General features: G+C 42.8%; 1 protein-coding gene across 1 annotated transcript; it reads left to right on the top strand.

Moving 5' to 3' along the window:
• Window positions 1-1,248: 1,248 nt before the first annotated feature.
• Window positions 1,249-104,337, top strand: LOC134360067 (ubiquitin-conjugating enzyme E2 L3). The gene is made up of 4 exons (XM_063074145.1): window positions 1,249-1,328; window positions 31,497-31,592; window positions 94,191-94,377; window positions 102,394-104,337. The coding sequence occupies exons 1-4, from the start codon at window positions 1,302-1,304 to the stop codon at window positions 102,546-102,548; spliced, it is 465 nt and encodes a 154-aa protein (XP_062930215.1). The 5' UTR covers window positions 1,249-1,301; the 3' UTR covers window positions 102,549-104,337.
• The last annotated feature ends 2,052 nt before the right edge of the window (window positions 104,338-106,389 follow it).

Raw genomic sequence — 106,389 nt, 5'->3', positions numbered from 1 at the left:
AGGGAGCAGGGCAGACTTAAGGCTGATTTATACTTCTACGTCAAATTGACACTGTAGGTACGGCGTCACCGCGATCCCTACGCCGTAGCCTGACGCGTACCTCTCCCAAAATGTAACTACGAGTCGCGGCAACGCAGACTGCAACAACTGTGATTGGTCCGCTTGGTAGCATCGCATTTCCTCCTACGCTGCAGTAGTTTCCCATTGGGCGACTGAAGGGCATGGAAGCAACTCTGGCTGCAATGCTTTCCATAAAACTTTACAGACCTCCGAAATTATGGAGGACACGTTTCGCTTTTACGAAAAAAGGCGCTCGCTTTAAATTGGTTTACCCCGAGAAAGACTACCATGACCATGAAGCCTTGCACGGGCAGGTATGTGCGCATGCGCGACGTACCCAAATTGCAGAGCGACGCGGACGCATCAACGGGCTCACTTGCGCGTAGGCCACTTGCGTAGGTTACGGCATCCATTTGATACAGAAGTATAAATCAGCCTTTAGACTTCCTAAAAGTCCATCAGCATATCTATTGTCTTACTGATGTTGAGCTGCTGATGATTCAGCTTGCACATTTCAATAAAGTCCTCCACCAGGGCCCTGTATTCATCCTCCTGTCCTCCCTTTATACACCCTGCAGATGACATGACTCAGTGCTGTATCAGGATAAACAGGGAGCCAGTGCTGCTTATAGCCATGTCTGACACACAGCTCTGAAGTCACACAAACTGTGGTCTGCCAGTTAGGTAGTCCATTAACCAGGATACAATAGAAGTGCCACCCAGCATTGAACAGAGCTTTCCCCCCAACAATGAAGGCTGTATGGTATGGAAGGCACTTGAGAAATCAAAAAACATGATCTTCACAGTGCTGCCCTGCTTATCCAAATGGGAGTAGGCTCTTTTCAGCAGTTAGATGAACACCGTCAACTCCAATGCGCTCCTGGTAGGCAAACTGCAGGGGATCGAGGCCTGATCTGACCAGGGGCCAAAAATGGGTGCAAATGCATAAAATATGTATCGATGAATATATATGTAGAGATAAGGCGATAGTATGCCCTGCGAACACGGAAAATCAGTGCATATATGCCCCATACATGTGGCCCAGGATTCCGCCTGTGCGCGTCTACGCAGCCATGTTCACACACACAACGACGCGCTCGGGCCAGGGGTGTGATTGCGCCTCCCGAGCGGCCGGCCGGGTTACTGCGCAGGCGCGCCCGCCCCCGGAGCCGCCTTCTGATTGGACGGCGGAAGCGGGTGAGCAAGCGCCGGTTCATTGTGGGAAGTGAAGGATCGTCAAGATGGCGGCCAGCAAGCGGCTCGGTAGGGTAAGTGTCGGTGTGATGGCGGGGGTGTGCGGGAAATAAATCCCCCCGCGTGGGGGAGAAAGAGGCGAGAAATCTAGACGGCTGATTAGCTGGGGTGAGAGGGGGAAGTAGGTGGGGATGTCGGTGCGAAGCGGGCAGACAGGCCCCGGGCTGGAAGGAGGCGGCGGCGGCGGTATTTTCGTCGTCAAAATCGGGGCGGCCTTCCCGTCCATTTCGTGGCGCCGCCTGCTGTCCGGCCCCGGGGAGGCCTCGGGCCTTCCGCACACCGTGTGTGTGTGTGTGAGCTGATCTAAGCGGCCTTGCAGATTCTTCCTCTTCCTCCCTCGCCGCCCCCACCTTGACCCGCCGCGCATAAAACCGAAAGCGGAGTCGGCCAAAAGGGTTACTGGCTCCCGGGAGAGGGAAGGGGAAAACGTGCCCTCCGTCCTTGACTCAGCAGTTTCGTTTTCCCCCGGGGGGGCGTTGGAAGTCACAACTACTGCAGCACCTCCCTCGTCCGTATCGCCAGCACCATCTCATTAAAATTGGACTTGCTTTCAGGGGAAATTGCAGTGAAGCTAACAGGCGCCTGCTATATAATAACGGTATTATATAACAGACGGTATATAATACCGTTATTAGCGGCGAATATTCCCCCCCCCCCAGGCAAAACAGGGAGTTCCTATAGTGTTTTATAATTTCAAGTGTTCAGTTTCTGGTCTTCTCATCTCCTTATCCTTTTTTTTTGTTTTCCTTCTGTACCTCATTTTGGTACTGATTTCGCAACAGTGACGTGAAATGCAGTCTTCGCATCTCACTGCACATTGATCTCTTCTCCCCACCGCCCCCGTCCTGAAGAAGGGTTCTCGGTCCCCAACGTCGACTGTATTCATTTCAATTGATGCTGCCCGGTCTGCCGAGTTCCTCCAGCATTTTGTGTGTGCTGCACATGGTTTCTCAGGTTAGATTGGTTAAGAGGGTGATACTACAGATTCTAGGTGCACATTGCTTAAGTTAATTTGATTGAAAATTTGTAATCTGCTTTCCTACCCAGGAGCATCTAATCTATCACTTGTAGGGAAAGGAAAGCAAGTATTTGATTCTTTATAGCAGGGGTTTCCAAACTTTTATATAGCATTGGTGTATGGCATAAGGCAAGGGGTCCTTGGACCCCAGGTTGGGAACCCCTGGTTTATAGGGAAGGAAATGAACTTGTTCCACTGTTTATTCCTCTCCATAGATGGTGCCTGACTTGCTGAGTTTTGCCAGCATTTTGTGTGTGTGTGTGTAACTTGAGATAAATATTGTATTAAAACTGTTTGGGAAAAATATGGCTCTGGAGATGTTGACATTTCTGGCAAAAAAAGAACCCACCTGATCTTGCCTCTGTCTAGTTTCTGTGAGTAGGCTTTCAAATTGGTAGTCAGGTTAGTTTGATGGATTGATTTGGACTAAGCTGTATTAAAGACATTTTCATTGGATTTTTTTTAAAAGAAGTCATTCTGTTTTGCTTCAGTCTGTTTTGTTTGCCAATATCATTGTCATCATTGTGTGCTGTGTCTGACATGGGCAATCATGGTCTCATGACCATGGTTATTCTTGACAAATTTTTTTGACAGAAGTGGTTTGCCATTGCCTCCTCCCGGGCAATGTCTACAAGATGGGTGATCCCAGCCATTATCAGTACTCTTCAGAGATTGTCTGCCTGGTGTCAGTTGGCCACAAAACCAGGACTTGTGATATGCATATGAGCATGCACCACTTACTCCCATGGCTTCACATGACCTTGGGTTGGGGGGGGGGGTTAGTACTAAGCGGGTGCTATTTCTTGCCCAAGGGTGACCTGCAGGCTCATGGAGGGAAGGAGTGCCATACACCTGCTTTGGTAGAGATGTATCTCTTTATATATCTCTAATTTCATTCTATATTAAGTGTGTCTTTTGGACCTGATGTCTTTGTATGTCCTGAAAGGGTTTGTATTTAAGCAAATTTTAAAAAATTCTGATTAATTTGATAATTGTTATTCCTTTCCATGCCTTATGGATTGGGCAGCAATCTTGCAGTTTCTTTAGCATTTGTCTGCTTTTTTTACGAGACCGAGTTGCTATCGATGATCAACCCAGCACAGATGGAAAGCGTACAAGAAGGTGGCCAGATTTGAACCCAGGACCACTCGCCTCGAAGTCCGGTGCTGATGCCACTACACCACCAGTTAGCCAAAATGTTATAATTAAGATGACATAATTTGTCTAGTGACCAATTCCTGATGGGAGGTTAAAGTGTAAGAAATAGTTCTGGTCATAGTTTCTGAACAAAATTCTGACTAATGTTAAATAAACTGAATTAATTTAATATTTTATTTCATGCTGAAGATGGTGACTCAGCAAGACTCCAAGAGAAAATCAATGAATACCAGACATCTTCCTTGGATCATTCTGCCTTATGTCAACAGTGCTTCTAATTCATTAGGAAACTGTAAGAAAGTTGGAGAAGTAGGACTGCCCAGCTCCCCAAGCCTGAACTCGTCCTGCATAACACTAGATGACAATTTTTTTTCGGAAGTGTTGCTGCCTTAGAATTTTTAAAAATTTAGGATATATTACTTGAAGCTGAGCACGAATATAATTTCAGACTATTATTGAATATAATGCATTTAATTGCATAACGGTGCTGATGCTTTGCAACCCTGACAAGCTAAAAATGTTTTGTTGCTGATTTTCGTTTGTACTCGGTGGCTGACGCTTCTCACTTAAGTGTCTAACAATAATCAGCCAGCAGTGATAGATTCCACATGGCCTGATACAGCTTCTACATGTCCGCATAACCCTGATGAAACTTTTCACCATGCTCATCACTGACAGCACCAAGATTTCTAGGGACGAAGTCTAAATGGGGATGCAGTAAACGAATGGTGAGGATGGAACGTAGCAGGAGAGGTGTGGGGCCGGTGGCAGAGGAGGAGTTCCAGGGGCACCCTGGGAGTGTGGCACATGTGCAAACATACCCAGCCCTGAGGCACCAGGCAAGATCATTTGATTCAAAACAGTTGGTTTATTGATCACTACAGAATGTCTTTCTGGTGCGATAGACACCCATATCAGAATCAGGTTTATCATCACTGTCATATGTCATGAAATTTTGTTTTTTTTTTGCAGCTGCAGTACAGTGCAAAACTCTTAGGCACCCTAGCTATCTATATGTGCCTAAGACTTTTGCATAGTACTGTAAGAAAGTGAATACTTCCATTTGGTTGATAGAATGCCTTACAAATAATTGAGCAGAGTAGTTGTCCCTCACTTCTGCTGTGAGCTGTGGATGTCCTTTAACTCTTTATCAGAAGAACAAGGAGGACATCCAGAGGAGATGGGCTCTATCACTTGTGCCAAGTGACCATGACCTTAGGTCATTTGTCTCATTCCCCATTTGACTGCATCTCTCATGAATTGTGCAGAGGCATTCAGTTGTTTTATGATAAATTAAAAGCATCCGAGTGTTTGTTCATAAGTTTTCAGTTCAATTTGTTTTGTTTCTCACCTATCATTTTCATGCTGATAGATTTAAGGAGCTATCTGTAGGTGACTCATGGTTTCAAATGCAGCTCACTTTGTCTAGAGTGACATAGCACAGACTACAAATAAATATTAGTCTTTTCAATGATGTTTAGATAGGCACGAGTCAGAATCAGGTTTAATATCACCAGTATATGTCGTGAAATTTGTTGTCTTTGCAGCAGCAGTGCGATGCAATACATGATAGAGCAAACAACTTTTCATTCCTCTGTGTGTGTATGATTTTCTATTTTATATGTATTTTGATTTCCTATTTTATGTATATATATTATGATTTTTTGTTTTATAGGTATATGTTATATAAATTAAAAAGTAGTGCAAAAATGAAACTAGAAGCTGGTGCTCATGGGTTCAATGTCCATTCAGAAATCGGGTGGCAGAGAGGAAACGGCTGTTTCTGAATTGTTGAGTGTTGCTTTCAGGCTTCTTCTGTACCTCCTTCCTGATGAGAAGAGGGCATGTCCTGGGTGGTATGGGTCCTTAATGATGGACACTCTGCCTCTCTGGGGCCTTGCTCCTTGAAGATATCCTAGATACTAGTATCCATGATGGAGCTGACTGGGTTTACAACTCTGCAGCATATTTTGATCCTGTGCGGTAGCCCCCCCCATCCCCCTTCACACCCAATACCAGACGGTGATGCAGCCAGTTAGAATGCTGTCCATGGTACACCTGTAGAAATTTGCGAGTATTTCTGGTGACATGCCAGATCTCCTCAAACTCCTAATGAAATTTTAAGCTGCTGTTGTGCCTTTTTTGTATCTGCATCAGTATGTTGGGTCCAGGATAGATTCTCTGAGATATTGGCACCCAGAAACCTGAAATTGCTCACTCTTTCTACTTATGATCCCTCTTTGATGTTCCCTTGCCTTGTCCTTTCTGAGGAAGATGGAGGGATATGGATATTGTGTAGGGAGGAGGGATTAGTTTTTGGGGTTTCTTGATTTGCTTTTTAGCTGGTTTGGCACAACATTGTGCTCTGTACTGTTTTATGTTAAATGGATGCTACCTCTTGATAAATTGTAAACTTTTATCAAAATACCCATACCTTGATGAATGTGGTTAATATACCTATTCGGAAGTGGGAGGGGGGGGGAGAAAATTATGGGGAATGTAATCTGGTGATACATATTAGATTTTTGACAAATGTGAATTTAATTTGAATTTGATCAGGCAAATTGTGTTAGAAACTGGGAATGAAATGACACATTGAACTAGTTTTAATTGATCTGCTGGATATAAAGCATTAATTTATGTACTAAAGTTTTCTCCTCCTCCCTTCATTATCATTATTGATCCCTGGTAGGGATAGTTTCAAAAATGAAAATAGTTCAGTAAAAAGAAGCATGTTCATGAAGCACTAAGCAGGTTGGGCCTGTGGAAAGACAATTGAGTGAACATTTCATGCTGAAGACCCTTGGTCAATCCTGTCCCCAGATGCTGTCCTACTTGCTGAATATTTCCAGCAATTTCTGTTTTTAGGCCATTGTTACAACACCATTGAACGTTCTTGATTCTGTTGTCAGGTCTCTCACTTATAAATTTATATAGGAGGATTATTGCTACATGACTTGTGAAGGATTTTGGTGGGAAGAGAACGAATGATATCATTTGAGCTACTTGAAGGCTCTAGCAGCGATCAGTCGCAGCAGTTGAGGTTAATTGTTTCTAATGAGTTCGTTGAGGTTAATTGTGGCATCTCAGTCAAAATTAGACACTTCAGCACTAAGATGAGGGACTGGTTCAGAATGTAAAGTACATAAAGGCAGTCAAGTCAAGTTTATTGTCCTTTAACTGTATACATGTATATCGCCAATCGCAACAATGCTTCTCCAGACCAGGGTGTAAAGCACAGTAGTACACATAACACATAATAACTTTGGGAAGTAAGAATTAAATCTACAAATGAATTAAGCACAGATAAAGTGCAAAAATTAAATATTATAGATTGCAGTACAAATTATCAAATGTGATGCGACAGGGATTCAGAAGCCTAATGGCCTGAGGGAAGAAACACGCCTGCGAAACTCTGCCATATTTAGATGAAAGTATGATTAGAAACAAGAGGAAGCTAGCTAACATCATTCAATAAGATGGCAGCTCAGCTTTTACAACTTATTCTTCTGCACCAACTGCATAATCCCTGAACTCACTTAATAAAAATATATTATATAAAATCTATTAATTGCTGCCTTGTATAAGCTCAGTGTCTTAAGTGCCCATAGTGCTTTTGGATGAAGAATGATGAAAATTCATGATCCTCTGGGTTAAGAAATTGCTTCTGTCTGTACCTTGAGACCATCATCCCCAGTTCCTGACACACTATTCAAGTGGAATGTCAACCCCACCACTAACCCTTCACTCATACTTCAAAATCAGTGACCCTATCTCTTTTCCTACTTTGCTATTCCTTCTAAGAGTTAATAATCTAGAATAGTTAGTTCCCAAGCTTTGTTACTTTGCAACTGCAAATCTGTTTTCAAAAAGTAAATTATCAGAATACATATATATCCCTGTCTGCAACTCTGAGATTCATTTTCCTTTGTTGTTACTGTTCCATTTCCTGCTTCTCATTGATTACTCCCTTGTCATGCTTGTATTGAGATAAAGACCTTTTAACTGTGCAATTTTTCTTTACCCTAAAAATTTGATGTATACCCTCTTCAAGATTCAAAGTACATTTATTATCAAAGTAGGTATATGCAACCCTGAAAATAGTCTTCCCAGCAAATGGCCACGAAACAAGAAAACACCATGGAACCCGCTCAAAGCAAAACATCAAACACCCAATGGGCAAAAAAAAGAACAAATCGTGCAAATGACAAAAAATGAGTAAGTAACACACAAATATAAAACATCAAACTGCAGCCTGGAAATGTTCAGTTCAGTTCAATTTAGTGTTGTTTATATGTATTGTCCTTTGCTGACTGATACTGATTATTGTTGCACTGCACTATTGCTTCATTTCTCTTTAACATTGTAAATTCCTCCAAATACTACAAACCCCTCTTCACTCATTTCTCTCTCTGTCTTTCCAAACTTTGAGCCATTCACTCAACTGTTTGATCTTATTTACTCTGAGCCAGGTAGTAAAGCTGAGGGTATTACTTTTTTTTTGGTGCTGCATTTTAGTTTGGACCGTGGCTACTCATACTTCAACAGGTTTACTTGCTTTTTGCATTTTGATTCATCATTGTGTATCATGTCTTAGGATGTGGGCAATCATGATCTTCCATTCACCTTTAATCTGTGTCCCTCTATACACTGTTGATTTTCTTTTCTCTATCCATGACCATGATTATTTTTGGCAATTTTTTTTCTACAGAGCTCGTTTACCATTGCTGCATTCTAAGGCAGTATCTTTACAAGAGAGGTGACCCCAGCCTTTATCAGCACTCTTCAGAGATTGTCTGCCTGGTGTCAGTGGTCACATAACCAGGACTTGTGATATACACTGGCTACTCATACGATCAACCCCCACCTGTACCCACGGCTTTACGTGGCCCTGTTTTGGGGGCTAAGCAGGTGCTACACTTTGCCCAAGGTTGACCTGCAGGCTTGCAGAGGGAAGGACCTCCTCGCTCCTCCTTTGGTAGAGATGTATCTCCACCCAGCATTTTGATTGTGCAGCTTTAATTCATCTTGCACAGCCTTCACTGTGAACAGGCATTTGGCTCCCAGCGCTGCCACCTCTAATAAATATATATATATTTAATTTCAAATGCAATATATAATTAAAAAAACAATTACAGTAAGTACTACTTTGAATCTTTGAAGTATATGGTCTAAATAACTAGTGCAAAAAAAAATGTAGTGAGGTAGTGTTGTAGGTACAATGTCCGTTCAGAAATTGGATGGCAGAGGGGAAGAAGTTGATCCTGAATCATTGAGTGTGCGTGTCTTCAGGCTCCTGTACTTCCTTCCTAGTGGTGGCAATGGAAATAGGGTAATAGGCGGTCCTTAATGATGGATTCCGCCTTTCTGGGGTGTAAACGTTACTCTGCTGGATCAAATAACGACAGCACAAATAGATCATTACTTATCTTTTCACCCATTTATTTCTTTGAGCTCAGCCGGCGAGTGAACTTGGACCCGACATCAGGGAGAGAACCGTTCTCATCTCCTCAGCGGTTCAACAAATTCACTGCCTGATGTCAGAATTGTCAGAAGTTATAAGACCACCGATACAATGAACTTGATAAGCATTCCAGCCAAGTCAATAGACTATTGATACAAAGAACAATCACTTTGATAACCATTCCGGCCAAGTCAATGGACTATTGATGCAAAAGAACAACCAGTTTGATAGACACTCCAGCCACCTTAATTAAAGAAAGGAATGTCCTACCTGGTTTGTTGGAGCCACAACTTAATTATAAAGATAAGAACATACATCAAATTTATGCTTTAATTAAGAAAGGAATGTTCTAATTTCCATCAGGTACTGCCTTTTGTCAAAATCAAAAGGTGTGAAAAGCTCTAGAGACATCTTATGTGGATCTGGGTGAAATTTAACCCTTATCTTGCTCCAAAGAAAGCAGCTGTGAGATATTATTCAAACACACTGCAGTCACAGTACTTAATCCATTGTTTACAGGAATCTGAGAATCCCCCATTCCCTTAAACTTTATCAGAGGTATCACTCTTGAGGGTGTCCTGGATGCTGGTGAGGCTAGTGCCCATGATGGAGCTGACTGAGCAGGGTTTGCTCCAATCAACTATTTCATTGGTTCCCACACGGACCACAGACTATTATTACTGGAACTTTCCTGCCTGGCCCAAGTACTACTCCATTCCTGAAGAGATACCTTTAGCCTAGCAGTGGGGAGATGGTCTAGCCTACAGTAACTGTAGAAAGCATCACTTGCTTCACACCATCAATGCTGTCCCCTTTGTACTACTACACAAACAGCAGGAATTCTGCAGATGCTGGAAATTCAAGCAACACACATCAAAGTTGCTGGTGAACGCAGCAGGCCAGGCAGCATCTCTAGGAAGAGGTACAGTCGACATTTCAGGCCGGGACCCTTCGTCAGTTAGTCCTGCCAAAGGGTCTCGGCCTGAAACATCGACTGTACCTCTTCCTAGAGATGCTGCCTGGCCTGCTGAGTTCACCAGCAACTTTGATGTGTGTCCTTTTGTACTACTACTTTCTTTTCTTACTTTAATGATCCCTTGCACAATTATTGTGCCATCAGTATGCTCATACATGCCACATTTGTGATTATCATTCACATAAGCTGTAAAAGCACCTGTACTTGTTGGATGCAACCTACTCCATACCTACCGTCCCTTATCACCTTCTACAGACTAATCTTACAGTACCAGGTGACTGCTTGCCAACTCCACTCCCTGCTCACCAACTTTCAACCGAATTGCCTTAAATGGCAAATCCTTATTGCAGATAAAGTCATCATGGATCCCAATGCTTTTATCAACTCCGACATTCTATAGCAATGGATGAACCAAGAGATTCATAGTCTGCTGAGGGCTAGATCGGTGGCATTCAAGACTGTCCAGGTACAACCTACGGGAGGCTATTTTAATAGCAAAACATCAGTTCCTATTGGATTCAGATGCACATCAGAATCAGGTTTATTATCACCGGCGTGTGACGTGAAATGTGTTAACTTAGCAGCAGCAGTTTACTGCAATACATAATCTAGCAGAGAAAAAATAATAAATAAAAGAAGAACAGCAATAACAAGTAAATCAATTACAGCATACGTATATTGAATAGATTTTAAAAACATGCAAAAACTGAAGCACTGTATATATTTTTTTAAAAGTGAGGTAGGAATCGTCCATTCAATGTCCATTTAGGAATTGGATGGCAGAGAGGAAGAAGCTGTTCCTGAATCACTGAATGTGTGCCTTCAGGCTTCTGTATCTCCAACCTGATGGCAACAGTGAGAAAAGGGCATGCCCTGCATGCTGGAGGTCCTTAATAATGGACACTGCCTTTTTCAGACATCGCTCCCTGAAGATGTCATGGGTACTTTGTAAGCTAGTACCCAAGATGGAGCTGACTAGGTTTACAACCTTCTGCAGCTTCTTTCGGTCCTGTGCAGTAGCCCCCTCATATCAGAGAGTGATGCAACCTGTCAGAATGCTTTCCACGATACAACTATAGAAGTTTTCGAGTGTATTTGACGTGGTCTGACATGGTTGTTTGTAGACCATTGCTTCCTACAAGGTGAAACCTAACATGAATGGCTGTGATACTTCATGCCCAGTTCAGCTCAATGTCTTTCATGCACGCTTTGACAGAGAGACTAAAACTATACCTGTGCAAATCCCTGTGGCATCTGGTGACCCTGTAATCTCTGTCCTGGAGGCTGATGCCAGAACATTTTTCAAGAGTGTGAGCTTTCACAGCCGCCAGGTCCTGATAGTGTACGTGGTGGGGCACTGAAAGCCAATGCCAACCAACTGTCAGGAGTGTTCGAGGACATCTTCGATCTCACTGCTGCAGTTGAAGTTTCCCACTTGCGTCAAAAGGGCAACATCGTACCAGTGGCCAAGAAGAGCAGAATGAGCTGTCTTAATAACTATCATCTAGTGTCACTCACATCTACGGTGAAGAAGTTCTTTGAGAGGTTGGTCATGGCTACAATTAACTCTTGCCTAAGCAAGGACGTGGACCTGCTGCAATTGTCTATTGCCACAATACTTCTACAGTGGATGCAGTCTTACCAGTTCTCCACTCAGCTTTGGGTCACCTGGACACTAGCAATACCTAACATCGTACCCTCCCTACTAATCAACAAGCTCCAAACCTGGGCCTCTACCCCCATCTGCAACTGGACCCTTGACTTCCTCACCGGGAGACAGTCATGACAGCCAACACCAACGCACCTCAAGGATGTATGTTTAGCCCTCTACTGTTTGGGACAGTTGGTCCCAAACCCATTGGAGCAGTAGATAGATAGATAGACATACTTTATTGATCCCGAGGGAAATTGGGTTTCATTACAGTTGCACCAACCAAGAATAGAGTATAAATATAGCAATATAAAACCATAATTAATTAATTAATAATATGTAAATTATGCCAGATGGAAATAAGTCCAGGACCAGCCTATTGGCTCAGGGTGTCTGACCCTCCAAGGGAGGAGTTGTAAAGTTTGATGGCCACAGGCAGGAATGACTTCCTATGACGCTCAGTGCTGCATCTCAGTGGAATGAGTCTCTGGCTGAATGTACTCCTGTGCCCAACCAGTACATTATGTAGTGGATGAGAGACATTGTCCAAGATGGCATGCAACTTGGACAGCATCCTCTTTTTCAGACATCCTCTTTTGTGCTGTTGAAGTCATTTCTATGGCCATTGTGAATGCAATGTTTTGCTAACGCTGATTTCTTCAGGTAGACGAAACAGATACGCCTCCTGTGCTCTTTGATATGGGTCAGGTCAATGTATGCTGCACAGGGAATCCTGTAAATGCCAGCTGACCTGAGTCCCTTGTGGCCAAAGGGATCAGGGGGTATGGAGAGAAGGCAGGTACAGGGTTCTGAGTTGGATGATCAGCCATGATCATACTGAATGGCGGTGCAGGCTCGAAGGGCCGAGTGGCCTACTCCTGCACCTGTTTTCTATGTTTCTAGTCCCAGATTAACTTTGACCCACATAAGATGTGTTTTGAGCTTCCTTGTGGGTTTGTGGATGGTATTAATTCGGTATTTCTCGGCTGGAAGCCTGAGAAGAGTTTATTTTTCTTATATGCTGGGAAAGCACCATATCCTTTATCATATACCATTGATATTAAACCTGATTCTGATCCAGATTGTGGTTCAACACATCATCTACCTTGATAATGTCTAACTTAAATGTGTTTCAAATAGTTAACTTTATCTAATTCTGTCACAATTAGTCTTATCATTACAGCCCTCTGATCACTGGACATTGTTAAATAGAAGCCTACAGAGCCATGTCTGTTGATTGCACCTTTTGCAGACATGTTCGGCTGCTAGAAACTGAAAGCACACATTTCCACAAACTAAGCAGTAGCCATTGCAATTATGCAGCTTCATTTAATCTTGTACAACCTTCATGCAATGTCATCTGGCAATGGCTGGTGCTGCTGCCTGCATGCTAATATGCTAATGATGCCATAAATCATACTACTTTTAATTTAGAATTTAGTGAATGGGATAAGTGCCACTTTATAAGAATTGTTTGGCTATCACATGGAAATTCAAGTGGCCAAAGTGAAGTGATCATGAGGCAGTACTAATTGCCAGTGAGATTGTTATCAATAAAAGAAATAATTTTGGAATATACACTCAGTGACCACTTAATTAAGTGTGCCTGCTTATTAGGTACACCTGACTAAGACAACCGCTCTGCACCAAAATGGGCTATATGAGGTCATTTGGCCATTAGGCTGTGTAATGAGTCAACCTATAGCTAGGGAAGTGAAGAACCATTCCTGTGAGACTATTTGGGGTAACTTATTTTTTTATTCTTTCTTACTTCTTTTCTAATATTTGTACATATGTGCACTTGTAATGCTACTGTGACACTATAATTTCCTTTAGGTTTAATAAAGTATCTATCTGTCTATCTATTAGTATCAGAATCAGGTTTAATATTACTGGTGTCGTGAAATTTGTTAACTTTGCGACAGCAGTGCAATGCAATACATAATATAGAAAAAAAGTAAATCAATTACAGTAGGTATATATGTATACTAAATAGTTAAAATAGGTAGTGCAAAAAAACAGGAATTTTAAAAAAAAGTGAGGTGGTGTTCATCGGTTCAATGCCCATTCAGAAATTGGATGGCAGAGGGGAAGAAGCTATTCCTGAATTGCTGAGTGTGTGTTTTCAGGCTTCTGTACCTCCTGCTTGATGGTTGCAATGAGAAGAAGGCATGTCTTGGGGGATGGTGGTCCTTGATGATGGAAGGCGTTTTTCTGAGGCACCATTCCCTGAACATGTCTTGGATACTACAGAGGCTATGATGGAGCTGTCTAATTGTACAACTATCTACAGCTTGCTATGATCTTGTGCAGTCGGTGCCACCCTCCATACCAGACAGTGGTGCTGCCAGCCAGTCAGAATGCACTGTACAGCACATCTGTAGAAGCTTTCGAGTGCAAATATCTAATCAGTCAATCATGTGGCAACAGCTAGATGCCTAAAAGCAAGTCGAAAGGTCATGGTCAAGTGGTTCATGTGTTGCTTAGACAAAACATCAGAACAGGGAAGTGACGTGTTGGTGCCAGGCAGGGCGATTTTAAGTATTTCAGAAACTGCTGATCTCCAGGGATTTTCGTGTACAACAGTCTAGAGCTGGGGTTCCCAAACTCTTTTTATGTCAGGACCAATACCTTTAAGCAAGGGGTCCGTGGACCCCAGGTTGGGAACCTGGGAACTCTGGAGTTTACAGAGAGTGGTGTGAAACTCAAAAAAAATCCAGTAAGCAGCAGTTGTGTGGGTGAAAGCGCTTTGTTATGGGACATATCAAAGGAGAATGTCCCGACTGGAGCGAGGTGACAGTCTCTCAAATAACCACACCATACAATGGTGTATAGAAGGGCATCTCTGACCACGCATGTCAAACCTTGAAATGGATGGACTCCAGCAGCAGAAGACCACGAACATACAGAAATATACTCAGAGGTACCTTCTGTACCTAATAAAATGGCCACTGCGTATATAGGTCCAGTCTCTGCCCCTTCTCCTGGTGAGTAAACAAGGAGAGAAAACAATAGCTCACCATATCAGATTGGGGCTGAGAGGGATATGGATCAGCCATGATGAAGTGGCAGAGCAAACTCGATGGGCCAAATGGCCTAATTCTGCTCCTGTATCTTATGGTCTTACAGTTGGGTGTTACGGCCGCTTAGCAGTGAGTGTAGTGGTATTGGCATGCTAGCAATCCAATTAGCTTGGGTCCTGACAAACCCAGCCCTGAGACCCCAGGCAAGGTCACGTGATTCCAAACAACTGGTTTATTGATCATTGCAGAATGTGTCTCTGGTCCTTCCCGCTCCCTCCCTTCTCCTTTCACCTTTTCCCAACCATGATTCCCCTCTCCCTGCCCCCTTCCCACTCTCCACAATGCTGGGTCCATTGTTATTTGTCATCTATATCAATGATCTGGATGATAATGTGGTAAATTGGATCAGCAAATTTGCTGATGATACAAAGATTGGAGGTGTAGTGGACAGTGAGGAAGGTTTTCAGAGCCTGCAGAGGGACTTGGACCAGCTGGAAAAATGGGCTGAAAAATGGCAGATGGAGTTTAATGCAGACAAGTGTGAGGTATTGCACGTTGGAAGGACAAACCAAGGTAGAACACACAGGGTTAATGGTAAGGCACTGAGGAGTGCAGTAGAACAGAGGGATCTGGGAATACAGATAGAAAATTCCCTAAAAGTGGTGTCACAGGTAGACAGGGTCGTAAAGAGAGCTTTTGGTACATTGGCCTTTATTAACCAAAGTATTGAGTATAAGAGCTGGAATGTTATGATGAGGTTGTATAAGGCATTGGTGAGGCCGAATCTGGAGTATTGTGTTCAGTTTTGGTCACCAAATTACAGGAAGGATATAAATAAGGTTGAAAGAGTGCAGAGAAGGTTTACAAGGATGTTGCCGGGACTTGAGAAACTCAGTTACAGAGAAAGGTTGAATAGGTTGGGACTTTATTCCCTGGAGCGTAGAAGAATGAGGGGAGATTTGATAGAGGTATATAAAATTATGATGGGTATAGATAGAGTGAATGCAAGCAGGCTTTTTCCACTGAGGCAAGGGGAGAAAAAAACCAGAGGACATGGGTTAAGGGTGAGGGGAGGAAAGTTTAAAGGGAACATTGGGGGGGGCTTCTTCACACAGAGAGTGGTGGGAGTATGGAATGAGCTGCCAGACGAGGTGGTAAATGCGGGTTCTTTTTGAACATTTCAGAATAAATTGGACAGATACATGGATGGGAGGTGTATGGAGGGATATGGTCCGTGTGCAGGTCAGTGGGACGAGGCTGAAAATGGTTCGGCACAGCCAAGAAGGGCCAAAAGGCCTGTTTCTGTGCTGTAGTTTTTCTATGGTTTCTAATAGAAACCTGTATCAGAATCAGGTTTATCATTACTCACGTGTATGAAATTTGTTTTTTTCCCAGCAGCAGCACAGTGCAATACATAAAAATACTACAGTACTGTTGAAAAGTCTTGGGCACCCTAGCTATGTATATGTGTGGCCGTTATCAGTCCCGAAGAAGGGCAGCGGCCCAAAATGTTTATTCATTTCCATAGATGCTGTTTGACCTGCTGAGTTCCTCCAGCATTTTGTGTTTGTTGCTTTGGATTTCCAGCGTCTGCAGACTTTCTCATGTTTACCATATTGTATGGTTTGGTAGGTTAATTGGTTACATGTGTAATTGGGAGGTATGGGTTCACTGGGCTGGAAGGTCCTGTCACCCTGCTGTATCTCTGGATAAATGCTAGGCTGGTGTTTAAATCCCAACATCCTGACCATAACCCACAACTACTTTATCATTTCTTTGTGATTTGATTATTCCAGTGTTTCTTTTGCTCCTGTCATACTGCCCACTTCCAGCAGTATGTCCTGGGTGGGCTGCTGCATTCAGATGTGGAAGGACGCTGTTTTTGTAAAAACATCTCTCCTTGAGTCAGTTCATTTGTTAGAATGGAACATCTGTATAAAAAAAATAAGAGTGGTTGCAGATGCAAACCTTACTGGCTGAGCAAAAAAATATAAAACATTAACGTCGACTGTACCTGTTCCTAGAGATGCTGCCTGTCCTGCTGCATTCACCAGCAACTTTTGTGTGTGTTGCTAAACATTAACTAAAAGCTCTTTTGTTTATTCTGGCTTTTTTGTTTCAACTACTAGTCAATGCTTCTGCTGCAGCTTGTGGGAGGGGGCGGCTTTGGGGCTCTGATGTTGATACCATTCACTCTTCGTGGTTTCTTGTTTTGTGGATGTCTGTGAAGAGTAAGAATTTCAAATAGTATATACATTCTCTGATATTAAATTGAGTCATTTGAACCATTTGGATAACAAAATGTAGAAATAATGGCCTCATAACTGTCAATGATTATTAGTTGGAAAATGAGCACTCAGGATGTTATCTGTTGCCATTACCCTTGTTGTTTTGCAGTGTAAGTTGGATATGGGGGTTCTGTTCTTATTTTTCAAAATTTGATTATGTACCTTTCTTTATTGCATTCCAATATAGGATCCATTTATTTAAGAAATTTATTTGTCCCTTTAATGGTTCAAAGTTCTTGTAGTTTGCATGGAAGGGCTGCTAAGTAAACTAGTCACCCTGTACAAAGTCTTAACTTTCTGAAGGATAAAATGTGGGAGGAAATTGCACAGTAGTGTGAATAAGCAAGTCAAGTTTATTGTCATTCAGCTATAGCTCAATTGCAATGTACACTGTCAAACGAGCTGTAAAGTGCAGTAGTACACATAACACACAATAACTTAGAAAAGTAAGAATTAAATCTACAAATGAATTACTCATAGAAAAGCAAAGTAAAGTGAATAAATTAAATATTATAGAGTACAGTACATATTATCCAGTGACACTTTGAATGTGATGCAGCAGGGAGTTCAGAAGCTTAATGGCCTGAGGGAAGAAATTGTTTCCCATCCTGACCATTCTTGTCTTTATGCATTGGAGTTTCCTGCCTGATGGTAGAAAGTCAGGATGCTGGATAGATGGGTGTTATCCATGATAAAACTAATGGCCCTGCGTACTGATAAATGTCCCTGATGGATGACAGGGAGACCCCCTATGATCCTCCTGTAAGGACTTCCAGTCTGACACTCTGCTGCTTCCATACCAGATGGAGATGCAGTTTGTCAGGACGCTCTCAGTGGTGCTCTTGTAATGTACAGTTAAGATGCGGGGCGGGGGGGGGAGCCTTGCTTGCCTTAATCTCCTCAGAAAGTCAAGACTCTGCTGTGCCCCCTTATTGAGGGACCAGGTGAGCTTGACCTCCCAGCAAATTGATTCATTTAGCTCTATAGAGGAGTCATGTGGAAAAAGTATTCAGCCCCATAATTGTTTTTACTTTTTACTATGTTATTTTTCTAAAGTTAAATATCTTGAATTGAATTGACTTTATCTATTATACTGCTAAAACTCTCATGCTCTGTTTGTCTCTTTGTGACCTCCAATTAGCGCAAATGGTGCATTACGACGGCATTTTTTTTGACTAAATCGAATTAAAATGCGCTAATTTACAGAATGCAGACAAAGTTCAGGGTTATATATTCATATAAGATTGCTCATTCACCAAAATCAACAGGTTCGCTTTCACCCGAGAGCCGATTCGCCATCATGGAAATGGGGATGCGACAGCCCAACGCGTGTGCACGGCCAGCCTCAGCAGCCGCACCTACTGGAGCTAAAGGGAAGGGCAGCTCTATTTTGAGGGGTCACATTCAGCTAATCACCATCAGCATGTGCAGGATCGGGACAGATCTAACTGCCACCCATCAATAAGAGATAATTAAATCTTATTGTAATGACATATTTCAAGACACCCATAAAGCCCTTTTCTGCAGTCAAAGGACAGCGGTGACTATATCTCGTCCATTTAGCAGAGCTCCAACCACATCATCAAGAATAACCAGCATCCTTTGGTGATACTGCTTCGTATCTTCTATCCAGCATTAGGGTTAAAAAAAAATGATCAGCCTAATTATGCTGTGTGGAAAGGGAAGGGGGACATTATGGTCAAGAGATGACACCAAACGTTATCAAGAAGTGGCAAGGAGAGGGAGAGAACAAGAATCGGATGAGGCCAGGGCCACATGACTCCAGGATCAAACAGTCAGGACAAAAAAGATGACAGAAGAAGAGGAGAAGCATGCACATCTCCAGGATCAGAGACAAACAACAAACAGCAGAAGACATGAAGAGACGGGGGATGAAAGGACTGCACGTTTCCAGAATAACAACGAGAAGCACAAGGGTTGCAGATAAACCAGAAATAATGCCATCAAAAGTGTCCTTCGTTAAATGAGGAACAGCTATATTTGCTTTGTTACGCGTTGTTCTTCTTGAATAAACTGAGGTTTTCTACTTTAGTTTCCAAAGCAAAGCGATACCAATAACATTCAGGAAAATCTAATGTTCATTCTGGCCACCTCAGACTGCACTACCCTTCTCTCAAAGGGTGCCCCAACGGGTCACCCCATTGTCTAGTTTCCTACGTTCTTCACATACATGAGAAGTGAAAATCTTTACGTTATGTCTCCGTCTGAATGTGCAATGTGCAAATTTGTAATAGATATTATGTGCAGTAAGAAACACAACAGAACAGTCAATATAGCTCAGAAATACAATTGTGCCAGTGTGAATTAATTAGTCTGATGCCTGGTGGAAGAAGCTATCCCGTAGCCTGTTTGTTGGTCCTGGCTTTTATGCTGCAGTACTATTTTCCAGATGGTAGTAGCTGGAACAGTTTGTGGTTGGGGTGACTCGGGTCCCCAGTGATCCTTCTGGTCTTTTTACACACCTGTTGCTGTAAACATCCTGAATAGTGAGAAGTTCACCTCCACAGATGCGCTGGGCTGTCTGCACCACTCTCCGCCGAGCCCAGCGATTGAGGGAGGTACAGTTCCCATACCAGGCAGTGATACAGCCAGTCAGGATGCTCTCAATTATGCCCCTGTAGAAAATCCTTACGATTTGGAGACTCATTCCGAACTTCGTCAGCTGTCTGAAGTGAAAGAGGTGCTTTTGTGTTTTTCTTACCACACAGCCGGTATGTACAGACCAAGTGAGATCTTTGGTGGTGTGTATACTGAGGAATTTGAAGCTTTTCACCTTCTCAGCCCGAGATCCGTTGATGTCAATAGGGGGAGCCTGTCTCCATTCTGTCTGTAGTCCACAACCAGCTCCTTTGTTTTTGCGACATTGAGGGAGAGGTTGTTCTCTTTACACCACTTTGTCAGGGTGATGACTACTTCTCTGTAGGCTGCCACATGATTTGAGATAAGGCCAATCAATGTAGTATTATCTGCAGATTTAATTAGCAGATTTGAGCTGTGGGCGACATAGTCATTGGTGTACAGAAGTGAGATATTTTGAGCTAATCGACAAAACCACATGTTAAATCAAAAGAAAAATTCCAAAACCTGTCAATAATTTACTAAAAAAACAATTGTGAGGCTGAAAAATATTCATTCCTTTTGTAACTGCTATGCTAACTTTCCTCATCTGCAACATACAGTACTACCATACCAACTCATCCAATTTGTTGATGTAAAAAAATTAGAGGATCACCTGTTTTCAGCGAATTCATAAGAATAAATACCTCTCTCTGCAGGGTCCAACAGTGTGGTAGATTTTCAATGGACCGAACCACAATGAAGACAAAAGAGCATTCAGGACAAGTCAGGGAAATGGTAATAGAGAAGTATTCACCTGGGGAAGGGTACAAGACCATCTCAAAGGAGCTCAGTGCAGTCCATTGTGAAGTGAAAAAATCATGAAACCAACAGCACACTGCCTACGTCAGACTGCTGCTTTAAACTTAGTTGCTGCAGAAGTCACTGACCACTTGAAATCAAGTTCACAGCTCCACAATTTCTAAGACCTTATACAAAAAGGATATTTTTATGGAAGAGTAGCAAGGAAGAAGCAATGGCTAAAAACAAAATCTATCATTGCCGGTAAATACTTTGCAAAGCACAACTTGCTGCAAATGTGTGGAATAAGATCTTGTGGTTGTGTGAGACTAAACTGGAACATTTTGGCCTCAACAACAAGTAGTATGTGTTGCATAAATCCAGTACTGCACATTAACAAGCTCTTCCTATAGATGCTGCTTGGCCTGCTGCGTTCACCAGCAACTTTGATGTGTGTTGCTTGAATTTCCAGCATCTGCAGAATTCCTGTTGTTCATGCTATGGGGATGCTTTTCAGTAGTATGGTCTGGAAATCTGGTCAGGATTGATGGGAAGATGAATGCAGAGATCCCAGATAAAAACTTGTTAGCCTCTGCCAGAAAACTTAAACTGGGGAGGAATTTCGTCTTTTAGCAGGACAATGACCCAAACAACACTGCCAGAGTAACCACGGAGTGGCTTCAACTGATGAAAATTGATGCCCTTGAGTGGCTCAGTCAGAGTCCCGAGTTTAACCTGGTCAAACATCACTGGCAGGAGCTCAAGATTTCTGTCTGCTGCCACTCCCCAGATAACCTGGCACAGTTTGAGCAATTTTGCAAGGAGGAATGGGCAAATTTTGCTCCATCACATTGTGCAAAGCTAATAGAGACTCATCCAAAAAAGCCTACTGTCTGTAATAGATTTGCAAGGTGGTTCAACTCAGTGAAGCACTGAGCAAAGGGGGGTGAACTGCTGACATTTCAGTTTTTGAATTTTTAATTTTTTATGCTTTACAAATTTTCCTGTTTTTGGGTTCTGCTGTGAAAAAAGGAGCATGTGATTCATAAATGAAACTTCTCAGTTAAATTGATCAAAATTCCTGGTTGTAATACTCATTTATGTGAACAAAGGATTAGAGACTGAAGACTTTTACATGGCACTGTATGTTCAGAGGGGGATGGTTCATCTGCACCTTCCTAAAGTCCACAATCATTTCATTGGTCTTCTCCACACTCAGACTTAGGATGTTGTTCTCACACCTATAGTGGCACCTGATTTGAGCCATGTTGCTTGGCAAGTCACTGGTGTTCCATCAGAAACATTGAACAGAGAACTCTAGAAGGTCACAAATGCCTCGGTGGATAAAGGTACCACTGTGTCATGCGGACCAGTAAGACAGATCCCTGACTCATAGGAAAGTGAAATCCTTCCAAATACTAAACCAGATAAAGCATGAAGTGGACTGCTCTCATGTAGGTTGTTATCCACCTTTCCAAGAATGGTGAATAATCAACTATCAAAGTTTAAAGCTTTTTTTCCAAAAATACATTACAAACTGAAGAAACATTTGATATTGCATATCAAAGTTAATTTTATTATCAAAATACATACATGTCACCATATACAACCCTGAGATTCATTTTCTTGTGGGCATACTCAATAAATCTATAGAATAATAACCATAACAATGAAACTGAATCAACTAGGGTGTTTAACCAGAGTGTGGAAGATAACAAACTGTACAAATAAAAAAATTATGTATAAGCAGTAAATATCTAGAGCATGAGATTTTCTGAACATTGGATTTTCTGCTTAAAGACATTGGTGTTCCCATACCAGGCCATAATGCAGCCTGTCAATACACTTTCCTCCATGCATGTATAAAAGTTTGCCTTGGTTTTTGATGACATGCCAAACCTCCGCAGACTCCTGTGCAAATAGAGGCGCTGTCGTGCTTTCTTTGCAATTATATTTGTATGATGGGTCCAGGACAGGCCAGTGCAGCTAAAGGAGAATGTGAAGTGCCGTTTTCTTGATTGCCCATTATTCTCTTTGGCGTTTAGGGCAGTGATGAAGATCCTCCATCTCTGTTCATGCCTTCACATACAGATAAAACAGGATCCTTAATTGCTGTTTGGTAACAATGTTCTTTTGTCAGTCAGAGTTGTTAGCCCTGAACTGAACCCCTGAACCTGGAGGACCAGTGGACCACTCTTAGTCTGGCCTCTACTCTTTGACCTGTTTGGCATGGGTGACCCTACCAAGAGTCAAAGTACAAGACCCTGACTCCAGCCAGTATAGCTCTCCAGGTCATTGAAATATGCAAGCCTCCAATCCCTGCGACAAGATTGTGGTCCTCTTGTAGGTACTTTCTTGAGTATAACCAGAAATTCAGGACTATAGAGAAAATTGAGGTGCAGACCACCTGGTGTACCCTTCAATAATATTGTCCCACTACTTCACATTACCCCAACCGATGACCTTCCATTCAGCCCATTAACCTCTCTAACCATGCCTTTAAAATATTCCACTTTCATAGCCTTTTGCAGAAGAGGCTTCCAAATCTCTTACCCAATGGAAAAAAGTTGCCTCATCTATCTTGAATGTATGTGACCCACTTTTCAAGAAGTGACCCATAGTTCTAGATTCTTCAAAAAAAAGAACCATCCTCTGTACACTCAACCTTCTCAAGTTCCCTCATCATTGATATGTCATTCAAGCTACCCCTCACTCTATAAAAACCAACAAATGTAAGTGTAGTCTATCTTTCCAGTAAAATGATGGCGCATTTCTTCATAGTGTCCTCTGCAAGACTAATAAGTGGTACAGCTATGTGTCTTAAACATTTTTCTTGTGATCGCAAGACCCTGATTGATACTGATAATAAAAAATTCCATGTCCAGTTTATTAGTGAGACCTGTGATGGGGGAGCTTCATGGTTCGGTTGTTGCACGGGCCAGGCCCTCTTGCTGCGGTATTGCCTGTTACAGCCACCCAGGGGAGGCAGTGTAGGAGAGAACAGAGGCGTGGCAGGTGCGCTGGAATCTCTGCTGAGTTGGGGGCTGCCCACTGCGGACTGGTTCTCCTGTTGGTGCTGCTCTCTGTTCAGTCTGTGGAAAACAAGCTCGATTGTGTTCATCTGAGGCTGACCCAAAGCAAGATGAGCTGCTACGTACTTGTTCTTGCAGAAACATGGCTCCAAGGCAACATCCCATATACCACCAGTCTTCGGGCCATGCCACTAGGGAACTTATGTAATTTTTTCTATGAGTGTATCTGTTATTGTAGCTATATGTACCATGTGTTTTACACCTTGGCCCTGGAGGAATGTTGTTTTGTTTAGCTGTATACATGTTCAAAGTACATTTATTATCAAAACGTTTATATATTATGCAACCTTGATATTTGTCTCCTAACAAGCAGCCGTGAAACAAAGAAACCTGAAAGAACTCATTAAAAAGAAAGAGGACTGTCAGAAATCCAATGTGCAGAGAGAGGGAAAAAAAACGAATCATGCAATACATTCTGAAGAGAAGTCCACAGACAGAGTTTTTCCATAGACCCTTAGCTGAGCAGAGAGCTGAACTGGTCTGTCCCTCACCTTGGGTCCCAATACCCTGATCTTTTCAATCTGGCTCAGCACCTAAATTATCGGGTTCTCTCACTTCGATTCGCTCTGGGGCCTAGACCCTGCTGCCTGGATTCGGCCTGTACCCGACCTTTCAGATTTGACCCAGAGCTTAAGTCGATTGAACTTCGCTTCCTCTCTCTCAGCGACAGGCCCACTCCCTTGTCTTGTCTCGTCTCGCCTCGGTTCTGCCGTATCAAGTTGCCTCCAAGTCCAAAGGGAAGTTGCAGGCTATTGTTTGCGATGATCATTTACCAGAAACAGAGTGACTAACAAAGTATTTAGTTGTTTTCCTTGTTCATTGGCCATTGGCCAGAAGCCACTGAGATTCAGCAGCGCCATCTTAAACTGGAACGCGTATGGTTGACTGACAGATAGGTACGATGACAAAGCAAATTACAGTGTCACAGTAACATTACAAGTGCACAGATATAAATATTAGAAGAAAAGTAGAAAATAAAACAATAAGTTACCATAAACAGTCTAAAAGGAGGATTATAGAGCCTAATGGCCGAGGGCTTGAACTTGAACAAAGGATTTCTTTTAAGGAAAACCACATTCCATTATTATTCTAATAAACATATGTACTACAACTAGTGCATTTATAGTCTTCGGTAAATATGGAAATCAGCAATGTATATAGTATTCCAGATGACACATTACCAATGCATTATATAATGTGAGTATAGCACAGCTTTTGTATTTAATTCCCCTTGTAGTAAATTATCAGCTTATTTAATTGCTGACTATCTACATACTAGGCTTTTGTGACTCATTCTCTCCAGTTTAGAGATCTTCAATCTCTTCATTTAGATAACATATTTTATTATTTTTCCTGTACTCAATGCATTTTATCTTTTTTTTAAACCCACTTCCTTTTTAGGCTCTTGATGTCCTCTGGACAATTCACATCTCAGTCTAGCTGTGTCAGCAGCAAATCTAGCACCTCAACTTCAGTGTCTTCATCCAACTCAATCTGGCAACGAAATTCAATAAAGGAGCCCCATTAAGTCAGTGATAAGTTCTAGGTCTGCCACACAATTATGAAAAGAATTGATTCAGATTCCCGTTATTATGATTAATCATAACACCTGGCATGGAAAAGGTATATTTGATTTAAAGTTTATATTGATGTTTTGTTCCATCAAATCAAATCATATTCTAATGCTTGCCACCCTTCCCTTTTCAGTATTTTAAGCTTCCCCACTTTGAGCACTTTAATGACATCTGCTTCAATAATGGTCTAGAAAAAAAACTACTTTCTATGTTCAAATTATAATTTTCCTTGGAAGCAATGGAAGTAGTCTTGTTCCTTATCACTCGTCTTTCCATCTACAAGCTCCAAAATCTCTGCCTGGTGGTCATACATTGAATGGAATCATGGAATTTGTGGCTTGTGAGGAAAGTATTCAGCCTGTCAGGTCTGCATTCATTCCAACTGGATCTATCCATAGTAGATACATATCCCTGTCCTTTCCCCGTGTCCTTATCTTCTTTTCTAAATATTTAAGCTTTTCGATGGATACAAGCTCACTGCTGTAGCAGAGTTATTCCCAGAACGTATTCCATTATCACCAGCTTCTATGTAATTACAATGTTCTGTCTTGGCTATTAGGCTGTTGGGCTTGGGTCATAATTTTAATATTGAGCCTATAAGTGTTTACTATTTTTATAATTATATATATACACACATATAAAAACATCTGTTGTCATTCATCTGAAGTTATTACCTCAGAAAAGAGGATGTAACTCATTAATTAATTCTAATATCTTTTTACATGGTCACGCAGTATTGAGGGTGATTTGTTTCCGCACCAGTTCTGTGGATTCTAAGGTGACTTGAGACAGGTTTGGGACTGCAGGTTCTGCCACAGGTGACCAGTTAAGGTCTGACCAGTCAAAAGATTGTGTGGAGTTGGCGTACTCCATCTGCCTTTGGTGCTGAGATTCTCAATCCTCCTAACATAGAATTAAGGCTCTTCATTTATCTCAAAACCTCCTCCATTTTGAGCGAGTGAGAATGTCATCTGTTGTAAACACTCTTTATAACAGCAGAATTCATTAGAGAAGTGGAAGGGCTATTGAAAGAATGAAGATGAAAATTTTTACTGGAGTTGAGGTTTTTGAGTACAAAGTGCAAACTTGCTTGGACTTCCTTCTCTGTCAATTGAGTAACTTTGTTGAAAATAACAGTGACTTAAAGGTGGGCAATTAAAGGTAGTCTTGAACAGTCAAGAGGGTGGTGCTGGAGCAATGTTTGATCGAAGTGGGCTGTGGAATGAACTCCAAATCATGTTATGATGTGTTTCTAGATTTTCTGTTCTCTCCTTTTTGTTGTTGCTAGTTTGGGTGATTTTGAATCTAGGCAGGCAGCAGATAAGGAACATTGAGCTGTATTGAAATGCACCTTTTGATTTTGTGTTTATATTTTTTTTGTGCGTGTGGGGAGAGGGGTTGATTTTTCTTTGAACAGGTTCCATGTTTCTTTGTTCTATGGCTGTCTGGAGAAGACAAATCTCAGAGTTGTATGCTGCATACGTACTTTGATAATAAATGTACTTGACTTTGGCATTCAGGGTTTGGCTCTTTTCCAATGCCATCTGTGCTTCTCATTGTCCCTGCCCCCCTCATTGCTGGGTGCTGGGTTCTGGTGCTCCTCATCTTTACGATCACAATACAGGCCTGACCTTCAGAATGATACATTTTCTACTAAACGCTCTGTTGGGCCTTAAGCACTACTGAAACTGTGTGTACGCGTTCATGGAGAAAATCAATTAATAAAGTTATTGGCACCTATTTGGATCTAATGTGGCACTAATGGTGCAAGAGAATTTCAAGGCGAAGCAAAGTATTTTAAAGGTATAATAATTGGTTTTCATGTGTGGTTTGAAGTGAATTTACTATCAAAAGTACATATATGTCACCATATATAACCCTGAGATTCATTGTTTTGGGGGCATTCACAGTAAGTATGAAGAAACACAATACAATCAATGAAAAACGGTCCACAAATGGGCAAGCAACCAATTGTGTAAAAGTTCCAGTTTCTGCATTGATAGTTCAGTACGATGGCAGCTCATCAGAACCCTTCGCTATTCATAGTGGAGTCAAACAAGGATGCGTGTTGGCTCCAACATTATTCGGCATCTTCTTCTCTCTGCTATTGAAGCACACGTTTGGGACGTCGACAGAAGGCACCTACATGCACACCAGGTCTGATGGGCGGCTGTTCAACCCTGCGCGCCTGAGAGCAAGAACAAAGGTGCAAAAGATCTTAATACGTGACATGCTCTTTGCCGATGACACTGCTATAACCTTGCACACCAAACAGCAACTACAAACGCTCATGGACCGCTTTTCTAAAGCATGCAAGGACTTCGGGTTTACCATCAGCCTGAAGAAAACAAATATCCTTGCCCAGAAAGTAGTGGAGACACCAGTCATTGCCGTCGACAATTACGATGTAGAAGTGGTCAATGAGTTCACATACTTGGGGTTGACCATTAGCGACACTCTCTCCCTTGATGCTGAAATCAATAGGCATATCGGCAAAGCAGCATCGATCCTTGCTCGACACTCCTCGCAGGTCTGCGAGAATCGGAAACTCGCTACAAAGACCAAGACTGCTGTGTACAATGCATGCATTAGGGTACAGCACCCTCCTGTATGGTAGCGAGACTTGGACCATCTACTCCAAGCAGGAGAGGAAACTCAATAGTTTTCTCCTGCGCTGGACTTCCCACAATATTCACGCTTTTGAGACAATGCAGACTGCACTGGCTGGGCCACGTCCATCGTATGAAGGATGGTAGACTGCAGAAGGACATCCTCTATGGAGAACTAGCAACAGGCAAGAGGAACGTTGGTAGACCTCAGCTTTGCTTCAAGGACTCCTGCAAGCTGAAAGCCTTAAAAATCAACACAGAGTCCTGCGAGGATACAGCAGATGACTGCAACAAATGGTAAGGTACTCTTCAGCAACCCCTAGAGCAAAACCGTTCCAGGATCGGACTCAATAGCCACAGTCGACGCTGCTCGACAAACCAGTGACTACCAGAGGCGCAGTACCCATGGTCAAGCACGACCAGTGGAGGCCACACACACAGTCCACTGTATTGGTGATTGAGTGCAGTATAGGTTATGCAAATACAAGAAGAAAGAAAAAATAAATAAGCAATAAATATTGAGAACATGAGATGAAGAGTCCTTGAAAGTGAGTCCATAGGTTGTGGGGACAGTTCAGTGCTGGGGTAAGTGAAGTTATTCTCTTGTTCAAGAGCCTGATGGTAGTAACTGTTCCTGAGCCTGAGGCTCCTGTACCTCCTTCCTTGATGGCAGCAGTGACCCGAAAGAAGCCAATTAAAAAAAAAAGACCAACCCCTAATTCGAGCAGAAAGAGAAAAAAACACAAATATCACACAAACAATAGACACAAGCAACAACACCAGCGTTCCGAACCAAATTGAGTCTTTAGATCCAACTCTCCGGAGTAAGCCCAAACCCCAGTTCATCATGGTAGCGGGGCAAATTGTCGCAAGTCCGCAGACATAAAGCACAGTAGCAGTGGGCAGTCTCACCGCCTCAGCGTTGTAGAGAGAGGATTGAACATTGCGGGAGAGCAAACAAAATCAGCTGTATTCTCAACACTATGCTTTTCTAGTCTATCTGAGCTGGTGTTCAAATTTTCGGAACAGTGGCAAATCACTCCAGGCCTAGATTTCGCTGCTGAAAAGCCGCTTTTGACCTCTCCAAATCAGCTCGGCACTTAGAGTGATCTACCCTCACACTTGGGTTAGTTGGACAGGTATCGGAACTCCTGTTCTGACTTCTGTCCAAATCATTCACTCCAACCAGTAGGGCTTCAGCTCCAAGTGCGTTGATCTTGTAGTGCTCCAGCATGACACCTCTCTCGAGTTCTCTTCGTTGTTTGTGTGATAGTTTACCACAATTTACTTCAAAAAAGTGTTATTAGTAATGTTTTTAATTGAACTTCTTTGCTTTTGAACCATAAGTATGCTGTTGCATGCCTTCAACAGTGCCATTTTAAACTGGAAGTTCCAGTTTCTGCATTGATAAGCCACTGTATTGGTGATTGAGTGCAGTATAGGATGTGAAACCAGTCAAACCACTCTAGGTGTCATAAGATGATCTGAAACTGAATTAAGTACTTAATCACCATAGCTGGGATTCTGTTTATTGGGCCTTCCTTGTTGCTGGCTGCCACATTTCTGTGTGTTAACAACCATACCATTTTAAAACAAGTGATTAGGAGATTCATGCAATTATGTGGATGAACTCTGAAGGTAACATTGCAAGGTCAAATTTATTGATTTGCTTTGACCACTAAGCGCATGATGCATTCAGTTTTCTGCTGCAGAGGATTTCAATTATATCTTTTTAAATACTTTTTCTTAACAAATATTTAATACTTTGAACCATTTAGCTGCCTTTTTCAAGGGAGAGGAATTAACAAATTTTTGAGTTGAATTTTTCTCATTGTTCCTGGGCCTGTAAAGAACTATCATTTATCTTCTCTATTCTAGTCAGCCTGTCTTTATGCCTGCTCACCTGACCACCTACTTCACCAGTCGTCATTGATGCCAGTGGTAGATCAATGATGTCCTGACTATCCGTAGTATGTACTTCACCTTGACTCTTCGAGTTTATGCTAGTGATGGCCAGATAAATAGCTTAACCCCCTGAATAGAGTGTAAATGTACATGAGTGACATTTTTTACATTTTAATATTTAAATGTTTACTTTTTTAAGTTAGTTAAGCATGTCTATGCTACAAGTCCTTTGATAATGAATCATCAAAAGGTTTTCAGGCTGTTATGGGATAGACTCCCAGGGTACACTGCCTGAGGCGTATTCACCTTGAGAGGGAAGGTTCAGAGGGTCAGCTTGTTCCTCTCTGTACTTCACCCACCTCCCTGAGCAGCACGACCATTCCTACGGAGACTAAAGCAAATGAATCTTCTCCCCTGCCCCCCCCCCCAATCTTAACTGCATTTTATAGGAGCATTATTGAGAGAATCCTGACAGGTTTCATCTCCATCTGGTTTGGGAGCAGCCAAGCATTTGATAGGAAATCCCTACAAAGGACTGTGAGAACAGCTGAGAGGATCATAGGGGTCTCCCTACCATCCACTGGGGTCATTTATTAGGAGCATTAAGTAGGCAAGGCCCTTGGTGTTATCAGGGAACCCACCAATCCATCCAGCATCCTCTTTGACTTTCTACCATCAGGTAGGGGAATCCGATGCATGAAGACAAGAACGGTCATGGTGAGAAACAGTTTCTTCCCTTGGGCCATAAGGATTCTGAACTCCCTGCCGTATCATTTTCAAAGTGTCACTGATTAATCTGTCCTGCCCCTTACAATATTTAATTTATGAACTCTTCCCTTGCCTTGTGCCCTGAACTCCTGGTGGAGTCGTCGGGGTGCCGTCATGGCAAGCTTTGCACCATTCTGTTCCATCTGTCGCGGTTGTGTGCCAGAGCCTGGCTCACCGCAAATGTTTTCCCTGTCCATTCTTTAATGTTGTCCATCCATCTTTTTCTCTGTCTACCTCTCCTTCTTTTCCCTTCCACAGTTCCTTGTAGAACGGTCTTTGCAAGGCCACTGGATCTTGTTACGTGGCCATACCATCTCAGCTTTCTTTTCTTCACCGTTGTGAGAAGGTCTTCACGGTGGCCAATATGGTGCTGGATGGTCTTGCGGACCTGCTCGTGTGTGATGTGTCCAAGTATGAGTGTATCATATGTGTTTTACACTCTGGTTTAAGACCGTGAGACAAAGGAGCAGAAGTCGGCCATTCGGCCCATCGAGCCTGCTCCGCCATTTTATCATGAGCTGATCCATTCTCCCATTTAGTCCCACTCCCCCGCCTTCTCACCATAACCTTTGATGCCCTGGCTACTCAGATACCTATCGGCCTCTGCCTTAAATACACCCGATGACTTGGCCTCCACTGCTGCCCGTGGCAACAAATTCCATAGATTCACCACCCTCTGACTAAAAAAATTTCTTCGCATTTCTGTTCTGAATAGGCACCCTTCAATCCTTAAGTCATGCCCTCTCGTACTAGACTCCCCCGTCATGGGAAACAACTTTGCCACATCCACTCTGTCCATGCCTTTCAACATTCGAAATGTTTCTATGAGGTCTCCCCTCATTCTTCTAAACTCCAAGGAATACAGTCCAAGAGCGGACAAACGTTCCTCTTATGTTAACCCCCTCATTCCCGGAATCATTCTAGTGAATCTTCCCTGTACCCTCTCCAACGTCAGCACATCCTTTCTTAAATAAGGAGACCAAAACTGCCCACAGTACTCCAAGTGAGGTCTCACCAGTGCCTTATAGAGCCTCAACATCACATCCCTGCTCCTGTACTCTATTCCTCTAGAAATGAATGCCAACATTGCATTCGCCATCTTCAGAAAGAAGAAATGTTTGGAGAAATGTTGTCTCGTTTGATGATATACGTGTATATAGTGAAATGATTTGACATAAACATAGTGATGGCCAGTAATTGGAATAGGTCCAGTGTTCAATATTCTGCCACAGAATAGTTATTGGTATTCTACCAATGTTTTTTTTTTAATCTTTTTAGGAGCTTAAAGATATTCGTGAGTCTGGAATGAAGAATTTCCGTAATATCCTAGTGGATGAAGCGAACCTTTTGTATTGGCAAGGGCTTATTGTTCCTGTAAGTAGACCACAGTTTAATTTACTGTACACAATCCAGCTTTGTAGTTGATCACGCTTTAATTATCAATTCACTGTTAGTTCACAGTGCAAAGCTCAAAGCAATTTGTCATCTTACAGAAAATAAGTAACTAATTCATTTTTTTTTGAAGTTTAGTGGTGAACTCAGTTCCTTAACTGAGCTTTATTGGAATTATTGGTAATTGTCTGAAATCAATGTGAACAATGCTCATATCTGTTGTTACTTCTGGCCCTGTAGAAACACCTGGCCTGGTATCCATTGCATCACAGAGAATTGCCCCTTTCCATCTTTATAACATCGTTGTGTTCATTTCTTGCCTCAGCTAATCTGCGATTGAAACTCATCAATGTTTCATTGTCTCCCAGCGTTTGTTTGTTCCATGGTAGCGTAGCAGTTAGTGTGATGCTATTACAGCTCGTGAGTTCAGAGTTCAATTTGGCGTCCTCCAGTAAGGTTTGTATGTTCTTCCTGTGAGTGCCTGGGTTTCTTCCCAGGCACCCACAGTTATGTCCAAAGACGTACCAGTTAGTAGGTCATTGTAAATTGTACTTATCATTAAAAATTTTGTCCAGCTTTTTTTTTAATTTGTAGAATTCCCATTTAATTATTATTACATTTTCAGTTCTAATATTTCCATGTTTCAAATCCCCACTAGCTTCTCATTTAAATAATATTATTTGCCCCTGTAACTCACCATGATATTTGGATTTCTCCAATATCCCCAAAGAAAAACTCATTCCACCGAGATGCAACACAGAGCGTCATAGGAAGTCATTCCTGCCTGTGGCCATCAAACTTTACAACTCCTCCCTTGGAGGGTCGGACACCCTGAGCCAATAGGCTGGTCCTGGACTTATTTCCTGGCATAATTTACATATTACTATTTAACTATTTATGGTTTTATTACTATTCAATTATTTATTGTGCAACAGTAACGAAAACCAATTTCCCCCGGGGTCAATAAAGTATGACTATGACTAAATGACTCTGAATATTGGCAGTCGTATATTTCACTTTTTTCCCCCCTCTTAAACCCCTCTACCTCACTCTTACTACTTTTAAGATGCACTTTGAGACCTACCTGTGATCAAACTGTTGACCAGTTTCGGTAATCTGGCTTCTGTCAAATGTCCAATGGCATGTTCTATGGTATGACAAAAGACTTTTGTTTCTAGTAAAAATAACAGGCTGCTTTTTTAATAGGCCACTATTAATAAGAATTACTACATTTGAATGAGGATATCTTTATATGTAATTAAAAAGACCGCCAAGGGAAGTTCAGAATATGATGTTGATAATGAGTTAGGGAAGGTTACAATAGTATTAAGTTACTGGGTTAGCAGCTTATCTTCTGCACCATTGATTTCATAGTGCAGGTTCAGTTCTCACCATGGCAACCATGGAAGTTAAACTCAAAAGCCAGTTTAGTCATGGTAATTGTCATGTACCGTTCAGCTGGGTCTTCTAATGTACAACAAACTACAACAAATTCAGAGTGGATCAAATTATGGACACATTATCATTTTACTTGAAAGGGAAACTACCTCCACACGTTATTGGAGAAAAGCTTCAATCTTATAGCTCAAACAAACAAGTTTTATATGTTTTACATGTAACTTTCGCTTTGGCTAGCAGCTTAATATAGTGGGTGATGGCCCCTGACCCGGCCAAACTTAAGAAATCTCGTTTGGGTGGATGCTGCGGGATGTGTCCCCTGTTACAAATCAGTACCCCGAAATCACAAACAGTACACAGTATACGATTAAGCTTTATAATTCTTACTTTGACTATATGATTAGTAAAGAAAAGAAAAAAAAAGTCCCAATCTTATTAAACAGTCTGTTGTGCAATGTTGAAGCTCACTGATAAGTTGATCGTCCACCATCGACCTCCTCCGATCGTCACTGCCCTTTGGACCCTCGCTCCAAGTCCACTCCGTTCGGCGGTGTACCAAATCTCTCCATTCGTGTCTTCTCTCGTCATCTCTCCCCAGCAAAAGACCGCAAATCTCTCTTCCAACCAAAAGAAAGAAGAACAGCATTCCAAACCCTGTTATCTCTAGTCATAACCCAAACATTGCTGCTACAGAGAAACCATTACATTAACAGTGAATCCTTACGGCATGTCATAGCAGTGAAACCTGACAGCATGTTACACTGTCTCTCCCCCCCCCCCCCCCACCAAATTTAGTTATGTCCTCATGACGTTGAGATAATTCGCCAACCCTTCCTGCAAAACACAGAAGTCCAATCCAGGTGTAAAAGGCAGTGACATAGCTCCCCAAGACAGTAGGGGGTCACACTCTGTTCCCCTGGTGCTACGTAGGCCAACCTATCCGGTGGTCTCCTAATTCTCTGAGACCTCTGCACCCCATCATCTAACTCTTCAGGTTCCGACACTACTGGGGATACATCTGGTCTACCTGGCGAGGCCTTCCCTGATCTAGCACACGTGCCCACCTGCAACTCGGAGTCCTCTGTTCTGTGATCGAACCCTGCTTCCTCCCCTGCAGAGTCTCACTGCAACCCAGTCTGCCCACAGATAGTTTCCCCCCCCCCACAACTTCATCTGTCTCAATGGGAGAAGGGCCAGGAGTCTCTTCCTCAATCACTGGGGAGTTAGGACCACACATCCAGGTCCTGATCCTCTGAATCAGTATCCCTCTCGGGTGGGGGCCAGTCTAACCTCGCTTGTTGGGGGCCTGGTAGTCCCCCATGTTTCCGAAGAGTTTTCTTACTAGGTGTAGGCTCCAGTTCGGGCTCCTGGTCTACCTGCACCTCTTGACCCAGGTGGTTCTGATGAAGAATCTTGACAGGCCCATTCCCATCCTCTGGTTTCACCCGGAAAACTGGTAGGTTTGGCATCTGACTCCACCACATAGGGCGTAGCCGCCCAGCAGTCAGCCAGCTTATGCTTTCCAGGTAGCCCCAAATTCCTTATGAGGACTCTGTCTCCCGGAAGGAATTGGAAGAACCTCACCTTTAGGTCATACTCTCTCTTATTCCCTTGATTCTGTTTGGCAGCCACCACCCCAGCTAATTCATAAGCCCTTTTCAACTCTCTTCTCATGTTAGACACATACTTCAGATAAGCTTTCAGTGGTAAGTCACCCTCGTTAGTCCCAAAACAAAGGTCAGTGGGCAACCTTGCCTCGTGCCCAAACATCAGATAATATGGCAAGTACCCATTAGCTTCATTTCGCGTACAATTATAACTGAGCCAGATGTCCAATATGTTGACTCCACCTGCTCTTCTTGCTGATCTCCAGAGTCCCGAGAATGTCTAGCAAGGTCTGGTTAAACCTCTCTGGCTGGGGATCACCCTGGGGGTGATAGGGCGTGGTCCTCGACTTCTCGACTCCAAGCATGCCCAGTAACTCACAGATGAGTCTGCTCTCGAAATCCCATTTCTGATCACTATGTATTCGCCTGTGAAGGCCAAAATGAATGAAATACTTCTCTCATAACAACTTTGCCACCATAGACGCCCTCTGGTCCTTGGTAGGAAAAGCCTGAGCATATCTGGTGTAGTGGTCCATGATGACTAAGACATTCGCCGTGTTGCTGGTATCAGGTTCTATTGACAGGAAATCCGTACACACCAGGTCCAGAGGCCCCGCACTCTGCAGGTGGGACAAGGGAGCTGCCCGCATAGGCAGTGTCTTCCGCCGTATGCATCGAATGCATGACTTGCAGTATTCTTCGACCTCTGACTTCATTCGGGGCCAGTAAAACCGGTCTCTGAGCAATCCATAGGTCTTTTCCACCCTCAAATGTCCAGAATCATCATGAAGTGATTTCAACACCATCCTCCAATACTTCTTGGGCAGGACCAGCTGACAATGCCAGGGTTGGTCTGGGGGTGACGTGACCTGATATAAGATCTGGTTCTTCAACTCCAACCGAGGCCATTCTCGTAGTAATGGAGGCACCAACGCGTGTTTTGTCCTCTCTGCCTGAGCCATGTCTCCCTTTTCAATCGTCACCCAAATGGTACCAATGCCTGGATCATCTCGCTGAGCAGCAGCCACTTCCCCAGCACTCAATTCCGGCAGCTGATTTGTCTTCAGAGCAGTCAGGTTACATTAAACTTGGGAGATGGAGTCATCAGAAGCCCCCAGTTGATCCACCGCTCACTCCTGCCCCTTCTTTTCCTCTGCCGTCACGGTGATGACAAACTGACACAGGGCAGGAATGCTCTCTCACTCCTCGTCCCTGACCAGTCCCTCATGCATCCATTGGGACAAAGCATCAGCATCAACATTCCTGCTTCCCGGCCAGTACTTCAGGCTGAAATCATAGGCAGACAATGCTTCCAACCACTGATAACGCCCATTTCAACGCCAGAAATTCCAACTTGTGCGATAGTTTTTCTCAGACGGCAACAGACTCTGGCTGACAAATGCAACGGGCCTCAACCCGGAGCCCTGATCCTGATACAGGATACCCAATAAACCCTCTTGGCTGGCATCCATGTGCAATACATACGGTAATCGGGGGTCTGCAGAAGCCAGCGCTTGGGTCAGCAGCTCCTTCAGCGACTGAAAGGCCTCCTCACAGTTTGCATCCCACCTTGGTCCAAAGGGCTGTGATGGGCTAAGATACTCTCCACCCTACTGTCTTTTCTCCCCCCTCCCTTTCTTCCCCAAGGGAGGGTAACCGCACAGAAGCTGATTCAAAGGGTGACTCACTTTCACGTAGCCTTTCACAAACCTCCGATCGTAACCACAGAAACCAAGGAACAAGCGCAGAGCGCTCACAGTCTGGAGTCTTGGCCAAGTGGTAACCGCCTCTATCTTAGCCAGATATGTAGCTACTCCATCCCGTACGACTATGTGCCCATCATAGCTAACAGATGTTTGGCAGAACTGGTACTTGTTCCGGAAAAGTTTTAACCCTTCAGCTTTCAGGCGGCTCAGCACCTTCAGCAGCCTCGCTTCATGTTCTTCCAAGATGGATTCAAATACTATGAGGTCATCCAGATATACCAATACCTCAAGTAAGTTCATATCCACTCCATGACCCACTGGAAGGTTGCAGGAGCTCCCAAGATGCCCTGTGGCATCCTTTTGAACTGGAAATATAAATGCAGTTTTCTCTTTGTCTCATGGGGATCTGGTAATATCCACTCCTCAAGTCCAGCACACTGAACCACTTTGCAGCACTCAGGCAGGCCAGCGCATCTTCAATCCTCAGTATACTGGTCAAGGATGATACGCCTGTTCAGAGTCCTATAGTCCACACACATCCGTACCTTCCCATTCTTCGGTCGGACCACTGCTACTGGGGATGCATAGGGGCTTCGGGACTCGTGATGATCCCAGCTTCCTTCAACTTACACACATGCTGCCAAGTGTCCTCCACCTCTGCAGGGGCCAGTCGCTGTGACCTTTCTCTGAACGGGGTATCCTCAGTCACCCGAATGTGTGACTCTGCTCTTCGAGCAACTCACATCAAAGTCGTCAGTGAAACAACTAATTTCATTACTTAGCCTAATAGGTTAGATTTACCACAGTACATAATTATCTATTTAAATGTTTATTTTCCTTTTATATCATCTCAATGTGTACTTAAGAATGTATAAATAATTGTAGTTTTATACATATAAAAAAATGGAAAAGGTTATATGTGTGAAAAAAGTACATGATAATTGTGAATTCCTTATCCAAATAAAAATAAAATTAAAAAAAAAGAAAAAGAAAAAAGAAAAAGACACCTTCCAGCTTCAGCGTCTTCTCTACCAGCCTCCTCTTCCAACCCGCAGGAACTGGGGAATCCCCAAAGTTGAATGACTCAGCATCAACTTTACCCCCTTTTCCAATAGTTTCTCCCCAGCGTGTCTCACAGGGGCACTAGACATTACAGTCACCGGGAACAAATGTGCCTGGGGCATCCGCCGCTTGAAGGTGACCTCCCTCTTCGTAGTGTTCCTGACAATTACTGCCATCCTGCTGGCCTGTACAGCTGAGGGCTTCTGCAGATCGGGCCTCACCACTACCCCAGCAGGAAATCCGACTCCCCCTCGTGGTCTTCTGGAGCATCCAATAGGAGGGCTTCGCCCTCAGGCACTCCGGGAAATTTGGGGGTCCCCATCACTCTCACTACTTCCCCGGGCCATACTGCCATTGGCTTCGACTGGGTGAACCACACAGTCCCTGGTTTAAATTCGGTATCCAGCCCAATGCTGCCATGCACTTCCTGAAAAGCAACTCAAAATCCAGGGTGCACGGACAGTGTTCCCAGAAAGCTCTCGCTAGCCTTCTTGCAGGTCTCCATGAGCCTCTTCTCAAGAGGGGTGTTGGTCTCCACCAGAATTGAAATGCCGCCCTTCTCAACAGGGTCTGGACAAACCAGCACCAATGTATCAGGGACCTCAGACACTCCCACATCGGCCTCCAAGAACTCCGCCTTCACTGACAAATAACCGTCGTATGGATAATCACTAGCACTAAGCCCCCAGATCTCTAGTGCCCTGAATGGTGTCAATGGTAAATGTTTCAGATACCGGTTGTAAAACAACCGGTACAACAATGTGACCTGCGACCCGACCCGGTGTCGAGTATGGCTTTAGCGTAAATACCCTCTATTAGTAGCAACATACTGGAGCATGGACCCACTAAGCCTTCAGGAATTGGGCTTTTCGTTTTCGGGGGTTCCTTGATACATTGCTGAGAACGTGTTCCCCCAGAGACACCAGGCCATTCCCTCACTGGGTCTCCTCTTGGTTTTCCCAACGACTCTCCCTGCTGAGGTACCCGGGGGCTCACTCTCCTTCTGGCGTGACACCTGCTGCCATCAGCCCTCCGCATTGTTCGCCCCCTTGGGGAATCTCCCTCCCATCAGCTCCATCACATGGGGGGGGTCACACCCGCCGATAACTTTGCCACAATCTCCTCTACTACTCCCCAGGGTAGACTATCTGTGGTCACATCACCGCAGGGGACTACTACCGAGGACTGTACCCTGCTGACTGAGTCCACCGCGTTCCCCTCCCCGTACCTCTCTGATCAGCTCAACAAAAGATGGAGGGGGGCACATCTTGCGAAACTGTCAGAGACCCCAAGTAATCAGGTCATGGGACTGGGTGCCCCTGGCTATCGGGTCCATTCTTAACTGATCCACCTCAGCTGCCTGAATGACCCCTCTGCGCTGCATGCAATTTAGCTGCCTCTCTAGCCGAAAAATAAAAGCAGAAAGCTTCTCCCCCTCCTCCTGACGCATGTTCTGAAACCCCACCATGAGCTCCATCAGGCTTCGAGTCGGACCAAAAGCTTGCAGATAATTGGCAACTGTCACTTCGGGAGACTTCAACCTGACAGCTCTCACAATGTCAGCAGCCCGCCCATTCAAACTTTCAACCAATCTCTTGGCGCTTTTCATCATCAGAGCACTGCCACTCATCTAACAACTGAGAATCCGCTCTGCCCAATTCTCATACTCCTCCCTTTTAGGGGTGGGCGTTATTCCAGAGAATAGGCAGAGCCTGCCATAGCTGGGACTTTGAATCTGATTTTTCCATTTATTCGCCCGAGAAGTAAGAGTGGATACTGACTCAGAATTCTCACTCTTCACCGGGGAACATGGACTAATTAGACATTCCAAATCCGACCAGTCTTTCCCCTCACTCCTCAGAAATGAGAGAACCCTGTCTTTGAAATCTCTGCTTTCAGCTACTGCTACCTCAGTGCTGGTCTGCATTAAAACGAGAGCTGCGCCAGCCATTTTATCAAACCTCTGCCCACAATCGCAACTTCAACTGTACTTAACAGTGGAATTAGCAATTCACCCGGAGTACAAATATCTGCCCCACTGGTTCATTGCTCAGGGTAATCACACAGCATCCAACGGAATCAATCCCGAACGTAGCCCCCACAGTTGTAATTCTTGCTTCAGCTAGCAGCTTAATATAGGGGGTAATAACCCCCGGCCCAGCCAAACTTAAGAAATCTCATTTGGATGGATGCTGCGCGATGTGTCCCCTGTTACAAATCAGTTATCACAAACAGTACACAATATGCGATTAAACGATTAAGCTTTATAATTCTTACTTTGACTGTATGGTTAGTAAAGAAACGAAAAAAAGAGGGCCCAATCTTATTAAACAGTCTGTCGCGCAATGTTGGAGCTCACTGATAAGTGGATCGTTCACCACCGACCTCCTCCGATCGTAGCTGCCCTTCGGACCCTCACTCCAAGTCCACCCCATCTGGTGGTCTACCAAATCTCTCCATTCGCGTCTTCTCTCCTCATCTCTCCCCTGCAAAAACCACAAAAATTTCTCTTCCAGCTCACAAGAAAGAACACAGCATTCCAAACCCTGTTATCACTGGTCATAATCCAAACATTGCTGCTACAGAGAAACCATTAACATTAACAATAAACCTTACAGCATGTTAAACAGCAGTGAAACATTGCAACATGTTACATACAGAGAATAGTAATTAGGTTGTTTTGTTCCATAATAACATTCCTCGGTTATCTGCAAACGACTTTGCTTTTTAGAGGCTTCTTCTCCATGACAGCTGTGCTCTGTTTTCCTGTTGTCAAAATAGTCCTGCCATAAACACCCTTCCCCCCCCATCATAAAACACACAGACACCTTAAAGTGTCCATCCAAACTAGCAAAACACTCTGGGATCTCACAGATTCCATTTTGTCACATTATATTTTACTTAAAGACTTCAGGGTTGCAAATATATTTCCACATAATCCTGAAATTATAGGTTAGAGCAATTGTGCAGTTAGTTCAGCCACTCCTTCCCAGTGCCAGAGAGCCAACTTTAACCCTGACCTCAGGTCATATCTCTGTGCATTTTGTGTGTTCTCTCGTTTACTACATGGATTTCCTTTGGGTGTTTCCAGCTTCCACCCGCAATAATATCTGTAGATTGGTAGGCTAATTGGCTGTTCAGCACCGTAGCATAGTGTCTTATAGTACCAGCAACCTGGGTTCAATTCCTGCCATGCGTTTAACCGTGTGGGTGTCCTCTAAGTACCTCGGTTTCCCCCCACAGCCCAAACACTTCACGGTTGGTAGGTTAATGGGTCATTATAAATTGTCCTGTGATTAGGCTAGGGTTAAATTGGGGTGGGTGTTGCTGGCTCAAAGGGCCGAGAGGTCCTGTTTTGCACAGCTTCTCAATTAATTAATAAAACTATGGAGTTGTCATTCCTGTTCTCTATCAGTTCTGCTTCTGATAGGTCAGGCAGCTGGTCAGCCCCATTGTCCATCATCAGGTGCAATATGGCCCCTCCTCTTGTTGCACTTCTGCATATTGATTAAAGAAACTACAGGATGCACCAAACAAATTCTGCTGCAACACCCCCCCCCCCAACCCATTTTACGCCCTTCTCCATCTCTTCTATTGTACTGGGACCCTGGAACATTAAGCATCCAATCTTGTCCGGCTCTCGACCAAGAGTCTGTTATGGCTACAACATCATAGTTCCATGTACTTATCCATGCCCCTTTCTCTTCCTGCCAGCCCCCTTCTCCCCTCCAGACCCTCACCTCCATACCCCAATCCTACCTCTAACCCTAACGTTGACAACCCAATCTCCTCCAGCCTTTCACCTTCATCCCAACCTTACCCCTATCCCTATCCCCAACCACCTTCGGTTGTCCCATCGAAATCCGATGACGACGTCTACTCCTTTAACGGTGAGATCTTTGATGACTATACAGTCCTATCCTGGACCCACAAGCTCTATTGCAGGTGGGACATGTATATGTGGTAGCGGTGGCAACCATGGCTGCATTTCTCCTGGCTCTCTTCTGTTGTCTTCTGGTTATACTTTCCATCTCCACAATACAAACCCCGTCCCTACACAGCTGTCGCCAAGTGGTATGGCCAGCAGCAACATCCTCCAGGTCCTCAGGTCTGATCTTACACTTCCTTAAAGCATTCTTCATCTGATCCTTATAGCGCTTCTTCGGCCCTCCAGCTGAGCGTCGACCATGATGTAGCTGGCTGTATAGCAGTCTGCGGGGTAGCCGACATGTGGGCATCCTTATCACGTGCCCAGCTGATGCTGGGTGATCATGGCCTCAATACTCCTGCAGTTGGTCTTGACAAGTGTGAGGCACTCGCTCATGCCAGGTAATTCCCAGGATGTGCTGCAGGCACCTTATGTGGAAGCGCTCCAAGGAGTTAATGTGATGGCTGTAGGTTACCCAAGCTTCACAGCTATAAAGGAGAGTGGTGACACAGACCGCTTGGTATACGGAGACCTTTGTGGAGGGACGAAGGCTGCTGTTCTGAAAGACTGTAAGCTGAAGTCTCCCAAAGGCAGCTGATGCCTGTTTAATGCGGCTCTGGAAGTTGTTGTCAATGCCGCTATCCTCAGAGAGAATGCTCCCCAGATATTTGAAAGATGGCACTACTGACAGCTTTTCATCACCAACAGTGAAGGCAGGTAGAGTGGGTGGGACACTGGTTCTCCACTGGCAAACCACTTCTGTCTTGGTGGTATTGACTGTCAACCCCATCCTGCTGTACACTCTCACCGCCACAGCAAGGACATACTGCAGCTCCAGGACCTGCTCTCTACGGAGTTTTGTGGTTGCGTGGAGCCTCCTGATGTCAAAGAGGTTGCCATCTAATCTGACTTCCACTGCTACACTGCTGCTGTCTTCAACCTCGTTGTGGAGAAGCTTGGTAACACACAAGAGGAAGATGTTAAAGAGCACTGGCGCTAGCGCACACCCCGCCTCACCCCTGTGCGTACAAAGAAGGGCTCGCATTCTTGTCCTCCTATGGTCACCCGAGCAGTCATCCCATCGTGGAGGATGTTAACAAATTTATTGGGACAGCCAAACCTAAGGAGGACATCCCATAAGAGCTCTCTTTGCACAGTGTCCCAACCTTAACCTCACACGCATCTACATGCCCACACCCTCATCCACTTGACCCCTACAATTCATCTCCCCTGCAACACCAAGCAAAAGCAATAATCCCACCGCACCCATAAACTCTTAGCATATTCATAACTCTAAATCTTAAGATACAGTAGTGCTAGAAAATCTGTGAACTCTTTAGAATGTTTTCTGTTTCTGCATAAATGTGACCTAGAATGTGATCATATCTCACATGTCCTAAAACTAGATAGAGAACCCAATTAAATAAACACAAAAAAAAACTTTTTCATTTATTTATTGAGGAAAAAAATGATCCAATACTACGTGTTTGTTGGAAAAATTATGTGAACTTTTTTTTTGTGACTTGGTGTGACGCCCTTGTACAGTAGTAACTTCAACCAAACATTTCTGTTAACTGTTAATCAGTCCTGCATATTGGCTTCAAGGAATTTTAGGCCATTCCTCCTTACAAAACTGCTTCAACTCTGGGATGTTGGTGGCCTTCTTTTCATGAACTGCTTGCTTCAGGTCCTTCCACAACATTTCTATAGGAGTAAGGTCAGGACTTTGACTCAGCCATTCCCAAACATGAAATTTCTTCTGCTTTAACCACTCTTGAGTAAACTGGCATGTATCTTGACATTTTCCTGTAGAATTTGCTGGTACATTTCAGAATTCATAGTTTGATCAATGATGGCAAGCCATCCTGGTTCCAAGGCAGCAAAACAGCTCCATACCATGACACTGCGACCGCCACGTTTCACAGATGGGATGAGGTCCTCATGCTGGAATGCAGTGTTTTCTTGTTGCCAAACAAAACGTTTCTTATATAAGCCAAAAACTTCTATTTTGGACTCATCCATCCACAGAACATTCTTCCAATAGCCTCCTGGCTTATCCACGTGGTCTTTAGCAAACAGTATACAGGCAGCAATGTTCTTCTTGTAGAGTAGTGGCTTTCTCCTTGCAATCCTGCCGTACACATCATTGTTGTTCTGTGTTTGTCTGATGGTAAACTCATGACCACTGATATTAGTCAATGCAAGAGATGCCTGTAGTTCCTTGGATGTTACCCTGGGGTTCTTTGTGACCTCCAGGAATATTGCATGCCTTGCTCTTGGAGTGATTTTTGTTGGTCGACCACCCCTTGGGAGAGTAACAATGGTGTTGAATTTCCTCTATTTGTACACCATCTGCTTGACTGTTGACTGGTGGACCCCAAACTCTTTAGAAATGGTTTTGTATCCTTTTCCAGCCTGGAAAAGGATGGATAGTTTCCATCAACAACTTTTTTTCTGAGATCCTCAGAAATCTCCTTTGACCGAGGCATGGCAAACATCTGAAAACCTTTGTGGTGAAAATCAGACTTGATAGTGAAGACCAAAGTTTATGTTCTTTAAATGGGGCAGGGCTTCCCACACCCACACCTGATTGTCATCCCATTGATTGAAACACCTGACTCTAATTTCCTCTTTCAATGAACTGATATTCCTAGGGGTTCACATACATGTATTTGTTAGAAAAAGTAATGTTGGATCATTTTTCTCAATAAATAAATGAACAAGTTTTTTGTGTTTATTTAGTTGGCTGCTCTTAATCTAGTTTTAGGATTTGTATGAAGATCTGATCATATTTTGGGTCATATTTATGTAGAAATAGAAGAAATTCTACAGGGTTAAAAACTTCCTAGAACCACTGTAGATGTAAGGAGAAATATTCCAATAAAGCCAAGTAGTGTTGGACCAGGTTAATGAAGAAGTGGGCCAGATCTAAGTGGCAGGGTCAAGTGATACTGAATCTTACCCTTAATGCTCCTAACATTCAAGAACATACACTTCACCCCACACATCCCGTTACCTTGTTCCTCCTGCCTGTTCTTGTTGGTCACAACATTTACCTTCTTCTCAACTCCTCTGCTTTATGACCAGATACTCTGGTTCCCATCCCTATGAATCTAGTTTGAACTCTCCCGAGTAGCACTAGCGAACCTTCTGGCCAGGTATATCAGTTCCTCTCCCGTTAAGGTGCACCCAGTCCTTCTTGTACTGCTCACGCGTACCCCAGAAGAGGTTCCAACAATTCAGAAACCTGAAACACTGCTCCTGCACCAGTTCCTCTATCAGATATTTACAAGTTCTACCTTTCCGTTCCAGCCCTGACTAGCACATGGCACAGGGAGAAATCCAGAAATTACTATCTTTGAGGTCCTGCTTTTTACTTTTGCCCGAATTCAACTCCAAGAGGCAATATTTTATTCGGAGTTTGAGGAGATTTGATATGTCACCAAAGACATTTGCAGATTTCCACAGATGTACCGTTTTAGAACATTCTAACCAGCTGAATTATCTTTGATATGGGGGGGGGTGTCACTGCACATGATCGGAATCGCAGCTTATTGTAAACTCAGTCAACTCCATCATGGCATCCGTAGTATCCAGGACATCTTCAAGGAATGATGCCTCAAAAAGGTGGCATCCATCATTAAGGACCCTCATCACGTAGGACATGCCTTCTTCTCATTGCTGCCATCAAGAAAGAGGTACCTAAAGACACTTACTTAACATTTCAGGAGCAACTTCTTCCCCTCTGCCATCTGATTCCTGAATGAACATTGAACCCATGAACCATACCTGACTACTTTTTTAATTTTTACTTTTGTACTATTTATAACTATTTAATATGTATATATTTTAATTCACCTTTTTTCTATTATTATGTTTTGTGTGGTACTGCTGCCAGAAGGACAACAAATTTCTCTACATATGCTGGTAATATTACACTTGATTCTGATTCCCTGTACTCACTGTGCAGGACCTCTTTCCTTTTTCTTCCTATTTCATGGTGCCTGTTTGCACCATGACCTCTGGCTCCTCACCTTCCTCTTGAGAATGTTCTACAGCTGCTCTGAGACATCCTTGACCCTGGCAACACACCATGCTGACATCTCTTTTACAGCCACAGAATCTCCTGTCAGCCCCCTAAATATTGAGTTTCCTATTACTGTTGTGTTGTCTGATTCTATCCTTCTCTGCTGAGTCACAGGGCTACCGACCTGGCGACTGCTCTGCTGTGATAAGTCTTTGTCTCCAACAGTAGCCAAAAAGCTGTAGTTGTTGCTGAAATAGATAACAACAGGGAAACCTAGCACAAGCTGCTTCTGACACTTAAGGACCCTTTTCCATGCTTCTTAATTGGAAGTTGGAAGGGATATTCCTCATTTTAGAACTTAATGACAAGACTGTGTTGTACATTGTTACCATTGCTTTTCAGCATTACCTCTGCAATGTTTATTGCAGGGTGCGAATACTGCTTATTAGTCAATTATTCAGTTGTGTGATGTGATGTTGAAAGTCGCCAAGTTGTTTTCTGTTTTACACCTGCTGTATAATTCACTATTGACCATTTTGGATTCTGATGTTTTTAATCCAAGATCTTTCGGAATTTGGGAAAGAGGCACTGAACGTGTTGGTTTATGGTGGCCAAACGTTTTAATTCTGATTCCAGTTCCATGGGTCTGTTGTACCAAGATGTGGCCATCCTCAGGGTGGAGGAGGAAAACCTTCTATTCCATCTAGGTAGCCTCCAACCTGATGGTTTTGAATATTGATTTTTCCAGTAAAAAAAAATTCTCACTCCCTCACCACCACACTCACCCACCTCTATTCCCCACTTTGTCCTTTTATTTGTTTTCACCCGCTTATCGCTTTCCCCTTTCTCCTATGGTTCATTCTCCTCTCCTAGCAGATTCCTTCTTCTCTAGCTCCTGCCCTTTCCTAATCACCTGGCTTCACCTATCACCTTCTAGCTGTCCTCCTTCCCCTCCCTCCTTTTTATTCTGGTGTTTTCCCCCTTCCTTTCCTGTCCTGAAAAGTGTCTCGGCCTGAAATGTTGACTGTTGATTTCTCTCATTAGATCCTGCCTGAGTTGCTAAGTTCCTCTTGCATTTTGTGTGCTGCTCTGGATTTCCAGCATCTGCAGACTTTCTCGTATTTGTGTGTTGCTTTACGATCATAGAAACATAGAAAATAGGTGCAGGAGTAGGCCATTCGGCCCTTCGAGCCTGCACCGCCATTTATTATGATCATGGCTGATCATCCAACTCAGAACCCTGCACCACCCTTCCCTCCATACCCCCTGATCCCCGTAGCCACAAGGGCCATATCTAACTCCCTCTTAAATATAGCCAATGAACTGGCCTCAACTGTTTCCTGTGGCAGAGAATTCCACAGATTCACCACTCTCTGTGTGAAGAAGTTTTTCCTAATCTCGGTCCTAAAAGGTTTCCCCTTTATCCTCAAACTGTGACCCCTCGTTCTGGACTTCCCCAACATCGGGAACAATCTTCCTGCATCTAGCCTGTCCAATCCCTTTAGGATTTTATACGTTTCAATCGGATCCCCCCTCAATCTTCTAAATTCCAACGAGTACAACCCCAGTTCATCCATTCTTTCTTGATATGAAAGTCCTGCCATCCCAGGAATCAATCTGGTGAACCTTCTTTGTACTCCCTCTATGGCAAGGATGTCTTTCCTCAGATTAGGAGACCAAAACTGCACACAATACTCCAGGTGTGGTCTCACCAAGGCCTTGTACAACTGCAGTAGTACCTCCCTGCTCCTGTACTCGAATCCTCTCGCTATAAATGCCAGCATACCATTCGCCTTTTTCACCGCCTGCTGTACCTGCATGCCCACTTTCAATGACTGGTGTATAATGACACCCAGGTCTCGTTACACCTCCCCTTTTCCTAATCGGCCACCATTCAGATAATAATCTGTTTTCCTATTTTTGCCACCAAAGTGGATAACTTCACATTTATCCACATTAAATTGCATCTGCCATGAATCTGCCCACTCACCCAACCTATCCAAGTCACCCTGCATCCTCTTAGCATCCTCCTCGCAGCTAACACTGCCGCCCAGCTTCGTGTCATCGGCACATTTGGAGATGCTGCATTTAATTCCCTCATCCAAGTCATTAATATATATTGTAAACAACTGGGGTCCCAGCACTGAGCCTTGCAGTACCCCACTAGTCACTGCCTGCCATTCTGAAAAGGTCCCGTTTATTCCCACTCTTTGCTTCCCGTCTGCTAACCAATTCTCTATCCACATCAATACCTTACCCCCAATACCGTGTGCTTTAAGTTTGCACACTAATCTCCTGTGTGGGACCTTGTCAAAAGCCTTTTGAAAATCCAAATATACCACATCCACTGGTTCTCCCCTATCCACTCTACTAGTTACATCCTCAAAAAATTCTATGAGATTCGTCAGACATGATTTTCCTTTCACAAATCCATGCTGACTTTGTCCGATGATTTCACCGCTTTCCAAATGTGCTGTTATCACATCTTTGATAACTGACTCCAGCAGTTTCCCCACCACCGACGTTAGGCTAACCGGTCTATAATTCCCCGGTTTCTCTCTCCCTCCTTTTTTAAAAAGTGGGGTTACATTAGCCACCCTCCAATCCTCAGGAACTAGTCCAGAATCTAACGAGTTTTGAAAAATTATCACTAATGCATCCACTATTTCTTGGGCTACTTCCTTAAGCACTCTGGGATGCAGACCATCTGGCCCTGGGGATTTATCTGCCTTTAATCCCTTCAATTTACCCAACACCACTTCCCTACTAACATGTATTTCGCTCAGTTCCTCCATCTCACTGGACCCTCTGTCCCCTACTATTTCTGGAAGATTATTTATGTCCTCCTTAGTGAAGACAGAACCAAAGTAATTATTCAGTTGGTCTGCCATGTCCTTGCTCCGCATAATCAATTCACCTGTTTCTGTCTGTAGGGGACCTACATTTGTCTTTACCAGTCTTTTCCTTTTTACATATCTATAAAAGCTTTTACAGTCAGTTTTTATGTTCCCTGCCAGTTTTCTCTCATAATCTTTTTTCCCCTTCCTAATTAAGCCCTTTGTCCTCCTCTGCTGAACTCTGAATTTCTCCCAGTCCTCAGGTGAGCCACTTTGTCTGGCTAATTTGTATGCTGCTTCTTTGGAATTGATACTAACCCTAATTTCTCTTGTCAGCCACGGGTGCACTACCTTCCTTGATTTATTCTTTTGCCAAACTGGGATGAACAATTGTTGTAGTTCATCCCTGTAATCCTTAAATGCTTGCCATTGCATATCCACTGTCAATCCTTTAAGTGTCATTTGCCAGTCTATCTTAGCTAATTCACGTCTCATACCTTCAAAGTTACCCCTCTTTAAGTTCAGAACCTTTGTTTCTGAATTAACTATGTCACTCTCCATCTTAATGAAGAATTCCACCATATTATGGTCGCTGTTACCCAAGGGGCCTCTCACGACAAGATTGCTAATGAACCCTTCCTCGTTGCTCAAAACCCAGTCTAGAATAGCCTGCTCTCTAGTTGGTTCCTCGACATGTTGGTTCAAAAACCATCCCGCATACATTCGAAGAAATCCTCTTCCTCAGCACCTTTACCAATTTGGTTCACCCAATCTACATGTAGATTGAAGTCACCCATTATAACTGCTGTTCCTTTATTGCACACATTTCTAATTTCCTGTTTAATACCATCTCCGATCTCACTACTACTGTTAGGTGGCCTGTACACAACTCCCACCAGCGTTTTCTGCCCCTTAGTGTTATGCAGCTCTACCCATATCGATTCCACATCTTCCCGGCTTATGTCCTTCCTTTCTATTGCGTTAATCTCATCTTTAACCAGCAACGCCACCCCACCTCCTTTTCTTTCATGTCTATCCCTCCTGAATATTGAATATCCCTGAACGTTGAGCTTCTATCCTTGGTCACCCTGGAGCCATGTCTCTGTGATCCCAACTATATCATAATCATTAATAACAATCTGCACTTTCAATTCATCCACCTTGTTACAAATGCTGCTTGCATTGACACACGAAGCCTTCAGGTGCTCTTTTACAACTCTCTTAGCCCTTATACAATTATGTTGAAAAGTGGCCCTTTTTGATGCTTGCCCTGGATTTGTCGGCCTGCCACTTTTACTTTTCTCCTCAGTACTTTTTGCTTCTACCCTCACTTTACACCCCTCTGTCTCTCTGCATTGGTTCCCATCCCCCTGTTGTGAACTAACCTCCTCTCGCCTAGCCTCTTTAATTTGATTCCCACCCCCCAACCATTCTAGTTTAAAGTCACCTCAGTAGCCCCCGCTAATCTCCCTGCCAGGATATTGGTCCCCCTCGGATTCACGTATAACCCGTCCTTTTATCATTTTATTGTGTTATATTGACCATATTGGATCTGATGTTTTTAGTCCAAGATTCATGAAGTCAGGGAACAAGCACAAAACATGTTGCTTTATGATCATTTTATTAAGTGTTCATTGAACAAAGAAGGTTGAAAATGGACAGTGTTAGATGTCTAGTAAGTGAAAGGAGGGAGAGGCAAAAGAAAGGAGTTGGCGCTGCCTGGTGGTCAGCTTTTTTATACACATGGGTAAGAAAGATTCTATTCAGATTTGCAAACAAGAGTCGGCTAATCAGAAAGCCTCTATTCATGTAATGTAATATCGAGAAGCTTCCAGCGCTTTCCAGAGTCATAAAAACATTACCACTGGGGACATACTCCATTTCTCGCCAATTAAAGTGTTGAGGAAGATTGAAAACATCAAGGTGAGTGCAGAGGGTGACAAGTGTTCAGCACCATCTACCAGCCGTTCACTTTCTGCTGTGCTTGCTTTCTTCTCTCTCTCTCTCTCTCTCTCTCTCTCTCCCTCTCTCTCTCTCCCTCTCCCCCTCCCCCTCCCCCCTCCCCTACCCCCCTCCCCTTCCCCCCTCCCCCTTCCCCCTTCCCCCTTCCCTCTTCCCCCTTCCCTCTTCCCCCTTCCCTCTTCCCTCCCCCCCCCTCACAGAATAAAGAGTTGAAGCTGTGGGCCGGAACCCTTCATTAGGACTGGAAAGGAAGGGGGAAGAAACCAGAATAAGAAGGTGTGGAAGGAGGGGAAGAAGTGCCAGCTGGTAGGTGAGGGGGAGGAGTATGAGAAGTTGGGAAAGGTTAAGGGCTGCAGAAGAGGGAATCTGATCGAGGGAACAGTGGACCCTGGGAGTAATTCACAATAGGATTTGTTGGTGTGTCTCACTTCCAGCAAGCTAGCTGCCAGCATTGTCTTGTCTGTAGCTTTGAATTTCTTCCTATATTCAAAGTACATATTCAATGAAAAACTATGAGATTCCTCTTCACACAGAATGCGTGGAACAAAAAACATTATGGAACTCGTTCAGAGCTCCCAACATGCAAAAAAATCATCGAGTAAATGGCAGAAGAAAGAGAGCAAGGAACACAGAATATAAAATACCAACCCACAAAGTCATTGAAAGAGTCCAGGCATATGCAGTTCAGCCCAATCTAGCGCCATGTCATTCATTTTCTGCCGGCTGCCATGATTAAAATCATATAAAACACCGACAAAAACGGAGTGACCAGAAACACCTCACAACATGAACTATAGAGTCCAATCCACGCACTGTGTTGATTAAAACTTGCCCAAAACCGAGGACTCTGGCACCATCTTCCGACAGCATCGAAGGAGAGAGAGAGAGACTGTCACATACTGACATTTTCCTCCGACAGCAGTGAGTGAAAGGCTGGTTGATGGCGCTAAAGCAGGGTCCCCAACCTTTTTTGCACAGCGGACCGGTTTAATATTGACAATATTCTTGCGGACTGGCCGACCGGGGTGGCGGGGGGGGGGGGGGTAGGGTTGCCAACGGACAAGAGTAACAGTCAAGTACGTTGTGTTTACCCCGAGAAAGACTACAATGGCCGTGAAGCCTTGCGCGGGCACCAGTGTGCATGCGTGTACATGCCGATTTTTTTTCTACAAATCGCTTTTGGCAATTCTGTTCGGGGGGGGGTGTTGATCACGACTGGAATATAGTTGATAAATGGCTAATACACCCAATTTAATTTCTGAAAGGGTTTATCTAATGTATTTAATATTAAACACACACCGCATATTTTCCTCGCATGAATATAGTGATAAGTCAATTATCAGGGGAGGACAGGGGAGCTTGAAGTAAGTGTTGAACAAACTTCCAGTAGAGGTGGTAGGGGCAGGTTCAATATTATCATTTAAAGAAAAATTGGGTAGGTATATGGACAGGAAAGGAATGGAGGGTTATGGGCTGAGTGCAGGTCGGTGGGACTAGGTGAGAGTAGCGTTCGGCACGGACTAGAAGGGCAGAGATGGCCTGTTTCCCTGCTGTAATTGTTATATGGTTTTATAAGTCAATGGCATCATAACATTTTAAGTAACATTTGGATATTAAACACACAGCACATATTTTCCCCATATGGCCACATAAAATCATTGCAACACACCAATATCGCTGAATCAGTGGGAGCCCTGGGCTTGTTTCCTTGGAACAAGACGGTGCCATCGAAGGGTGATGGGAGACGGCGATACTCGAAGGGGGTTCTTTATGTCCAGTCTATTCCGCAGTTTAGTTTTCGTTGCGTTCATTGCAGAGATATGTTGGAAATGGAAGCAACTTTTTCAGTGCTTTCGTGGCTATCTCAGGATATTTAGCCTTGACTTTGATCCAGAATGCCGGCAGAGATGTTATGTCAAACATACTTTTCAGCCCGCTGTCATTTGCAAGCTCAAGGAGTTGATCTGTTGATCTTCTTCCCACGCTGACATGGATGACGCGTGTGTAATGACCTCGTGTGCGATCAAGCTCAACAGTGGCCGTGACAGGGAGTGAGGAAAGGTGAAGCTGACTCATATCATTTCCTCGCGGCCCGGTAGCATCATGCTTTGCAGCCCGGTGGTTGGAGACCGCTGCGCTAAAGAGCCACTCACCACCTGCTCTCATTCTTCATGATTTCAGTTTTCCTCTTTCCTTAGATTGCAAGAAATGATCATGGACTATAGACTTCTTGTCCTTGAGGCTGCAAACTTCACTTGAAACCTTATCGAACCCCCGTGGAGACAGCAGAGTGCCAGATCGCTCAATCGGCCAAAAAACACGCCACCGAGATATAGATCACAGGCTCCAACAGTAACAGAGCCACATTTGAAAGAAGACGTGGAAGAAGTAGTTTTGTGAACTGTCTGGAGGATGATTCTAACCTCATGGGTTTCCCCCTCTGCTCCGGTTTCATCCTATATCCCAGAGGGTTGCTGATATGTAGGTTAACTGCAGTCCCTGTAAATTGCTTCAGTGAGGATGGCTGGTAAGAATCATTATGGAGTCACTGAGCATGTGAGACAGAGTGGATTGTAGGAAAGGAACCATAGAACCATAGAAACTACAGCACAGAAACAGGCCCTTTGGCCCTTCTTGGCTGTGCCGAACCATTTTCTGCCTCGTCCCACTGACCTGCACATGGACCGTATCCCTCCATACACCTCCCATCCATGTATCTCTCCAATTTATTCTTAAATGTTAAAAAAGAACCCGCATTTACCACCTCGTCTGGCAGCTCATTCCATACTCCCACCACACTCTGTGTGAAGAAGCCCCCCCCCAATGTTCCCTTTAAACTTTTCCCCCCTCACCCTTAACCCATGTCCTCTGGTTTTTTTCTCCCCTTGCCTCAGTGGAAAAAGCCTGCTTGCATTCACTCTATATATACCCATCATAATTTTATATACCTCTATCAAATCTCCCCTCATTCTTCTACGCTCCAGGGAATAAAATCCCAACCTATTCAACCTTTCTCTGTAACTGAGTTTCTCAAGTCCCGGCAACATCCTTGTAAACCTTCTCTGCACTCTTTCAACCTTATTTATATCCTTCCTGTAATTTGGTGACCAAAACTGAACACAATACTCCAGATTCGGCCTCACCAATGCCTTATACAACCTCATCATAACATTCCAGCTCTTATACTCAATACTTTGATTAATAAAGGCCAATGTACCAAAAGCTCTCTTTACGACCCTATCTACCTGTGACGACACTTATAGGTAATTTTTTATCTGTATTCCCAGATCCCTCTGTTCCACTGCATTCCTCAGTGCCTTATCATTAACCCTGTATGTTCTACGTTGGTTTGTCCTTCCAACGTGCAATACCTCACACTTGTCAGTATTAAACTCCATCTGCCATTTTTCAGCCCATTTTTCCAGCTGGTCCAAGTCCCTCTGCAGGCTCTGAAAACCTTCCTCACTGTCTACTACACCTCCAATCTTTGTATCATCAGCAAATTTGCTGATCCAATTTACCACATTATCATCCAGATCATTGATATAGATGACAAATAACAATGGACCCAGCACTGATCCCTGTGGCACACCACTAGTCACAGGCCTCCACTCAGAGAAGCAATTCTCTACCGCCACTTTCTGGCTTCTTCCTTCGAGCCAATGTCTAATCCAGTTTACCACCTCTCCATGTATACCTAGCGACTGAATCTTCCTAACTAACCTCCCATGCGGGACCTTGTCAAAGGCCTTACTGAAGTCCATGTAGACAATATTCACTGCCTTCCCTTCATCCACTTTCCTGGTAACCCCCTCGAAAAACTCCAACAGATTGGTCAAACATGACCTACCACGCACAAAGCCATGTTGACTCTCCCTAATAAGCCCCTGTCTATCCAAATGCTTGTAGATTCTGTCTCTTAGTACTCCCTCCAATAACTTAACTACTACTGACGTTAAACTCACCGGCCTATAATTTCCCGGATTACTTTTTGATCCTTTTTTAAAGAACGGAACAACATGAGCCACTCTCCAATCCTCCGGCACTTCACCCGTAGACAGCGACATTTTAAATATTTCTGCCAGGGCCCCCGCAATTTCAGTGGGAGAATGGTTTTGTTCTGAGAGCAATCAGTTACTTGATGGGCCAAAAGCACTCCTGTGTTGTGAGGAATTATCAAAAATAAATGTGATAATATTCAGATGCTCAGCACCAGAGCCCTGAAATGCTATTTCAAACTCTGTCACAGAAAGATGTTAACAATTTGACGCAGCGGGAGGGCCACTCAAACTTCTGAAAGAGCATTGGAAATCCCAAATGCAAACATCAGGAGCCAGCAGAAGTCTGGCAGAAGGACTTCACCATCACTAATCCTTCCATACCTTTAGGCACTTCCTGCCCTGCCAGTACTCAATGATTCCACATTTGAGTTGCTTGAGGATAGTTGGTTGTTTGTCGTATCCAACAATGCCAAGAAACCTGTGCGGGGGAGTTCTTAAATTGGGGCAGTAACACTCTCTTGACCTTGGATGTCCGGAACTGGGGTCCTCCATGGTTGCAGTAGATGACAGTGACTACTTCTCTGTCTTATCATGCCCTTCACTCTGCATGAAGCATTGCCGAACCACCTTTGTGGTCAATGGATCTCTATCTCATTGGGATATGGGGCCACAAGCTACCCTCACCTGGTTTAGCCCATCTGTCAAAGCTGTGTACCAGGGTATGACTGCTGTCGCATGCAGTCAGCTACTTGGAGCCACAGGTGAGAGCTGCCTGGTCATGGTCATGCCCCTGCACCAGGGATGCTTCCCCTCTCTGGATGCCCCATACACCCCTTCTTGAGAATTAAAGGAATGAAGTGAGAGTGGGCAAGAATATGAGAATGCAAGATCAGACAAGAGCCACCAGGCACCACAAGCTGTCCCGCTATTCAATATGATCAGGCTGATGTATGTCAGTCTCAAAACCTGTTTTGTGCCAGATCCCCTTTCAGTTCCTCGACTTTTTAGATGTTGATCTATCTCAATGTGTGTAGTTTTCCCAATGAAATGGGGGGTGGGTGGGTGATGTAGATTCAAAGGGGATGTGAGGAGTAAGAAGTGTAAGTAAGTAGTGGATGCACTGCCTGGTATGGTGGTAGAGTTCACTTCTACTTCCTGAGGAGACTGAGATCCTTTGGAGTACGCAGGCCTCTCCATATGTTCTACCAGTCTGTTGTCGCCAGTACAATCTTCAGTGGTGTGCTGGGGTAATGGCATCAACACGGTGATGCCAACAGGCTCAATAAACTCTGTTTTAGGAGTCAAACTGGACAAGGCTATGGTAGACCAAAGGACCTTACAGAAAATCCTGGCAATTCTGGACAATATTTCTCATCCTCTATATGCCACCTTGGCTGAACAGAGGAGTACGTTTAGTAGTGGACTAAGACTGTGCTGCTGCAAAGAGTGATATGTGAGGTCATTCTTACCCTCGGCCATTGGGCTCGATAATGAGTCAACCTACAGCTGGGGAAGTGATAACCTCCCTCTTGTTAGACTGTTCGAGGTAACTTGTTTTTTATTCTTTCTACTTCTCTTCTAATATTTATATCTGTACAGTTATAATGCTACTGTGACACTAATTTCACTTGAGATCAATAAAGTATCTGTAGGAGGGATTAGTTTCGGGTTTTTACAAAATTTACTTTTTTAGCTGGTCCGGCAGAATGTAGTGGGCTGAAGGGCCTGTTCATGTGCTGGTACTCTTCTTTGTTCTATGTGAGAAATTTGTATATATCTCAGTTTTAAAGGAAGTCTTTATCTTCAAGTTCAGGATGGTGGTCATAGGCATACGTACCAAGGGTGTAAATACCATGATTTTGCAAACAATAAAATCAAGATTGGCATAAGTTTATTAATGGAGGAAAATGGACAGTCGACATTTTGGGTTGGGATCCTTCATCAGGACTGGAAAAAGAGGAGAGATAGCCAATATAGAAAAGTGGGGGAAAGGGCTGAGGAGCCAGATATGAGGGGGTGATAGCAACAGAGGAGGAGAGGGGGAATGATGTAAGAAGCAAGCTGGGAGATGATAGATTGAAGTGACAACGGGCTGAAGAAGATAGAATCTGATCGGACAGTGACCTTTAAATAAAGGGAAGGATGCAGAGGTGGGAATGTGTGGATGATGGATAGGCACTAGGATAGTGGAAAAAGATGGAGTGATGGGGCTGGTGGGATAAGGGGAAAGGGGGGCAGACAAAAGGATTACTGGAAGTTAGAGAAAATAGTGTTCATGCTGTCAGGTTGAAGAATACCAAGGTGGAATGTGAGATGCTGTTCCTTTAATCTGTGTCTAGCCTCAGTTTTGCAGTAGAGTCATAAAGAAATACAGCACAGAAACAGGCCCTTTGGCCCATCTAGTCCATGCCATTTAAACTGCCTATTCCAATTGACCTGGGACTCCATACCCCCAACATACTCTCTATGTACCATGTAAAGGAGACAATGGATAGACATATTGGTGTGAGATTGCGAATTAGAACTAAAATGTCAAATGGCATAAATTATAAATAACTCGCAAAAGAAAATAAACATCACATGAGTGCAAGATAAGAGGGAGAAGAATGAAAGTATTGAGATTTCAGATTTAGTGCAAGAACCTGATGACTGGAGGGTAGAAACTGTTGTTGAATTGAGTTATTATTGCTTCAACCTTGATGTGGGTTATCAGGGTCCAGTACCTCCTACCTGATGGCAGCATCAACAAGAGGGTATGGCCCAGATGGTGAGGGTCCTTAATGATGGATGTGGTCTTCAGTAGTGTGCTCTCCTCTTTCTTGTAGCTCGACATCAATAATGAAAACTTTTCAACGTCTTTCCTGTCAAGCACCTTTAGAATTGTGTATATTTGAATATTATTAATTGCCTGTTATGTCGCTGGTGTTTAGGGCAACAGTGTAGGTCCTTTAATCTCTGGTGGTGTTCAGAGCTTCCTTTATCGTGTCAATAGCTTCCTCTCTATTTTCACTACTGTCCGTCATGCAAACTGTAGGTGGAAACTCAGGATTACCGACATACTCTGATGTAGAAGGATTCTTCACTGCTATTTCTGTAACAGTTTTTACTTTGCCAGTCAGGGTTGTTAGTTCTGAGCTGAACCACACCCCCCCCTCCCCCCAAACCTGGAGGAATGGTGGACCACTCAGAATGGCCTCTACCCTTTGACCTGTTTGGCATGGGTGATCCTACCAAGAACCAAATCACAGGCCCTGTCTCCAGCCAGCAAAGCTCTCTGGATCATTGAGGCACACAAACCTCCAAATCATGACAAGGTTGTGGTTCTCTTGGGGAATATTTGAATAAGGTCCCCCTTATTTTTCTAAATCCCAAGGAGGACAGATCCAAATTATCTAACCTCTCTTGATAGGGCAACCCACATTCCAGGAATTAGCCTGGTGAATCTGTCCTGTTACAGAGTCTAAAGCCAAAACGTCAGCTGTCTGGTTTGCCTCCTTAGGTGCTGTCTGACCTCCTGAGTTCCTCCAGCAGTTTGTTTCGTGTTCCAGATTCCTGCATCTGCAGTTTCCTCTCTTTACTTTTAAATTTCATCCATCATTTGCAATCTTGCTTGATTTTGGTGATCTGTCATTTGATCCTCTTATCCAAGCACAGTGCCTTGCACTTCCCCACACTAAATTCCATTTGCCAGGCTTTCGCCTGAACTGTTTCTATCCTGTTATAGAATTACAATGTCTGCATTACAACCTGGCTTATCACCTTTTTAAAAAATTATATTACATTCATTGCGTGCATTAAAAACCCTCTTCCAGATCATTAATAGAAACAGAGTGAAAGGGCAAAAAATGATGCCTAGCTGCATCCCCCAACATGAAAAGAACCCACTTATTTCAACTCGACTTTCTGTGTGACAGCTAGTTTTCAATCCATTCTAACTTAACTTGTGTGTCCTTAGGAACTTGAAACATAACAGAGAGCCTGCAGATGCTGGAAATCCAAGCAACACCTTGTCTTTCTCTCATCCCCCACCCCCCCACCACCACCTTTTATATCTACTCCTCAGTTTTTTTTTCTGTAGTCCTGCCAAAGGGTCTTGGACCGAAATGTCGACTGTACTTTTTTCCGTTAGTGCTGCCTGGCCTGCTGAGTTCCTCCAGCATTTTGTGTGGATGCAACTAAATCTAACAGTTCCCCTCTGTAAAGTCTCCCCATCATAGCTTTAAAGAATCTGAGCAATTTTATCAAAAATGGTTTTCATTTCATCAAACCATGTTTATTAGATTTGATTATATTCCTAAATAATTAGTTATTTTTTCTTTTGTCTTGACTAATTCACCACCTTTTAACATCCTTCATTTTAGAACAATCAATCACGTTTTGTAATCTTCTGCTACCTCTTCAGAACTTAGTAAGTTTGGTAAAATTTCAACGGGGGCGTCCACTATTTCCTGTAAAACCTTTGAGTCCCAGCAATTTCTCTGCCTTTTCGCACCATGAGTTCCTCAAATATTTATCCTTTATGCTCAGGATCTTTATGAGTGCTTACATGTTGTTAAATTAGTTTGACTGTATCTTAGGGATTTTTGCAGTGTAACCACATTGAAGACCAATACTCCACTCTGACCTTTCACTTCTTCTTACCTGCCTGTCACTTCCCCCTTGTGACCCAGTTCCTTCCCTTTCTCCTTTTGTCCACTCTACTATCAGGTTCTTTCTTCTCCAGCAATCGACCTTTGCCAACCATCTGGCTTCAGCTATTGCCTTCCATCTAGTCTCTTTCCATCTCTGGGCCCCCCCCCCCCCCCACCACCACACACACACACACACACACTTTTATTCTGGCACCTTCTCCCCTTCCTTCTCACATCTGAGGAGAGGTCTCATTTGAAACATGGACTGCTTACACTTTTCCATAGATGTTGCCTGGCTTGCTAAGTTCCTCTAGCATTGTGTTTGTGTTGCTTTGGATTTCAAGCATCTTTGACTTCCTAGTGTTACTGAAAACGAATACAAATTTCTTACTTTTCTCTTATGAATTCATCATCAGCAAACAATGTGCTGGAGAAACTCAGTGGCTCGAACAGCATCTGTGAAGGGGGGAAGGAGTTGATGTTTCAGATCGAAACCCTGCTCCAAATTCCAGCATCTGTAGTCTATTTAAGTCTCTATTCATTCATCAGCTTGGTTTGCTAGAAGTCTCATACGTACCTTATCCTCTTTTCCTTTCTACCTCTCTAGATAAACTTTAACAGTTTGTTTCGATGTTATTGCACTTCCTCTCAAAATCAGCTTTCTGTCTTCTAATGAGCTGTTCTGTGTTTATTTAAGATTATCTGGTGTGTCATCAGCCCTTTCCCACTTACTACTTTTCAATCTAACATTGTCCTTGACCTACTTGGATAACAGTCTGAGGGATGCCCTACAAGGAGCAGGGAATCATTAAAGGTCTTTCATATGTAACCCTCAGGTTCGGCCACATGCATTTGTCTAGGGGAAGACAGCCTCTGGCCCAGCCAAACTGAGAAATCTCGTTTGTGTGGATGCTGCATGATGTGTTGCCTGGTTACAAATCTGAACCGCAAAATATCAGACAGTACACCATGTGCAAGTAAAGATTAAACTTTGTCAATCTTAATCTGATTATAGGGTTCGTAACGAAAATAAAAAGAAAGAGCCCATTTTAATGAAACAAGTCTAATGCTCTTGTTGGAGCTCAAGGTTCCGTCCATTCGTTCCCCATCAACCTCCTGCAAGCGTCGCTGACTATTCGACTGTCGCTCCGAGTCCACTCTGTCCGCTGGTCTACAAACTCTTTCCATCTGCGTCTTCTCTCTTCATCTCTCACTGACGAAACATAGTGAAATCCCTGCTCTCAGACCCACAAGAAAGAGCATGCCTCTCATTGGATGGTACACATTCCAAACCTCCCGTTATCTCTAACCCAAACATTGCTGCTACAGAGAAACCATTACATTAGCAGTGAAACCTTACAGTGCGTTACACTCTCTCCCCCCCCCCCACCAAATTTAGTCATGCCCTCATGACGTTGAGATAATTCACCAACCCTTCCTGCAGAACACAAAGTCCAACCCAGGTGTAAAAGGCAGTGACATAACTCCCCAAAACTGTAGGGGTCACACTCTGTTCCCCCGATACTACATAGGCCAGCCTATCCAGTGGACTCCTAATTCTCTGAGACTTCTGTTCCCTCTCACCTAACTCTTCAGGTTCCAACACTTCTGGGGATACTCCTGGTCTACCTGGCGAGGCCTCCCCCGGCCTCTTACTCATGCTCACCAGCAACTTGGATCCCTCTGTCCCATGGCCAACCCCTACTTCATCCCTTGCAGGGTCCTGCTGCAACCCAGGCTGTCCACAGATAGCCCCCCCCCCCCCCCCACAATTTCACCTGACTCAGCGGGAGAACGGCTGGGAGTCTCTCCCTCAGCCAATGGGGAATTAGCAAAAGGCAGCATATACCACGCATTCAGGTCCTTATCCTCTGAATCAGTATCCCTCTTGGGGATGGACGCCAGCTGAACCTCTCTTGCTGTGGGCCCTGCAATCGCCCCACGTTTCCACCGAGTCCTCTTACTAGGTGTAGACTCCAAGTCGGGTTTGGTTCGACCTCCACCTCTTGTCCCAGGGGCGGCAGGTGATTCCGATGGAGAATCTTAACAGGCCCATTCCCATCCTCTGGTTTCACCCGGAAAATTGGTCAGTTTGGCATCTGACTCTTCACTACATAGAGCATAGCTGCCCAGTGGTCTGCCAACTTATGCTTCCCAGGTAGCCCCAGATTCCTTATGAAGACTCGGTTTCCCGGCAGGAGTTGGGAGAACCTCACCTTTTGATCATACCTCCTCTTATTTCCTTGATTCTGCTTGGCAGCCGCGACCCCAGCTAATTCACAAGTCCTTTTTAGCTCTCTTCTCAGGTCAGACACATACTTCAGATAAGTCTTCAGTGGTAAGTCGCCCATGTCAGTTGTAAAACAAAGGTCAATGGGCAACCTCAGCTGGCGCCCAGACATCAGATAGTATGGCGAGTACCTGGTAGCTTCATTTTGGGTACAGTTGTAACTGTGGACCAGATGTCCAATATGTTGACTCCACCTGCTCTTCTTGCTGATCTCCAAGGTCCCGAGCGTGTCTAGCAAGGTCCAATTAAACCTCTCGGGCTGGGGATCACCCTGCGGATGATAGGGCGTGGTTCTTGACTCCAAGCATACCCAGTAACTCATGGACAAGTTTGCTCTGAATCCCATCCCTGATCCCTTTGTATCTACCTGGGGAGCTCATAGTAAATGAAATACTTCTCTCATAACACTTTGGCCGCCGTGGACACTCTCTGGTCCTTGGTAGGAAAAGCCTGCGCATATCTGGTGTAGTGGTCCGTGATGACTAAGACATTCGCCGTGTTGCTGGCATCAGGTTCTATTGACAGGAAATCCATACGCACCAGGTCCAGGGGCCCTGCACTCTGCAAGTGGGACAAGGCAGCTGCCCGCGTAGGCAGTGTCTTCCGCCGTATGCATCGAATGCATGACTTGCAGTATCCTTCGACCTCCAATTTCATTCGGGACCATTAAAACCAGTCTCTGAGCAATCCATAGATCTTCTCAAACCCCAAATGTACAGAATCATCATGAAGTGACTTCAACGCAATCCTCCGATACTTCTCCGGCGGAACTAGCTGGCAGTGCCGAGGTTGGTTCTAGGGATGACGTGACCCGGTATAGGATCTGGTTCCGCAACTCCAACCGAGGCCATTCTCTCAGTAATGGTGGCACCGCCTCGTGTTGCACCTTCTCTTCCTGAGCCATGTCTCCCTTTTTGACCACTGACCAGATGGTACCAATGCCCGGGTCATCTCGCTGAGCAGCTGCCACTTCCCTTAGAACTCAATTCTGGCAGCTGAATTGTCTTCAGAGCAGTCAGGTTACAGTAAACTTGGGGAATGGCGTCATCAGAAGCCCCCAATTGATCCACTGCTCGATCCTGCCCCTCCTTTCCCTCTGCCTTCACGGTGATGGCAAACTGACACATGGCCTGCATCCCCAGGGCAGGAATGCTCTCCCACTCCTTGTCTCTGTCCAGTCCTTCATGTACCCGTCGGGACAAAGCGTCCGCATCAATGTTCCTGCTTCCCGGCTCGTACCTCAGGCTGAAATCTTAGGCAGACAACCACCGATGGTCTATGGCATTCAGTTTCGCCGAGGTCAGGATTTAAGTTAAGGGATTTATGTCCGTCCTCACATCAAACTTGGCTCCACAGGGGTAATCACTCGGCTTATCCACCACTGCCATTTCAACTCTGATCAGCTCGATAAAAGAGATTGTCGGAGACCCCAAGCAATCAGGTCCTGGGACTGGGCGCACTTGACTATCTGGTCCATTCTTAACGGATCCGTCTCAGTCGCCTGAATGGCCCCTCTGCGCCGCAAGCAATTCAGCTGCCTCTCCAGCTGAAAAGTGTAAGCAGAAAGCTTCTTCTCCCCCTTCTCCTGACACATGTTCTGAAACTCCGCCGTGAGCTCCTTGTTGTACCAAAGGCGCTCTCCAATGTGCCCAGATAATTGGCAATGTTAGCTAAAGGTTGGTGTGTTTGCACAGCTCTCACCAAGTCAGTGGCCCACCCACTCAAACTCTCAACCAATCTCTGTCACTCATGCCATGCCACTCATCTAACAACTAAGAGGTCTGCTCCACCCAAGTCTCATACCCCCCGTCCTCTTTAGGGGTGGGCGTTATTATAGAGAATAGATGGAGCCTACCATAGCAGGGACTTTGAATCTGGGCATTTTTCCATTTATTCGCCAGAGAGGTAAGGGCGGATACCAGCTCAGAATTCTCACTCTTCACTGGGGAATGGGGACTAATTAGACATTACAAATCAAACCACTCCTTCCCCTCACTCCTCAGAAACGATAGTCAAGTCTGTGCCCCCAGCTACAGGAAGCTTGACTTGTGACTCGGCCTGCTCTGCTACCTTCTCATCCTCCTGACAGTATGGACAGTCCATGGCCCCCCTCATCTGGGGCACCGATAGAAACGGGCAGTACCATCGCCGTTACGTCAGTGCTCGTCTGAACTAAAACAAGATCTGAGCCCACCATTTTATCAACTCTCTGCGCAACAACTGCAACTTTGCCAACAGCTTTAACAGTACTCAGAAATCGAATTAACAATTCATCCAGGGTACGAATATCCGCCCTGCTCAACACGCACGAATTAGTTATCGGAACATCACCGCTGAACCCCGGCAGCATCCATACCAGCACAGACTTAAACACGCAACCCACTGGTTCAATGCTCAGGGCAATCACACAGCATCCAACGGAATCAATCCTGGAACGATACCCCCACAATTGTAACCCTGGGGTTCAGCCAGCATGTTTGTCTAGCGTAAGACAGCCTCTGACCCAGCCAAACTGAGGAATCTCTTTTGTGTGAATGCTGCGTAATGTATTGTCTGGTTATAAATACGAACCGCAAAATATCAAGACAGTACACCATTTTTGTGCTGAGCAGTAGTGAACCATCTGATTGGCCTATCAGAGTTCTCTGGGAACTAGTTGACTTGATCAGCATTTCTGATCTGGCTATTGTTCGCGATTGCATTTAATTAAAAAAAATATGCAATTAAACAATTGACCTTTATCAATCTCAATCTGACTATGGGTTAGTAACGAAAAGAAAAAGGGCCCATTTTAATGAGACAATTCTTTTTAAATCTTTTTATTAAGTAAGTATACAAAAAGGTAAGCCATATAGACACTAATACATTGTTAGAATATAATAAAATTACAGAAGATATTAATACAAAAAAAATACTACAATGTAATTTAAACATAATATACCAAGGTAACATAATAGTATACTAATTTTATATATATATCAAAAGAGAAAAAGAAAAAAAAAACCCAAAAAAAACCCACCGTGCAACTAACTAAAAGCAACGCAAAGCAATGGGCTAACTTGAAACCAAACAGAGTTAAACTTAAAATCACGTCCTCAATCCCGACCTCCATTAAAAACAGTGAAAAAAACAAGAAGGGTATATATTACATTAAATGAAAATATTGAATAAAAGATCTCCAAGTCTGTTCAAATTTAAAAGAGGAGTCATAAAGATTGCTTCTAATTTTCTCCAAGTTCAAGCATAATATTGTCTGAGAAAACCAAAAAAAGGTAGTTGGAGCATTAAGCTCTTTCCAATGTTGTAAGATACATCTTTTCGCCATTAAAGTAAGAAATGCAATCATTCTATGGGCTGAAGGGGAGAGATTACTGGAAATTTTAGGTAGTCCAAAGATAGCAGTAATAAGGTGAGGAGAGATATCTATATTCAATACCTTGGAGATAATATTAAAAATGTCTCTCCAAAAAGTTTCCAAAGTAGGGCAAGACCAAAACATATGAGTTAAAGAGGCTATCTGCCCCGGACATCTATCACAAAAAGGATTAATATGAGAATAAAAGCGCGCTAACTTATCTTTGGACATATGTGCTCTATGAACAACTTTAAATTGAATTAGGGAATGTTTAGCACAGATAGAGGAAGTATTGACTAATTGTAAAATCTGCCCCCAGTCATCCACAGAAATGGTAAACCCCAATTCCTGTTCCCAATCTACCCTAATCTTATCAAATGGAGCTTTCCTAAGTTTCATAATAATATTATAAATCATAGCCGATGCACCTTTCTGACATGGATTAAGGTTGATTATAGTATCTAAAATGTATGTAGGAGGGAGCATTGGAAAGGAAGAAAGTATAGTACTTAGAAAATTTCTAACTTGTAAATATCTAAAAAAATGTATTCTTGATAAGTTATATTTATTAGATAATTGTTCAAAAGACATAAGGGAACCATCTAAAAATAAATCCAAAAACCGTGAAATACCCTTAGTCTTCCAAATTTGAAAAGCACGATCCGTAAAAGAGGGAGGAAAAAATATGTTACCTAAAATAGGAATCGCTAACCCAAATTGATTAAGATCAAAAAATTTTCTGAATTGAAACCAAATACGCAAGGTATATTTAACTATCGGGTTAGACACCTGTTTAAGGCATTTCCGATCAAAAGGAAGAGAGGAACCTAAAATGGAGCCAAGTGTAAAACCCTGAACAGATTGTAATTCCAATACTACCCATTTAGGAATGGATAGTATATCCTGGTCCAGTAACCAGAATTTCATATGTCGAATATTAATTGCCCAATAATAAAATCTAAAGTTAGGTAATGCTAAGCCTCCATCTCCCTTAGCTTTCTGTAAATGTATTTTACCCAGTCTCGGGTTTTTGTTCTGCCAAATAAATGAAGAAATTTTAGAGTCAACTTTGTCAAAAAAAGATTTTGGAACAAAGATTGGTAACGCCTGAAATATATATAAAAATTTTGGCCAAAAAAACATCTTAACTGCGTTAATACGACCAATCAAAGTTAAATATAAAGGAAGCCATTTAGATGAAAGTTGAGTAATATGGTCTATTAATGGTAAAAAGTTAGTCTTAAATAAATCTTTGTATTTACAAGTAATTTTAATCCCAAGATATGAAAAACAATTATTAATTTAAATGGAAATTTATAATATAAGGGAAGTTGTTTATTAATCGGAAAGAGTTCACTCTTACTAAGATTTAATTTATAACCTGAAAAAAGACCAAATTGTGTTAATAACTCTAAAACAGCTGGGATGGATTTTTGAGGATTAGAAATATATAAAAGTAAATCATCAGCATAGAGTGATAATTTATGGGACTTTAAGCCCCAAGTTATCCCAGTAATATTTGGAGATTCTCGAATGGCAATTGCAAGAGGTTCTAATGCAATATCAAATAATAAGGGACTAAGAGGACAGCCTTGTCGAGTACCTCGAAAAAGAGGGAAAAAAGGTGAACTTAAAGAGTTAGTACGGACCGAGGCCACAGGAGAATAATATAAGAGTTTAATCCAGGACATAAATTTCAAACTGAAATTAAACCTTTCAAGCACCTTAAATAAATAAGGCTACTCTATCAAAAGCTTTCTCGGCATCTAAAGAGATAACACACTCAGGAACATTTTGTGAGGGAGTATAAACGATATTTAACAGTGTACGAATATTATAAAAAGAGTAATGACCTTTAATAAAACCCGCTTGGTCTTCCGAAATAATAGAGGGAAGTACTTTTTCTAATCTATTTGCTAATAACTTAGAAAAAACTTTAGAATCAACATTTAATAAAGATATTGGTCTATAAGATGCACATTGAGCAGGATCTTTATCCTTCTTTAATATTAAAGAGATTGACACTCTATTAAAAGATTCAGGAAGTTTACCAAGTTTCGATGAAGCCTCAAAAACCCTACAGAGCCAAGGGATTAATGAAGGAGCAAAACATTTATAAAATTCTACGGTAAACCCATCAGGGCCAGGAGCTTTCCCCAAATTCATAGAGAAAATAACATTCTTAATCTCATCCATGGTAATAGGAGTATCTAACATAGAAGCCATATCCTGTGAAATCTCAGGGAAGTCTAAATTATCTAAAAAATCATTCATATATTTAGAATCTCGAGGAGACTCTGATTGATATAAGGAAGAGTAAAAATCACAGAAGGTTTGATTGATCCCCACATGATCAAATATTAGTTGATCATTTTGGTTATAAATCTGATTAATTTGAGATTTAGCATAATTAGACTTCAATTGATTAGCCAACAGTTTACCAATTTTGTCACTGTGTACATAAAATTCACTTCTTGTTTTCTTTAATTGGTTTACAATCGAGGACGAGAGTAATAAACTGTGTTCCATTTGAAGTTCAGTTCTTTGTTTATATAACTCCTCAGAAAGAGCTATAACATATTTCCTTAATCTTGTCCACAATTACCAACTCCTCCTGCTTCTGCTTCTTCCTCAAAGCAGCAGAATACGAGATAATCTGACCACGAATATAAGCTTTAAAAGTATCCCAAAGAGTGTTAACAGAAATATCCTCTGTATGGTTAATTGTAAAAAAAAGATCAATCTGTTCATTCATAAAGTTAACAAAGTCCGAGTCCTGAAGCAACAGCGAATTAAAACGCCATTGTCTATTATTTTGTATATTGGCCAGAATTTTAATAGAAAGCTTAAGTGGAGCATGATCCGAAATGGTTATAGAATCATAATCACATTTAATCACTGAGGGAATAAGACGAGAATCAATAAAGAAATAATCAATTCTTGAATAGGAATGATGAACATGTGGAAAAAAAAGAAAAATCTTTTTCCTGAGGATGCAAAAAGCGCCAAATGTCCGTCAACCCAGAATCAGAAAGAAATGAATTAATCAAAGTTGCAGATTTATTAGGTAAGGTCCGTAAAGGAGCCGAACGGTCCAAAGCTGGAGACAAACAGGTATTAAGATCTCCGCCCCAGATCAATGAAAACTCATTCAAGTTCGGAAACTGATTAAATAATGATTTATAAAATTCCGGACAATCCATATTAGGAGCATAAACATTAACCAAAGCTACTTTTTTATTAAATAGTAAACCACTAACCAATAAAAATCTACCATTCGGATCAGAAATAATATCATGTTGTATAAAAGTAACTGAGGAGTCTATAAAAATAGAGACGCCTCAAATCTTAGCATTGGAGTTCGAATGAAACTGTTGTTCCTTCCAGAATTTAAAAAAACGTAGTCTGTCCCCCCCTCCGCACATGGGTCTCTTGTAAAAATAAAATTTGTGCTTTAAGTCTCCGGAACACTTTAAAAACTTTTTTCCTTTTAATAGGATGATTAAGACCATTAGTATTCCAGGAGACAAAATTAATAATAGACTCCATAAACCCTAAAGTCAACCCACAACAAGGAGGATTGACGATAGGCTCGACCCACGAACCCGGAGAGGGAACAGAACATACAAGAGATACCGGGAAGAAGAACGCAACCCATACTTCAATAATGTATATAGCCCAAGAAGAAAGAAACTAAAAAGTGAAGCCCCTCCCACCACCCCCCACCCCATGTCCCGAAAGCTAAGTCTAACGCAGACCAGCCCGAAAGAAGCGAGCACTAAAACTACCCCCAGGACTTCCGGTATACGCTCCCTAAAAAAAAGTGTAAATATAAAAAAGATCAGCTGATTATAAAACAGTGAAAGAATAAAAAAAGATAACTCAATTAAAATAAACACATAACAGAATAAAAGCCAGAAAATATATGAAAAAAAAACCGCAATAAACCCCAGACCCATGAATAAACAGAACAACAAAAAAGAAATAAGATTATTAACATAAACTAGTTATAAAAACCTACAAAACAAAATAGATTTTAAAAAAACTACAAAATTTAAGGCCACAAAGGAAATACGTAAAATGACAATAAGGAAGTAACCACCCAGAATCCCCTGGGAAAAAGAAAGAAATGACGCAGTTAAAAAGAAAGTTTAGCAACCATATGAAGTAATCAAAAATAAACTTTTCTGCCCATATAAGGCAAAAAAAAAATTAAGACCGACAAATTCACAGCCTCCGATCAACGGAGATAGTTAAAAAATTACAATTAAGATGTTGATGATGAAAATTGATCCAAATAACTCTGGGCATCCGATGGAGAGTCAAAAAAACGGAGGGCTCCATCCAACGTACGAATCCTTAGACGTGCAGGGTAAAGCAGCGCTGGTCTTAAATCCATCTTGTAGAGTTCTGACATCACAGATCTGTAACGAACCCGTTGATCCCGGATTGGTTTACTGAAATCTTCCACGAATCGGAATTTAAGATCCAGAAAATCAATGAAACCCTTAGATCGAACGAATCGAAACAGTTTCTCCTTGTCTTGAAAGTAATGAAACCGTAAAATAACATGTCGAGGTCTATCTGACCTAGGCGAGTATGATGGAACTCTGTGAACACGATCCAATAACGGTGGTTGGTCAGGAAATACAGTAGGAAATGCATCTTTTAAGAGTTGAGAAAAATACTTCATAGGGTTATCAGATTCAACAGCTTCACGCACCCCGATCATTCGTAGATTCTGCCGTCGCATTCTAGATTCTAAGTCAGAGTTTTTAAAGGTCGGAAAATCAAGTTTCTTCTTCATTACATTAATTGTTTCTTCGATTTTCCCCATCTTAAGCTCACTTTGTTGTGTGGATTTTTGAAGATCAGATATAGCCGACTGATGTTCCGTAATAGATGTTTGTATCTTATCGATTGAATCGGCAATTTTCTGGAACTGAATTGAAATTTCCGCACGAATCAGCTCCGTAACAGAGGTTGAAATTTCCCTTTGAATTAACTCCGATATAGCTTTCAAAGTCACCGGTGGTTCAGTCGGAGGGAAATCGGTACCTTTCGGTTTAACCGGAGGTTTGCCATCCTTCCCGTTTTTCCCATTCTTAGACATAGCAGATCTTAAACGCATCCAGTTATCGAAGAGCCCAATTTAATTCAAAGTATTGTAAAAGTTAATGCCTTAATGGTTACTTAAAATATAGCTGATCAGAAGAAAAAAAACTCAGAGGTAATGGAGCGAGTCAAGAACGCGACTTCACTCCATGAGCGCTACCAGAAGTCCGAATGAGACAATTCTAATGTGCATGTTGGAGCTCACGGATTCGTCCGTTTGTTCCATATCGAAGACCTCCTCCAAGCATCGCTGACCAGCAGACCCTCACTTAAGAGTCCACTCCATCCGTTGGTCTATCAACTATTTCCATTCGCGTCTTCTCTCTTCATCTCTTGCCGACAAAAGAAATCCCTGCTCTCAGACCCACAAGAAAGAACAACATGCCTATCATTGGATGGCACACATTCCAAACCCCCTTTATCTCTCGTCATAACCCAGACATTGCTGCGATAGAGAGTTCATTACATTAGTAGTGAAACCTTACAGCGCGTTACACATATAAGGAACATTGCAAGACTTTGATTTCTCAAGATGCAGAAAAAATTGGTTTTAGCCGATTAGACTCATGTGAGGCACTCTTTTCAGGACTGCCTGAAAAAGTTATAGATCAGCTGCAGCTTGTTCAAAATGCAGCAGCAAGAATCTTAACCGTATAAGTTCGAAGTGTATCGCCTTCAGTGTTGAATATAGCTAAAACCAAGGGAGTTGTAATTTTGATGTAGAGAAGTTCAGGGAGGGATAATCTCTAAGTGCAGCATTCTCTCACTATTTCAGTTCTCTGTAGCCACCCACAATGTTAGCAGCAGAATCAGCCACCATTTACACTATAATCTTTGGAATCCCAGTAAATATCCATTCTGCTTGTCTGTTGGGACAGTCCTAATTGCAAGGATCATTCTGGTGAACTTCAATGGTAACCACATCCTCCGTAGATTAAGGTCACAAGAACACTGCAAAAATCTCCAGCCGTGACTTGATCAGTAGAATTGTAGACCGACTTCCTCTTGTGTACACATTTTCCTGATTGTCTGTTATATCAACCTTAACTGGTGATTATGTGCAAAGAGACTCAAGAACTTTTCCTTACTGCATTTAGTGATTAAAATTCAGAAATATGTCCTGCTTTTGTATTCCTCTGTAGCTAAATGGTATCTTACCATGTCTCATGTTTCATCTGCTGCCTTCTCACTCACTCTGTTGTTATTCTGTTGTACCTGTATTGTTTTAGCTTGCTTTACCATCTACCTTGGTATTGTTAGCAAAATTTGATGCATTTACTCCTGTCCCCTCAAGTCAGGAATGAAAATGGCATTAACACAAGTTCTTTTATTTCCTCTTTTACACCCTGTCATTCTTGGTGCATTAGTTATTTCAGTTCCTGGAACTGAATTTCAATCCTGAAGATAATTTGTAGAATTGGTATTGACTAATTTTAAGGCAACTTCCTGTTGGTCCTTGATGTACAAGAACTCTGCTTAAAGTGATTTGTTCAGGTTGGCATATGTGAAAAAGGTGGAAAGTAATCCCTTTAAATAGATTAAGCAAACTTTTTTTTGCTTGGGTTTCTGTGAACCCGCAGAAATTTGGCAATGATGTGAAAGCGAAGGATATTTTTAAATTAATTGCATCATTTTAGCAAGTTTGCTGAACTCCACTGAACATATTGGACTCTAGTTATGAATGTTTCTGACTCTGTAGATTGAGTTGAAATGATGGATGTGAATCACCCCAGTGTACTCTATAAGCAAGTGGTTAACTTTAATAATGGTGAAACAGTTTAGGACTTTGTTCTTTGAATGTATTCTATATTGCCAGCACCTTTGGGATGATAACAGGTCTGAATTTATGCATGGTAACATTATGGTTAGCACAATGCTTTACAATACCAGCAACTCGGGTTCAATTCCTGCCACTGCCTGTAGGGAGTTTGTAGTTTTTCCCGTGACTGCGTGGGTTTCTCCAGGTGCTGCGGTTTCAAAGTATATTTAATATCAGAGTATGTACACAGTATACAGCCTGAAATTCGCCCTCTTCACAGAAACAAAGAAACCCCAAAGAACAATAGAAACATCGAAGCAGCAGCGAAAGCATCAACTCTCACCTGCAGCAGGGGTACCACTGACTCCCCTCTTTCCTCCCACCATGCGAGCAGGGGTACCACTGACTCCCCTCTCCCACCCACCATGCGAGCAGGGGTACCGCTGACTCCCCTCTTTCCCCCCACCATGTGAGCAGGGGTACCGCTGACTCCCCTCTTTCCCCCCACCATGCGAGCAGGGGTACCGCTGACTCCCCTCTTTCCCCCCACCATGCGAGCAGGGGTACCGCTGACTCCCCTCTTTCCCCCCACCATGCGAGCAGGGGTACCGCTGACTCCCCTCTTTCCCCCCACCATGCGAGCAGGGGTACCGCTGACTCCCCTCTTTCCTCCCACCATGCGAGCAGGGGTACCGCTGACTCCCCTCTTTCCCCCCACCATGTGAGCAGGGGTACCACTGACTCCCCTCTTTCCCCCCACCATGCGAGCAGGGGTACCACTGACTCCCCTCTTTCCCCCCACCATGCGAGCAGGGGTACCGCTGACTCCCCTCTTTCCCCCCACCATGCGAGCAGGGGTACCGCTGACTCCCCTCTTTCCCCCCACCATGCGAGCAGGGGTACTGCTGACTCCCCTCTTTCCCCCCACCATGCGAGCAGGGGTACCGCTGACTCCCCTCTTTCCCCCCACCATGCGAGCAGGGGTACCGCTGACTCCCCTCTTTCCCCCCACCATGTGAGCAGGGGTACCACTGATTCCCCTCTTTCCCCCCACCATGCGAGCAGGGGTACCACTGACTCCCCTCTTTCCCCCCACCATGCGAGCAGGGGTACCACTGATTCCCCTCTTTCCCCCCACCCCACTGACTCCCCTCTTTCCCCCCACCATGTGAAGCAGGGGTACCACTGATTCCCCTCTTTCCCCCCACCATGCGAGCAGGGGTACCACTGACTCCCCTCTTTCCCAAACACCATGCGAGCAGGGGTACCACTGATTCCCCTCTTTCCCCCCACCATGCGAGCAGGGGTACCACTGACTCCCCTCTTTCCCCCCCACCATGCAAGCAGGGGTACCGCTGACTCCCCTCTTCCCCCCACCATGCGAGCAGGGGTACCACTGACTCCCCTCTTTCCCCCCCACCATGCGAGCAGGGGTACCGCTGACTCCCCACTTTCCCCCCACCATGCGAGCAGCAGCAGTAGCACCAAAGAGCTCATTCCAGAGTCCATCAAACTCCAGTTCACAAATCAGCATTTCAGTGTCTCTGATTAGCTGAGGGTTAAATCGGACATTGCTGTGCAGTGCAGCTGGAAGGGCCGGAAGGGCCTGTTCTACACTGTATCTCAATAAACAAACAAACAAATGCTTCTGCTGATGGAAAGTTTATAAAAGGAAAGGGAAAAGATATTGTGACATAGTAACAAATGAACCTCCTTTAAGTTTTATACCAAGTTGTGAATAGTATCTTGCAGTTTAGATTGATGTTATTCACTGTAATCCATTCCCGATATATTGAGTTGGTTGACATAAGTCCATGCAATATTCATTCACGGTTGTTCAATGTCATTTTCTGTACACAAGTGTGAAAGGGAGAAAAATAATTGTTGCTCCGAATCCAATGCAGCACAAAAAAAGGCAATAAGATAAAGAACACAATAATATTAATAAAAAACACAATACATATAAATACATAAGTTGATTATACACATAAATTGATTGTATGTCCATAAGGTGATGCTGTGCATAACATGACTGGCAGGAAATAATGAAGTAGTGCTGGAGTTAATTATTTGTTTATTTAGTTTGGAATAGATCTTTTTGGCAGCAGTACAATGCAATGCATGATAAATATAGGAAAATGTGATTACAGTATATTAAATAGTTAAAATAAGCAGTGCAAAAACAGAAATAAAGAAGTAGTGAGGTAGTGTTCATGGGTTCATTGACCATTTAGAAATTGGATGGCAGAAGGGAAGAAGCTGTCCCCGAATCCTTCAGGACTTTATTCTCTAGAATGTAGAATATTGAGAGGAAATTTGATAAGAGATATACAAAATTATGAGAGTTATAGATGTAAATACAAACAGTTTTTTTTCCAGAGCTTGGGTGGGACTACAACCAGAGGTCATGAGTTAAGGGTGAAAGGTGAAATGTTCAAGGGGAACTTGAGGGGAAGCATTTTCGTTCAGAGGGTGGTGAGAGTGTGGAACAAACTGCCAGCGCAAATGGTGGATGAGAGCTCGATTTCAATGTTTTAGAGATGTTTGGATAGATACATGGATGGTAGGGGTACGGAGGGCTACAGTTCCAGTGCAAGTCAATGGGAGTAGGCAGTTTAAATGGTTCAGCATGGACCAGATGGGCCAAAATGCCTGTTTTTGTGCTGTAATTTTCTGTGACTCTATAACCCAAATCTTTGGAGAGATCAACTTTAATTGTCACATGTATGTATATTGAAACATCAAAATACACAGTGCACTGTGTCCTTGTGTCAAAGACCAACAGAGTGTGAGGATTTGCAGGGAGCAGCCCACTAGTGTCTCCATGCTTCTGGCATCAACATAGCATAATCCTGCAGTTCATAGTGAAGGACCAGTGCCTATCAGCTATCCTAGATTCAGTGTGAGCTTTTGAGTGAGGGGTTTGATCTGATCCAGCATCTATCCCAGTGGGATACTCCTTTCGCCACTGTGATGTCTTCTCTGGGTAGCATGTAGCCAGTCAGGTTGAAGGATCTTCACTGATACACCTGGTGTTCAAAGCAGCAATTAAGAGTTATTGCACAGTTTAGTTCTTTTGCCAAAAGAAAAGGCTATACTCATCACAGAGGAAGTGTAATGAAAAATCACTAGGTTACTGTGTGGTGAGAGTTTGAGATGACTTAAGTGATATATGGACAGTCGAATCAGGCCTTGTGGGATGGTGGACAGGATTAAGAATAGGCAGTGAAATTAAAACTGAAATGGGGCTCCACAGTAGCGTTAGTGCAACACTATTACACTATTTGAGTCTGGAGTTTAATTCTGACGCCATTTGTAAGAAGTTTGTATGTTCCTTTATGACTCCGTGGGTTTCCTTCGTGTGCTGCAACACAGTCCAAAGATGTACCAGTTAGTAGGTTAATTGGTCATTGTAAATGGTCCTGTGATTTGGCTAGGGTTACGGTGGATTGCTGGGTGTTGCAGCTCATTGGGCCGGAATGGTGATATATCTAAATAAATAGTCAATATTATGTGCCGAGTCATATGACTTGGGTGTGGAACTAAGCAGGTGCTACATCTTGCCCAAAGGTGACTGCAGGCTGGCCGGTAGAGATGTAGAGATGTATCTCCACCCCCCCACCGGAAAATAAATAATATACTTTAAAATTTCTAGTTCTGATTTTGTTTTGAAGGAATGAGGCAGTGTAAAGCTTAAGGCTGTTTGGCATTAAATATTATACCCAGCTATAATTTAATTTAATGCCAATTGCACAAACTGATTCCTCATGACTAATAGAGACCTAATAGATAAAACCCATATTCATGCCGTTGTGTCTTTTAGTAGATAGTCTATTGCTGAAAATGTGTATCTGCCAGCAGCCTCTGCCTCTGCATTTAGATGAGCGCAAATGCAGAAACTGCTGTCTGATTCATTGATGGCAAATACTGTTAGCTCTGAAATCTGGGCTACTACTTGTGTAACTCTTGCTTCGGCTAGCGGCTTAATATAGGGGCTGATAACCCAAACTTAAGAAATCTTGTTTGGGTGGATGCTGCGCAATGTGCCCACTGTTACAAATCAGTACCCCAAAATAACAAACGGTACACAATATAGGATTAAGCTTTATAATTCTTACTTTGACTATACAGTTAGTAAAGAAACAAAAAAAAGAAAAAAAGGCCCAATCTTGTTAAACAGTCTGTTGTGCAAAGTTGGAGCTCACTGATAAGCCGATCATCCGCCATTGACCTCCTCCAGTCGTCGCTGCCCTTTGGACCCTCGCTCCAAGTCCACCCCAACTCTACCAACTCTCTCCATTCGCGTCTTCTCTCCTCATCAAGGCAACAAACAAAATGAGCAAGAAACACAGAATATAAAACACAAAATCAAAAGGCATATTTCTGTTCAGTTCAACTCAGCTCAGTCTTCATTAACTGCAGGCTGCCTTGATCCAAAAATTGCCCAGAAGTAGAGCAAAAAAAGAACGACTGGGACCAGAACTAGAAACTAGAACACATCATAAAAAACAAATTGGAGTCCAAATCTACAATCTGCTTCAATTAAACCTTGTTCCAGCACCATCCATCGACAGCATCAAGGAAGAGAGAGATCACTATAATTTGTGTGACTATTTCTCAGGTTTTTCCTGCAGTATCACATTGCTTTTGTATATCAGATTCTGATGTGGCTGAGGGGCACCACAGTAGTGTAGCGGTTAGCACAACGCTATTGCAGCTCGGGGCGTCGGAGATTAGAGCTCAATTCCGATGTCCTCTGTAAACAAGTTTGTACATTCCTTTCTGGGTATGCGTGATTTTCCTCTGGGTGCTCCGGATTCCTCCCACAGTCCAAAGACCTACCAGTTGATAGGTTAATTAGTCATTGCAAATTGCCCTGTGATTAGGCTAGGGTTAAATTGGTGGGTTGCTGGATGGTGCAATTCGAAGGACGTGTTTCATGCTGTATTTCGAAATTTGAAAAAAAACAAATAAGCAATGAACTTGCATTAGGTTGTATAACTTTAATGATAAATGTTAAAATGGAGGTACCGATGTTGCACCAGTACAAAATGGCAGACTTTGTGTGAAATTCGGAAGTGTTGTTGCTTAATTAGCAAATACAGTTAAATCCCTTTGAGGAGAGGAAGTATCATTTAATTTGTAATATGTGTAGCTTCAACAAGTCAGTGTAATTTCCAAAACACAAGAGGTTTTACAGGTGTCGGGAAACGCTTGAGGAACTCAGCAAGTGAAGGGAATAAGCAGATGATGTTACAGGCCAAGTTCCTTCATCAGCACCGGAAATGAAAGGATGAGAAACCAGAATCAGAAGGTGGGGGAGGTAAGAAATTCAAGCTGGCAGGTGACAGGAAGAGGAGACAAAGGGCTGAAGATGAAGGACTCTGATAGGAGAAGACAGTAGATCATAGAAGAAAGGGAAAGAGGGTGAGAATGAGTGGGGGGTGGATAGGCAGATGAGGAAAAGAGAAGGGGTGAGAGGGTAACCAGAATGAGGATTAGAAAAAAGATAGACCCTTCATTAGGACTAGATAGGAAGGTGGTAAATGTCAGAGGAAGAAGGTGGAGAGCAAGTGAAGGAATAGAAGCTGGCTTACAATTTCCAAGTATTGTCCCATGGTTGAGATGTAGGAGGAATTGGAAGTTGGCTGCTACACATTAAATTGTTGATTCATGTACAAAGATTGTTGAAAATTTGTCCACATTGCATCTCCAGTGGAGGTTCAGTTTGACCACTATTAACAAGTTCTTCTGGCCCAACGAGCTGCACCACCCAGCAACCCACCTATTTAACCCAAGCCTGATCACAGGATAATTTACAATAACCAGTTAACCTAGTAACTGTCTTTGGACTGTGGGAGGAAACCAGAGCACCTGGAGGAAACCTATGTGCTCATGGGAAGGCTGTACAAACTTTTTGCAGAGGACACCAGAATTGAACTGCAAACTCTTAACACCCCAAAATGTAATAGTGTCACACTAACCACTACGCCACTGTGGTATAACCAAAGGTAATGTAGAAGTTTTAATTTGACACCATTATCTGGTGCCATCAATTACAAATAGTTCATTCACTACTGTTAGAAGTCATATTGTTCATATTTGGCAAACAAGCTTTGAGGTATCCCTCAAATACCAAAAACTGCTACAACTCAGAGTATGAAAAGGCAGTACTGTACTGTGAGGGAGCTCTCAGATTAACCTGTTTCGTTATCAGTGAATGTCAGATAACTACTTTCTGTAAGGTAAACATAAGAAAATCTGCAGGCACTGGAAATCCAGAGCAACACACACAAAACACTGGAGAAACTCAGCAGGTCAGGCAGCAAATACATTGTCGACTTTACAGGCTGTAACCCTTCATCAGAACTGGAAAGAAAGGGGAAGATGCCAGAATAAAAAAAATGTAGGAGAAAGAAGGACAAGCTAGAAGGTGATAGGAAAAGCCAGGTGGTTGGGGGAGGGGGAATGAAGAAAGGCTGGGAGGTGATAGATGGAAAAGATGAAGGGCTGGAGAAGGAGGAGTCTGCTTGGAAAGGAGAGTGGACCATGGAAGAAAGGGAAGGGTCTTGAAATGTCACTCCTGATCCAGATACTGAACCATCGGGATTTCTGAATTACTGGAAATTTGCTGCAGTGTTTTTGAAGACCCTCTCAGGCCACCAGGGGAGGTGATAGGTAGGTGAGGAGAAGACGTAAGAGGCCGGAGTAGGGAATAGAAGAGGGGGAAGAATTCGCTCCTATAATAGCTTTGAACATAAGATGCTTTAAGAAACTAGTCAGTGCATTGAATGTTTACACCAGATTTAGATATATTTGCATTTATATACATAAAACCCTTATAATCCAGTGTTCACAGGACTTTGACTGCTAGACTGACAAACTTTCCAGATGATATTTCCATTAATATCTCAATACACTTTTAATTTTTTTTAAATGTTACATGGGATAATAAATTTTCCAGTGAAAATCTGCTGAGTTTGAAGGACTGGGGCTTGGGGAGTTTCAGGGCAGGGTGGGAAATGTCATTCCTGAGCCATCGGGATTTCTGAATAGTTGGTTAGTGAATTATTGGAGATTTGCTGCAGTGCTTTTGAAGACCCTTTCAGGACATCTCAAAGCAAAAGGTTCAAAGGTTCATTTCTTTGCCAAGCATGTATGCAGTATACAACTCTTAAGATTCTTCTCCAGAGAGCCTCAAAACAAAGAGAAACCTTGGAAGTCAGTTCAAAGAGAAATAGCAAACTCAACCCCTCTCACACAGAAAAAAGAATGGAAACACAATCATCAACTCCCCTCCCCCCACACAAAACGTAACAAGAACATTGGTCCCAAAATCCCCTTCTCCCCACACAAAAAACTAATAAAAATGCAATATGAACGTCCCCCCCCCCCAATAATCAGCCATGATGGAATGGCAGAGAAGACTCAATGGGCCAAATGGCCTGATTCTGTTCCAATATCTTAAGCACACTCATGCTACAGGTTTCTTTTCTGGAATTTCAAGGCTCTGCTTGTATTAAACAGCATTACATAACATCTCTACTTCATATACATCCATCTGAACCTGTCAACCAATATCAGCTAGGCTTCCAGTTAGCTGAAGCCCTCTTGTCACTACTTTGACTGAGACAAGAGGTCTGATTTATTATTTCCCTCAACTCCTTCTCCACTTGACTAACCTAGATGCTATCAATCTCTGCTTTAAATATACCTAATGATTTGGCCTCCACAGGTGTCCGTGGCAGTACCACCCTCTAGCTAAAGTAATTTTTCCTCATCTCTGTTCTAAAAATACTGTGCCTGAGCCCTGTAGTCAGGCTTTTCCAGATGCCCTTACTAATCATTCTGTGGCAGTGTGAAGATGCATCTGTACTACCACTGTAGATGTAAGGCGCTCCTTTGTTCTGCTAGCCTGCAGATCACCCTTGGGCAAGGTGTAGCACCTGCTTAGCCCCCTGACCATGGGAGCAGGTGGTGGATGGTCGAATGATCAGCTGGTCATCTCTGATCATGGCTGGGGTTACCTGTCTTGTAAGGACACTGCCCAGAAGAAAGCTATGGCAAGCCACTTTGTTAGAAAAATTCGCCAAAAACAGTCATGGTCGTAGAACAACCATGATTGCCAACATCATATGACACAGCACATAACAAACGAATCATTCTGTCAGCACTCTACGTTTAAAACATGCCTTTGCCTTGATCCCCGTGTGCTTATATTCTCATTTACCATATATTCTATGTCCACTAACTTCAAATATCCATTTATCTATTCTATTATTCTGTTATGGTTCTATTATGGGTATTGGATTTACTGGGCAAGCCTGCAAGAAAATGAATCCCATGGTTGTATATGGTGAAATATATGCTTTGATAATAGATCTACTCTGAACTTAGGAGTCTGGCAGAAAATGGCCTATTTGTTTGTCACTCTGTTAGGCATGTTTACCACTGCAACTTTTAGAACAGAGATGAGGAATTTCTTTAGCCAGGGAGTGGTGAATCTGGAATTCGTTGCCACAGGTGACTGTGGAGGCCAAGACACTGGGTATATTTAAGGCAGAAATTGAGAGCTTCTTGATTAGTCAGGGCATGAAAGCTTACGGGGAGAAGACAGGAGATTGGGTCTGAGAGGGAAATGGATCAGCTATGGTGAAATGGTGAGCAGACTTGGGCCAAATGGCCTAATTCTGCTCCTATATCTTGTAGTCTTATGCAACTGAAAACTTGGTCATGGTCTTTCCATGACCATCAGTGTTCTTGGCAAATTTTTCTACAGAAGTGGTTTGCCGTTGCTGAATCTTCTGGGCAGTGTTTTTACAAGACCCCAACCATTATCATTACTCCTCAGAGATTGGCTGCTCATATGACCATCCACCACCTGCTCCGATGGCTTCATGTGATCCTGATCGGGCGGTGGGGTGGTTAGGGGGCTAAGCAGGTGCTACACATTGCCCAAGGGTGACCTGCAAGCTTGCGGAGGGAAGGCTCTCCTTAAACATCCTTTGGTAAAGACTTATCTCCACCCTGCCACCCCAGTATTTAATTATGTCATCTTTGCTGTCTCCCAGCAGAGAAATCAAATCAGTTCCATTCTCCCTCATTTTTATGTGGCAACTGATTCTCTCTCACAGCCTCTCAATCCCTCTTCTCTTCCTCAACCCCCCCAACCCCCTTTGGATCTTTTACCAATTTGTAGCACCAAGAGGCCATTTATGGCAATTTACCTGCCAGAAAGTCCTTTGGACATTAGAGACAACTGAAGCACTTGGCAGAAACTTGTAGTCACAAGGAGAACATGAAAATTCTGGATTGAACCCAGATGCCAGTCTAGGCCTCAGATTTGAATGACATGGAAATTACGTTCCTGCCGCAGCAGTGGAGTACACTACAAACATGAGCAAACTAAAATTAATATAAATATTAACATAAATCCCAATCGTGTGACTTTTCTTTCTTTAGTTGTTTTCATGCTTTTTCAAATTTATTGCTAAAGTACTGTGGATTCTGATAACATAGAAACATAGAAAACCTGCAGCATAATAGAGGCCCTTCAGCCCACAAAGTTAAGCTGAATATGTCCCTACCTTAGAAATTACTATGGTTACCCATAGCCCTCTATTTTTCTAAGCTCCAAGTACCTATCCAAAACTCTCTTCAAAGACCCTATTGTATCCACCTCCACCACCGTTGCCGGCAGCCCATTCCACGCACTCACCACACTGCGTAAAAAAAACTTACCCCTGACATCTCTTCTGTACCTACCCCCAAATACCTTAAACCTGTACCCTCTTGTGACAGCCATTTCAGCCCTGTGAAAAAACCTCTGACTATCCACACAATCAATGCCTCTCATCATCTTATACACCTCTATCAGGTCACCTCTCATCCTCTGTCGCTCCAAGGAGAAAAGGCCGAGTTCCCTCAACCTATTTTCATAAGGCATGCTCCCCAATCCAGGCAGCATCCTTGTAAATCTTCTCTGCACCCTTTCTGTGGTTTCCACATCCTTCCCGTAGTGAAGACCAGAACTGAGCACAGTACTCCAAGTGGGGTCTGACCAGAGTCCTATATAGCTACAACATTACCTCTCAGCTCCTAAATTCAATTCCACGATTGAAGGAGGCCAATATAACGTATGCCTTCTTAACCACAGAGTCAACCAGCGCAGCTGCTTTGAGTGTCCTATGGACTCGGACCCCAAGATCCCTCTGATCCTCCACACTGCCAAGATTCTTTAATACTATATTCTGCATCTGGGTTGAACTCCATCTGCCACTTCTCAGCCCAGTTTTGCGTTCTATCAATGTCCCGCTGTAACCTCTGACAGCCCTCCACACTATCCACAACACCCCCAATCTTTGTGTCATCAGCAAACTTACTAACCCATCCCTCCACTGCCTCATCCAGGTCATTTATAAAAATCACGAAGAGTAAGGGTCCCAGAAGAGATCCCTGAGGCACACCACTGGTTACCGACCTCCATGCAGAATATGACCCGTCTACAACCACTCTGCCTTCTGTGGGCAAGCCAGTTCTGGATCCACAAAGCAATGTCCCCTTGGATCCCATGCCTCTTTACTTTCTCAATAAGCCTTGCATGGGGTACCTTATCAAATTCCTTGCTGAAATCCATATACCTACTGCTCTTCCTTCATCAATGTGTTTAGTTACGTCCCCAAAAAATGCAATCAGGCTCGTAAGGCATGACCTGCCCTTGACAAAACCATGCTGACTATTCCTAATCATATACCTCTCCAAATGTTCATAAATCCTGCCTCTCAGGATATTCTCCATCAGCTTACCAACTACTGAAGTAAGACTCGCTGGTCTATAATTTCCTGGGCTATCCCATCAGTTACGTAACCGGCAACAATGAATATCAACCGAGTCAGGTTATGTAAAAACAACCAAACATTTATTAAACATGGATAAACAATAAAAAAAACAAACGAAAACCTTAACCGGAAGTTAACCGCTATGCGGCCATTCAACAAATCGCCACTCGGTACTGGTTCTCAAAACGATAAGTGCGAAAGCAGTTCTTAAAAGCGGTAAAGTCAAATACAGTTCTTAAAATGGTAAATTTGAAAGTCCAGGAGATTTATGCATTCAATTGGGAGAGACTTCTCTGGAGAAGGATTTCTTCATAGACGTGACTTTCCTGCTGGTTCTGTCCAAAGGATTCATGACGAAGGAAATAAACGGCTTAAAAGCAACTGACCTTTCTTCCGGCGAGCAAATCCTGCATGAACTGCCTTGCTCTTATGGCAGGAGTTATCTTCGATGCAGGTCACTACTTCTTCAACAAAGACTCAATAAGGTCAATCCTTTGTTAAACTGCCGAAAGTTACCAACTTTTCTTTATCCTTCAGATCCTGTACTTTGATAAAAGTCTTCACTCTCCAATACTACTGAAAAGGTACATCAACAAATCTGACAGAAATGGGTAACAACTGCCAGTCCAGCACTATTGTACCTTACAATAGAATGTAAAACTCTGTTTTAAAAATGAAACTGCGCAATAAAGCAAATGCGCAATGGAACAGAGACTCTGACTAATGTTCTAGCTGGAAAACTAACTGAGTCACCAAGGATATTCCCTTTTATACTCGTGGTGAACATGTCATCACGTGACCTCACATCGGCAGGAAAATTACATCAGGTGACCTCCAAAAGACCATTACATCATTCTCCCAAGAAAGTCACAAGATACCCTTGAGGTATGTAACACCTCCCTCAAAAAAAATTTTGGTCTCTTTAAGGAACAAAATTTTAACAATTAACAATTTACACAAAAAAAAATACAAAGGTATAAAATTTACAACATACACAATATACACAGTATTATCTTTCAGCACTTTACAAATATATAGTAGGAGTGTTACAAATGTTAAAATACCACTCCAAAAAAATTTACATTGTACATTTAACATCTCAATAGACAATCAGCGATCCCATTATCTTTACCTTTAATGTGAGTGATCAAAATATTGTACTCCTGTAACATTAAACTCCAATTTAGTAATCTTCTATTTTTGTTTCTCATCTTACTCAAAAACACTAACAGATTATGATCAGTGTAAACTATGAGTCATTTCTGAGTAGTACTAACATACACTTCAAAATGTTGTAAAGCCAAAACAAGAGATAATAGTTTCTTTTCTATTGTTGAATAATTTCTTTGATCGGCATTAAATTTCTTAGAAAAATAAGCTAACGGTCGATCAACTTCATCACCATCATATCTTGCATATCTTGCAGCTTCATCACTAGCATCTACAGCTAACAAAAATGTTTTTTTAAAGTCAGGAGATTTGAGTACAGGTTGACTACACATTATAGTTTTCAATTTATTAAATGCTTCCTAACAAGACTCTGTCCAAACAAACTTTTCATTTTTCTTCAAGAGATCAGTTAATGGAAGAGCAATACTTGCAAAATTCTTACAAAATTTTCTGTAATATTCTACCATACCCAAGAATCTTCTGAGAGTTTTCTTACCAGTGACCTGGGTGATGGGGTCCTCAATGATGGACACCGCCTTTTTGAGGCACTGCTCCTTGAATATGACCTGGATGCTACAGAGAATAGTGCCCATGATGGAGCTGCCTGAGTTAACAACTCTCTGCAACTTATTTCGATACGGTGCAATAGCACACCCCCACCCCTCACCATCAGATGGTGATGCAGCCAGTTAGAATGCTCCAGTACATCTGTAGAAATTTGCTTGTGTGTTTGGTGACATACCAAATCTCTTCAACCTCCTAGTAAAATATAGCCACTGTCATGCCTCCTTCGTAGTTGCATTGATATTTTGGGTCCAGGATATATCTTCAAAGATATTGACACCCAACTTCTGTTTTTTGACTAAGTTTGTAAATTAAAATTGAGATAAACTTGGATTATTGTTTGCAGACATTCGGTATGACGTCTAAAAGAAAAACATTTAAAATGTTCCCACAACCTATGGACTCACTTTCGGGGACTCTTAATCTCATGTTCTTGATATTTATTGCTTAATTATATTATTGTTTCTTCTTTTTGTATTTGCAGTTCATTATTTTTTGCAGTCTGGTTGAACACCATAGTATGCTAGTCATTCATTAATTCTGTTGTTGTTAATATTCTGTACATTTATTGAGTATGCCCACAAGAAAATGAACCTCAGGGTTGTATATGGTGACATATATGTACTTTGATAATAAAATTTACTTTGAACTTTGTATTGGAATACATGCATTGGTTATCTATAACTGCCAAGAAAACTTTGTGTCTTATCAACTTACATGATCATTTCTAGGAATTAAAAGAACTCACAGTTATCAGCGAGATTTTTGTCTGTAATATAACACCATCAAGACGCTCCTGTTAAAATTATGTGCTAAATATAATTCTGGATGACTTGCAGTTGTTTCCGATGCCAGTGGGAGTAGCTACTTTCTAGGGATTGCCAACTCAAGCCAGACGTAATACTTTGATTTTATTCTGCAAAGCGTAGCAGGCTGCGAGAGCCAACAACATTCAACTTGTGTGTGAGGATGACGTAACTAGATAGCCACCCAGTCACCACTGAGGACATGTCCTGACACATTCAGAATCAGAATCAGGTTTATTATCACCGGCATGTGTTGTGAAATTTGTTAACTTAGCAACACATGATATAGAAGAAGAAAAAAATAAATGTAAATGTAAATAAATAAGTAAATCAATTACAGTATATTGAATAGATTAAAAATCGGACAAAAACAGAAATAATATATACAGGTCCACAATCCCTTATCCGAAATTCTGAAATCTAGAAAGCTCCAAAACCCGAAGTTTTTCTCGTGGAGTGTGTCGTAACAAGGCTTGTTTGGTGCGCCAACAGCTGACGTCACTCAGGTGTGACGGGGCAGCACTAGCAGAGGCCACCAGATGTCAGTTGTGGCTCAGTGCTCGTACTGGTTACACATGCATCTGCTGTTCGCTGATATTTTGTGTTCACTGTTGACTTTGTGTTTAATTTCACTGTGAAAATGTCCAAAAGAGCTGCAGATACCCCTATGGGTAATAATGAGATATCATTATCAATAACGCAGAAAGTGGAGTATTGCGAAAACTTGATCGTGGTGTGTCTGTGCGGCATCTTACTGAAGAATATGGTGTCGGAACTACCACTGTATATGATTTAAAGATACAGTGAAGGATTTCGTGTCGCTAATGAGAAGATAATTATATCAAATCTCGTAACTCTCTGAAGGTGGTGTCTGAAAAGAGGCTGCTGTTCTAGTTGCATGCCATCTTGGACAATGTCTCCCATCCACTACATAATGTACTGGTTGGGCACACGAGTACATTCAGCCAGAGACTCATTCCACCGAGATGCAACACTGAGTGTCATAGGAAGTCATTCCTGCCCGTGGCCATCAAACTTTACAACTCCTCCCTTGGAGGGTGAGACACCCTGAGGCTGGTCCTGGACTTATTTCCTGGCATGATTTACATATTATTATTTAATTATTTATGGTTTTATATTGCTATATTTATACTCTGTTCTTGGTTAGTGCAACTGTAACGAAACCAAATTTCCCTTGGGATCAATAAAGTATGACTATGACTATGAACTTATGCTAAAATGTTATCGAACGAAAGTGTAAAGTTGGAGGAAGCTAACACTGAAGAAATACTGAACATTAACAATGATGCACCTGTTGTGCATTCCTTGAGTGATGGTGAAATTGCTGAAATAGTGTTAAATATAGATAAGCATGAAGGTAGTAGTGATGATGATGATAACATAGTAAACACAGGTGAAAAAATCCCCATAGACGATATGGTGAAAATGCGTGATCAGTTAATTGCTGGCCTTGAACAACATACATTTATCAGTGAGCAAGAGATTTTGGCAGTTTACTCAGTTAAAGAGTAAACTTTAATTCAGATTGCTTAGACATAAGCCTATTTTAATGAGGGAGATGACACTTGAAGAAGTGTTTAAACACGCTGTCTGTCATAGTGCTGCTTCATTACTTGAGAATCTTGTTCTTGGCCCATGAGGTTCCTGTAGAGTATTTAGCTTAGTTTGAACCTGTATATGTCCTAGAGTATTTACGTTCCACATTTATTCCAATAAGTCAATAAATAGATAGATAGATATACTTTATTAATCCCGAGGGAAATTTGGTTTTGTTACAGCCACACCGACCAAGAATAGAGCGTAAATATAGCAATACAAAAACCACCAACAATCAAACAATAAAATGCAAACTATGCCAGATGGAAATAAGTCTATTGGCTCAGGGTGTCTGACCCTCCACGGGAGGAGCTGCACATTCGATGACCACAGGCAGGAACGACCTTCCGGGCCGCCAAGTGTTGTATCACGGTGGAATGTGGCCGAAGTCCAACAGTAAAATATTCAATATCCAGTCTGCAAACACGTTCTTCGATCGTAATATGCCCCGGATTGCACCATCTGTTGTTAACCAGATCAGTAAGCACCCAACTTCTTTACGCTTACCGCTCTCAGTGCACTTCCGGTCAGGCGGAACGGTGTTACCCACCTAACTTCTCTTCTCCATAAGTCTCTGTTGTCTCGACCCGGTCCTCTTTCCTCGACTTTGTAATCCCCCTCTGCATCCTCTGTGTGTTTCCCTCCGGATTTCAGCAGGGGTGTCTGCCGCTCTGCTCGCTAAACCAACTGGCATTAGCTGGTTTCTGGAATACACAATGTCACCTTGCTTCTGTCCCGCGTGTCGGAATGTGTCCAGCAATAAAAAAGACCCAAATAAAACTCTCTCTACCAGCATGTTAGAGAGGGTGCAGCTTCAACGTGTTACCGTGAGAAAAAAAATACAAAAAAATAACGTAAATTAAAAAGTAAGAGGAAGAAAGAATAGATCAGAACGGCTGTACCAGGCTGCATGCACACTTAGTGAAAAAGAGCACGGATCGGGAAAACCCAGAAGTTCTTTCTCCAGCACTCGTTGTTTGAGCATGAACAGACTTTTTCTTCCAGTCATTATTCCCTAAACAACTATTTACATAGCATTTACTTTGTATTAGGTATTATAAGTAATCTAGATTTAAAGTATACGGGAGGATGTGTGTAGGTTCGGAGCTCCCCCGGGTCCTAAAGTCCACCTGCACTGAGACAGGTTAATTATCAATATAATTATCCATTTTATGAAATCCGAAAAATTCTGAATTCCGAAATGCAACTGGCCCCAAGGATTTCGGATAAGGTTATTGTGGACCTGTATTAAAAAAGTGAGGAGTGTTCATGAGAGTAGAGCAGTGGGCTAAGCACGCACCCTGACGTGCACCAGTGTTGATCACCAGCGAGGAGATATTATCACCAATCCACACAGGTTGTGCTATTCCAGTTAGGAAGTCGAGGATCCAATTGCAGAGGGAGGTACAGAGGTCCAGGTTCTGTAACTTATCAATCAGAGTTGTGGGGATGATGGTGCTAAATGCTGAGCTATGGTTGATGAACAGCATCCTGACATAGGTGTTTGTATTGTCCAGATGGTCTAAAGCTGTGTGAAGAGCCATTGAGATTGCGTCTGCTGTTGACCTATTGTGGCGATAGGAAAACTGCAGTGGGTCCAGGTCCTTGCTGAGGCAAAAGTTCCAGCCTAGTTATGACCAACCTCTCGAAGCATTTCATCACTGTAGATGTGAGCGCTACTGGGCAATAGTCATTAGGCCTGCTCACATTATTCTTCTTAGGCACTGGTATAATTGTTGCCTTTTTGAAGCAAGTGGGAACCTCTGCCCGTAGCAGAGAGAGGCTGAAAATGTCCTTGAATACTCCCACCAGTTGGTTGGCAAAAGTTTTCAGAGTCTTACCCGGTACTCTATCAGGACCTTCTGCCTAGTAAGGGTTCACCTTCTTTAAAGACAACCTAACATCAGCCTCCGGGATAGAGATCATAGGGTCCAGGTGCAGCAGGGATCTTCACATCTGCGGTTATATTCTCCCTTTCAAAGTGGGTGTAGAAGGTGTTGAATTCATCCGGGGAGCATCGCTGCCATTCACGCTTTTGGGTTTCACTTTGTAGAAAGTAATGTCTTGCAAACCCTGCCAGGGTTGTTGTGCATCCGATGTCGCCTCTAGTCTCATTTGAAATTGTCTCTTTGCCCTTGAAATAACCCTCCAAAAGTCATACCTGGTTTTCTGGTACAGACCTGGATTGCCAGACTTGAATGCCACAGATTCAGCTACACGGAATGGAAGCCATCTTAATTATTCAGCTCAGTGTTCATTATCTGCAGGCTCCACTGATTCAAAATCACCCAAGATAACAACAAAAAAAAAGGAGAGACCAGAAACACATCATAAAGTGAACTACAGAGTCCAATCCACAAACTGTGTCAATTTAACCTTGCCCAAGATCCGACAGCATCAATGGGGGGTGGGCATGCAGCCCTACTTAAGCATGCACAAATCTTTGCAGTCAGCCATGGTTTCTGGTTGCCCTGGCAGTGTAGAGTTTAATCATGGTAACGCCCTCAATGCGTTTTCCTATGTAGCCAGTCACCGATCCCACATATTCATCAATATTGATGTGATGATCATAGATAGCCACCTCCCTGAATATGCTCCAGTCCGTGATTTTGAAGCTGTCCTGCAGTGTTGAGGTGGCAGCTTCTGGCCAGGTCCTGGAATAGTGTCTTGAAGCCACCTTTCTGTCAGGATGAGTGTTCAACAGTCTCTCATCTGCTGCTGGTTCAGGCACAGGTAATCCAGTTTAGTTTCCAGCAATCGGACGTAAGCGAGTACGGTAGAATCAACAGGGATCTGCCTTAAGTCTAGCTTTACCATGCTTCTCTGAGTGCACTGCTTCCGACAGCCACTTCCCCAAGTAGTCATAGTAGAGTGAGAGCCCACTCCCCATGTTAGTCCGTAACTGTGCAGTACTTCATTATTACCCTCACACGTTGTAGTGTTCTTAATATTCAGCACTGTCTTAATAATCTTTGCTCATAAAAAAGGCAAATAGGACAATAAATTTCACCTTTGGTTGGAGCCGGAGCACAGAATCCACCTTGCATGTTGCCAGCTCCTAGACTAGAGGATAGAGGATTAGGATGAAAGGGGAGAGATTTAATAGGAACTTGGAGGGCATCTTTTTCACCCAGAGTTTGGTCAGTGTATGGAAGGAGCTGCCTGAGAAAGTGATTGAGGCAAGTACTTTAACATTTAAAAGGGACCTGGACAGAATACACGGATAGGAAAGACTTAGAGCAGGGTTTCCCAACCTTTTTAATGCCATGGACCTAATACCATTAAGCAGGGGGTCTGTGGACCCTAGGTTTAGAGGGATTTGGGCCAAAAGAAGGCAGATAGGATTAGCTTAGAATGGGAATCATGATAGGTACGGGCCAGTTGGAAAGAAGGGCCTGTTTCTGTGCTGTCTAACTCTGGGACTCTACAATCGTCTGCTTACAGCTGCTTTCAAAATAACAAATTGGTGAAGGTCGAATTTGTAATGGAAGAGTCATTGCCAAAACTTGTAGAATTGTCAGGCTTGATACTTTCTGAAACTTTGCAAGTTATTGTGAGAGGTGAAAGCAATATGAGTCATTCATCCTCTGGAACACAAACAACCAAAATGGATGTTTTTGCCGTGTGGTTATAATGAAAGGAAATGCAGTGCTCTCTCACCCAACAATCACTAAGTGATGTTATTAACTCAATCCAGTCAGTTCCTCTCACTAACTAATATTGATTTTAGAATTAGTACCGACAATGACATTGGGCATCTTTCCTTTGCTCTCTGAGATGGTGCCTTGTCCATTGTATATCCATCTGAGAGATCAGATGTGGCTCCGATCGTGTTATCTGAGTGAAGGCATCTCCAAGTGTGTAATGCTACTGTGATACTCCCTGTCGGCTAAAATTTTTGTGCTAAACCCTTCTGATGTTGGTAAGAGTGCTACCATCTGTAGTACGACTGACACTGATCCTCTGCACAAGGGGGTACTGAATCATTCTCACTGATATATTTCCATTCTCACTGATATATTTTCTATTCCAATATCTTGAACTAGGTCAAACATAGAACAGTACAGCACGGGAACAGGCCCTTTGGTCCACAATGTTGTGCTGAACCAATTAAATTAGTAATTTAATGGCTAGCTAAACTAATCTCTTCTGCCTACAAAATGTCCACATCCTTTCATGTGTTTTATCTAAACATCTCTTTAAAAATCCCTAATGTTTCTGCCTCTACCACCACCCTAGACAGCACATTCCAGGCACCCACTACTCTCTGTAAAAAAAAAATAATAATAATAATTGGCCTTCACATCTCATTTGAAATTACCCCCTTTCACCTTAAATGCATGCCTGCTGGTTAAAACCAGCATTTCAACCCTAGGAAAAAGGTACTGTCTGTCCTCTCTATCTGTGCCTCTCATACTCTTATAAACCTCTATCAGATCTCCTTTCAGCCAACACCGCTCCAGAGGAAACAACCTAAGTTTGTTCCAGACTTTCTTCATATTACATGCTCTCTAATTCAGGCAGCATCCTGATAAACCTGTTCTTCACCCTCTCCAAAACCTCAGCATAATGGGGTGACCAGAATTGTGTGCAATACCAGGTATATGAACATTTGGGATTACATCATTAGCAAAATCCAAGATGAGCTAGAGTTATGGCTTTGCCTCTTTGGAGATGTTATGTTGTAAGTTTAATAAACACTTATTAGATTGCCTTAACTCAGTAGATGCTCTTCTAGACCATTGCACAGTTCCCTTGAGAACAAGAAAACCCGCCGGCATATACCTCACCAATATTATAATGCATTTTAATGGATTGTTACTCACTAATGGAGATAGTAATCAAATGAAGTTAGCAAGGCATACCAATAGGCAGTTGGTAAATATGGATGTGAAAAATCTTGATGGATTTTACAGGCATTAATTGTTTGCCTGCAATATCCATCTTAAGCTTTTCATTTGGCTCACGAGAGTCTTCCATAAGCAAGATTATTATCACCAACCTAGCAACAAAGCCTTACTAGCTTTGGCCTTTGAAGTCCTTGATTCATGTATTCTTTTGTAATTGTGAGGATTCTTGATCTTCAATGTTATTTCAATGAAGATTTCAAAGCAAAGACAGTAGTATCTACATCTCTTAGCAATATTTGTTCATTGTGTTTCTCTTTGATAAAGCAGTAAACCAGGTTGGAATTTATTAAGTCATTTTGAACTCCTGGGTCTTTGATTAAGAGAGTTACCTCAGATGTTCAGAATCAGATTCAATATTGCTGGTGTATGTTGCAAAATATGTTGTTTTGTGGCAGCAGTACAGTGAAATATATACTTAAAAACAAAATTACTTGAGAAATATATAAAAAAAATTAAACAAGTAATGCAAAAAGAGAGCATTGGCCTTCATCAGTCATGGGATTGAGTTTAGGAGCCGAGAGTAATGTTGCAGCTATATAGGACCCTGGTCAGACCCCACTTGGAGTACGGTGCTCAGTTCTGGTCACCTCACTACTGGAAGGATGTGGAAACCATAGAAACAGTGCAGAGGACATTTACGAGGATGTTGCCTGGATTGGGGAGCATGCCTTATGAGAGTGGGTTGAGTGAACTTGGCCTTTTTCCTTGGAGCGATGGAGAATGAGAGGTGACCTGATAGAGGTGTATAAGATGATGAGAGGCATTGATCGTGTGGATAGTCAGAGGCTTTCCCCCAAGGCTGAAATGGCTAACGCGAGAGGGCACAGTTTTAAGGTGCTTGGAAGTAGGTACAGAGGAAATGTCAGGGTAAGTTTTTTACGCAGAGAGTGGAATGGGCTGCCAACAACGGTGGTGGAGGCGGATACGCTAGTCTTTTAAGAGAGTCCTGGACAGGTACACGGAGCTCAGAAAAATAGAGGGCTATGGGTCACCCTAGGTAATTTCTTAGGTAAGGATACATTCGGCATAGCTTTGTGGGCCAAAGGGCCTGTATTGTGCTGTAGGTTTTTGATGTTTCTAAACCTTCACTCTTTTTGGCCTTCATAGATACCTACTGGGGATCTGCAAGCAATTCTTGCTGCTGCGTTCACGAACATTTTTTGTGTGTGTTGCTTGAATTTCCAGCATCTGCAGATTTCCTCGTGTTTGTGCAAGCAATTCTTGTTTGTATTACAATGAAAAGGACGTGGGAGTCCTTGTGCAGGATTCTCTAAAGGTTCATTTGCAGATTGAGTCAGTGGTGAGGAAGGCAAAACCAATGTTAGTATTCATTTCAAGAGGACTAGAATATAAAAGCAAGGATGTAATGTTGAGGCTTTATAAAGTATTGCTGAGAGCTCACTTGGAGCATTGTGCATAGTTATTGGCCCCTTATCTAAGAAAAGATGTGCTGACATTGGAGAGGATTTAAAGAGCTTCATGAAAATGATTCCAGGGTTGAAAGGATTATCATATGAGGAGTGTTTGATAGCTCTGGGCCTGTACTCACTGGAATTCAGAAGGATGGAAGGGAGGGGATTTCACTGTAACCTGATGAGAGGCATTGATCGTGTTGATAAGGGAGACTGTTTCCCAGGGCTGAAATGGCTAACATGAGGTGCTTGGCAATAGGTACCGAGGGGACATCAGGGGTAAATTTTTCACACAGAGTGGTGGGTGCGTGGAATGCACTGCCGGTGACGGTGGTGGAAGCGGATACAGTAGGGTTTTTTAAGAGCCTCTTAGATAGATACATGGAACTTAGAAAAATAGAGCACTATGCACTAGGGAAATTCTAGGCAGTTTCTGGAGTAGGTTATGTGGTTGGCACAATGTTGTGGGCCAAAGGGCCTGTAACATGCTGTAAATTTCTATGTTCTGTGAAACCTATTGAAAGGCCTCGGTAGAGTGGAACTGGAGAGGATGTTTCCTACAGTGGAGGACTCTAGGACCAGAAGACAGAGCCTCACAGAGTAGAGAGATATCCTATTAGAATGAAGACGAGAAGGAATTTGTTAGCTAGAGAGTGGTGATTCTGTGGAAACCGTTGCCACGGGCAGCTGTAGAGGCCAAGTCAGTGGGTATATTCAAGACAGAGCTTGATAGACTCTTGATTAGTTAGCTTATGAAGGGATACGAGGAGAAGGCAGGAGATTGGGGCCAAGTGGGAAATGAATCTGCCTTGATGAAATGACTCGATGGACCAAATGGCCTGATTCTGCTCCTATATCTTGGAAAATATTTAATGGGCAACACAGAAGTTCCAGAATGGCCATCTTGCAATTAAAAAAATATATAGTTTACGTATTTGTGTTTGAATACATTACCACTGAAAACTGTAATATGAAACAGTACAGCCCAGCAAAGACTCTTCACCTCGGAGTGTCATGCCAAATATCTAATCTACTCCAAGATCAATCTAATCTTTCCTTCCCTCACAGCCCTCTGTTTTTCTTTCATCTATGTGCCTGTCAAAGAGACTCTTAAATATCCCCAGTGTATCTACCCACTATCCTTGGTAGCACCTAATACTGTGTTTAAAAAAAAATCTGCTGATAACATCCCCCCTATACTTTCCTTCAGTCACCTTAAAATAAGGTATTAGCCATGGCAGATGTGACACACCTACTTATTCTGGCTTCTTTCTCCCTTCCTTTCCAGTCCTGATGAAGGGTGTCGGCCCAAAATGTCAACTACTTTTTCATTTCCGTAGATGCTGCCTGACCTGATTTCTCCCAGTGTTTTGTGTGTGTTGCTCTTGTATGCGATTTGGCTGGTTTTAAACCTCAAGTATCATGGTATCTTAAAAGGTTTGGGTTATTGGTAATGTTTCTATAGAGGAAATTCCTGAATATGGAATTTAATTCAGTTCTGCTTATTTGGTTAAGATGTTTATTCTCTAAGCAGTACCACTCAGTGATTTTTCCAACGTATTAAAATGCTCCTCTTCTCTCCTAGGATAACCCTCCGTATGACAAAGGGGCTTTCAGGATTGAAATAAGCTTTCCATCAGAATACCCTTTCAAACCACCTAAAATTACATTCAAGACAAAGATCTATCATCCCAACATCGATGAAAAAGGACAAGTTTGTCTCCCAGTCATTAGTGCAGAAAACTGGAAACCAGCAACCAAAACTGACCAAGGTGAGAGAAGGTTAACAGGGCAAATTAATCCTGTTTCAGTCTTGCTTGTTTTTCCTTGATCTGGCTCCATTACAGTTACAAATAACAGTGTTTGCCGGAACTTTCCTGATTCTAAATGGAGAAATGGAAATAATGACAATGTGTTCAAATCAGGCAGCTTTGCGCATAATCTCACCTGCCCATGATCTCCCTGCACTGCCCCTCCCCCTTCTCTTTCTTCCATGATCTTCTATCCTCTCCTCTCCTATCAGATTCTGCCTTCTCCAGCCCTTTATCTTTTCCACCAGTGGCAACGGTGGTGGAGGCGGATATGATAGGGTCTTTCAAGAGCTTTAAAAAATGGAGCTTAGATAAATAGAGGGCTATGAGTAACCCTAGGTAATTTCTAGGTACATGTTTGGCACAGCATTGTGGGCTGAAGGGCCTGTATTGTGCCATAGTTTATCTATGTTCTATGATCAATCAACTTCCCAGCTGTTTACCTCTACCCCTCCCCTTTCCTGGTTTCTCCTATCACCTGCCACCCTGTACTACTTCCTCCCTTCTCCCCACCTTCTTATTCTGACTCCTCATTCTTTCCAGTCCTGATGAAGGGTCTTGGCCCGAAATGTCTCCTTTCCATAGATGTTGCCTGACCTGCTGAGTACCTCCAGCATTTTGTGTGTGTATAGCTTTACATACAGAAAAGGTTTTATCTTGTCATTGAAACAATTGATCTTGTGCGTGCATTCTGATCAGTGGAAGTCCAGCATTCACTGACAGGACCAGGAGGTAGAATTGGCCATTTTTGCATTGCTGTTGTACTCCACAGGGAGTCCACCATCAGATCTTAGTTCAGTTGCTGTTGCTTATAGTTATACTGGATGATCACCCCTTCAATCTTGTGGCAAGGCTTATGATTAGTCTGCCTGTTGGGAGAATGACCTCGCTTCAGAGAGGTCCCAGATCTAGTACGCACACACCTGCCTGCCAGTGTTAAGCCCTGTAAGATAGTAGACAGTAGGCAGTCTTAAATGACTTGAGGCTCATGGTGGGGTTAGAGCTGCTGTTCATATGTAGCATGTTGCCATGCCAACTGGGCTGTCAGGACCTTGCTCAAAGTTTGCCCCGTGCTTGCCCTTACCTGATCTGGATGTTGATGCTCTCCACATTCCAGCAGCATTCAGAGGCAAGATGAGGATAGTGACTCCATCTCAGCCAGGCACCCTACTTTGAAACAATGATTACCTTGGACCCTGCTGACAATGTTTGAGCAGGGTCCAAGGTAACAATGATTTTTGAAGGATATTGTAGTGAATACACCAAGGAAAAGGTAAGTTGATATTGCTCTTTGGTTTAGTTCAATATTAATATTTTTTCTGGTACACTTAATTGGCTTTATTCAGGACTTCCTTCATCGTGTCAGTAGCTTCCTCTCAGTTTTCACTGCTGTCAGTCACTCAAGTCCTGGGTGGAGACTCGGAAATACCATCCAACGCAGATGTAGAAGGATACTTCATTACTGATTCAATAACAGTTTTGTTTTACCAGTCAGGGCCATTAGCCCTGAGCTGAACCCCTGAGCCTGGAGGGACAATGGGCCACTTCTAGTCTGACCTCTACCCTTCGACCTGTTTGATGGAGGAACTCATGAGGTCAGGCAGCATCTATGAAAGGAAATGAATAGTCGATGTTTCAGATCAGGAAGCTTCATCAGAATAGTTTAAATGTCAGACTTTTAAGATCTTATAATGAGTGGATTTTTTTTTTACAAGTGGCAGAGTTCATCCTCACCTTTGCTAGTTGTGGGCCTACAAATTCCTGGGTCCCATAACATTTGTAAATTTGTCACTCCAAAAATTTCACAACATATGTCTGTGGTTGAGTGGCAGGGTGGAGATGCATCTCTCTTGGGCAAGGTATAGCACCTTCTTGGCTTCCCCCAATCAGGATCATGTGAAGCCATGGGAGCAGATGGTAGATGGTTGTGTGAGCAGCTGGTACATATCACAGGTCCCGGTTATGCGACTATTGGCGCCAGTGTTCAATACTCTGAAGAGTATTGATAATGGCTGGGGTCACCCATCTTTAAAGACACTGCCCAGAAGAAGGCAATGGCAAACCACTTCTGTAGAAAATTTTGACAAGAACAATCATGGTCTTGGAAAAAGACTATGATCGCCCACGTCATATGACACGGTACATAATTATGATGTCGTATAAAGATGATGTCAGTGATAATAAATCTGATTCTTGAGTCGTAGAGAAGTACAGCACAGAAACAGGACCTTTGGCCTGTCTAGTCTGTGCTGAACCATTTAAACTGCTTACTCTAATTGACCTGCACTTGGGGCCATAACCCTCCATACCCCCGACCATCCATGTGCCTATTCAAACTTTGCTTAAACATTGAAATCGAGATTGCATCCACCATTTACATTGGCAGCTCATTCCACACTAACAGCCCTCTGAGTGAAGAAGTTTCCCCTCATGTCCCCCTTAAACATTTCAACTCAATTCATGACCTCTGGTTGTAGTCCGAACCAAACTCAGTGGAAAAAGCCTGCTTGCATTTACTCTATCTATACCCTTATAATTTTGTATACCTTATCAAATCTCTCAATCTTCTACATTCCAAGGAATGAAGTCCTAATCTGTTCAGTCTTTCCATATAACTCAGGTCCTCCAGACCCGACAACATCCTTGTAAATTTTCTCTGGTACTCCTTCAAACTTATTTACATCTTTTCTGTAGGTAGTTAGGATAAGAAATCACTTGATGGAAGTAGTTGGCATTTCCCCTACAGTAGCTACACAGTATAAAATCAGGAAGGGTGCTGCAATGGTCATGGGTGATTTTAATCGTCATAACACAAGAAATGAGAGCAGGAGTAGGCCATCATTCATTAAGATCGTGGCTGATCTGGACTCAGCTCCACCAACCTGCCTATTCCCCTTAAATCTTCATTCCCCTTCTAGGCAAAAATCTATCTAACCATATCTTAAATATATTTAATAGAGTTGTCTCTATTGCTTCTCTGGGCAGATAATTCCACAGATTTACCACTCTATGGGGAAAAAACAGTTCCTCTTCATCTGCTACTGAAATCTACTCCCCTGAATCTTGAGAGGCTAGTACTAGTCTCACCTACCAATGGACACAACTTTCCCATCTCTCTCGTGCATCTTTCATAATATTGTGTTTCTATATTCTCATTCTTCTGAATTCCAGCAAGTATAGTCCCAAAGACTCATTTTTTCCTCATAGTTTAACCCCTCATCTCCTGAACCAGCTTGGTGATCTACTCTCCTCTGCTGTTCTCAGGTGAAGAGACCAGAACGTCATGCATTACTCCAGGTACTGGTAATGCACACAGTTCATGTCTCCTTACATGAGAAAAGATAGACTGGCTTTTCCCAGTGAGTAGTGAATCCATGAAAATGTAGTTTTGGTCTCCTTACTTGTTGTAGCATAGCCTCCCTACTCTTAAATTCAATCCCTCACCATTTAAATAATAATTTTTTCATCTATTTACCAACATTACCAACCTCTCTGGTAGACTATTGCCCACTCAATTAACCTATCTATATCTTTCTGAACAAGTTCAGATACACTGCACTTGATTCCTCCTATGTCATTAATGTACTGTACATCTTGAATGGTTGCAGGCCCAGCACCGACCCCCTACAGCACTTGCTCACTATTTATTGGCAACCAGAAAAACGCCTACATATCCCAACTCTCAGCCTTCTGTTGGTTCACAAATCTCCTATCAATTACCCCCTATGTAACGACCAGTGAAGTTAAATTAGCAACAGTCACCTTGAGATCAAGTTTATCATGTATTGAGATTGTTTTATTGAGAGATCAACCAGGGAGTGGACTGTTACCTAATGTGACAGGATTATTTAATGATCTCCAGTACAGTTTATGTTGCAACTTTATAAAACTCTGGTTAGGCCACATCTGGAGTATTTCATACAGTTCCGGGTTGCCCCACTGTAGGAAGGATGTTGAGGCTTTGGAGAGGATGCAGAAGAGGTTTACCAGGATGCTGCCTGGTTTAGAGGGCATGTACTATCGTGAGAGGCTGGATAAACTTGGGTTGTTTTTTCTGGAGTGCCGGAGGCTGAGGGAAGATCAGATAGAGGTTTTCAAGATTATGAGAAGCATAGATAGACAGGATCTGTTTCCCAGGGTGGAAATGTCTAAACCCAGAGGGCATGCGTTGAAGTTGAGAGGGGATAGGTTTCAGGGGGGTGTGAGGGGCAAGTTTTTTACTCAGAGAGTCGTGGATGCCTGGAAGGTGCTGCCAGTATGGTGGTAGAGGCAAATACATTAGAGACATTTAAGAGACGTTCAGAGAGGCATGTGGATGTGCGGAAGATGGAGGGATATGGACATGGTGTAAGTGGGCAAAATTAGTGTTTGGGTGTTTTTGATTTGCTTTTTGGTTGATTCAGCACAATGAAGGCTGAAGGACCTGTTCCTGTGCTGTTCTAAAAGTTCCTCTGGGGCAGAGTGATCATAGCATGGTAGGATTTCAAATTTACAAGAAATTTTTAAGAAATTTAAGTCTGCAACGCTGATGTAAATGCAGATGAAGGTAATTATAAGGGTTGAGAGCAGTTTTATGGATTTAAGGATAAAATGGTATAGAACATAGAAATTTACAGCGCATTACAGGCCCTTTGGCCCACAATGTTGTGCAAACCATGTAACCTACTCTGGAAACCGCCTTGAATTTCCCCAGCACAGAGCCCTCTTGTTTTTCTAAGCTCCATGTAGCTAAGAGGCTCTAAAAAGACTATTGTATTGGCTTCCACCTCCACTGTTGGCAGTGCACTCCACGTACCCACCACTCTGTGTGTGGAAAAACCTACCTCTGGCATCCCCTCGGTACCTATTTCCAAGCACATTAAAACTATGCCCCCTTGTGTTAGCAATTTGAGCCCTGGGGAAAAGCGTCTGGCTATCCAGATTAATGCCCCTCGTCATTTTATACACTTCTATCAGATCACCACTCATCCTCCATCGCTCCAAGGAGAAAAGGCCAAGTACATTCAATCTATTCTCATAAGGTACACCCTCCAATCGAGGCAACATCCTTGTAAGTCTCCTCTGTGCTCTCTCTATAGTATCGACATCATTCCTGTGGTGAGGTGACCAGAACTGAACACAGTACTCCAAATAGGGTCTGTCGAAGGTCTTATATAGCTGTAACATTTCCTCACGGCTCTTGAACTCAGTCCCACTGTTGATGAAAGCCAAAGCACCATACGCCTTCTCAACAGCACTCCCAACCTGCACAACAACTTTGAGTGTCCGATCGACACGGATCCCAAGATCTCTCAGATCTCACTGCCAAGAGTCTTCCCATTTATTTTATATTCTGTCTTCAAGTTAGACCTACCAAAATGAACCACTTCACACTTATCTGGGTTGAAGTCCATCTGCCACTTCTCAGCCCAGTTCTGCATCTATCAATGTCCCTCTGTAATGTTTGACTACATTCCAGAATATCCACAACACCCCCAACCTTTGTGTCATCAAAAAGCTTACTAACCCACCCTTCTACTTCTTCACTCAGGTCATTTAAAAAATCACAGAGGGCTCCCAGGTCCTTCTGCACCTCTGAGTTTTGAATTTTCTACCCATTTAGAAAATAGTCTGCATCTTTATTCCTTGTCTCAAAGTGCATGACCATACACCTCCTTACACTTTATTCCATCTGCCACTTCTTTGCCCATTCTCCTAATCTGTCCAAGTCCTTCTGCAACCTCCCTGCTTCTTCAGTTCTATCCACTATCTTCATATCATACGCTAACTTGGCCACAAAGCCATCAATTCTGTCATCAAAATAATGGGTATTTAATGTAAAAAGAACCAATCACAACATAAACCACTAGTCACCACAACCAACAAGAAAAGGCTTTGCCTCCTGCCAAGCAGCTAGTATCTTTCCTTTAGTACTTTGGGCTCTTATTTTGTTAAGCTATCTCGTATGCAGCACTTTGTCAACGGCTTCTGAAAATCATCCACCTATTTTCCTTTGTCTATTCTGCTTGTTATTTCTTCAAAGAATTCCAACAGATTTGTCAAGTATGATTTCCCCTTAAGGAAGCCATGCTGACTTTGGCCTATTTTGTCATATAGTAGCCTGAAACATCATCCTTAATAATCAACTCCAACATCTTCTAACATCTTCCCAACCATTGAGGTCAGGCTAACTGGCCTATAATTTCCTACCTTCTGCCTCCCTGTCCAGTCCTCCGGAACCAAGAATCTAGTGATTCTTGAAGATCTTGAACAAAAGACCAGAATCAAGAGGTTCCTCCTATTCCTGTTTCATACTTAATCCTAGAACAATTATGCTCTTTTGGTAAAGGAAGTTTTGTTGGATTTGAAGATGTGCACAGAGTAAACTTAAATAGCCAGTAAATTTTGATTATTTCTGGACTGACCATGCAGTGGAAATGATAAAAAAAAAACAGCTTTGAAATGTCATCATAAACATGCAAAGTTCTGCAGATCCTGGAGTTCTGGGTGTGGGGTGTACTGTTTTATACTTCACAGAAGAAGTAAAATTATTTCAAAAGATGCAACTGATAAGTGGTTGGGTAGCCTCCGGCCTTATGGCATGAATATCAATTTCTCCTTCCAGTTAAAAAGAAAAATTCTCCTTCCTCTGTTCTTCTTCTGCTCCCCAGAGATGTTGAATTCTTCCAGCATTCTGTGTGTGTTTCTCTGGACTTCCAGCATCTGCCAACTACTCATGTTTGTGATCCATCTCCTTTTTAAACTGGTGCACCTGTGATTCAGTACCCACTTATGCTAAAAGGGTTCCAATGAATTGCTGAATAATTCCTTTTGCATTACAAATTGACTGTAGTCATTTACCAAGTTCCCACTCACTACCTGAGATCTTTCACTCTTCTTTCAAAAAAAATGGAAAATTCCTTTTCATGGGTGACCCCTCAACTGACTTTTCAACTAAAACAGAATTCATATCATCTTTATAAACGTAAGTTTTCCATGAGTAGTAATGTACTCTGATTTTAATGACCACCGTGCCATTCTCACCCATTCTGCTATGCAGACTTATCTGAGAACTGGGTTCATTTCCCGTCGCTGCCCATAAGAGATTTGTATGTTCTCCCCATGACCACGTTGGTTTCTTCGAGTGCTCTGGTTTCCTCCCACAGTCTAAAGACCTACTGGTTGGTAGGTTAAAGGGTCATTGTAAGTTCCGCAGTGACTAGGCTCGATTTAATCAGGGGATTGCTGGGCAGCGTGGCTCGAAGGGCCGGAAGAGCCTATTTCGCGCTGTATCTCAATCAATAAACAAACTGGAAATTGGACCTTAAGTTGACATTCCAAAGTGTGTAAATAGCCTAGTATTGTTTTGGATCATTTAATTAGTCAGCTGCCATTAAAGATGCCTTTAAACTGGAAAGAGTTGAGAGGAGAAATATGAGGATGGTGTTGGGCCTGGAGGCACCAAGAGGTTGAGCAGTTGGTACTTTATAGAAGAATAAGGGATGATATAGAGATGTGTGAAATCGTCATGAGGTGAATAAACTCAGTCTGTTTCCTACAAATGGGGAACTAAGACCTTGTTCAAGTCAAATTCAGTGTCATCTGACTGTGCATATACACAAGCAAACAAAACAACATTCCTCCAGTGCACAGTGTAACCACACAACATATATCACACACAGGACATAAACTCCCTTCCTTTCCAGTGCTGAAGAAGGGTCTCGTCTGAAGCATCGACTGTTTATTCATTTCCATAGATGCTGCCTGAGCTGCTGCGATCCTGCAGCATTTTGAAATATCAACCAGAAACATTATATCTTTCCCTCTCTGCATATTGGCTGACCGGCTCACCATTTAAATCAATATGTTCTTATTTCATGAACGATAGGTTTGAAGATTGTTTCAGGAAAATTGTCATCTTTTCAGTTTTTTTCTGTCTGTGATTTGAGTACTTTTCAAATCTGCATTTTAACGCTCTTTATTTTGTTTTGCTTGCAGTTATCCAGTCACTCATTGCACTTGTCAATGACCCACAGCCCGAGCATCCTCTAAGAGCTGACCTAGCTGAAGAATACTCTAAGGACCGTAAAAAATTCTTTAAGAACGCTGAAGAGTTTACTAAGAAATATGCAGAAAAACGACCAGTGGACTAAGACTTCTGTCAAGCTGCCTTTCTGACCATCAGATTCTGGGCAGTACATTTCAACAACACCATCCAACAGGACTCTGAACACGTGCAAGTGTCACCTTTGGTGTTAACTTGTGGCTGTTACTAACTTTCTACAGTTTTCATATAATCAGAAGTGGTTTAGATAATGACTGTTCAGATGGGATTAAAACTTTAAATAAGACAGTCTAGTTCTGCTTTCTAGTTTAAAAACACAAAATCACTGCTTAGTAAACAACTTTTCTCTCTCAATTCCACAAGTTCTTTTAACAGATGGTGTTCTGTTCTTGAGCTTAACAAATAGTTTTTTTGTTTTCCTTCAAATCCATGTTTCCCTTTATTGCCTTTGCTTTTCTCTTTCAATAAAAATTACATTATCCAAACCAATCTCTCAGTGAAGAATGACAAAGTCCTGAAGGAGGTGGGCAAGTGTTTACTTTTCTCTTTAATTTTGAATGTTCTGCAAGTGGACCCTGGCCTACAATGTATTTAGAAGCTGGGAAGGGGAAATGCTAACATTGCCATCGAGAGTAAATCAGCTTATTCCAATGTAATTTAGCTCTGTTACTATACAGTAATGTTGACAAAATAGGAATGTTTTGGATTAATTTTTTTTAAGTGTTTTTTTACACCCATTCCTTGGTTACCTCTGAATTAACTGGCTTTCAGAGGATTTATCCCTGGCGTAGGTTGTCAGGCAATGACCCTATACATTGGCCACTGTCCACATTGCCTTGAGCTTCCGCATCCATGCAGATGCTGACAAGTTGCATGTACAGTGAGGAGACTCAAAATGGTAATGTTTTAAACCAGCATCAAGCTGTTTGCAGTTTGGTGGTCTGTATTAATCAACCGAGAATTCAAAATTAGCTGTAGGAATTTGCATGAAGTGATTACATAGGCAGGCCGAATCCCCTGTATTCTCCTTCTGGCCACTGTTTAGATCTTTGTGTGCTGTGACTCAGGCATTTGATTCCCCCTGTTGGTTGATTTTTGCTCATTTAACAAGATTCAGATACTGTCTGTGCACCTGTGGAATAGATCCTGCACAATCTGCTTCACTAGTTTAGGAATGGTGTTACCTCAACTTAGCATTTGTAGAGATGGTTGATCTTTTTTTTTTAAAAAACCTTGCATCCAGCTTGGCTCAGTTTTGGGGAAATTTGAGCCAAACCTCCACGCTCCTTCCATGCTGATTTTTGGCTCCAGAAAATATGTTTGCGTCTAATTCATTCAGTAGAGAGGTAAAAGTATTTGACATCACAGCGTTGTTCTACGAGTAAAGGTCTGGGGTGTTTAATTTCAGGGCTTTGTCACACTTACAATTTCAATCATCTTGTAACTTGAGGTGAAAATGCCTATTTCTATCCTGTCTTAGATAGCCTGATTACTGGGTGGAAACTCGCACTGGGCAGGGCAGTGTTGCCCACAGCAAATCATCTCTTGCTCATTATCCATTTTGTTTTTCCCTCAAACATATTTCCATGCTTTAATCTGGGAAAGAATAGAAAATAAATTGAAATTGGAACTTAAGGGTAAAGGTATTTGGAAAAAGTATTTACACTGCTGAAATGTAAGTAAGTGGAGGTTAGTCAAAGTATGTCATTTGGGCTTATATTTTAACCACTGAAGCTCTGAAATTGTATCCTGTTTTGACTCGTGTACGCTGTTAAACCTGCAGGTACTCTCTGTACAATGGTAGCAACCGCCCTCTCAACTTAAGTACCCCGAATCATTTTTTTAAGCGGTCAATATTAAAATTAGTCTGGATAAAGCTTAATTGTCTCAATTGGGTTTGTCTTGAAAATTGTGAATGAAACTGGATCTGACAAACTTCCGGGCACTTTGGGATTCAAATAAAACTTCATGCGGTTTATTACTCTTCATGCGGTGTGTGCTGGAAATCTGAGCACACTGTTTCTCTCTACCTCCCACTTCCTTCTCTCTTCTCTCACTCATTGGGATGAAGTTGTGAGACGTTGGTGAGGCATAATTTGGAGTATTGTAAGCAGTTCTGGTCACCTATCTGCAGGGAAGATATCATTTAGATTGAAAGAGCACAGAAAAAATTTACAAGCATGATGCTGGAACTTGAGGACCGGAGTTACAGGAAAAAGTTGAATAGCTTTGGACTTTATTCCCTGAGAGCATTTGAGAATGAGGGGAGGTATGCTATACAAAATTATGAAGGGTGCAGATAGGGGTAATGTAAGCACCCATTTTCCACTGACATTGGGTGACACTACAACTAAAAGCCATCAAGGTATCAATAAGAATGAACGAGTACAGAGAAAATTTACAAGGATGATGCTGTGACTTGAGCACCTGAGTTATAGGGAATTAGGACTGTATTCCCTAGAGCGAAGGGAAATGAGGGGAGATTTGATAGAGGTATACAAATTTTGAGGGGTATTGATAGGGTTTTTTCCACTGAGGTTGGGTGAGACTAGAACTAGAGGTCACAGGTGAAGGGTGAAATGTTTATGGGAAACATAAGCGGAAACCACTTAGTGGTACAAGTGTAGAACAAGCTGCCAGCGGAAGTGGTAAATGAGGGTTTGATTTAACATAGAACAGTACTGCACATTACAGGCCCTTCGGCCCACAATGTTGTGCTGACCCTCAAACCCTGCCTCCCATATAACCCCCCCACCTTAAATTCCTTCATATACCTGTCTAGTAGTCTCTTAAACTTCACGAGTGTATCTGCCTCCACCACTGACTCAGGCAGTGCATTCCACGTGCTAACCACTCTCTGAGTAAAAAACCTTCCTCTAATATCCCCCTTCAACTTCCCACCCCTTACCTTAAAGCCATGTCCTCTTGTATTGAGCAGTGGTGCCCTGGGGAAGAGGCGCTGGCTATTCACTCTATCTATTCCTCTTATTATCTTGTACACCTCAATATTCCAAATGATCTAACAGACTAAGAGAAAAATTTGAACTTTAAACAACAAGGTTTTCATTTAGTGACACTAAACATGTGGGGAAAGAATTGCAGGAGACAGTCTCACACTTTGAATTATATAAATACTACCCAATTATAAAAAAGTTCTGATTGATTAGGGTGCTGTTTGTTAAACTTCAAAGATACTTCACCAATTGTGGCTTTGAATTTAATTTACAGTTTAAAAAATGGCATTCTAACAGCACCCTCTCAGATACATTTAAGGTTAAGAAGGCTTATGGAATACTTGCTTTTATTAGTTGAGGCATTGAGTTCAGAAGTCAAGAGGTTATGTTGTAAATTTATAAAACTCTGGTTAGGCCACATCTGGAGTATTGCATACTGTTCTGGTTGCCCCGGTATATAAAGGATGTTGAGGCTTCAGAGAGGGTGCAAAGAGGTTCACTAGGATGCTGCCTGGTTTTGAGGGTAAGTGCTATCATGGGAGGCTGGACAAACTTGGGTTGTTTTCTCTTTAACACCAGAGACTGAAGGCTGATCTGATAGAGGTTTATAAGATTATGAGAGGCATAGATAGAGTGGACAGGGAGTATCTGTTTCCCAGGGTTGAAATGTCTAATACCAGAGGGCATGCATTGAAGGTGAGAGGGGGGTAGGTCCAAGGGGTATGTGAAGAGTAAGTTTTTTTACTTAGAGAGTTATAGATGCCTGGAATGCGCTGTCTGGTATGGTTGTAGAGGCAGATACATTAGAGGCTATTAAGAGACGTTTGGATAGGCACACAGATGTAAGGAAGATGGAGGAATATAGATATGGTGTAGGTAAGAGGGATTAGTGTTTGGGTGTTTTTGATTTGTTTTTTAGCTGGTTGGCACAACAGTAGGCTGAATGGCCTGTTCCTATGCTTGACTGTTCTATGT

The sequence above is a fragment of the Mobula hypostoma genome, chromosome 21 (genome assembly GCF_963921235.1).
Source record: "Mobula hypostoma chromosome 21, sMobHyp1.1, whole genome shotgun sequence".
NCBI lineage: Eukaryota > Metazoa > Chordata > Chondrichthyes > Myliobatiformes > Myliobatidae > Mobula > Mobula hypostoma.
This window is presented reverse-complemented; position numbering and strand designations above follow the sequence as displayed.

Coding starts and splice junctions, on each gene's coding strand:
- LOC134360067 (XM_063074145.1), top strand. CDS start 1,302: ATGGCGGCCAGCAAGCGGCTCGGTAGG. Junction 31,593..94,190: donor GGCAAGGGCTTATTGTTCCT/GTAAGTAGACCA, acceptor CTTCTCTCCTAG/GATAACCCTCCGTATGACAA. Junction 94,378..102,393: donor AGCAACCAAAACTGACCAAG/GTGAGAGAAGGT, acceptor TTTTGCTTGCAG/TTATCCAGTCACTCATTGCA.